General features: G+C 41.7%; 1 protein-coding gene across 2 annotated transcripts; it reads right to left on the minus strand.

Moving 5' to 3' along the window:
* Window positions 1-14,009: 14,009 nt before the first annotated feature.
* LOC117467390 (synaptotagmin-14-like) lies at window positions 14,010-118,502 on the minus strand. Of its 2 annotated transcripts, XM_034110984.2 has the most exons (9): window positions 118,481-118,502; window positions 89,618-89,665; window positions 68,030-68,182; window positions 39,869-40,093; window positions 21,349-21,620; window positions 19,743-20,192; window positions 18,898-19,087; window positions 17,802-17,858; window positions 14,010-14,323 (listed from the first exon to the last, which is right to left on the minus strand). In XM_034110984.2, exons 1-9 carry the CDS (start codon window positions 118,491-118,493, stop codon window positions 14,010-14,012), a joined length of 1,722 nt encoding a protein of 573 aa, XP_033966875.2. In that variant the 5' UTR covers window positions 118,494-118,502. The 2 variants fall into 2 exon arrangements, with proteins under 2 accessions (XP_033966875.2, XP_033966877.2); XM_034110986.2 differs by lacking the exon at window positions 39,869-40,093.
* Between the last annotated feature and the right edge of the window lie 361 nt (window positions 118,503-118,863).

A 118,863-nucleotide genomic window follows, 5' to 3' on the forward strand; every position in this document is an offset into this window, starting at 1 on the left:
CCCACAACAGAGCCTCCAGAGTGATCACAGTCCACTGGCTTTGTAGTCGTCTCCAGAAGGTGTGCGCTTGGATTGGAGTGCGTCGGCCCAGCGTGCTCCAATCACAGTCTTCGGGAGGCGGACCAGGAGATGGCAGCCAATGACGTGAGGGCAACCGCACAAGCTCATTTACATAGAACACACACAGCTGAAAACACTCACATACAGATTGATGAGCAAGTAGAAGGCAGAGTCCGTAGCTGTTCTTTACGCTTCAGAATCATACAGTTGGCAATGACATGTCCAGGTTGATGACAATAGAAACACTCTCTCTCTTCTCTGTTCATGTTAGTCACATCTAACGGCTGAGTAAGCGGGGCGGCTGGCACACGGCGGAACCTCTCAGTAGAAACAGGGGAAACACAGATTTATGCGTGAGCACATATTCGTCAGCTAAGATAGCGGCAGCAGAGAGAGAGTTTACCTTTTGTTCATTCAAGTATACCACAATGCGATCAGGCAAACATTTCTTGAACTCTTCCAACATGATCCGTTCCCTCAGAGCAGCATAATCCGCCGCTTTACATGAAGCAACCCACTCAGTGAACATCATTCCCTTTTCCCTGGCGAACTCGACATGAGTTTGACTGGGACCCTTCCTATGATGTCTAAACTTCTGCAGATAAGCTTCAGGAACTAACTCGTACACTCTAAGTATGGCACCTTTCACCAAGTCGTAGTTTAGACTGTCCTCTAACGTAAGAGCAGCAACTGCTTCCTGAGGTCTCCCGTGAAGTTTACACTGAACTAACAGAGCCCAGGCCTCAGCACCGTAGTGCCGCTGCAATGCGCTCAAAAGCACCAAAGTACGCATCCACCTCAGTCTCACGGAAAAGTGGCAATAACGAAATGTTTTTGAGTACGTTGAAAGCAGGGGGATGAGAAGGAAGTGGGAAGCTTCCTCCGGCATTACCAAAAGCACCGGATGCGCGCAGCTCGGAGTCTAGCTCCAGCTGACGCATCCGGACTTCCTTGCCGATTTCAAGCTTCTCATTTCCAACTAAAACTGCCGGTTCTGCTCCTTGTCCTCTGCCTCTAACCGGAGACGTGCGAGACGGACCTCTAGTTCACTCAATTCCTCAGAGTCCGAACTGCCAGGAGACGGGGGATTGCAGCGAGGCAGCGTGAACGGTGCTTTAAACTGCCCACTGCCCTCACTGTCACCACCTTCTCCTTTAGCAAACGAAAACTCTGCCTCATGCCTCTGACTTAAGATAGGCCTATCTCCAGATAGGACATTGGTCAGAGTGAGCTCAGCTGGTGCAGCCAGTATAAGTAACCCCCTTTCACCAACCCTTTTTTTAATGATTGTTTATTCACTGCGAGACTGACATTTTGCGTTATCTCATCCAAATCGTCCTTGCGACACCGGTCTAGCTGCTCTTAGGACAGACAGATTAAAAAAGACTCCAAATCGAAAAATGCCATTCTTAGACGAACTGCCCACACGTTTTACCAATTGTTTACAGGTATAAAAACCACTTTTAATCCCAGGAATGTAGTAATTTATCCCGGACGTTCCCCCCATATATGTTACGTCCCCCTTCTAGGGTAGAGAAAAGTGACATACACCAGTTAGAATTGGTAAAATTATAAGCATTTACAGGGCTCAACGCTAACTTTTAAAAGTGGTTGCCAGGCTGGGAACCAGACATCAGCTTTTGGTTGCCAAAACTGAAAATATGGTTGCCATTTTTAGGTCACCTTATATTTTAAATAATGACGATACTATGCAGTTATACATCAACTTAATAATGAAAATGTGACACTTAAGAATGTTCAAATGCTTTACAATAAGTAATTATCACAATTTTGTACTTATTATTACTTGTCCACCTCAATTGCTGGTATACAAAACACCAGTAGTGCAGCTGTTGTTCTGTTCTTCACAGATCACTAATTTCTTGGTCATCCGTTGTCTCCCTTTCAAATGTGGGTTTTCTTGACCTTTGAGCTGACCCCCCACCATAGATACACTGGCCCTTCAGCATTGAAGTCTTGGATGGCCAGACTAATACATTCTAATGTTAAATAAATCAAAACCATTCATAGTTAATAATTAGATATTAATTATTAATGCTGTAAATTACCTTTAATATGTCTAACTAAATTTAAAATGTGTTACCTTTTTATCGAAGTGATTATAATTTTATGCCAATATCTTCCTAGGGTAAAGTTTCGTTTTACACTTTTATTTTGGTAGTAATAAGATCGGGACTCTTATTTTGAAGGAACTTTTACTGGAAGTGCATGCACAACGGAATGTACATATATATTTCGCCTCCCCAGACTTTACACATTTCCTCTTTGCTTTTCGTTCGGGTTCACCATGCGCTTTATCAGTTGAATCACTTTGAACATTTGTTTGAGATGTTGACGGGTTGGCCGAACTTTTTACCCCACAGTCAAACAACTTAATTTGCTTCGCCATTGTTGTAAAACAAACACACGGCGCACCGCGCACGCGAGTAAACGTGCATTACATTCTGGCTCCGTAATCACACCAAATAATTAACATTTATCTATTTTGGGGGTGCACATTTAGCTGTTTGCAATCCTTATTTATTTATGTTAAAAACGGCCAAGATACAGATTAATGAGCAGGTAGAAGGCGTAACAGTCACTTTAAAAAAAATAATCAGGGTATAAATGATCTTTGGATGGAAAGCCTCAAAATGTGGTATCCAGACATTCATGGTCCCTAGAGTATAAAGCCAATTGTACAGCCCTTGCAAGTCAGAGACTTCTCTTATCCTGTGAAATATCCCAGCATTGCTTTTGATTTTAATGTATAATCATTACAATAATTGCCATTTCTGAAAAGTTTGTGACGGCCCGCACATTGATTTAAGGTGTTCTTCTAAACTGTAGTGGCAGGGGAAAAGGTTTAAGGGCATGCTGTTTAAAATGAACATGTAAATAAAATAAAATGAACATATATGTATATTATCCTCGCAACTGCAGTTGTTAATGTCCACTGTTATGTTCAATTTGAGGGTGTAGGTCTGCAAGCCTCATCTGCATATTCACCTGTCGCGGCGCCCAGTGGGCGCGTCACCGGGATGCCAGGGGTTGGTTCTCACGGGAGGAGGAAGTGTGTGTGTGGCGAATGCGGGTATTCAGCGGGATATTTAAGTTTCCTCAGCATGTATACATATGTTAAATGCAACGGGGAAGTAACTGAATGTGGTATTGCATCGGACCGACCTGGAAGCACGTCTCCGTGGAGAGGACGCGCACAGATAGAGAGATGCTCCTTTGTGCCACGCCGATCATCGTGTTATCCTTTTTTGTGGATTATAGCCAAAATAGGCCTAAAACATTTCCGTTTTTTTGCTGCCGACGGGCGGCAGGAGCAACACGCTTTTTTTCAATTAACTATAGTGGCAATTTCGGTTTATCGCCGAGCTGACTTGTTGTGTTTTGTTTGTGTTTTGCTTAAAACTGTCAATATAATTGAATAACCGTATAAAACCTGTCTTTGTTTATTTTGTGAATGTGTGGATGTAGACAGTAGTAAATACACTTCCGTGGGGACTATTTTGTGGAAAAACTAGATTTTTCCGTTTATCAGTTCTGTTTTGCCTTTATAATATTATTTCATATCAAGAACCCCTTGTGCGTTTATTTAACACAGCTATTTTTGATAGTTGATCGCAGTGGCGTCGCCTGGGCCTGGGCAAGCCCTGAATGTTTTTTCTGTAGCCCCGGACCAATTCTCCCTCATTAATATAATGCTTTACGTGAAACCTCATCATGACACAAGAGAGGACGGCAGAACTGTAATGTCCCGTGTTCAGTGAATGCAACAGAGGCAAGACACCAGACCAATCAGAGAGTTGCATGGAAATAAACGTGTGCTTGTCTCATTCAAGCTCGGCTCTCTCTGTTGCCCCTTTCACACCAGCGCCTTTTCAGCTCCGGCTCGGAGCTAGAGCCTGAAAAGCGCCGGTTTTCCTGTTCACACCGCAGCGGCGCCGGCTCTTAGCTCCGGAATCCGCTTCATTTCCAGCTCCAAAAAATTGTCGGTCCAGAGGCAAGCGCTTTGGAGCTAACGGCCCGTTCCACACAGCGGCGTGCGTTGACGCTTGCCGGCAGGCGTGTCTGACACTCGACCAACAACCAATCACATGAATCTCCCGCCCCTGACACACAAGCAGCGGTTTGATTGGCTAGAGCTTGTACTGGCATATGATTCGATTGGCTGACGCTCGCAGAGGCGTCAAAAGTTGAACATTGCTCAACTTTTGCAGCGAGACACGCCAGCTACGCTCCACGTCGCTTCCCACGATGCATTTCGGCTAAAAGTGACGTCACCCATTCAAAGTGAATGGGAAGCGTCAACGCACGCCGCTGTGTGGACGGGCCGTAAGAGGCGACGTCGCTTACGTCTCTCTTACGTCGAGGCGTGCAGGAAACTAAACCCACCTCCCCTGAACATGGGTCGACTGTTATGCCTGCCTAAGCAGTAGTGCTTAAACACACTTTATAAAGTCAGGCAACACTAACCAGGCTTCGTGTGATTCTGTTTATTTGTGCCTTACTTTGACCATCCGTTCACTGTTATCGATCATTGTGGAGAGAGGCAGACGTGTTGTTTTGTATTATTGCAGCTATCGGATGCAAGTAGTCAGTTTAGCTTCGGTTGCTATGCTAACATCACCCGTTTTATACCAGAGAAACTTTCATAACAGCGTTGTGATACCAAACAGTGTCAATTCAGACTGACACACATTCACTTAGGCTAAGGGGAACTGGGGATATGCATCAGCTGCTTGTGTGAGTCGGACAGTGAATACTTTAGAGCGGCCGCTGCAGTGTGAGCTAACCGGGAGCTAACGGGAGAATAAACTCCGTGGAAGAGCAGCCTGCAGCGGTCGGTAAATGCTGCAGAAACACATTAATAAACAATGAACCACGGCACTCTGGAGCAAAGTATAAGGTTGGAGAAGTCGTTATTCAATTTATTCTGGCTTCGTGTGATTAAAAGCAACACGATCATCGACCCGACGCAGTTGTTGTTGTTGTGAGCGCCGTAATGGGTGCCGTTGGGGAGCAAATCAGCGATGTAAACGGTGACGTCATGACGCAGCAGGGGCAGCTCTGGGGCGCCAGTGGGCGGTGTGCACAGAGCGGGAGCTGAAAAGGGAAACCGGAGCTGAACCAGAAAAGCTCCCGCTCGGAGCTAGAAACTGAAAAGCGCTGGTGGGAAAGCCGTATGTGTGTGTGTGTGTATATAGAGAGAGCGAGCGCGAGCGAGCGAGAGAGCGCATGTTGTTAGCATCTGGTTAGCTAGCTGCATTAACGGACATAAGGAGCCGAGAACACAGCTGTTTCTCTCTCTGAACCATATATCTGCTTGTAACATTACCGTGTATTACGTTCCCTACTGGGCTAGGGGAACCAAAGGGAAGCAACACAACCAGAATGGAGTTGGTAATAATTATAAATGGTTTTATTGTAACCGGGTGAAACAAAATGGCAGGCATGCAGCCTGAAACAAACAAAGTGGCCACAAGGGCGCAAGTTTAAATGAACCACCAAACAAAGGGAGCCTGTTTACATACAAAGAAAGAGAATAACGGAACTAAATAGAAACTAAAACCCTCACTATAAAAGTGGTACAGCTAATACAAAGAGTCTATACAAAAACACTGCAAAACTAAAGGCAACAATCGCAGAATCCAAAACTACTCTAACCACTAACTAATCACACACCACACAAGTTAACCACAGAACCAGTAGCGAGAGGCGTCTGTTCACTCAACAGTGCCTGCAGAGTGGTGATAGTCCGCGGCCTTTGTACTCCTCCCCAGCAGGTGTGCGCCGGCTGTGCGCTGCGATTGGATGATGTCAATCCAATCACCATCTTCAGAGGCGGACCAGAGGATGGGCAGCCAATGACGTCAGGGCTACTGCGCAGCTTATTTACATATTACACGCACAGCTGAAAACACTCACAGGCAGATTAATGAGCAGACAGAAACAGCAACCGTAACACCGTGCCATTTTAATTAAAGTACCCATTTGAACCTTCTCAGAGACTCCATTGGTCTCCTTACTTTTAAAGCTTCTCTCCTGTACGCGAGAATAACGAACAAAGCTAATATGGGTCTCAAACGGTTTGGTCACAAATTATTCAAAAGATTATCTCCGCGGCACACCTTCATATGATCATTATAGTTCTAAAAAGAATAAGAGAATAAAGGAAAAACAGTTATGAAATCTACTATATGGCAGTAAAACAAGAATAGAGTTTGAAAGGGGAGTGATTTGTAAAATATCCATAAAGAAAAAGAAAATCTGTTTACAGTTCTGTTTCATATGGGTGTTCCCGCCTGGAACACCACCACTAGTGTGCCCTTGAGTAAGGCACTTCGCCCTTAGTTACTCCAGGGAGAATGTCCCTGTAATTGGTAATTGTAAGTCGCTTTGGATAAAAGCGTCAGCTAAAATGAAATGTAATGTAATGTGTTGAGAGATGTATCCATAGATCTCTTAATGTTGCTCTCAAAGTGCACCAGATTGATGCTTTTAACTTCAATATTTTCAAAAAAATCTTCCCGGAGGAGCATCCCACCGGACCCCCCTAGAGGAGGTGAAGTCTGCCCCCCCACTCATAAAAAATAGCACTTTACCCCTGCCTATATGCCGTGAGCTGATATCCCAGGCTGTGTGAGAGGAATAACTTATGGCGGCAAATGCCCACTTTTTACCAATAATACCACTCAAGCTGATCTCACGCGACTTAAACATTAGTACACACGAGCTAAACGAATGTTATCTTACCTGTGTTGGTTTGTGTTGACTTCGTCCTCGGCTCCACACTTGCTTTGTGTTAAAAAAAATCCAACGTTGCTTTGATGAAAAATCGAAAAAGTCCGCTGAATAAACACTACCGTGTCCTCTGTGGCAGCGAGTTGTTCTAATTTTAGCTGCTAGCAAACACGCGAACCACACTGGCGGTTTAAACGCCACTTATGTAATTACTAGTTAATGAGCGAGTTGTCTAAATACTTATCATTACTCTCACAACACGCGCGCGAAGAATCCCCGCGCTTCCCTGGTCGTTTTTCTCTTCCTCTGTGCTTGGAATTAAAAAGGTGTGTTCATGGTGTCTCGGTGCACTGGTAGTCCATTCAGGGCGGGAACCCGGGCTGCAGGTTCCGAGCAGCTCGTCGCTACGGACGGGTCGACAGTTGATTTATGTGAGGCGGAGAAAACAACATCAGCGCCGCAGCTCCATCCCTCCCAGGCAACTACTGAGGAGGCGTTCAAGGACTGCTCGGAATTTACCCAACTCTACGAGTCCTACATTGTTGATAAACTCTGTGATTTATTGTAGCCGCTGTTAACCATTTCATTTACTTAAGGGCAGCAGCCACTACTGTAAACCATCTAATTATATGTACTCATGAACTGTACTAAAGTACAATTTTGAATTATAATACCTCAAAGTTGCACATTTACATTAAACTTTAGTTCCACCTGGATTAAATTCACAAGCTACCCTGCAGTATACAAAGTCATTCAAACTAGCTGCACCTTTACCAGCTTTGAGAACACTTTCATGATCAATCATTATAAAACATATATTATTCTGAAATGGACCAACCTGCATAATGGATATTTAAGGCTAATACTTTTGTACTTTTATTAAAGTAATATTTGTAATGGAGGACTTGTACTTGTAACAGTTGTCCTGCTCTCTGGTACTTCTTAAAATCTCTAATATTCTTCCACTGAATCTTTTCATTATTGATTATGCTGGCAACCAACAATGCATTAACGATAACTCTATTTATTCTTTTTTATTTTCTGACTTTATATTTCAAGCATCTGGTCTTCAACATGACCAGCTTTATGTATACCAATAAAGTGTATACATTGAAATAAACAATTTTTTTGTTCTAATATTTATACACATATTGTATTTGATCTTATTTGTTTTTATTCTAAAATGTAGCAAAACCCAAGTCTTCTAAATCTTATTCTGATTAATTTAATATTGATATACATAACCAATATAGGTAACACGCCTCACAAACTTTGAACAGGGATTTTTTTGTATTTTTGAAATCAAACGTAATGCATTCAGTCTCCTCAATGTCACATTGATATTATTATTGTTTACCTGAAATTCTTCATTATCTTAATTCTGACAGTACTTTAAGGAAATCTAACGCTTTTTTTGGACGGATTGTGTTGAAGGGAAGGTTGTGTGTTGGAGATCTGCTCTGCAGGGATGTGACCGACAAAGAGAGGGGGGGAGGGAGCAAAGCCCCTCTCATCTGTCATGCATTTCCCCTTTGATTCAGCAGCAGCCACTGAGTCTTATTTTCCAGCATGTGTCCCCCTGGGCGCTTGTTCTGCATTCAGCTGCAGAATGTGCTGGAGAACAGTTCATTCTTCAAATCTCTGATGTTGTTTTCTCTCTCCTTTTACCTCTGTTTTCCAAAAGCTAAAACTACCACTGAAAGATTCTGGTTTGAACCAAGATGGCAAAAAGCAGGGGTGTCAATTCAGTCGGACATACTAATATCTGTTCATGTGATAACAAAGCTCATATGATCAGCAGAGGAAACAACCCTATTAAGTGTTTCCAATTAACGTGCATTTTCGATTTCTATCGCTTTCTTAATAAAGACGAGAAAACATCCAATGTCCAATATGGGGGAGGTATCAGTATTTGTTGGGTTATTTTTGGGGGTTTGTGAAGTACTATTACCTTTTCTGTATGAAAAGTGCTATATTAATAAAGTTTGATTTAAATGGAATTTGGGCTCAAATAAAAAAGGCACTATATATATAAATAAATATATATGCGTTTCAATTTATGTCCCTACACATGAACTAATGCGACTTTCACCATTTCCCTTACATTACAATTCTACAAAACACTTTTTCCCCCAAAAATATTTGTTATTTTTTACTTTCAAAAGTTACTAATTCTTTAATCTGTTATTAAATGAGACAACACCGTTAGTCAAACTCGCCTCATAGAAGTTGAGAGTAATCTGCTTTCAAACAAGAAAAATAAAAAATGTATAATATGATTGAAGGTCAAATGTTTTGTACATGCAATAATTGCTCCACCTGTTGGTTGTTTTGTGTTAACATTTGAAAGGGTTGAATAACTGAATCAAGTGTGTCAAAAGCCCAACCCTTTAGAACATACTGCACTGTATACAATATGGATGTTAGCTCATACCAACCCTAGTGTAGTTGTGTTATGGTAAATGTAAGTATGTCAGCACACGAACATGTTATGAATGTCGTAGGACAAACCACTCCCAAACAAGTGTTTTCTTTTTTCTTTAAACAATAATATCACACAAATTCTCTCTGATACATCAATTTGTAAGACATTTACAAATTAAACTCAGCCTGAAGTACAGAAGAAAAGTACAAGTACATTAAGACACTGTGACACCTTTTGAAAACAGTAAGGCACCGATGCCGCCTGTGGCATAGGCTGGTTCCAAACTAAAAGACAAAACAAATCACCAATTAAGAAAAGCTTAAAAGCAGAGGAATATAAAAAAACTTGTCAAGGAAATAAAGGGAAAAAACAATAGTGGAAAGCATAAACATTTTCTTTTAAAAACATTATAAGTGGAAAACATCTTGTGTGAAAAGATATCAGGACAAAGCGCTAACATCATTTAGAACCAAGTATTTGAGTGTGTTATACTGAAGCTAAAGGAAGGCCATAATAGTCTGCAATGCAGCTGAATAACTAATTGTGAGAAATAACCACCATTGATGAAGTAAGCGAAAATTTAAATTCCACTGAATGTATAGTACTGTCAAATAGTATTTTAGCAGTATTTCTCAATTGTGTGGTTGTGGTTATACATTGGTTTGCTTGTTTGGTTTGAGTCTTTGAATTTCAAAACCTTTTTGATGTCTCGGGTTATCCAACCGAAGTCTTATCAGGTAAAAGATTGTATTTTGATTGTTGAATTTGGTGTCTGAATTACATTTGGTCTTTTTTAACTTGAATTGGAGTTGTTTTAATTTGAGGCAAATGTCCATAATTCACATACATTAAAAAATAATTCTACACTTGCTTTTTTAAAAGGGCAATTAGAAATACATATTGTAAAGCTTTACAATCACTGGTATGCAATTAACTAAGTTTCAGTTTTAGATTTTCAATGCTCCAAGAAAAATAAAGCCATTTGAGCTTCCGTACCCAAGGGAAGCAAGACCTAGTGTTAACGTCCAGAACATAGATTGGCACCACTAATCGATGTGTGTTCCCTCTAAGGAAACTTCTCAGCCTGAACATTTTCATTTTACCTACCATAATTTATATATACACGAAGAAAGAAATTCAACTCTTCACTGATGATATTATCTTGACTGTGGAGACTGGCTGCCAGCTGACACCCCACTGACGGTGTGAACGATCACACTCTTTCCCGAACACCGTCTGTTGACTCAAACACCATCACTCGGCAGGCTGTTTAATTCATTGACTTAAGATCATATCAAATGATCCAGGCTGATCAAAAAAACTAATAATGCCTGTGGATTTTGGATTCAACGATATGATGTGCAAGTGAGCCACAGTACTGCCATGGCGCGTCACTGTTGTGCTTCTGTTCCACACCGTTACAAATCAATCAAAGGGTAAACATGTGTACGGTTGTTTTGATGTGCGCTCTCGTTACATTGCTTCAGAGACGGGGTTAAAGAGGACGCTGTGAATTCTGCTCTACAGAAAATAAATTAACAGCAAACGAGATATTGCTCACAGGGGGCATTACATCCACAAACACAATTCCCTCCCCATTATAGATCCACAAATAGATAAGAAAACATCTACTGTACATACAGTATATGGCAGACAATCAAAATGGGGGTTATTTTTTGTGCCAACTCACGTTAAATTAAATTGAGAAATAGTTTACACCCAACGAGGAAATGCAGTAACTATCAATATCACAGCACTCCATACTGAACCACACACACACACACACACACACACACACACACACACACCACACACACACACACCACACACCACACACACACACACTTAAGAGTATATGTATTTCCTGTTGTCTGTAAATGAAGTGAAGTGAGGAAGTAGCCACAGCTAAAAATACCTGTAGACATTCTGCCAGTTTGTCAATGCACACACTGTGTACTCCCTTCAGTGAGTGTGTGCTGTCTGGAATTATGGATGCAGGTCTGTGTGCTCTCGAGGGTGTGTCTGTGTCTGTTTTTGTAACGGGTCCACTTACAGAAACAGTATGAGCTGACTAACCATAAGGCAAATGAATTCTGTGCGTGCAGCCACAGTACTTATTAGCACCGGAGCGGGCGGAACAGTAACAGGCCACATGTTTTTCTCACATGTACTGCTGTGATATATCAGCAGCAAGTTGACATTCTCTGTGATGTTTGACTGGTGATGGTAACTCAATATCGCCACAACCACCAAAGTAAATACAACGATGAAATGTAGGCTAACATGTCTGCCCATAGCTTTGAGAAAAACATTGTGAAATGCTTATTTCCGATAAACTACAGGTTTTCTTTCTGATAAAGATATTGTTTGTTAAAGATCATTAGTGAAACACATATTGTAAACACATGATTATTTCTTCTCAGAAATAGCTGCTATAGCGCCATCGAAGCACCAACCGTGTTATTTCCGATAACGTATTTTTTTCCCGATAGAAATATAGTTTTTCAAAGATCATTAGTGGAAAGCATTCTTAACACATTTCCTTTTTTTCCTCTCAGAAATCAATGCTAAACGCCAGCGCAGCACCAACCGTGAGATGTGTTGCTGTATGCTGAGAGCGATTCATGAAAGTGTGGTTGTTTAGCTCAAATCTCGGAATGAGTTCCCTGAAAGCCGATCCAAAATGGCCAGCACTTCCTTGGCCTCTAAATTACTTAGATGACGCCTCTATCCCTAGAGAGTTCTGCTGGCTATATGTCTGAATTCAACACATCATTTGGAAACAATTGTAGTGGGCAATTGGGGTAATAGAAAGAAATAAAAAAAATATGTCTACGATGCGGGATACCATTCCCTCCAAAGTATGATCACTTGGTATTGTATCGTTACATTACAACATAGTGATTTACCTGATTTGTATACATATTCAATTCATGAACATCTCTCACCAATGTCTTCCCTGTATGGTAAAGGTGTTCCGTTTTTGTTTCTAGCCCAAGAACAACAAGTATAGTGTGATAAATCAACACGCTCCATTTGCCAACGCATCACGAGTTGAACCACTTTGCGTCAACATTTAACATCATTATTAGCCCAACGCATCAAACTATGAAGCCTTACTATGCTCACAGTTTAAAGCAGGCGGTTAATAATGTGAATTCTAACTAAATCTACCTGGTAAGTTTTAGTAAAACAGCGTGGTTTGGGCTAGACTAAGTACATTTTGCAATAAACGTCTAATGTTGTCGCAGATAGGAAAACATTTACAGTTAAAAGCCTGATTTGTTTCAAAGAGTAATAAAAGGTGCCTTGTTTGCGTCCGTATCAGGGTTAGGTCCAATTCAAGACCGTTTGTTTGCCCGCCTGAAAATGTGATTGGGCTGGATTGATACATGACGAAAAGGGTAGCTAGCAGCATTGATAGTAGCTTAAGTCCACATGTCCTGCTTAAACAGAAGACATTCACACTCAAAAGAACTAGTGATGTTGTTTTCTCTGAAGCAAAGCATGGCACAGGTGCTGCCCTGTTTATTGATGCAACAGGAAGTTGCTACAATCAGCTAGCCAGTCAGGGGTAGGAAAAAGGTTTAAACCCCGTAAAACGAGATAAAAAAGCACTTCCCCGAATCAATAAATATTAATTTATCACAAGGCAAAAGTCTCAGTTAAAGGGAATTGTTAAGATTTGGCTATACCCAGATCGCAATCAACTGAATACCATTCCGTTAACCAATGTCTTTGCGAAACTGCGGTTAAAACGGACGGTAGTGCAAATCGTAGAAACTCTCAGGTCCTTCACCGTGACATAACTGTACTATAGGAGCAACACAGTCAATGTGGCGACTGGCAGAACAAAAGTTATACAAGCGTGTTGGACAACTAAGATGGCCTTTGTCCGTTCTCGTACATGGTGATTGCAAAATGGCGGACTCGAACGAAGAAGTCCCACTCTCCACGAAAAACTAAATAATTCCTTGTTTCAGGTGATTTTACACTAAAACATAGATATGAATACTATACTGATTTATGTAAGTAATCCCATGAAAACTACACACTGGCCCAACAAATTAATATGTTTTGATATTATTTACTAAGAGTTAGAAATCACCTTCTTCTAAGTAAGCAACGAACACTTTAAACCAATTAAGAAAAACAGGGAGCAACAACACGTGAGTTTCATGGAAAGTAGAAGTATAGTAAATAAGAGATTAGGTCCTCAAAGCCTTTAACAATGGTGGGGCAATGTATATTTCAAAAGGGAAAAAACGTTCTACTTTTAATTTGAAAAGTTCTGGATTGTAAATTTAGAAAAGATTTTCTTGGTGAACCTTTAAATTCATGACATAAAGTTGTAGTAAACGTGAAGAACAACAAAACCGATGTTTCACATTGTAAACCTCTTTACAGATACTCCTGGTGGCAGTTGTGTGAGCTTGAGGTGTGTATACACACAATGACCCCTCTACTCAGAATCTGCTCGTTGAAACAGAAGCTCATCACTTGGCTGTCCATAAGAATACATCACATTACTAGCCGTACTACTAATCAATGGCTGTCAGTGATTTGTCAAACAGTGCCATGGAAATGCTTATATTGTGCAAAGTGCAGACACACGTTGTGTTGTGTCTTTTCCTTCATCCCCACTGACTGGTTCATTGGACGTCTTTCACATTCATCCATTCCAGCTCAACACATCCATGTCTTACCCATCTGGGAAATAGAAATGCTCTGTCCAGTTACCCTCACTCTTCCACTTGTTCTCCTGCCGTTAGGACTCCAGCAAACTGTGCCAGCGGCAAACCTGCTGTCCTTTCGACTCTTTCATCAGAGTCCAGTGGGTGAGCTCCTCCTCTCCGGAGCTGTTGAGGCCGAGCGAAATCCATCCGATCATCTCCTTACGCTTCATGCTGCGCTTGTTGTAGACGGAGAGGATGAGCGTGACGTCCGATAGCTGGAAAAGAGCTACCTGGAAGACGAACGTCTCTTTGTACGTTGGGTTGGGCTGTCCTCGACAGATGGATGTCTTACACTTGGACATCTCGTGGCCCATGGAGTTCAGTAAGGTCAGCTTAACATATGTATCTGAGCAAGAGACAGAAGTAGATAATTAAAGAGGAAATGATGTGAACTCTAATGGCCTGTGTCCACATCGCGCCTTCTTGAAACCTTCTTGAGAACAAGTTGTTTTCCTCCTTGCTCTACGGCCGTGTAAAACATTATATAGTAGCTAGGGCTGTCAATCGTTTTAAATATGAAATCGAGATTGATCACATGATTTCCACAGTTACCTCTCGTTTAATCGCACATTTTAAATGTACCTTAGAGATATAGTTTGTTATACTCTTATAAACATGGTAATGGCCAAAGAGGATTACTTTATACAAAATGTATGTTCATTATAATTGCAATAATCCAAAACAAAAATAGCTGTAGCCACAGTATTTTCAATGTATGCTATTTTATTCTTCTACTATACTTTATATTTCTAACGCTGGTCAAAAACAATTGTCGCAGCCTTATTGCCGCAGCCCTAACAGCCCTCATAGGTATTACAACATAAATGACACGTTGACGAGATATCGTTGTGACAGAAACTATAACAAATATTTCTGCCGAGAACAGGCGCCATGTGGAAACAGGCGCTTAGACATGGGTTTAACTGATGGCACCTGACTCGAGTACTGGATCATTTGTGCAAAATCCCACTGTTTCCTCTTTGACATTAAAGCATTGCTGCACGCTGCAGCTGTGCTTCCTCTGCAGCAGACTGTGACCCATTTCCCCCACAAAGCATGTGTACTTGTAATAATGTCACTGCAGTCGGTGCATACCATCGTGAACACATAGTGCTGCTTTTCTCCTGATCAAACACGAATCGCAGCTGTGAGTGTTCCTGATAACAGAGCGAGAACTCAAAGGGTGCGAACGGTGTTACTTCTGTCTTGTTGCTATGCAACTACTGTACGTCTAACCTGAAGCAGGGGGTCACGTTGAAGATAAAAATGGACTAGAAAAAGTTAGTAATGCCTGTGCTTAGAGGATTAGGAGCCTCTTCTAAAACAAATGATGTAGCTCAAATTAATGATCCTCATCAGGAAGCCCTCCAGGAGCGGCTATTATTTCTCTGACTTTGACATAATGTCAGTGTCGTGACATACATAGAGACTTTGAGAGCCCAGGGCAGTGTCCCAAAATATGATGCATGGCTGCTGCAAACAAATGAGAACGTTCAAATACATATACCAAGTCCCTGATGCGGGATTGTAATGCGTCACAGCAACGGTATTAACAGACATTGCTCAAAATCGGAAATCTAGCTTAAAATTCTTATAATCAAACAAAACATACATTTTGTACAGATTGTAATTGAACTGATAATATTCCCAACTGATTCCCTTCCATTTGAGTGTAAATCAATGCCTATTCCGAATTCCGAATTTTTCATTTATCTGCGACGAGGAGAAAAATAACCACTGGCATTATCAAGTGATTTAGCATTCACCGTTTCCTTTCCCACTCCTCGTTTCCATGCCCAAATCATGATATAAACTGAGGCAAATCCAGCGGAAAGCAAACGAGGCGAGACTGGCAATCACAATGGCTCTTTGAGTGTTTCGCCCCTCATCTCCCGCCGCACTCCGTAATAATGCTGTGTATTATGTTCCTGTCTAAGAGGGAGTATAAGGAATGAATTGCCGAGGCTTTCATGCCGTCGAGTGCCAGCTGCCTTCCAACGCCGAGCTCACCGCCTCGACTCGCACATTCAGTTGCTCTCTTTGACATAAAAGCACAGTGGAAAAAATAGCCTTGATTTCTTTTTTGACTGCTGCTGAATGGGCTCTGTGGAGCTGGGGATGTCTTAAGTGGTCAGTAGCGGTGATGCACGGCTCGTTGGTATTGTTGCTGAATGAGAGGGGGCTGCGACTGATGATTAACTTGACTCGTCGCCTCCGTACTGTTTTGAAATGATAGAAAAAGCAGCTCTGAAATTGCTCCGCATCTTTCCCCACGCTCTTTCCACTTTGTTACAAAGTCAATCAAGGCCTTCATGAGGATTTTGCACAAAGATTTTTCCCTGTTAGCAGATGTGACTATTTTCTAAATGAAATGTGGATTCGGAATGTGGATATGCTATTCAGGAAAGCACAAACAATATCAAAATCTGGCAGATAGTTATTAGTTACATGAATAAAAGGAACGCAGCAATTAATGGGAGGACCGGGCAGTGTGTCTTCCAGATGAGTATGGATCTCTCTGTTCCTTTTCTGTTTCAAATGCTGCAGCAGAACTGTACAATGTTAAATTATAACCAAAGCATGCAGAAGTGTGCCGTTAGAATAAAACCAGCAGTGGATGACGCACAGCTTTTCCTTCTAGCTGGAGTTAGCATCCTAAGTGTTACTTCTGAGGTCAAACATAAAAGACTTGCAGGCATCACGAACACGAGAGTGACACAACACCGGTAGTGAGAGTGGGAGCAGGGGTCGTGCAATACATTCAGTACACATTAAAGAACAAAGGGACAGGGGCTACAGCAAGCAGCTATCTCCATGGATACGTGTTTGAATAGGGTAAAGCATGTAATGCTATGGTTTTCTTTGAAAGGTCATTTTGATTTAGTACCATATTTTACTTTCCGAAACAAGCATTATGTATGTTTTGTCGAGAGTTTGATGAGAAGAATTGATACAACTCTTGTGTTTGTATGCTATGTACGCAGCAACAGCCAGGAGACTGTTAGCGTAGCTTAGCATAAAGACTGGAAGCAGTGAAAAAAGCTAGCCCACATCTGTAATTAATTACCCACCCACCAATAACTCAAAAGCTCTCAAATGAAATGATGGTATCCCTCATGACTAATTCATCCCAAATGATGACGTTATTTTGTAGTCCAACCCGGAAGTTAGCATCACAACATGATACCATGATAATGTCCACTCGCGGTCAGATGGCCGGGTGTTACCACTGCTAAGCTAAAGGTGGCTAATGTTGGGCGTGAAGACATTTGGAAGTCTAATTTATCCAATTGTTAGCAACTGCTGCTTTTATGAGAAATAGAAGGTTCAGACATTCACCAGTGGGGTGTTTACTGACATATTGTAGAAAACAGTGTGAACATCTCTTAAGCCTCTGTTAACCACAAATCATATTTCACGCAATTACTACAACTAAAAACAGATTCAAGAACATTACAGAAAGTGGTTGAATACTAACTGCTTTTCAGGTTTTAAGACTCGTTCCTGCACCATTCAATTGATCTTTTGATTTATAACTCTAAAACTGATATGCTTATTTCTTATCATATTGAACTGTTGCTTAAAGTAAAACAATTCTAATAAGTTGACAAGCTCTTGTGCTAAATGTCTATGTTTTCCTCGTAAATAATGTATTAACAAAGATAGTTTCATATTTTAAGGGAAACCAGATAAGTAAATCAAATAGTTAGAAATGTAAACTGGGTATATTACATTGGAAAAGTGTTCCATGAAGCATCCATGAAGATAGTATGAAATGGTCGACAGCGAAAGCATCTCACTATGCGGCAGGGACAGAGACTCACCTCTGATTATATAAACCTGTCCACCTATCAAGTGTTTTAGACAACAGAACAGCCCGTCTGACAACAAGGGTTGGACAGCAGTAAGAAAAAACAACAGACCAAGATGTCAAAAAGGTAGTTAGAAAGGTTAGACATATCAGGAGCAGACATGACAGAAGATGTAAGGGAAGAGAAACAGGGTCATTAGGCCACAACATCACACACAGTTCAACAAGAGGCGTTTGAACTTCGACCCCTGGAAACCGAGCAGGAAACAGGGATCAAACCGGAGGGAAAGTGAAAGCAGGTAGAGCACTGATATAGGAATAGGTTTTATACTTCTGTCTGGATCATTCTTAGTTGAATAAATGAACATAAATAACATACATTTCTTATACATTTAACAAAGGTCTTTCACATTAGCTTGGACCACATTCAAGTTCCTTGTTTTTCTACACTGAAAAAGCTAAAACGTTGGCTTTAATTAAATGTATTATGTACATTTCACATAACTAGGTTAGTTGAAAGCAATAATATTAAGTTTAAATACAAAATATTAGGAAATCTATTGACATAAAATATTTAATTAAAGTAAACGTTTCAGTGTTTTCAGTGTAGTGTGAGAGAACCATTTACAATTATACCAATTCAAAAAGGGTTTTTACTGACAGTAAAGTCGATCACTTCAAGGGCTGTCATAAAAAAACACATTTATTAGTTTGGTTTGCTAATCTGTAAAAACATTTTGAATAAAGTTGGTGAAGAAAAAACATGATTAATTGTTGTTACATTTGCTGTATATACGATCCGTGGTGGCACACAAATTAAAACAAGCAATACTAACAATCACTGGTAAAAATGTACCATTTTAGAATCATATTAAATTCCTGGATTCTGATGATAACATTTTATGTTACTTTATATACTTCTGCTGAATATTCCCCTAAGTACTGTATAAGTGTATTTATTAGTTGATTTATATTTTGTATGGCCTAATAATCTGAATCTGTAAAGTTACTAAAGCTGTCAGATATTCAGAAACTATTTGAAAAAATGATTTACACTGCTCATCACTCTTTTGGCAGTGACTCAAATAAAAACGTGTTAGGGTACTTACTGGGTGGCTTGTTGGCTGCCAGGTTTTTAAAATGGATGCCTTTGATGATCTCCACGGAGAGACGTCCTGTCGTGGCGTTGTACACCAGGCCCACGAGGATCTCCGGTGTTGAGGTCTGACTGACAGACTGGAATGATGAGGCGCTCTCACTGCACGTCATATCGGAAAGGCTGACCTGGGAATCACCACCCTGGAAATGTTGGCAGGCATTTAGTTCATTATTTAGTTCAGTGGTTCTCAAATGGGGGTACGCGGACCCCTAGGGGTACATTGGAGTACGTGAGATTTATTTTATGTTAATGAAAAAAAAGTGTGGGTTTTATATTAATAGACTTGTTGTACATATTTCAAAACACGAAGTGTAATAACTGCAGGTTGCCTCGCTGTCAGAATGACAAAGATCCTCAGTGAAGCACAAGCTCATGTTTCACTAAATTGTACAACTTATTAAAAAGATCAGTTCAATGCAACTAATGTCGTCTTAGTGTTATTGCATGATATTAAAATTGGTTTGCCATGAATTTAGTAATTGATTGTAAACATTTGAAATGTAGCATTTAAGTGTTTCTCAGTTACAATGTTGTTGTTTAATAAATCAGACGCTGATGGTGCAGCGCTGTACTGTACCTCTTTATATAGGCTTTTCCCCCTAACAAATAGTGTTTGCGCTGATCAGGGGGTACTTGGCTGCATTTTTTTTCAATGGGGGTACATTATTGAAAAAAGTTTGAGAATCACTGATTTAGTTCACTGTATTTATAAGGAAAGTCAGGGTCAATATTCCCCTATCTAGTTCAATATTGAGAATGTTCATTTGTTTTACCTTGTTCTGAAACAGGTCTTACCGTGAGAGCACAGCATGGGTCCAATATGACGGGCACAGACATTTTGCCCTGAAGGTTGAGCTTGGTAAGGTAGAACATCTTCTCCCCGAGCACCTTCTCCTTCTTCATCCGCTTCATACTGTAAAGGCGGAATCGGATGGCGTAGTTGCTGATCATCTCTGACTCCACGTGGCTGAAGTGGAAGGTCTCGGTAAAGATTGGGCAGGGGCCTCTCTGGATTCCTGTCTTGGCTCTCTGCTTCTTGGTGGGCAGCAGCACCAGGTGGACCTGCCAGGAGATGTTCCCCGTGCGTTTCAAGTCGGGAAGATCCGACACTGCCATGATGGTAATGGCCAGCTGCTGGTCGTCTGAGTCAAAGTCAAACACAACGTCCAGAGTGCCATATTTGGCAACTGAATCTGGATCATAACCTTTAGGGAGCTGAGCTGCTGATCCACGGGCTGACATGTCCTGAAATAACCAATAAACATGTTCAATGTGCAATACAAAACTCAATGTAAATGTCTGCTTGTGCAGTTTATTTTTTGAACAAGGATGTATAAAGACAACTTGATACAAATTGGAGGCGGGCCCTTTTCATCACTAGGAAAGTTTCCCTCTGGCGCATGAAGCCAAAATGGCCTGACTCTGGAGAACTAATTTACTCATTCAGGGAACTGGGCCCATAGAGCATGTGCACTTGCAATTCCCTTAAGCCCCGCCTCCAATCAGCTGTCATAAGGACATAACGGCTCGGTCAAATTAATGGCAAGGGAAAATAACTCTGGATTTGATTTTAGGATCTAATTATACAATTAATGGTTATTCAAGTGTTAGTATTCGGAAGTTGATTTAGCTTAATATATATATATATATAAACGCAGTAACAGTAACAGACTCTTTCCCAATGTAATTCAATGGGGAAATGTATTTTAAAGATCTCCTATCATGATATTTTTAGGCATATATTATGGGTATAAGATATATCAAAATATGTAAAAAAACATATCTACTGTATGATGTGTTTTGCTCAAAATACCAAACAGATCATGATTTTAGACATCCCTCATATCCCTCTGTTTCAGCCCTGTTTATGGCGCATTTCCACTGCAGGGCCTCGCGCGGTATAGTTAGGCCTTGGTAGGCCAGGCTCACTTTATGCTGCGTTACCATTACAGTTTAGTAACTATAGTAACGCAGTGTAGGCAAAGTTGTGACGTCATCTTCAATGCGAAACACAAAACCAACATCAGCCGTTAGCTGTTAGCCCTAAGATCTCACAGCTCCTCATATCTGTTCAGAAACTGGACAAAGGTTAAACAAGTACAAACCACAGACTGCCTGAGTCATGGAGAATACAGTCGCTGCTTTATTTATGTCTGTATAGGCCGTTGTTGTGAGTGTGGACGGTCGGAGCATATATAACGTTAGCTTAGCCGATCTCCATTTAGAAAACACGCATTTTAAAAGGTTTTTCGCCTGCCGTCTGTCTGCAGCAATTGTCTCTAGCTGAATTGTACCATGCTTTGCATTGAGAAACACCTAAACACTTAAAAAACAGCAAATGTAAATAGCAGAAGTATGCAAATTAAGACTCTCAGGTACATCCTGCATCCCTGGTATTTACCTCTGGGCTGAGGACAGCTGTACTGTCACTGGGTACGTCCTCTTCGTAGCCCTTGTGGAAGTTACTCTCAGAGTCGTGGCCGTCGCTGCACTCACTGGGGCATTTGCCAAAGCACAGGTGGGGACTGCCGCTGGTGTAGGACAGATCACACTTTGCGTCTCCCAGGTCCGACAGCGTACAGGACATCCTGGGGGAGCCGTTCTCATCCTGATAGGGCGGAGGCTGAAGCTCATCCAGCGGCGGAGTTCGGCGCATCCTCTGGATGCAGTTGGCTGCTTGGGAGAAAGTCAAGAAAGAGATGGAGGATCACAATTATGAACATATTTTGTATGCATCATATGATGATATGATAGAACGTACAGAGATCTTATACATGGTCACTGTTACGTCCCCCTTCTAGGGTAGAGGAAAGTGACATAAACCAGTTTGAATTGGTAAAATGACAAGCATTTATTTACACACAAGTTAAACAAAAAGGCAAGCAAACGGCAGGGGCACAAACAAAAGGGGCCAAAAGGGCGCAGGCTAATCTAAGGAACAAACAGAAGGAGGACTCTAACTAAATGAGCCTATTCAAACGACAAAGGAAATAAACATAATAAACTAAATAACCCTCACTGTCACAGTGGTACACACTAATAAAGGAACTGAGCAAACCCAGCAATACTACCAAACAACAATCCAAAATGATGCCAAGTTAACCAAGGTAAATCTAATACTACACGAGTTAACCACGGTTAACAGGTTTAGTATACAAACGAAGAGCATGTAGCGAGAGGCGTCTGTTCCCACAACAGAGCCTCCAGAGTGATCACAGTCCACTGGCTTTGTAGTCGTCTCCAGAAGGTGTGCGCTTGGATTGGAGTGCGTCGGCCCAGCGTGCTCCAATCACAGTCTTCGGGAGGCGGACCAGGAGATGGCAGCCAATGACGTGAGGGCAACCGCACAGCTCATTTACATAGAACACACACAGCTGAAAACACTCACATACAGATTGATGAGCAAGTAGAAGGCAGAGTCCGTAGCTGTTCTTTACGCTTCAGAATCATACAGTTGGCAATGACATGTCCAGGTTGATGACAATAGAAACACTCTCTCTCTTCTCTGTTCATGTTAGTCACATCTAACGGCTGAGTAAGCGGGGCGGCTGGCACACGGCGGAACCTCTCAGTAGAAACAGGGGAAAACACAGATTTATGCGTGAGCACATATTCGTCAGCTAAGATAGCGGCAGCAGAGAGAGAGTTTACCTTTTGTTCATTCAAGTATACCACAATGCGATCAGGCAAACATTTCTTGAACTCTTCCAACATGATCCGTTCCCTCAGAGCAGCATAATCCGCCGCTTTACATGAAGCAACCCACTCAGTGAACATCATTCCCTTTTCCCTGGCGAACTCGACATGAGTTTGACTGGGACCCTTCCTATGATGTCTAAACTTCTGCAGATAAGCTTCAGGAACTAACTCGTACACTCTAAGTATGGCACCTTTCACCAAGTCGTAGTTTAGACTGTCCTCTAACGTAAGAGCAGCAACTGCTTCCTGAGGTCTCCCGTGAAGTTTACACTGAACTAACAGAGCCCAGGCCTCAGCACCGTAGTGCCGCTGCAATGCGCTCAAAAGCACCAAAGTACGCATCCACCTCAGTCTCACGGAAAAGTGGCAATAACGAAATGTTTTTGAGTACGTTGAAAGCAGGGGGATGAGAAGGAAGTGGGAAGCTTCCTCCGGCATTACCAAAAGCACCGGATGCGCGCAGCTCGGAGTCTAGCTCCAGCTGACGCATCCGGACTTCCTTGCCGATTTCAAGCTTTCTCATTTCCAACTAAAACTGCCGGTTCTGCTCCTTGTCCTCTGCCTCTAACCGGAGACGTGCGAGACGGACCTCTAGTTCACTCAATTCCTCAGAGTCCGAACTGCCAGGAGACGGGGGATTGCAGCGAGGCAGCGTGAACGGTGCTTTAAACTGCCCACTGCCCTCACTGTCACCACCTTCTCCTTTAGCAAACGAAAACTCTGCCTCATGCCTCTGACTTAAGATAGGCCTATCTCCAGATAGGACATTGGTCAGAGTGAGCTCAGCTGGTGCAGCCAGTATAAGTAACCCCCTTTCACCAACCCTTTTTTTAATGATTGTTTATTCACTGCGAGACTGACATTTTGCGTTATCTCATCCAAATCGTCCTTGCGACACCGGTCTAGCTGCTCTTAGGACAGACAGATTAAAAAAGACTCCAAATCGAAAAATGCCATTCTTAGACGAACTGCCCACACGTTTTACCAATTGTTTACAGGTATAAAAACCACTTTTAATCCCAGGAATGTAGTAATTTATCCCGGACGTTCCCCCATATATGTTACGTCCCCCTTCTAGGGTAGAGAAAAGTGACATACACCAGTTAGAATTGGTAAAATTATAAGCATTTACAGGGCTCAACGCTAACTTTTAAAAGTGGTTGCCAGGCTGGGAACCAGACATCAGCTTTTGGTTGCCAAAACTGAAAATATGGTTGCCATTTTTAGTCACCTTATATTTTAAATAATGACGATACTATGCAGTTATACATCAACTTAATAATGAAAATGTGACACTTAAAGAATGTTCAAATGCTTTACAATAAGTAATTATCACAATTTTGTACTTATTATTACTTGTCCACCCTCAATTGCTGGTATACAAAACACCAGTAGTGCAGCTGTTGTTCTGTTCTTCACAGATCACTAATTTCTTGGTCATCCGTTGTCTCCCTTTCAAATGTGGGTTTTCTTGACCTTTGAGCTGACCCCCACCATAGATACACTGGCCCTTCAGCATTGAAGTCTTGGATTGGCCAGACTAATACATTTCTAATGTTAAATAAATCAAAACCATTCATAGTTAATAATTAGATATTAATTATTAATGCTGTACATTACCTTTAATATGTCTAACTATATTTAACATGTGTTACCTTTTTATAGAAGTGATTATATTTGTATGCCAATATTTTCCTATGGTAAAGTTTCGTTTTGCACTTTTATTTTGGTAGTAATAAGATCGGGACTCTTATTTTGAAGGAACTTTTACCGGAAGTGAATGCACAACGGAGCAGAAGCAGAATGTACATATATATTTCGCCTCCCAAGACTTTACACATTTCCTCTTTGCTTTTCGGGTTTACCTTGCGCTTTATCAGTTGAATCACTTTGAATATTCGTTTGAGATGTTGACGGGTTGGCCGAACTTTTTACCCCACAGTCAAACAACTTAATTTGCTTCGCCATTTGTTGTAAAATAAACACACGGCGCACCGCGCACGCGAGTAAACGTGCATTACATTCTGGCTCCGTAATCACACCAAATAATTAACATTTATCTATTTTGGGGTGCACATTTAGCTGTTTGCAATCCTTATTTCTTTATGTTAAAAACGGCCAAGATACAGATTAATGAGCAGGTAGAAGGCGTAACAGTCACTTTAAAAAAAATAATCAGGGTATAAATGATCTTTGGATGGAAAGCCTCAAAATGTGGTATCCAGACATTCATGGTCCCTAGAGTATAAAGCCAATTGTACAGCCCTTGCAAGTCAGAGACTTCTCTTATCCTGTGAAATATCCCAGCATTGCTTTGATTTTAATGTATAATCATTACAATAATTGCCATTTCTGAAAAGTTTGTGACGGCCGCACATTGATTTAAGGTGTTTCTTCTAAACTGTAGTGGCAGGGGAAAAGGTTTAAGGCATGCTGTTTAAAATGAACATGTAAAATAAAATAAAATGAACATATATGTATATTATCCTCGCAACTGCAGTTGTTAATGTCCACTGTTATGTTCAATTTGAGGGTGTAGGTCTGCAAGCCTCATCTGCATATTCACCTGTCGCGGCGCCCAGTGGGCGCGTCACCGGGATGCCAGGGGTTGGTTCTCACGGGAGGAGGAAGTGTGTGTGTGGCGAATGCGGGTATTCAGCGGGATATTTAAGTTTCCTCAGCATGTATACATATGTTAAATGCAACGGGGAAGTAACTGAATGTGGATATTGCATCGACCGACCTGGAAGCACGTCTCCGTGGAGAGGACGCGCACAGATAGAGAGATGCTCCTTTGTGCCACGCCGATCATCGTGTTATCCTTTTTTGTGGATTATAGCCAAAATAGGCCTAAAACATTTCCGTTTTTTGCTGCCGACGGGCGCAGGAGCAACAGCTTTTTTTCAATTAACTATAGTGGCAATTTCGGTTTATCGCCGAGCTGACTTGTTGTGTTTTGTTTGTGTTTTGCTTAAACTGTCAATATAATTGAATAACGTATAAAACCTGTCTTTGTTTATTTTGTGAATGTGTGGATGTAGACAGTAGTAAATACACTTCCGTGGGGACTATTTTGTGGAAAAAATAGATTTTCCGTTTATCAGTTCTGTTTTGCCTTTATAATATTATTTCATATCAAGAACCCCTTGTGCGTTTATTTAACACAGCTATTTTTGATAGTTGATCGCAGTGGCGTCGCCTGGCCTGGGCAAGCCCTGAATGTTTTTTCTGTAGCCCCGGACAATTCTCCCTCATTAATATAATGCTTTACGTGAACCTCATCATGACACAAGAGAGGACGGCAGAACTGTAATGTCCCGTGTTCAGTGAATGCAACAGAGGCAAGACACCAGACCAATCAGAGAGTTGCATGGAAATAAACGTGTGCTTGTCTCATTCAAGCTCGGCTCTCTCTGTTGCCCCTTTCACACCAGCGCCTTTTCAGCTCCGGCTCGGAGCTAGAGCCTGAAAAGCGCCGGGTTTTCCTGTTCACACCGCAGCGGCGCCGGCTCTTAGCTCCGGAATCCGCTTCATTTCCAGCTCCAAAAAATTGTCGGTCCAGAGGCAAGAGCTTTGGAGCTAACGGCCCGTCCACACAGCGGCGTGCGTTGACGCTTGCCGGCAGGCGTGTCTGACACTCGACCAACAACCAATCACATGAATCTCCCGCCCCTGACACACAAGCAGCGGTTTAATTGGCTAGAGCTTGTACTGGCATATGATTCGATTGGCTGACGCCTCGCCGAGGCGTCAAAAGTTGAACATTGCTCAACTTTTGCAGCGAGACACGCCAGCTACGCTCCACGTCGCTTCCCACGATGCATTTCGGCTAAAAGTGACGTCACCCCATTCAAAGTGAATGGGGAAGCGTCAACGCACGCCGCTGTGTGGACGGGCCGTAAGAGGCGACGTCGCTTACGTCTCTCTTACGTCGAGGCGTGCAGGAAACTAAACCCACCTCCCCTGAACATGGGTCGACTGTTATGCCTGCCTTTAAGCAGTAGTGCTTATAAACACACTTTATAAAGTCAGGCAACACTAACCAGGCTTCGTGTGATTCTGTTTATTTGTGCCTTACTTTGACCATCCGTTCACTGTTATCGATCATTGTGGAGAGAGGCAGACGTGTTGTTTTGTATTATTGCAGCTATCGGATGCAAGTAGTCAGTTTAGCTTCGGTTGCTATGCTAACATCACCCGTTTTATACCAGAGAAACTTTCATAACAGCGTTGTGATACCAAACAGTGTCAATTCAGACTGACACACATTCACTTAGGCTAAGGGGAACTGGGGATATGCATCAGCTGCTTGTGTGAGTCGGACAGTGAATACTTTAGAGCGGCCGCTGCAGTGTGAGCTAACCGGGAGTTACGGGAGAATAAACTCCCGTGGAAGAGCAGCACTGCAGCGGTCGGTAAATGCTGCAGAAACACATTAATAAACAATGAACCACGGCACTCTGGAGCAAAGTATAAGGTTGGAGAAGTCGTTATTCAATTTATTCTGGCTTCGTGTGATTAAAAGCAACACGATCATCGACCCGACGCAGTTGTTGTTGTTGTGAGCGCCGTAATGGGTGCCGTTGGGAAGCAAATCAGCGATGTAAACGGTGACGTCATGACGCAGCAGGGGCAGCTCTGGGGCGCCAGTGGGCGGTGTGCACAGAGCGGGAGCTGAAAAGGGAAACCGGAGCTGAACCAGAAAAGCTCCCGCTCGGAGCTAGAAACTGAAAAGCGCTGGTGGGAAAGCCGTATGTGTGTGTGTGTGTATATAGAGAGAGCGAGCGCGAGCGAGCGAGAGAGCGCATGTTGTTAGCATCTGGTTAGCTAGCTGCATTAACGGACATAAGGAGCCGAGAACACAGCTGTTTCTCTCTCTGAACCATATATCTGCTTGTAACATTACCGTGTATTACGTTCCCTACTGGGCTAGGGGAACCAAAGGGAAGCAACACAACCAGAATGGAGTTGGTAATAATTATAAATGGTTTTATTGTAACCGGGTGAAACAAAATGGCAGGCATGCAGCCTGAAACAAACAAAGTGGCCACAAGGGCGCAAGTTTAAATGAACCACCAAACAAAGGGAGCCTGTTTACATACAAAGAAAGAGAATAACGGAACTAAATAGAAACTAAAACCCTCACTATAAAAGTGGTACAGCTAATACAAAGAGTCTATACAAAAACACTGCAAAACTAAAGGCAACAATCGCAGAATCCAAAACTACTCTAACCACTAACTAATCACACACCACACAAGTTAACCACAGAACCAGTAGCGAGAGGCGTCTGTTCACTCAACAGTGCCTCCAGAGTGGTGATAGTCCTGCGGCCTTTGTACTCCTCCCCAGCAGGTGTGCGCCGGCTGTGCGCTGCGATTGGATGATGTCAATCCAATCACCATCTTCAGAGGCGGACCAGAGGATGGGCAGCCAATGACGTCAGGGCTACTGCGCAGCTTATTTACATATTACACGCACAGCTGAAAACACTCACAGGCAGATTAATGAGCAGACAGAAACAGCAACCGTAACACCGTGCCATTTTAATTAAAGTACCCATTTGAACCTTCTCAGAGACTCCATTGGTCTCCTTACTTTTAAAGCTTCTCTCCTGTACGCGAGAATAACGAACAAAGCTAATATGGGTCTCAAACGGTTTGGTCACAAATTATTCAAAAGATTATCTCCGCGGCACACCTTCATATGATCATTATAGTTCTAAAAAGAATAAGAGAATAAAGGAAAAACAGTTATGAAATCTACTATATGGCAGTAAAACAAGAATAGAGTTTGAAAGGGGAGTGATTTGTAAAATATCCATAAAGAAAAAGAAAATCTGTTTACAGTTCTGTTTCATATGGGTGTTCCCGCCTGGAACACCACCACTAGTGTGCCCTTGAGTAAGGCACTTCGCCCTTAGTTACTCCAGGGAGAATGTCCCTGTAATTGGTAATTGTAAGTCGCTTTGGATAAAAGCGTCAGCTAAAATGAAATGTAATGTAATGTGTTGAGAGATGTATCCATAGATCTCTTAATGTTGCTCTCAAAGTGCACCAGATTGATGCTTTTAACTTCAATATTTTCAAAAAAATCTTCCCGGAGGAGCATCCCACCGGACCCCCCTAGAGGAGGTGAAGTCTGCCCCCCCACTCATAAAAAATAGCACTTTACCCCTGCCTATATGCCGTGAGCTGATTATCGAGCCTTCATTGTAATAGTCGCGGGTGTACTGTGTGTGTGCGTGTGGGGAGTGTTGCAGTAGAAAATTCCACTGTAGCGCCACTGTGGGCTAAGCCCCGAATGTTTTCAGGTCCAGGCGATGCCCTTGATCGTTACAACTTTCATCCTCAGGATCAGGATTCTTATTCATCCTAAAGAAGGAAATCTGCCAAGACATATGTCTGTATAGGGAGAAGTTAAACAAATCCATCAGAAAAAATACTTTTCAACTTTCCCATGCTCATTTCCTAAATAGTATATAATAATAGCAACAACATTTGGTTCAGGTATATCTTCACATAGTACACTACATGACTGGAGACATTTCAACTGCATCTATTACTGGAGATGCAAGACAACTTGATTGTATAGCCTATTTTAAAAAGCTCTATTGTGCTTTTTAAGGATTCCCCTTCCCTGTAGTGTGTTCTATAGGTTTGTGTGCAGGTCAATGCTCTGCAAAGGCTAACATCCCTGTGAACCCTCCAGAGGGAGTTTCTCTCCCACACACTCCCTCCCTACCTGAAACACTTGTATTGCAGTCCTTTGTTTACTTCCGATACATAGAGACATCACTGCGTAAGACTCACATCTATTGGCTAGCGCTCCAACACACTGTACATGATAGGCTAAGGGGTGGGACATCTCTAAGCAGACTGGGCTCTGGTTTCAGACAGAGGGTGAAAAGAGGTGCTGCAGCACAGGCAGTATGAGAAAAATAAAGAGCTTTTTAAACATTAAAGGATGGAAACATGTCACAGTAGAGACACTACATACTGATAATAAACCTGAACATCAGCAGGAGAGGACTCTTTAAAGTAGAGACACTACATACTGATAATAAACCTGAACATCAGCAGGAGAGGACTCTTTAAAGTAGAGACACTACATACTGATATACACCTGAACATCAGCAGGAGAGGACTCTTTAAAGTAGAGACACTACATACTGATATACACCTGAACATCAGCATGAGAGGACTCTTTAAAGTAGAGACACTACATACTGATACACATCTGAACATCATCAGGAGAGGACTCTTTAAAGTAGAGACACTACATACTGATATACACCTGAACATCAGCAGGAGAGGACTCTTTAAAGTAGAGACACTACATACTGATATACACCTGAACATCAGCAGGAGAGGACTCTTTAAAGTAGAGACACTACATACTGATATACACCTGAACATCAGCAGGAGAGGACGCTTTAAAGTAGAGACACTACATACTGATATACACCTGAACATCAGCAGGAGAGGACTCTTTAAAGTAGAGACACTACATACTGATATACACCTGAACATCAGCAGGAGAGGACTCTTTAAAGTAGTGACACTACATACTGATATACACCTGAACATCAGCAGGAGAGGACTCTTTAAAGTAGTGACACTACATACTGATATACACCTGAACATCAGCAGGAGAGGACTCTTTAAAGTAGAGAAACTACATACTGATATACACCTGAACATCAGCAGGAGAGGACTCTTTAAAGTAGAGACACTACATACTGATATACACCTGACCATCAGCAGGAGAGGACTCTTTAAAGTAGAGACACTACATACTGATATACACCTGAACATCAGCAGGAGAGGACTCTTTAAAGTAGAGACACTACATACTGATATACACCTGAACATCAGCAGGAGAGGACTCTTTAAAGTAGAGACACTACATACTGATATACACCTGCACATCAGCAGGAGAGGACTCTTTAAAGTAGAGACACTACATACTGATATACACCTGAACATCAGCAGGAGAGGACTCTTTAAAGTAGTGACACTACATACTGATATACACCTGCACATCAGCAGGAGAGGACTCTTTAAAGTAGAGACACTACATACTGATATACACCTGAACATCAGCAGGAGAGGACTCTTTAAAGTAGAGACACTACATACTGATATACACCTGAACATCAGCAGGAGAGGACTCTTTAAAGTAGAGACACTACATACTGATATACACCTGAACATCAGCAGGAGAGGACTCTTTAAAGTAGAGACACTACATACTGATATACACCTGAACATCAGCAGGAGAGGACTCTTTAAAGTAGAGACACTACATACTGATATACACCTGAACATCAGCAGGAGAGGACTCTTTAAAGTAGAGACACTACATACTGATATACACCTGAACATCAGCAGGAGAGGACTCTTTAAAGTAGAGACACTACATACTGATATACACCTGAACATCAGCAGGAGAGGACTCTTTAAAGTAGAGACACTACATACTGATATACACCTGAACATCAGCAGGAGAGGACTCTTTAAAGTAGAGACACTACATACTGATATACACCTGAACATCAGCAGGAGAGGACTCTTTAAAGTAGAGACACTACATACTGATATACACCTGAACATCAGCAGGAGAGGACTCTTTAAAGTAGAGACACTACATACTGATATACACCTGAACATCAGCAGGAGAGGACTCTTTAAAGTAGAGACACTACATACTGATATACACCTGAACATCAGCAGGAGAGGACTCTTTAAAGTAGAGACACTACATACTGATATACACCTGAACATCAGCAGGAGAGGACTCTTTAAAGTAGATACACTACATACTGATATACACCTGAACATCAGCAGGAGAGGACTCTTTAAAGTAGATACACTACATACTGATATACACCTGAACATCAGCAGGAGAGGACTCTTTAAAGTAGATACACTACATACTGATATACACCTGAACATCAGCAGGAGAGGACTCTTTAAAGTAGAGAAACTACATACTGATATACACCTGAACATCAGCAGGAGAGGACTCTTTAAAGTAGAGAAACTACATACTGATATACACCTGAACATCAGCAGGAGAGGACTCTTTAAAGTAGAGACACTACATACTGATATACACCTGAACATCAGCAGGAGAGGACTCTTTAAAGTAGATACACTACATACTGATATACACCTGAACATCAGCAGGAGAGGACTCTTTAAAGTAGAGACACTACATACTGATATACACCTGAACATCAGCAGGAGAGGACTCTTTAAAGTAGATACACTACATACTGATGTATACCTGAACATCAGCAGGAGAGGACTCTTTAAAGTAGAGAAACTACATACTGATATACACCTGAACATCAGCAGGAGAGGACTCTTTAAAGTAGAGAAACTACATACTGATATACACCTGAACATCAGCAGGAGAGGACTCTTTAAAGTAGATACACTACATACTGATATACACCTGAACATCAGCAGGAGAGGACTCTTTAAAGTAGAGACACTACATACTGATATACACCTGAACATCAGCAGGAGAGGACTCTTTAAAGTAGATACACTACATACTGATATGCACCTGAACATCAGCAGGAGAGGACTCTTTAAAGTAGATACACTACATACTGATATACACCTGAAATGAGCACAATAGGCCCCCTCTAATATACACAGTGTAAAGTGCTTTACATAAGACATTGACCCGACAACAAACATAAGTGTGAAATAAAATGTATTGTGCAGATCCAAAGACACCCTTTATTTTAAGCAAACCCAATGGCAACTTTCTTTTTTTTACCTTAGTTAAGACATTTTAAGGGAAGTGTTCTTTTAATTGATCTGTGAGGCATTGCAGCTACACGCGTCGTACTGTACGTAGATGTCAGTCTCTTTTATTGACTGTAGACTGATTCACCCTCTCCAATATCTTAATCCACTTTTAACAATACCACAAAGGCTGGACTCAGTGACAGTGAAGCACTCATAATTAAAGGCTTACACACTTATTAACGCATAGTACTATACATTTTATATTTTATTTACTGAGGTAAGTGTGAATGTTTAAACATTTAGCTGCATTTCAATGTAACAATATAATGATATAATTCAAGTATAATATTGATCAGTCAAGGGCAAGGCCTTCTTCAGCATTCAGTCATTCATGTTGTATTGTCACTGACAAACGGAGCTCATTCTGCCCGCCTTGTGAGCATAATGAGGAATCTTTTGAATGCACAACCTAAATAAAGCATCAGATATGCACCATTAACAGGATCAAACGGAATGCTTCTTAATCTGCCACATATTTCACATCACCTTTCTAAATGATTCATTTTGCCTGAATAGGACTATACGGAGACTCTCTGTGGGAGTTATAAAGAAACCTTGAATAGTGTTGTCAGCTGCCTTCTCATATCTGCCTCCTTGTCCAATTTGGATTCCCCAAAAATGGAGCAGCCGATGCTAATACTCCCATAGGGACACTGGCGAAGAGTGCTTTAAACCTCCGTCTCTGTCAAAAGAAAGAAGGAAAACAAAAGATGAAAAAGAAAATAACTCCGGGGGAAAAATATATTATTTTTCTGTCTCAAGAACTTTTGGAAAAAACCCACTGTGATGACGTAATCCTCCAGCTTTCTCCCAAGTTCTTTCAAACTTTCACTCTTAATAATGTCAGTTAGACATCACCTCAAAGTGGCACATAACAGTGGTAGGGAAGAGGCAAAGAAGTCTAAAACTAAGTGTCATGGAGGGCTTGATAAAAGGAGCAAATCCATTTTGAGCAGCTTTCCCCCGCTGAGCCGGGGGCGGTTGATTTGATGGAAGCTGCTGTGTAAAAGCACTGCTCTTTTCTCCAGCCTGCTAATTGGGATGGTTACCGTTCCTCGTCTCGTCTAACCCGCCCTTCCTTCACACACGTTCATCCCCTCTGTGCTGGCAGTCGCCTTGTGTTGCCTTCTTGTACCTCTGTGAGAGGGAACACAGTTTGTGCTTTGTGAATCTTGACTGAATCTCAGGTATTAATATCGGGTGACGAATGAGCTAAGGGAGAACTTAATTGTTATTTTTTACGACTACAAGACCCCCTTGTTTAGTGGCACTTTCTGGAAAGAGAGTCAAGATGTGCCAAAGTACACGCTGTGGCCCTAACACAGTTATTGGACATTGGTCATGATGGAGAACTCTGATTGGCTGTTCAGCTAAAGTGAATAAGTGCACAAAAGAAAAACTTGAGCAAGGAACATTAACAAGCAAAGACAAAATGGCACGAAGAGGGCTCTTTTTATGTTTTATCTTTTCAAAACACTAAAGCCTACCTGCATATTATCAACCACAATGGCCGTCTGGAACAAAGCTAAGTGGTAAGTGGGAGTTGTTTGGAAAAAGTCGTCAAACACCGCTTTGATTAAATGTTTGTATCGTAACAACTGCGAACAAGGCAGGCTCAAAGCCCATTAGGCAGAAGACCATTATCAGTGTATATTGCATGTTACTGTCAAATGAATGTTTGTAACAAGTATAATCACCCTGATTAAAACACAGAAACGTGTTTCCAAACAATTATTAAGTTGTAAAACTGTAAGTATTATATTGGTTTTATAAATCTGTATGCGTGCATGGATTCAGTGTAAACATCGTCAGTAAAAAAGGATTTACAATGCATTTTACGCTTGTTTGTGAAAATGACTTCAGCTATATGAATGCTTTCATTTCCAAAATATAAAACGTATTTTAATGGTATTTGATGGCACCTCAAAAAAATGCATTCATTCAAAATCTGATGTACATCATGACAAGTTGTGATTTTCCCCCTGCTGTATGTGCAGGAATAAACCAAAGTCATGCTGTTGTCCTCTTCTTTTCGTCATGTTGCGAGGTCAGGCTCACTCTCGTTGCTTAAGCGAAGTATTCATGTTGTATGACTTTCTCATTTACTCTTGGAAAGAAAGCAATTAAGTGCATTCCAGGATGTCCAAAACTATTCCACAAAGACTTGAACATAACTGACATCTTGGTTCATATATTTTCTAGGTATTGAGATAAAGTAGAATTGATATTTTAACATACTTTTTTTTTTTAAACGTTTCTCTTAATGGATAAATATATTTTAATTCTTATTCTGAACCCTTTTTGAATGTGTTTAAGATGCCATGTACTTATACAATGCCTGACTCAGCCACTTTACAAAATCACTGATTAATGCCCTTGAAGTCCCAACAATGAAGAATGACTGATTGTGATACAAATATCGTGTTCTTGTTTCTATTCGATGACTCACCCTTTAACAGAAAACTTGTTCGTGTTACAATATCAATTCAACTTCAGGAATATCCGTGTGCGCCCAAGATGACCTACACATCTCTCTGTGAACTCACAGATGATTTATCTGGGCTCAGACTGAGGGACCATCGAGTGGCAATGAGGCGACAAACAGCTTGTGTATAGTCAACCTTGGTCAGAGCGTTGCATCTTCACTAATGGAGTCAGAAGTATGTCATGCGCTGTTTATCCCTCAGCTATTCAAACATTGCTTTAAATAGATCTTGCCAGACACTCTGCATTGGAACCCACTGTCTTATATAACACAACACAAATCTGCTCCAGACATGATTCACCCATCAAGGATCCTGGCAAACTATGGATAGTTTTATTAAAACAATGTCAGATAGATAGACATTAAACACGGCTGAAATATGTCCGTCTGGGTCTAAAATAACCTTTAATGTTCGAATGATGCAGTTCAACAGGGAAATAGACCTTCACCTCTCAAGGGATAAGGTGTATGTTATATACAAACCCAAAACATCCCAATTAAAAAAAATTTTAAAACTATTTTTAATGACCCATTTTCCTAATTTAAATGTGTTCTACTTTTGAGACTTTTATTTGAACATTTACTAATACAAATAAAAGGATTTTTATTTTTTATTCACACAAAGAAAAGGTTCATAATCCGGGGGTATTTATTGTTTGCGCTCCCCCTTACGAAATGATAAGATGTATGCCACCCTCATGTCTCTCTGGTGGTTTGAATATACATTTCAGCCAACAGTGATTAGCTTAGCTTAGCATAGGAGTGGAAACAGGTATGAACAACCAGCCTGGCTCCTGGCTAGGAACATATATTTCCCACCAGCACCGCTACAGTATGTATTCAGTTTGCTGAATATACACCAAAGGCTTTAGGAATTCAAAGCCTTTGGCCAGACAGTTTCTGGCACATAACTTAAGATACAAGTTATCTAGTAAGCTTTAGAGGTTCTGCTCGGGCAATTATGTTACCTTAAAGATTGAACTGATCTGTGATGTAGTATATGTATCGGGCTTGATACTTACATCATTCACTAATCGCATATCGAACTGACAATCTACATACTGATTGATATTAATATGTAATTAAAGCTGAGAGCAGCGATGAGCGGGTTTTCGACGATCCGCGCATTTAACAAGAGTCCTGATGTCCGTGCAAAGTATTTAAAAAATCCCTCCGGAGGAAGGCCCTGAAAACGCGATTTCGTAGCAGAAGCATAATAATAATCTGCAGGAAAACAATAGGTTCCTCGCACTTCGTGCTGGGACACCGTTGGGGTCCCAGCACCAGTGCGTCCCCCATGTTGTGATGTGTGTTTCTGTGCTTTTGCCCGTTGTTTTCCCTGGTTGTTAAATTGAGCGCATGGATATCAATAATGCGAGTCATAGGCTCGCACGTGCTACCTACTGTCATGATTTCGGAACCTTTTTCGGTACTTTTGCTGGTCGTTTCCCCTGTTTTGTGTTTGTTCTGCAGGGTCGATTACAATAGGGTCTTCACCGACCTCTGGTCTCAGACCCTAATAATTCTATCGATATCAATAACGATATCAATAACATAGCGATAAAATTATCCTATGGATATCAATCATTCCAATTACTTGGACTATTATATTTTATTTTATTTACTTGCAGTATCTGTTTTATTTTGTTGCACTGTTGAAGGAGCCTGTGCCCTAAGGATTTCATTGTCATAACTACACTGTAGCTATGTACATATGACAATAAAAGCCTTTAACCTGAACCTCGAATCATGCGAGTTGTCTGCCTTCATGATTTCGGAACTTTTTTTGGTGCTTTTGCCGGACGTTTTCCCTGTTTTGCGTGTGTTTGGCAGGGTTGTCGCTAACTGATTAGTTCTATGCCAAAAGAGCTGTGGTATGGATATACTGTAGGGGTGTAACGGTATCCGTATTCGTCCCGTACCGTCACGGTTCGGACGTCACGGTTCGGACGTCACGGTTCGGCACATGCAGTCACACGGCAAATACGCCTTTTTTTACGAGTGGGAAAAAAGTCTGTCACTCAGGGCAGTATCCACTACACTATATATAATCCAGGGGGCGGTATTGCGCCTAAAAGCCAGCTGCCGGTAAATAACAAACAAAAACACAACAAAACAACACAATACATGAAGAAGAACAGTTAGCTACGGCGAGTTCACACAACACACAGGAGCTAGAAGACCCACCTGCTTCTTTTAAATCAGCTGTGTGGGAACATGTCGGGTTCCCTGTGGACTACAACAATGATGGGGTGCGAGTTGTGGATCGGACGAGGACGGTGCGTCGGCGTTGTTCGACAGCGGTGCGGTATGCTAGTGGTAACGCGTCAAACATGCTCAATCACATCCGAGTCAGTCTCAGTCCCCTGCGAGAGGGTTTCCTCGACGGCAGGTGCCATAGTTACCGCCAACAGATCTGCCCTCACTGCTGACAACGTAGACTAACTCATCTTTCTGAAGAACAACTTGAAAATAGAGTAAAGCTTGAGTACCTTTATTTAGGCATAATGGCCTCACACACTCACAAGTTAATTACACATGTTAGACATTGCTCCTAAAGGTACAGATTTTATTTAGTTTTATATTTATCATTGTATTTATTTTATATTTTGACCTCAGGAGATGTTATACAGTTCTGTATTGCCTTTTATTGATTGTGATTCAAACACTTTCTTATTATTTATTTAAATATTTTCAAGACATTCTTTTTAGTTGTTCAGCTTATTTAACCTTTTAGTTTGACATCAGCCATTATAAATAACATGGCCATCTGAGTGTGTGTGCTACTGTTTGTGTTTGTTTGTAACTGTGTAATACAGTTAATGATTCCAAATGGTAGAGTTCCTTATTTTCACACCAAAACTTGCACTACTGTTACAAATAAATAACAGCAACAAAAAATTATGCATTTGGGACTTTTTTTTGCTTTTCCTTGTTGTACCGAACCCGTACCGAACCGTGACCCCCAAACCGAGGTACGAACCGAACCGTGACTTCTGTGAACCGTTACACCCCTAATATACTGTATTGTTATTGTGATATTTTAAAAAGCAGGTAGCAGTATCGGATCAGAACTGAAAAAAGTGACCTTGTGTAAATGGAACAGAGCCAGGCTAGCTGTTATGCTAAGCTAGGATAACAAGCTGGAGGCTGTCGCTTCGTACAGACGAGTGGAATCGACAGTGGTATCAAGCGTTCAGCAATCAATACAACATGTTCAGCTTGTCCTTAAAACACTTCATCACAAACATTTGAAAATGAATGTATCCTTTATTATTTAGCCTCTCTTTGTTTGTTGTTCCACTTGGAGGAATCCAATGTTGACAGCAGTATAATATATCAGGTCAGGTGTGTTACACACCTCAAATAATGGATTCACGTTCAGGGTGCAAATTGAAAGTGTAAGTCAAACCAAAGACTGATCCAAATAGGTCAGTGCCGGCGTTCTCCTGAGACTGGGTCTGCGTTGAAATGGAAGAAGAACCTTCCGCCCTCCATGATAAATGCCCTCTGATGTGGAGCCAGGCAGATGGAGGCAGAGATGCATCAAATAAATAAATAAAAACCTGAAGAAAGAGAAGCGCGAGGCTGCGGCTGTGCAGATTATGCAGACAGTTGACTGTTTCACAACCCTCCCACGGAGACGGTGCTGAACAGCAGCTTCGCTTTGATCACCTCCGGATTAACTGTCACTGTGCGTTAGTGTGTGTGTGTGTGTGTATGTGTGTGTGTGTGTGTGTTACTTTCGAGGTGAAGCCGTGTCTGTGTGTCTGGATCAAGCGTACTGCAGCAATCAGGGGAAAGTGAACGAATGAAACCATTAAATGAGGTCATTGACGGGGTATCCTTTGCGGATGTTTTTGTGAGAATAAAAGAAAAAGAAAGGTTATTTGGAGTATGGATAGCAAGAACCCTAACACTCTTGAATCCTAGCAAAGTGTTATCTCGTTTAGTCTCTATTAGAGAGAGAGATTTGAAAGAGGGAGATAGAGGCAACTGTGGTGCAGTGGTTAAATCAGCGTCCTCCAATCAGAGGGTCCGTTCTTTGATCGCTCTGCCCATGGTTGTGAGTTGTGTGCATGTCCCTCTGGATGAAAGGGTTAGCTAAATAACATACATGTGGTAAAAGCAATGGTATGCGTCATTGGAGCCATAATGAGTTTTATATCAATTTGATTTTTGAAAAATGTAACACAAATTGTGGGAATTCATTCAAAATTGTGGAGATATGTTAATGAATTGTTCTCGACACATGCAGTGTAGATACCACTTCCCTTTTGACAATCAGCTGATTGAGGCAGTTCTTGTGAATAAGTCATGTTTTCAAAGGGGCCCTATTCTGCTCATGTTCAGGTTCATATTAGTATGATGTGCCTCTACTGGGACATGTCTCCCTGCTTTAATGTTCTTCTCATACTGCCTGTGCTGCAGCACCTCTTTTCACCCTCTGTCTGAAACCAGAGCCCAGTTTGCTCTGATTGGTAAGTGTGGCCATCCCTGCTGTGATTGGTCAATCGCCCAACCGAGTGTGTGGGAGAGAAACTCACCCTGGAGGGACTTTGGGATTTTAACCTTTGCAGACCGCTTACATGCACGAAAACCTACAGCACATCTGGTAACAATTATTTATTTGTATGTAAAAATAAGAAAAATGTAAAAAGATAGAGTCTTAAGGAGAAAAGAAAATAGAAGAAACAAAACAAAGAAAAGACTGAAATCTCCGAGATGCGTGAGCGCGGCCACACAGACGATTACAAAGTTTGGAAAAAAACAATTGCGCTGCAAAAATTGCTCTCATACGGCATAAAGGTTAACGGGCCGCATTCACATCTGTGGCCACCTTGGTAGGGACCGAGCCCCAGTACATGGGCCGAGAAAAGGGAAAGGTCAGAATTCTTTTGAGAACGTACCGTCATCAGCCGAGGCTTCGCTGCTGTACCCGTCATAGTCCGCCGTGAGCGCGCTGTACTTGTGCCGGCTCTCCCAGGTGAACCCTCCTCTGTGTTGGGTGTTAGCGGCCTTGGCTCCTCCCCGCAGGCCATGGGAGCGGCTGACGGCCTCCTGGTACTGACCCATCACTTCATCCTCGCTGTCTGATGACGAGCCCTGCAGGTTGGCATCAGTGTAGGCCTTGTCTGTTTAGGGTAAAGGCAGACGTCCCTGTTGTTACTGTGGGACATGTTGAGACCAGAGAAGACCACTGGCAGCCTCTGCTGGCCTCCAGCCTGTACTTCACCGGGACCCTGATCAACTGCTTTGGAAACCATGGACAGACAAAGTACTTCTCCAGTGTCAGAATAGAGTTCTCGAGAACCAACCGTGTAGAATCCACATGAAAGGGCTCTTATTTAATGCTGTTTAGTGTTTTTAAATACCTGTATATCTTTTGCTAAAGACAAATAGAGCCAAGGAGGGATGTTTTCTGTTGCCTCGTGCTCACACTCGCTCGCAACACTCGCTCTCGCACTCAAAAACAAAACTTTATAATAACTTAATAATAATCATATTATTGTCATCTCAGTCTGAAGTCCCAGGCCCCTCCCACAATGCAACATACACATATGTATAAATGAAACGGTGCAAGAAGAAACAGAAATAAAATAGTACAAGATAATGGTGAAAGTGACACGATGGTGTCGATGATACGCTGAAATAAGTCAACTATTTGCCTGTAAAATAGAGTACGATTAAATAAAAACAGAATGTTGAATTTAAAAGTGAACATTGAAATAAAGAAAATGCTGAGTATTGTAATTATATATGAATACATTGTAGACAGACTTTTGTCGATTTGTCTTTGATTTGACCTTTTTGTTATATTTAAATTTCATTAACTTTTTATAGTTTTATTGTTGTTTGTAACTCAATTCATCTACAGCAGGGATCACCAACTACATTTGTCCAAGGGCCGAAATGTAACCAATAGACACTATCGCGGGCCAGCGATTTTTATATAGCCCAGAATTTTATAAATAGTATTCAGATTACTTTTGGAATACTTTCTTTTTCCATAACAGATGGGTATGTTTTGGGAAACAGGAGACACATATTTTACTGTTTTCATGGCTTATCAAGAACTCAAACACAACATCTTGGTGTCATTCTGGACAGCTCCCTCTCATCTGCACCCCACAGAAAAAACATCACCCGGACTGCATTCTTTGTACTGTCTTAAAACCTTTCCTTGGAATATGTTATGAATTGTAAGGTGTCCTTGGGTGCTTTGAAAGGCGCCCCTAAATAGAATGAATTATCATTATTATTTATTATCTGAAACGATGTAATAACTTTTAAAACTTTTTCCAGTCACTTGCCCCATGCCTTCAGCAGCAGCAGGCCATTCACTTTGATTTCATCCCGTTATGAAATGTCATCATTTCGACAATAAAGAAATGATACATAAACGTTACCTTGCACATTTTATCTAACCATCTCCGTTTCTAACTTTCAATATATTTTAAAAGAGATCTCTCTCTCTCTCATCTGCGTGCGGGGGCGGGGCCTCACAGACACGCTGCATCTCTCTCTCTCGCTCACAGACACGCTGCATCTCTCTCGCTCACAGACATGCTGCAGCGCTGTGCAGTGTGCACACAGTTCTGCCGGTAATGGAAACTTTTCCACCAATAATTCCAATAAGTATTCCAAAATGTATTCACTTCAGGTTTACGAAAGTAACTGTAATCAGATTACTCGTTTTTCAAATGTAACGCCAGCTGAATACAGTTAGCCTACTTGATATTTGTATTCTGATTACGTAACGCCGTTATGTATTCCGTTACAACCCAACCCTGCTTCTAGGCTACTGTCCCGCAGCTGCTGCCTCTCTGTTGGACTCCGGTACTGCACCTTACTCACGAGACGTTGTAAACAAAGAAATGGGTGGGGGGCGAATGCAGTAACCACTCCGCCAACGCCACAGTCACCCCCGTCGTGTGGGCCGGATGAGAATGTCTGGCGGGCCAGATGTGGCCCGCGGGCCGCCAGTTGGTGGTCACTGATCTACAGCGTCCCCATTGGACAGAGAATCAAATTCTGTCTGCCGCGAAATGCTCTCCTTGTAAAGATTCTCCGAAGGCGATACTGAATGTAATCAGTCACTCACTTTAATCCTATCAATCAGTTCTGTAGCTCGTTTGGATTTCCTTTTAGTTTCACCATGAAATATTTATATGATATAGTTAAGAAAAACATATAAACACAAGTGTTGTTGATGTATATCTTAAATATGGAGACATTTTATGTAGTGTATATACTGTAGATGAATTGAGTTACAAACAACAATAAAACTATAAAAAGTTAATGAAATTTAAATATAACAAAAAGGTCAAATCAAAGACAAATCGACAAAAGTCTGTCTACAATGTATTCATATATAATTACAATACTCAGCATTTTCTTTATTTCAATGTTCACTTTTAAATTCAACATTCTGTTTTTATTTAATCTTACTCTATTTTACAGGCAAATAGTTGACTTATTTCAGCGTATCATCGACACCATCGTGTCACTTTCACCATTATCTTGTACTATTTTATTTCTGTTTCTTCTTGCACCGTTTCATTTATACATATGTGTATGTTGCATTGTGGGAGGGGCCTGGGACTTCAGACTGAGATGACAATAATATGATTATTATTAAGTTATTATAAAGTTTTGTTTTTGAGTGCGAGAGCGAGTGTTGCGAGCGAGTGTGAGCACGAGGCAACAGAAACATCCCTCCTTGGCTCTATTTGTCTTTAGCAAAAGATATACAGGTATTTAAAAACACTAAACAGCATTAAATAAGAGCCCTTTCATGTGGATTCTACACGGTTGGTTCTCGAGAACTCTATTCTGACACTGGAAAAGTACTTTGTCTGTCCATGGTTTCCAAAGCAGTTGATCAGGGTCCCGGTGAAGGCCTCTATCTCACTATTACTCAAAAAGAACAAAGGTCTGTTGTTGGCCAAAACTGGCCCCTTTGTGGACTGGTATATTTAAAACCTGTTCGTACATGTGTAACACGGCGGTGGATGCTAACCCATTGACGGCATTATGTGGCGTGGTCCCACAGGAGACACGAATAACAAGTGATCAGGCTGAGGCTGTGGCATTCTCTACCCTACTTGCTAGACGTCTGATACTCTTTAGTTGGAAAAAGGCTGCACCGCCGTCTCATAAGCGCGTGGTGCAGTGGGTCACAGGTTCAAACCCCACTGCAGTCAGCATGTCGCAGGCCTCTATCTCACTGTTACTCAAAAAGAATAAAGGTCCGTTGTTGTGTGAATCATATCGCCCCATTAGTCTTTTATGTTGCGACTATACAATTCTAACCAAGGTCCTAGCAGGGAGGCTGGAGAAAAGTATGCCTAACTAGATGCATCCAGATCAGACTGGTTTCATTGTGGGTCGACATCTATCAAGCAACCTCCGCCGTGTGTCCAATGTTATCTACCACCAGCCCAACAATGTCGAACCAGAGCTTATTATATCCTTCGATGCACAGAAGGCGTTTGAAAGGATCGAATACAATGACCTGTTCACTGCGCTCGAGGAGTTCGGCTTCGGCCCTACTTTTTGTTGGCTGATCAAGATCCTTTATACAGCGCCTAAAGCTTCAATTCCAACTAATTAGATAATATCTCATTATTTCCCACTTTTCCGTGGGACACACACAACAGGGTGTCCACTGAGCCCCCAGATATTCCATATTGCTATGGAGCCCCTGGCAATACTGTTAAGAGAGACCGCTCGTCTAACTGGAGTGCAAAGGGGGGAGAATTGCATAAGTTGTCGCTCTATGCGGATGATCTTCTTCTTTCGGATCCCCATGCTACTATACCTATTGCCTTGGAACGTATCGCCGAGTTTGGCCGGGTGTCGGGCTATAAACTGAACCCGAGTAAAAGTGTTCTATTCCCCATAAATGATAAAGCACGTAAAAGGTCATATCAGAACTTCCCTCTCTCTGTGTGTGAGGACAGCTTTACATACCTAGGTGTCTGCGTCACGTACACATACAAAGCTCTGATGGACAACCATTTAAAACAGTGCTTGGTACTGTAAGGCTAAACTGGACATGGAGAGATGCTCGACTCTCCCCCCGTCACGAGCTGGCAGGTTCATTCTGTTCAAACGACGATCATGCCCAGGTTCTTATTTCTGTTTCAGGCAATCCCAATCTTCATCCCTAAATCCTTCTTTAGGGAATTACATAAATGCACTTCCACTTTTATTTGGAATAAAGCTGTACCTCGAATTAGGAAAGAGTATTTGGAAAGGCCAAAGGGGGAGGGTGGTTTGTCCTTACCCAATGATGTGTGTTATTATTGGGCTGCCAACATCCACAAGCTGATGTTTGGGGTTGATGTGACGGACGGATCCCCAGTCTGGTCTGTAATGGAGCAGCAGTCAAGTAACCCAGTGGCACGTTGCTCTTTAATTTGCGCTCCACTACCCTCGAGTACAAACTACTGGACGAATAACCCAGTCATCCAAGGCTCTCTAAAGATATGGACTCAGTGTAGAATTCATTTCAAACACAAACAGGCACTTATTGCTTCCCCAATTCTGGCAAATGTAAATGTGTCTCCATCTCTCACTGATCCATCCTTTCGGTTGTGGCATGGGAGAGGGATTAGGTGTGTTAAAGATCTTTTTAAGAATGGACACTTTATTTCTTTTGAGCACTTAAAGAAGGATCTCAATAACCCACAGTCATGTTTCTTCAGATATGTGCAGATACGTAGTTATGTGAGGACCCACTTCTCTCTAGCAGCCCCACAGAGTATTGATGACTGTTTAAATATGGATCCCTGTGACAGGGGTCTGGTGTCTGTGTTATATGACAATATTCAGAGGGTCCCGCCCCGTCGCTTAATCACTTAATGAGGCAATGGGAGGAAGAGCTGGGAATAACTATATCAGATACTATTTGGCAGGCAGCAATTCGGTTTGTCCACTCGTCCTCAATGTGCATTAGACATGGGCTGCTACCATTTAAGGTTTTGCATAGGTTACATCTATCTGCAAGTAACCTGGCCAGATTGTACCCAGGTCTAGACCCAACCTGCCTCAGGCGCAGTCGGGACCCGGCCAGCCTAAGTCACATGTGTTGGCTCTGTCCAAAACTGGCCCCTTTTTGGACTGGTATATTTAAAACCTGTTCGTACATGTGTAACACGGCGGTGGATGCAAACCCATTGACGGCATTATGTGGCGTGGTCCCACAGGAGACACGAATAACAAGTGATCAGGCTGAGGCTGTGGCGTTCTTGCTAGACATCTGATGCTCTTTAGTTGGAAAAAGGCTGCACCGCCGTCGCATAGGCGCGTGGTGCAGGGGGTGCACAGGTTCAAACCCCACTGCAGTCAGCATGTCGTTGTGTCCCTGATTGCCCACAGCATTGAGTGTGTAAGTCGCTTTGGATAAAAGCGTCTAACAAGTGACGTCATGTAATGTAACACGCGCTGGGTAGAGGAAGCGATGCCCCATCTGAAACGTGAGCAGCTACAGCACACGACCCGGGCTCTATCGCAAAGTACTATAAGGTCTGGCAACCGTTTCTGTCCTGCTTTGAGAACAAATGGTCTGACATTAAAACAACGTAGCCAACCCGCCCTCCCTTTGTTTTTATTTAATTACGTTTTCATTTTTACTCTTGGTTATCCATGTCGTTTTTTATTTAATAATTTATGTTTATTTGTTATATACCTATGTTGTATCTCTTCTGGATGTCAATTGATATTTTGTATACTTTCTGTGTGTGCTGTATTTCTGAGTGTTGAGCGCTGCTGTTTGTTATATGTGGAAAATCAATACAAATATTTAAATCATAAGAAATATTTCTTTAATATTGATGGTTTTTCATAGTAAACATGACATTCACTTGCTTTGCATTACACTTGTGTGAAATGCATGGATCCATTCAGTGCAGTGTTGTTTGGCAGCTGTTGCTGATTACATCATTCACAGTGTTGTAAAGGTGCTGCGCTAAAGAGACATCTGCACACTCAACCTGACAGGCTGTGTTCTGCACTCTATTTCTCACTCAAATTCATTCTTTTTATCCTTCCACTTTTTAATGCACTAAACACAAGATGTCTTATCTTTTGTTTTATGGTTACGTATATGTCATACACAAAGTCATCCATTCTTAAAAATGCCTTTGTTTTTTTCCTTGTGAAAGGACTCATCACTTCATGCAATGATAAATTCATCTGGGTAATCTGGATATATATATATATATATATTTAGAAAACGGACAAGTCAAATCAAGCAATCTGATTGGTTCTTAGCTGTGATATAATGAGCGTATATATCACGGGTAGAATTGTAGTTACTTTTCACAACAAGTCAGTATCCCTCCGCATCTGAGAAAAACTGTATACAGTTGGGCTGAAAAGCAAACTGCCTGCACAACACAATGACAACATTTTCAAACAGTTTGCTTTTCAAACTGGAACAAGAAAACAGCGGAGAAGTAACAGGGCAGAAACCCTCCTTTTTACGCAGCGGTCCAGACATAGACATCACACGGTAAAACATATCCAGTGTGCAGATCCTTTGGCATTAGGGCAGGGATATCTAGATACTTTCCAAGGTTTGACATCATGAGTTGTGCTACTTTTAAAGCAAGCAACGATGTTTTCAAATCTGTAATCAAAAAGGTCCGCAAAAACGCTATCGACCAATCATATTACTTGATTTGACTTTTCCGTTTTATAAATATATTTACATTTCGTCCGTTACGAAACAAACTTACAAAGCATAAGATGGAAACATTTAAGGATAACTTCGACCTCCGGGTAGGCCTTACTATGGAGGAGTGGATTGAGCAGTGAAAAAAACTTCTCACTTCAAAACATAGACTTTACTTGGGCGGGCCACCCATGTATAGTCTATTAACGGCCGCCAAAGTATATTTGTGTATTGTAGTGGACATTTTTATTATTATCATCCTTATTATTATCCTTATTATATCTTTCATATGCTTAAACCAAATGCTTCTTATTTCCTCTTGTTGTGCTTTTACCCTTATTATTCTATTATATTCTCTTATGAGTTTCCCAGTCTCTGCAAGGCCACAGCTGTTTCAGCAGACTGGGAGACTCATACACAGTCACACAAAGTTCCGTTATGCTATCTGCAAGGCCAGAAGGTGTCTCATAACAATCTCCCCGTGTGAACAGGAGAGTTATAATATTCCCACTCTTTCCTTATATAATCTCTGCTTCTTCATTGTTCTGCGCACTCTCGGGCAGACTTTCCATACTCTGTCCGACCTGTGACATATTATATTATTGTATCGTGTATTTGAAGCTTCAAATAAATAACCAAAAGACAGCTTTGCTTGATTCACCATTTATTTGTTTTGATCATTTGACTTGTACTCTCCAGAGCCGTGTTTGGGTCCCAGATTTCCATAACAAATGGCGTTGTCGGCAGGATCTCTGTATGTTTGATCGGGGAAACCTCTGGACGCTGGTGGCTGCTAGCTCCGGGATCTTGGATCCTCCTCTACCCCGACATAAAACGTACGGGACGAGGGGACCAGCGCGAGGGGTGGAACCGATTGACTTCACGAGATCCAACGAACTCAAAGGGCTTTCAATACTCGGTGAGATGTGCAAAGTCTAAATTGTTTAAAGTTAAACGTAATTAAAACTCCATGACATCAGGAGAGGGACTGCTCGAAAACAGAGATATTTGGCATATCTAGCATCGACGGATGAAAAATAGTGTTTTGGTGACACGGAGTGTTTTGGTGACACTTTAAGGAGTGTTTTGGTGACACGGAGTGTTTTGGTGACACTTTAAAAGACTTTGCTATGGGGGCAAAGCAGGCGAGGGGGTATGTACAGCCTCCTGAGGGTCCGACTGTAGATGTCATGCGAGCAAAATATGGTGAAGAAAGTCTGTCTAAATTAAATATATGGACGGAAATGTTCGGATTTCCTAAGGGAGGTTCTTTGAGTAAATTAAAAATCAAAAACCTAAGAGATAAATTACAAGAGTGTGAAGATGGAATTAAAAAGGGGAGTAAAAAAAGGCAGTTGGCCTTGGGGATTAAATAAAATATTAAGGTTGAAAATGAATGTGAAGAAAAGAAATACATTATTTCCAAAAGACATGTAAACCCCAGACATCTCTGTGTCCTTCCATTGCAGGCCTGAATGACCTCTCCTCGACTGGGTATCCCTTCCCTCCTCCGGCGTACAACCCTGGCAATCTGGTTGGAACACCTCAACCACCTCCACTACAAGCCCCAGCCATGCAGTCAGCGTCAACTCCAAGCTCGACAACAGCGGGATAAACAAACCCGATGCCCTAGGAGACCAAGCAGGTGTTTGGGAAACAAACCTCAGTAATGCCTTTCTCAACGGACTCACAGACACAGCGCAAGCTAAACAAAATGCTGGCCGCTCACAATACCGAGGGAGAGGCAGAGGAGGTTTTCAGAGGCAGAGGACAAGAAGCAAGACGTTCATTTGAAGAAAGATGTTTCCAAGTGTGGAAGTGTTGAACATTGGATTATGGGACTGCTCACAGAACACTGGAGTGGAGGCAGAGGGGGACAGCAAGGAAGGGGCCCAATCGAGTGAGATGGAAATTCAGCCAGCAGCATCAAACCAGGGAAGTGACACACACACACACACACACACACACACACACACACACACACACACACACACACACACACACACACACACACACACACACACACACACACACACACACACACACACACACACACACACACACACACACACACACACACACACACACACACACACACACACACACACACACACACACACACACACACGCATCATACATGCTATTGAGAAATTAGAAGAATTAGAGGACATGTCTGTGGTTAAAAAGGGTACATATTTGAAATATGACAGTGAATGTTTGCGTTAAGAAATGTCCCACACATTTTTGGTTGATTCTGGGGCTACACATTCTGTGGTAAAAAAGGGCAGATTTGCCTGAATGCAAATGTAGTGATAGATTTATTCATGTGCTGGGTTTATGAAAAGGAGAAGTTTCTGTACCACTTCAGAGTGGAGATAACGGTGTTGACAGTAATCCATTTCCCACATCAGTAAAAAACAGTTATTTTATCATCTGTCTGCCCAACACATTTACTGGGCAGAGATCTGGTTCTCCGGTTCGGCTTGGACCTCATTTTTCCACAAATGAGGGTCTTAAAGTCCGACAGCCATCTCCTACGATGGTTCAAAAAGTGTCATTTGATGATAAAGAACTGGTGAATGTGTATCAATGGGCTGCTGACACATTGACTGATCAACGTGGTTTTCCACCTGCTGTGTGGAAACTTCTCATTTTGCATTGTACTGCTAACGTGGTTGAAAGATCCGTGTAAATGCTATGATGAGAGTTTTACTGTTAGAATGTGTGAATGATGAGCTCATATTTAAAAATGTATTGGAATTCGCTGGGTGACGTGTCTCTGTTAGACTCACACACACACAAGAGACAACCAGCTGTGTCAAATCCCAGGGGCGGTCCACACATTTCACTAGCCAGGGGGCCCCACTGATAGATGGAGGGATTTGGGTCCAATCGTTAAAGATTGGGAGTCAGTCACTGATTAGACACCTACACACACAGAATATGTCATGTACTCTATGTCACGTGACGTGTATCAAAGGAAAATGTGCACGAACGTAGCCGTTCTGCGCACATTGCTGTTGGTTGAGGATAAGGTAATTCTCATATCTCTGAGCTTCCTGCCGTGCTTTCAGATGTGCCATACTCACTCTGGGCAGCTCACAGATATGACGTAGGGTTAATGTCCACGTTCACGTACCGTACCCATTGAAACGTGAAGCTGTTGATGGCCAGTGTTTACCTCTCTGCTTAAACAAGGGGTCATTATTCCGTGTAACGATTCCAGTGTTTCCTGTCAAAAAGATCAGAGACAAACCTCCTGACGAGTGGAGATTTGTCCAGGATTTACGATGTAAATGCAGCTGTGCATGCACGCTCGTCCGGAATTCTTATCTGATTATTTCCCAAGTTCCAGCCTCTGCAACATATTTACTGCCATAGATGTCTCAAATGCATTTTTTCCAGTGTTCCGGTACACAAAGACAGTCAATTTTTGTTCACATTTGAATATAATGGTAAACCTTACACATTCACACGTTTGTGTTAAGGCTAAATGGTCATGTCATTTCAGGTGAGGGGAAAACGCTTTCAGATAAGCGTATTGCATTGCTCTGCCAAAACCTGTCACTAAGCGACAGATGATGTCATTCTTGCGTATGTGTTCATAACACACGGCTGTTGTTATGCTTGCTGTGACGTTACATTAGTCCGTTCTCTGCTTGTAATTAGGCCGTTACAAGCTTCAAAGTTGTATTTATCATCTGAATTTGCCGAAACAAGTTTAATATTCTGAAAGCCAATACTTTGAAGATGTATAAGTGAGGTGTCTTGAGTAGTCAAAATTACCTACAAATCATTGTACACACGTGTACATATTATTCTATTTTTATGCAGCTCTGTGTGATTTTGTAGCTACAATTCAGACTAATATACTACCAGAAGTGGAATAAGTACTCAGATATTGTACTTGAGTAAAAGTAGAAGTACCAGAGTGTTACAGTAACAGTCCTGCATTCAAAATGTTCCTCAAGTAAAAGTAGAAAAGTATTATCAGAATATAGTGAAAGTAAAGACAGTAAAAGTAGTCGTTGTGCAGATTGGTCCATTTCAGAATAATATATATGATATGTTTTATAATGATTGATCATTAAAGTGTTCTCAAAGCTGGTGAAGGAGCAGCTAGTCTGAAGTACTTTGTAGACTGCAGGGTAGCTTGTGGATTTACTCCAGGTGGAACTAAAGTCTGATTTAACACTTGATTATATTTCACATCATTCATCCAGATCTGTGAAGTAACTAAAGGTATTACATACATGTAGTGAAGGAAAAGTACACCATGTACCTATGACTTATGTTCACTTCCAACCTAAAAGTACCTAAAAAATAGTAATCAATAATATATTGAAAAGTTATTTGCGGATTGGTTTTTATATCGGCTCAGCCAGGTTATATGGGAGGCCCAGTCTACGTACACTCCAACAACAAATGCCTTGGCTTAACAAAGAAAATCAAGGCAATAGGTTGCATCGATGGTTATTGAGTTAAGACAACTTCTATTGAAATGTTGTTAAAGCAACAAAGTTATTTGAGAAAGGGGAGAAGGCTTTTCCTCTGCAGTCAGAGGTGTTTTCAATTACCACTCACTTAATAATTGGTAGCATAAACACAAGTTTAAGTTGATTACTCCAAAAGTTCCAACTTGTTTTACCGTATTATTTAAATATAATCTTAAATTGTATGTACTTAATTACCACATGTTGAACATGAACACATGTTTTTAAGTTGACAACTATTTATAAATTAAGTTGCTCCAAATAATATTGTATTCAATAGGGTTTTTCTCTTAGCTTTTTCATGTTTTTGCCATTAAAGAAAGAAATTAATTGATTCCACAACAAAAATATTAGGCAATTCATTTTTTATTTTTGAACTGCAGGTGTTTATTTCAACACATGATGTTTCAAAAGGAGAGACTTCATTTAGTTTGAACATTGCCTGAAGACGGTTGACGTACTTTCCATGGTGTGCACCTAGACCGGACTTAAAGACAGACAGGTTTTTATTGTTTGGACTTAAAAGACGTTCCTCTGACCAACGCTGACCTCATGTTGTATGTTGATGGGTCTGCCTCTCGCGACCAAGGGGGCACTAATTTATTTATTTTTTTTTTTTTTTTGTGTTTTTTTTGTTTTTGTTTTTTTCTGTTGTTTCAGATTCTGCTGTACTCCGTTCTGGACCGCTTCCATGTCACCTCTCAGCACAGGCAGCAGAGCTCATCGCACTAACTGAAGCCTGCACGTTTGCAGAAGGCAAAACCGTGACTATTTACACTGACTCACGATATGCTTTCGGAGTAGTACACGATTTTGGGGCTATTTGGAAGTGTAGACAATTTCTGAAATCTGATGGCAAACCAGTACTTAACCATGCACTGGTTGCAGGCTTACTAGACGCCATTCTGCTCCCATCTGAGGTTGCAGTCTGTAAATGTGCCGCACACGCAAGCAGTACAGACCCAGTTTCCCTAGGAAATGCGTCTGCTGACTCAGCCGCAAAGGCCTGATTCCTCTCGCACCTCACGCACACTCATTTGTTAAAATCCCTGTCTCCTCCTTCACTGACAAAATGTCATCACTGACTTCCATGCAGCAGCTAGCTACGCCAGTTGAGAAGGCTCAATGGAAGGCTGCTGGGGCTGTTTTTGGGTTGGCCCAAATTCCAATCCATGTCTTCCCAGACATTTTTTCCCTCATTTCGCTAAGTTGACACATGGGTGGGATCATGTGTCAAAAGGGGGGATGTTAGAGTCTATAAATCAGGAGTGGTTCACAAGGGGGTTCACAGTAAAAGCTCAAAAGCACTGTGAAGCATGCTAATCTGCATTATGAAAAATTACAAACTAACAAAATGCTGTGCAGACACAGGTCTGTCATGGACACAAGCTCTGCTCATTGTGCTGATGTACATGAGGATGCGGAAAAGAACACGGAGTCAACTCAGCCCATTTGAAATCCTTTTTGGGGCTCCTCCACAGATTGGACTCAAGGCTCCAGGATGTCCTCTTCCCTCCACAACTTTGTGTGAGGATGCTATGTTGTCATATTGTGTTAACCTATCATCCACTTTAGCGACTGCCACTGGTCCGCTTCACCGCCTTCAACCGGGCGACTTCGTGCTGGTCAAGGATTTCCGGAGAAAGAGCTGGAAATCCAATCGTTGGCAAGGTCCCTACCAGGTGCTTCTCGTCACCCAGACAGCGGTCAAGGTCCCAGAGAGAGCTACATGGGTCCACGCCAGCCACTGCAAGGTCGTGGTCACAGGAAAGGAGAAACGATAGAAACAGATGACAACAAGTGACATGTCCAAGTCACCAACAGATGACAACAAGTGACGTGTCCGAGTCACCAACAGATGACAACAAGTGACATGTCCAAGTCACCAACAGATGACAACAAGTGACATGTCCAAGTGACCAACAGATGACAACAAGTGACATGTCCAAGTCACCAACAGATGACAACAAGTGACATGTCCAAGTCACCAACAGATGACAACAAGTGACATGTCCAAGTCACCAACAGATGACAACAAGTGACGTGTCCGAGTCACCAACAGAGATGACAGCAAGTGATGTGTCCTAGTCACCACCAGCACCACACTGGCACTACATACACCAAAACACACTACACTCAAGGTGTCACGAGCGAGTGCCAGCTGAGCGGTTCCATATGCTCTCTGGTTCCTCGTTTGTGTTATCAGTGTGCGAAGTCTGACGGTCCGTGTCACGAAATCGACCGAGAGAATACACTCACACACTCCATGGAACATTTCCCCCTCGTGATGAGGGCTCGCCTAGAGAGACGACAACGCAACCGTGAGCAATGTGAATGCTACTGGAGAGCCTGGACAATCATAGAATGGTTCCTCTGCAGACTTGCCATGATAGTTGTGTTAGGACTAGTCCTATATTTTATGTATCCAGGGTCAGCACACAGCATGTCAGCCAAAATCGAGGTATCTAAGAGGTACATGGGGAAAGCAGGGCGAACCACATTTATTTTATTTTGTTGTCTGTATGTATGTATCCGGCGCCGACCCGTGTGGCACATTTTACATAGACATCGCGCCCAAAACTCAGACCCGGAAAAGCGTAAGCAACCTTTGACGCCACTGTTCATCCATAGGTACATCTACATTTAATCTATACATAGGCGACCATAGCAACATTGATGTGGGTCAGACCAGTAATGGGATCACCGGTAACGTCTGGTGGCACACTCTGAGATCATTCTTGCAGGCCGCAGGACAAAATGGGTCATGTTATGCATGCACCCTTTTCCCCCACGACTCATCAGTGTCCGTGCCAGTTCGTCCGAGCTCTCTGACCCAGGTTGAACACCTCTGCGCGTTTATGGCTCTGACAAAGCCCATCAAGGGTGAAGACAGCGTAACCGAGTGGCGTTATGCTAGGCAGCTTCCCCCACCATGCAGCAATCGGTCTAACTCCTCTTTGCGTGCATCCACGCTTGACACCACATACGCAAAGTACCAACCCGTCAGCCATGTGCACCCCAGTCATTTGAGAGGGATGAAACACAACCTCTGCATCCAGAGAGTTTACCACAAAACGTCTCTTACACCACCTTATTTTTTCCTAGGCACTACTACTGGTTGTACTCGCATCCTACGGAACACATGCGGTGACGGTGCTTACAAAATCTCGTATTGTCACATATCTGGTGCCCCTGAGAGAATCCTTTCTAACGTAGCATTCCCTGATGTTAAACATATTTCCCTCCAACTGGCGTGGCCCAGTGATGCTGGGTTTAGCGCGCCAGAAGATTACGTTTGGTTGTGCGGCAACAAGCTCTATCAAGTTCTGGCTCCCCTTTGGATAGGGACATGCACTCTAGTGGATTTGAATCCAGCAGTCACTGTACTCACGTCCTTAATGCACACGACACATCATTACCCAGAGTTCCAACACCCCGACCACCACAAGGTAAAAAGAGATATGACGTCCGCTGAAGCTAAATTCACGGGTGGCCTGTTCCCATGGTGGGGTACAGTAAACAATGCCCATAAAATAGATACCTTACACGTCCGGCTAGAGAATCTCACTTACGAAACGACGCAAGGCTTCCAGGCATTGCCCCCATTCATAATAGCCTCTAGGAACATGCTCATGCAGCACCAATTCGCTCTTGACCTTTTGTTCGCCTCAAAGGGTGGCCTGTGTCATGTGATCGGTGACTCCTGTTGCACTTACATTCCCGACGCCACCAAGAACATCACTGACACCGTGCTGCATCTTAACAACCTGTTAGCTGACATGAAAGCTGATGACATATCCAACGCAGGTGGCTGGGACTGGTGGTCCTGGCTTACATCAGGCGGGTGGAAAGCATAGCTGGCTAGTATAGTTACACCCCTGGCGATCATTTTTGGCCTATTAATCAGTTGTACCTGTTTGATTATCCCAATACTGAAGAAATGCGTTTCCAGTATGGTGTCCTCAGCTTTCGTTCAGTATACTACTATTCCATTACAAGACAATCCTTTGCGCCACAGTGAGATAGATCAGCTAGAATCAGAAGAGTCTGATTCCGATTCATCAATATAATCATGTGTGTATCTCCTCTTTTATGCTTACATTATATTGGAGTCTGTCCTCCACAAAAACAGCCAGTTTTCTATGATATATTTGTGATGTGTTTACTTAAACCAGCGATGGAGTGTATTCATTGATGTGTTATATCAGTCTATCCTATCATTTGTTTTTTCTATTGATCAAGTATGATCAAAAGGGGGGAATGTAGTGGACATTTTTATTATTATCATCCTTATTATTATCCTTATTATATCTTTCATATGCTTAAACCAAATGCTTCTTATTTCCTCTTGTTGTGCTTTTACCCTTATTATTCTATTATATTCTCTTATGAGTTTCCCAGTCTCTGCAAGGCCACAGCTGTTTCAGCAGACTGGGAGACTCATACACAGTCACACAAAGTTCCGTTATGCTATCTGCAAGGCCAGAAGGTGTCTCATAACAATCTCCCCGTGTGAACAGGAGAGTTATAATATTCCCACTCTTTCCTTATATAATCTCTGCTTCTTCATTGTTCTGCGCACTCTCGGGCAGACTTTCCATACTCTGTCCGACCTGTGACATATTATATTATTGTATCGTGTATTTGAAGCTTCAAATAAATAACCAAAAGACAGCTTTGCTTGATTCACCATTTATTTGTTTTGATCATTTGACTTGTACTCTCCAGAGCCGTGTTTGGGTCCCAGATTTCCATAACAGTATCCATCTGCGAGCACGACTAGTGGACCGCGTTCACACCGGAGTACTTTTCCCCGTACTTTTCGCGTTTAGTTCAGTTAGTACCTCTTATGTCGCGTTCACACCAAAAAGAGTACTGAGTGCCGGGAACTTTTACCACAATTGTTAGTGCCTGCTGAGAAATGGTACTTTCCTGGGGGGAAAAAGTGCCGAGTCAGACTCGAGTCACCAATTTGATGACTTGAGACTCGACTTGACAAAATCACAAAAGACTTGCGACTCGACTTGGACTTGAACACCAATGACTCGGGACTTGACTTGGACTTGAGCCGTCTGACTTGAGATGACTTGATAATTTAATTCAGAGGTCTCCAACACGCCGATCGCGAGATGCCGCTAGAAGAGCAGCCTCCTGTCGGGGAGAGCAGAATCTCCAGCCGCTCCTACTCTTGCTGAGATTCCTTGCAGGCAGGGGCGTGTCTTTATTTAGCTGGGCTACCATGCGGCCAATCATATGCGAGGACACACTAGGATCATACCATTATGTGAAAGAAGGGTGGGGGGCACAGCAGGTGTAGTGGTACAGGCCAGCTGCACAGAGCGACGGGGAGCCGTATTTAAATGCTAGAGCATCGGAAAAAGTCAAGAAATGAGCAAAAACCGAAAAAAGAAGCAGCATCTGGCTGCTTTTCAATGTTATTGGAGAAAGCAAAGCTGAGTGCAGGATTTGTAAAATGAAAATAACCTTCAGAGCAGGGTTTTTTTTTTTGGTAACCAGGATTTACTGTCAGAGGTGGGAGAAGTTCAGATCTTGTACTTGAGTAAAAGTACCAGAGTGTAGGAATACTCGGTTACAATAAAAAGTCCTGCATTCAAAATGTTACAAGTAAAAGTGCAAAAGTATTAGCATCAAAATATAGTTAAAGTAGCACCTGCAGAGGGATCTAGATGCAGGTGTTCTTTTCCCCATAGAGACCGCCTCGCTGCACATTATCCCTTGCATAAAGATAGATTGTGGGTCCCTCATAACATGTTGTGTACACAGTGGAAATAAACATTCTGGTCACCTCAACATCAGGGATCTTATCCATTAAACTCCTTCTGAATCAAACCGTCACGGTAACCTTACCTTACTGATCCCTCTTAAATTCGAAAAAAAACACGTTACTTTACCAGCAGAGAGAAAATTGATTATTAAATTATGAATGTGACTAATAAAGAGCAGTTTGATTATTAAGTATTATTCTGTTGATCGATGTCATTACATTACATTGCATTTAGCTGACACTTTTATCCAAAGCGACTTACAATAAGTGCGTTCGACCAGGAAGATACAACCTTGAAGAAAACAGAATCATAAAGTACATCAGGTTTCATAGAGCCAAGTATTTCAAGTGCTACTCAACTGGCTTTAGATAAGCCAGTCCTTTATTAGTATATAAGTGCTTTGTTAATAGTTCTATCGCTCGAGGTGGAGTCAAAAGAGATGAGTTTTCAGTCTGCGCCGGAAGGTGTGTAAGCTATCTGCTGTCCTGATGTCAATGGGAGCTCATTCCACCATCTTGGAGCCAGGATAGCAAACCCACGTGTTTCTGCTGATGGGAACTTGAGTCCCCTTCGCAGCGAGGGTGCAGCGAGCCGTTTGGCTGATGCAGAGCGTAGTGCACGTGCTGGGGTGTACGGTTTAACCATGTCCTGGATGTAGGAAGGGCCAGATCCATTCGCAGCATGGTACGCAAGTACCAGTGTCTTGAAGTGGATTCTAGCAGTTACTGGAAGCCAGTGAAGGGAGCGGAGGAGCGGAGTGGCTACATTACATTTGGTGAAAAGCACTAAATGACTTGCTTAAGACTCGTTTTGTCAAAGTTTCGGACTTGACTTGAACTTGCCCATCCTGACTTGAGACTTGACTCGGACTTGAGCGCAAAGACTTGAGACTTGACTCGGACTTGAGCGCAAAGACTTGAGACTTGACTCGGACTTGAGCGCAAAGACTTGAGACTTGACTCGGACTTGCAAAACAATGACTTGGTCCCACCTCTGGTGCTATTCCACCAGACGCGCCGCGTTACGGCTCAGAAGCGTCTCGCCGCTGGGCTCCGCTCGAAATAGGATTGAAGTCTATTTTTCGACGCGACGCAGCCGTAAGGTAATGTCAGGCAGGCAGGAAGTGGAACGTTCAGAGCATATATATAATTATATTAGTTTGTGTGTGTGTGTATATATATATATATATATATTAGTGCTGTCAAAATTATCGCGTTAACGGCGGTAATTAATTTTATGAATGAATTGCGTTAAAATATTTAACGCATTTAACGCATGTGCAGAATGGCCCGCCCCATACGTGCCACCAGTGGCAGCGCCAGGGTATGGCTGGGGTAGGCTACACCCATACCAAGAAATGGCTTAGCCCCACCATGAACAATGATGTTAAAGTAAGCAAAATAAAGTCTGCCAACTCGCGCGGAGTAAATTACACAGACAGCAGTTAGTCAGATTGATTTCAGTAGCCACGTCTTCTCAATAGAACATCTTTGATAACGGCGTGGTGTTGTTGCAGGAAGTCCCGACGGAGAATACTCTTGCTGTAGTACAGGGCAGAGCCATATAATAGTAATAATATGGCTCTGGTACAGGGGTGCACATAACTGGTACGCAGGTTATGTACTCTGAAATGCGTACCGTCACTTGTGTCACAAAGCGCATTTGCGTACCGACGTACTTGTGAAGCTTTTCCAGAAGGCGGTTAGATCACCGGACGACAGAGTCGGTCTCCGTGTGCACAGACAGGCTGCTGTTAACGTCGGTCTGTACAACGGAACTGTGCCAAAACTACGCCAACCGGCTGAGGAGGGAGACTCCCCCCTTCACTGGACAACTGCGTTAAAGCAGCTGATCACAACATTCACACTCTGTGGTCACGAAGTACTCCACTAGCCCCCCCCCCCCCCCCCCCTCTGTCGACTTTCCTGAAGTACTCCCCCGTTGATAGAAATCAACACGTAATGAATTAAGACCCCACGGTTTGATGATTGATAGGTGTGTGGGCTGTCTTTCATTTTGACACACAGAAAAATGTTATAATAAACATAGATACTGTATGTTAAATGGATATATCCGCCTTCTTTCATTTATCTTTCCATTCCCACAACAATATACATAAAGAAATGGCATATTTTGGACATAGTTCGAATGGTGATTAATCATGATTAATTAATTTTTAAGTTGTGATTAATCTGATTAAAAATTGTAATCGTTTGACAGCCCTAATATATATATATATATACACACACACAAACTAATTTTGCTGACCCTATCCCTCCGTAGTCTTTCAAGTAGGAGGAGAAATGCCAGCGTTCTCCTCCGGTCTACAGGCACTGTGTAAATTATATATATAAAATATTATTATTTTTACCACTAAAATACAGCAACACATCTTTGATTCATGTCGTTTATAACTGGGATATTACAATGATTATGAACTTTGTCTGTACAAAGTAGCCTGTCCAGGAAATATGTCCAAATCAACAAAAACTGCGAGCCGGCAGGCAAGACGCTCCGCTTCTGAAACACGCCCGGTAGAGTATGACCCCGGAGGAGGCCGGACCAAAACCGCGGCGCTGCCGTAACGCACCGCAGACAGACCCGGTGGAATCTAGGGGTAACGGCCCCTACACACGGCGGCGTGCGTTGCCGCTTGGCAGTGGCCGTGTCTTGAGCTTGGGGAGTCAACGCGACCAACAACCAATCACATGAATCTCTCCTGTCAATTGCATAAAAGGTTTTACATTCACACTTTATATGATGAACATTTATGACATTTATGTCTATGGTGCTATTTTACGCAACATTCCATGCTGGCTACATACTGTCTATGCTTGCTAGCTGTCCATTCAAACAAAGTACACTGGATATAAACTCCTCAATCAGGCGAAAACCTACCAGTTTCCCCCACTGTCTCTGCACCCTCCCTTCATGCCTCGCTCCTCCGGTTTGTATCCCAGTAGGTAAAGAGGGACTGGTCATAAAGCACCGGGTGATTCCCTACCGCCACGATTATTTTCTCCTCCATTTTTTGACATATGGGAAATGAACTGGCTCTCCCAACATACACCCGGTTTGATTGGCTAGCGCTTGTACTGGCAGATTTGCATACGCGGGATATGATTGGCTGACGCCTCCGTCGAAGCGTCAAAAGTAGAACATTGCTCTACTTTTGCAGCGAGCACCGCGAGAAAAGCTACGCTTTGCTCCCACAATGCAGTTCGGCAAGGCGTGACGTCACCCCATTCAAAGTGAATGGGCAGAAGCATTAACGCACGCCGCCGTGTGTAGGGGCCGTAACTTATGGCAACACAAAATAAAACATGGGAGCGGTGGAGATGAGGAGGTGTCGGCGTTCTGGCGATTTACTCGGAAGGCCAGTCCCCAACTCTGGGGACTTCCGGCCGGGGACTGGCAGTATACACCGTGAAGTGGTTTGCCAGTAAACCCAAAGCAGAAGAAGACAAAGTGACGTCAGCGGCTCATTTGCGTAATCTTCCCTCAGGGAACTTATTCCGGTGTGAACGCGATCTGTACTAAGTGCCCTGGGGTACTAAGTGCCCTGGGGTACTAAGTGTCCTGGGGTACTAAGTACGGCAAAGTACTTGGTGTTAACGCGGCTATTAGCCACCAAGTACCAATGATCCCTCGCTCTACGCCTCCTGTACCTGTTCGCTCTGCTATCGCGTGAAGGGTCTGCTAACAAGCGACCAACAGAAGACAAACAGAGGAGTCACATGTTGTTGCAGATCAGTCATGCGCAAATGCAGCGCACTTCTGCGCTGTAACCCCCCTACGAGGCCCTGGATCCAACGCGGTTCCAGGGCCGGTTCGGAGCTAGAGCCTGATAAGCACGGGTGACGTCATGACGCAGCAGCACCAGTCGGTTGTTTAAAGCAGTTAGTAAAGCAGACGTAAAGCAGTAGAAACACTTTCGCAAGCAAAGGAGAAGAAGAAAAACTGAAGCCCTTAAAGTCAAAAGTGTATAATATCTACCTGTAAATAATAATAAAAACCCTTGATTTATAACTTAACATCTCTGCCTCCTCTTGATCTGAGTATATTATAAAGAATAGCCAGTTAATTGAAGCAGTATACAGTTCTGTTTTATATGAGTGTTGAGAGCGGTATCCATACATCTCTTAATGTTGCCCTCAAAGTGAACGAGATTGATGCATTTAACTTCAATTAAAAGAAAAACATCTTCCCGGGGGAGCACGCCCCCGGACCCCCTTAGAGGAGGTGAGGTCCCCCCACAAATAAACAGGTTCATTTGGATAGGATACTAGATAAGTTTGCTCACTCATTATATATTTAAGCAATAGCTCACGACAAGTCAAATCAAGCAATCTGATTGGTTCTTAGCCGTGATATAGCCGTGATATACTGAGCGTATACCACGGCTAAGAACCAATCAGATTGCTTGATTTGACTTGTCCGTTTTATAAAATGATAATATATATGTTTCATTGCGGAGGACCCCCTTTTTTGTGTCTCCCCCACTTCTTAAACCAAAGTTACACACTTGATAATATCTACCTGTAAATAATAATAAAAACCCTTGATTTATAACTTAACATCTCCGTCTCCTATTGATCTGAGTATATTATAAAGAATAGCCAGTTCATTGAAGCATTATAGCCCAGGCCTTTGTCAGATGGTTTATTACGCTGGTTTTTTTCTGCTTCGAATAGTTCTCTATTTTTTCACCATACCTGTGTTTGCAAATTGCATCCCTGATATATGTTAGCCTACTTATTGTATTTGCCCCTTTACATACACTGTCCCTTTGCTGTAACATTATACACTCTCTGGCCACTTTATTAGGTACACCTGTTCAACTGCTTGTTAAAGCAAATATTTAGTCAGCCAATCACGTGGCAGCAACTCAAAGCATTTAGGCATGTAGACATGAGAGGCTTCTCAATTCTTACATTTCCCCTCCTCGACTCCTCGGCTGCTTCTCAGGTCGACTATTTTCAATTCCTCGCTCCTCGCTCCTCTGTCTCACCGGAAGTTGATTTGCATGCGCCATCTTGAGTACCGTCCCATGGCTCTTATTTCTGCCGGAGGAGTGAGGAGTGATCATGGAGGAGCGATAACCGAGGAACCACCAGACCATCCTCCGATGAAATCCTCAGATACTCACCCCGCCCCCTTACTGTGTATCGCTCACTGATTGGACGAGGCAGTGCATGCACTGATCTGATGCTTCTTGACATGAGAGCAGTTTCCCAGCGGAGTGAAGAAAATACATGAACCTCACGGGACGGGAATTGTATTCCTATTGTGCACTCTAATCAATATTAATCAAACTATTGTTCGTTTAAATACATTTTAAGAATGGCGTTTATCTTTTTTGAGAATGACTTCTTATTTTATTTCATGTATTTGGATCTACAACAGATGATACTAATGTTTGTGTCAGTAAATGTGCACTAACAGAGGCGGGGGTGTTTGTGGAAATAACGGGGACAGAGCTGCTGCCAGACGAACAGCTGTGCAGCGTCATCACAAACGGACGTCGCTTCACGTGACGCTCCGGAGGAAAGGATGTCCCATTGCTCTTAAAACTCATTTCCCTGCTTCTCGTGGTTTCCTTGCGTCCCTCCATGCTTCCTTGGTGGGAGGGACTAAACGCAGGGAAACGACGCAAGTGAGGGAAGCAAGGATTTCATTTAATCGACCTGAGAAGCAGCCCTCGACTCCTCGGTCCTCCGGTAGTGACCCGGAAATGAATTTCAGCGCGCCATGTTGAAGGACGTCTCATTTCTCTAAATGCACATCGAGGACCGAGCGTCGAGGAGGCTCTCTGGAGGAGCTCTAACCGAGGAGACACTGATGGGTCCTCCACGGCTCCTTCGTGGATGCATTTCCGGAAACGGTGGAGGCGGCATGCATCCCCTGGATATTATTTTAGAAACTGCTCTCATCGCAACGCGATGTTTACAGAGAGAACAGCTGTGAGGTCTGCAGAAAGCAGAGCAGTGTGTATCACTCAGTATAACAGGCCTACTCTCTTTATTTGCTGTAGTTTAGTAGATATCTACAAACAAAGAGTCGATATTTTTCTAAGACCATTTAGTGCTTCACATAATAAAATACACAACGGCTGAAGCCTGATTATGCTTTAGGAGCTGTATGTGTGTGTGGTACAGTGTGTAGGTGTGTGTTGTACAGTGTGTAGGTGTGTGTTGTACAGTGTGTAGGTGTGAGTGTGGTATAGTGTGTAGGTGTGTGTGTTGTACAGTGTGTAGGTGTGAGTGTGGTACAGTGTGTAGGTGTGTGTGTGTGGTACAGTGTGTAGGTGTGTGTGGTACAGTGTGTAGGTGTGTGTGGTACAGTGTGTAGGTGTGTGTGGTATAGTGTGTAGGTGTGTGTGTTGTACCGTGTCTGTGGTACAGTGTGTAGGTGTGTGTGGTACAGTGTGTAGGTGTGTGTGGTACAGTGTGTAGGTGTGTGTTGTGCAGTGCGTAGATGCGGCGGACAGACAGGTCTCAGTTGGTTTGGTGTCCTCTGCTTACTTGTAATACTTGGAAATACAACTTTTGGCCCGTAATTTAAATTCCCCATTTCAGCGACCAGAGAGGGAGGGAGGGAGGAGGGGGGGGGGGATATATCCAGTCTACGTTAGTATGTGCCTCCTGTCATCATTAATGGACGTCTCTTTAAAATGAGTTCTCATTTCTTTAAACGTCTACTGCTTCCCCTCCTCTCTCCTCAGTCCTCCGCTCGCATCTCCTGCGGGCGGCACCAAGTCTCGAGGAGGGGAGTCGAGGAGGGGACATCTAAGAATTGAGAAGCCTCTCTGGTGAAGTTCAAACGGAGCATCAGAACGGGGAAGAAAGGTGATTCAAGTGACTTTGAACTTGTATGATGATGGCCTGGGAGCACACAGCTCAATTGCACATTTGAGCCACAGTTTATAGCACTTAAGTCCAAATATTTATATATTATAATAACAATAAGCAGTCATTTTTGTTTTTCATTCACTTTGACCTTTTCATATTTTTTACATGTACATTGTTTATTTATTCCTATATTCTTATTGCACTTTTGTGTCTTTTTCTCCTTAAGTATATTGCAAGTTGCATCGTTGGAGGAGCATCTATTATCCATTGTGCATGTCACGTTACAATCAGGATTACAACATCAGGACAAAAGGTAACTAATTCCCTACAGTTACATAAAACAATAGGTAATCAGATTACTGTTACATTTGTAAAAATGGCAGATATCGTGTTAGTAAAAATAAAAAAAGAGCATATAGTGTTTGTTGTAAAGTATCGGATGTTCTCTCTTCTCTGTGAGCTGTTCTGTAGGATAACACTTTAAGTGGGAATCTATACTTCTACTGTCTGAATCTGCTTCATGGGTTTCACTTCCTTTGCTTCATGGGTTCTGTCTTTAATTCAGCAGGTGAACCTGTTCATCAAATAGTGTGTGTGAGCTTTACTGTGTGTTAAACTAAAACGCAGCGTTTTCTGTCAGCTCAGATTTTATTTCTGCTTTTTTAAACTGTAGTGTGCTCACGTGTTTCAGTGTTGGTGTATATAGGCTCCTGCCTGAATCTGCTCAAATCACTTTTGATACTAAATATCTTGTTTTCTTCGGTCACATTATTGGCATGGCATTTGATATTGAGGAAAGTAATCAGGTTACATAACTTTATTACAGGAAGCTAGTAATTGTAACGGAATACATGTACAATGTAAAGTAACCCTCCCCACCCAGGTGCCTTTGGACTCTGAATCTTTTGCACACTAATAAAGGCTGTTTGAAACACTTCGGTTGCCATGGTGCTCTGTCTATAATTAACCCATCACACATTATGCAACAAAGTGCCTTGTTATATAACGGAAATATATTTATAGACTTTTCTGTCATATAATAATTCTGTAATGAATTTTGGAAAATGATTCTGTCAGATTATTTGTGAATAATAAATGTTTGTGAGTTGTATCGCTATAGTTACGTAAAGAGGTGGCCTAGATTTTTCACGGCTACTTTCTAATGTTTGGCACACTTACACATAGAGACATTGGGGGGGGAAATAAAAACAAATGAAAGGAACACAATGAAGTATTCATGTGATGTACTATCCATATCATATTGAGGGGAGTCAACAATATTAATTGCATGTGTGTCAGTAAAAAAGTCACGTCGACATCCTTGCTTTTACTCCAGTTGTAGCTTCACATGTCGTGCAGCAGGGGGCAGCAGAGCTTAAGAGCTGCAGACAGAGGTATAGCATTTGCAAAGTCTGTTTTGTTTTAAAGCATTAAGCATGACGAGTGAAAGATGTTGCATCCTTCAAAAATAAAAAACAAATGATTGCACTGAAAGGACAGACAGATATATTACTTCACTAAAAACAGGATAACATAATAACCATAATTATACAATACTGTGAACAGATCGATTCTGCCATTTCTGCATAACCAATCATTTCCCTTTTGATACTTTAGGTACATTTCACAGACTATACTTCAGTACTATATATTGTCCTGAAATGGTGGATTGTGCAGAATGTGTACTTTTATTTTACGTTTTGAGGTACATTCTGATGCTAATCCTTTTGTACAATTCTGAACTCAGGACTTTTGCTGTAGTGGAGTACTTTAAGACCATAGTATTTGTATTTTAATTTAAGTAAGGGATCTGAGTACTTCGTTCAACACTGGCTAATTGTCCTATGTTTCCATTCAAATGTCCACTTCAGACTGCCTGAACCTGCCTTTGTTTTCCACTGAATGTTTACCAGAGGGCTCCGCAGGACAGAGCCAGCTCCCCGGGGGGCTCCCTGGGGGGCTCCCTGTTTTAAACATCTGAGGCCCTGCGGACAGATGACAGGAAAACAGGCTTACATCTGTCATCTGTCAGAAAGAGTAATCTGATCGTGGCTTGAGAAAGGCCAGCGGAAAATGTCCCCATGTAGAGGTCAGGCCTCATGGCGCGGTCAGGCCTCATGGCGCGGTCAGGCCTCATGGCGCGGTCCATCGCTTATCGACAACACTAAGGACTTAAGGCTAGTTTTTTTAGGGGGCCTAGATTGAGCCTACAGGGTTGGAAATCTGAAGATCAGGGGGAGAATTGTGTGGTTCTCCCTAAAGAGGGCCATGTCATAGTTATTCATCTAGGCAACGTACAACATATTTGCTAATTTATCATTGTTGTAGGCCGACCCAGAAGTGAACCTCGCACGGACCCCATCTACAAAAAGCAGACCTTTGGCAAACAAACAGTAATGATGCTTAAGGCCCTGACACACCAACCCGATTTTGGGAGTCAGAGGCCGTCAGAGGCTGTCGGGCATTCGCGGCGCCGTAGTCAGGTTGGTGTGTCCCGCACCGTCGACCGTGACACGCCTTATTTGGACTGCCAGACCCGATGCATGGCCGATTCAACATGTTGAATCGGCCATGCATCGGGTCTGGCAGTCGGACCAAATAATCACTCTGATTGGCTGTTCAGCTAGCAAATCAGTGCATGAGAAGCGAAGCGGAAGTGAGGGACGTAAACAAACGATTTAAGAAGGCACACACAGACTGCTATTCATTTTCATCTCATCATGGCGATCTGGAATGATGCAAACGAAGACCTGCTCATCACCTTGATCCAGGAGAGGCCAGCTCTGTATGATATTACGGAGAAAAGATACTCTTCTTCTTCTCTGTCTTCCGGTTGTTGCCTCTTTTGAATGACGAATACACACTACCGCCGCCTGCTGGTAAGGAGAGTTATTGCCACTCACGCACTGAAGTCGGTGCGGTGTGTTCCCGTGCGACACATGGCCAAAACGCAGGAGACCACGGCCAGGCAACAGCCGACTTCAGCGTCGGCTAGTCCTCTGGTGACTGCTTGGTGTGTCAGGGCCTTTACACGTAAGCTAATGCTAGGCTAGTAAGGAACTACATGACAGTCGCATGATTGCACATCAACACCGCGAAGCTAAAGGGGGCTAATCTTGGGCATGATGATGTTTAGTAGTCTCATTTAGCCACTTGTTAGCAACCTGCTTTTTTAAGACACACAAGCTTCAGACATTCACCAGTGGGGTTCTCACTGACGTATTTGATGTCTTAGAACACAACTTGAACATCTTGCTCGTGTTAACTACAGACCTATTTCGTGCATCATGCCAAAAACCTAATATATGAGACGTGGTCCCCCGGAAGTGCTCAAATGCTAACTTATTTAGGACTCTATAAGCATGCTTTTATTATGCAATTGTGTCTGCCCGGGTCGGGATCGGTCTATCACAGTAAAAGCCCCGGACACATCCACAGCATCATCGCCTCCCACAGAGCACTTTGTTTAAAAAGACAACACTTAGGCGTTTTCCCCAGCTAGAGGAACTACTGGGGAAAGCGTTTACTTTGAAAACTATAACCAGCAGAAGAATAATGCACATGGTGTCAAATAAATCAAAAAGCATTATTTCAGTCGTATCATCAAAATGGCTGAAATTATCATTACTGCTAAGTAAGCTGTTTTACTCTGCAGTTATAACGCTGGGATTGGGTTTCTTAGCCTTTTTTGTTTTGGACAGTAGCATTAGCCATGCTGCTAGCAGGGGCTATGTTGCTAATGATATTTGCAGGTAGATTGATCTTTTTGCACGTATGCAAACCAACGGAGAGAAAAATAAGGAAAGCACTTCTTTTTGTGTGTTGTGTCGCTCGAAGGAACACAGACAGAAAACACCAAATGGAAACGCTGAAGGGAAGTCAATTAATTAACGGAAGTTTTAAATGTATTAAGTATATTATACAACAAAAATGACATTCTGTATTTAAATGCGTCTACTACATGAACTGGTTCATTGATATAAGATATCATCTCAAAATGTTGTCTGTCCAAGGAATCTGGCTTTTAACTAACTGAAACTCACCCAAAACTGTTTTAGCGGTTTATATTCCAAAGCAATTTACATGCACACATGGAGTTCCGTGGCACTGGTTTAAACCAGTCCAAACTTCACTACAAGCATCAACATTTCATGTACCGGGAGCATCAGATCAAAACATCCAAGATTGATGTGACATGGAGGAATAAATAATGTGAAATGTTCTCTGAGACCTTGAGGATATGGAAATGCGGGCTCACCTTGCGGCTGGCTTTTCTTCCTGAAGTCATCAAGGCACTGAAGGCTCGCTGGGCTGTCTAGTGCCAACTTGTTGTTGAGGTACCAGAACAAAAAGGTCATGAGGATGATGAAGAGACCGATGGCTGTCAGAAAGCCCAGCACCTCTGGAGAGACTGAGACACAGAAGCTCCAGTTAGACATACTGCTTTAAAACATCAGCACACCACTGACAAAGCATGCTGCCAGTGGTCACTTTTCTCTTCATTTGTAAAAGGAAAAGTAAGCAAATATAGAAACCATAAAAATAACAGTTGGCAGAAACAATACTGATGCTGAAAATGCATTGAAATAACTTCACATTAGTGTTAGAATTCATGAATGAATGACAACAGCCTGAAGGTCAGGGGGAGAATTGTGCAAATCAGCCAAGTAGTTGTTTAAATATCATCCATATATGTAATCATGCTAATTAAATGCTAATGAAAGCAACTTGTGCTAACTATGCCAATTGCCCAACATATGTACGCAAGCATTCCGCAGTTTTTAAATGCTGGGAAAGCATACAATACATTTGAAAATGTTAAATATAAAATCACTGATACGGTTTGTTAACAATTGTTTTCAGTTTGAATTTACAGGAACAATACACCCATTCACTATTTAAGATGGCAACAGGGACATAAGACAATAATATAAGATCTCTTTTCACACAATCTCTAAATAAATGCAAACAGTATTGTTTTTTCAACACTTGAGATTACACTTGAGGTTACTAGTATTAGACAAATATGTTTAGCAATAAAGCAAACATGACCCTGTCTGTACAGCAGGAAATAGAGCACCAAGGCCAGTCAAACCAGCCTGCTTATTCATGTGAATGACTGTTCATTATAAAAGTTAAATAAATATGGTTGGTTCCTTTTGAAAGACAGCATAAAACAGGTTTACAGTATTTTTGAATGGTTTTAATCTTAATCTTAACACCTTGAAAAACGTAACTTTCTACAAATATAAGTAAGATGGATAAGACTACTACTTGTACAATGCATGGGCAATACTGTATGTCATTATGGTAATGCTAATAAAGCTATTTGAATTTGACAGCAACAGAGAGAGTGTCACTGAAGTAGAGGCACAACCGGTGTGTTGCCATAGCAATAGGTTCAGGTGCAGCGTGACTCCAGACTCTAGACACAGGCTGCTCAGAACTCATTAAGGAAAACAGCCACTGCCACACATGAGTAGAGATGCTTTGGTTTGGTAACACATGATCAGATGAGCAGACAGACCCTGGCACTGAACACAATCTGAAGGAGTTTATTTTTTACATTTGACCTTCAAACATCGTCATTGAAGTGCTACATTATGTCAACATCAGGTTGAGGAGACTTCCTGTATTATCAGAAAGTGATGTTGGCCTAGATCAGGGGTAGCCAATGCGAGTCGCCCGCGGGGCATGTTCTAAAAGAAAGAATGCTAACTAGGTAACATAAGATAAGAATAAACAAGTTTAAATGATTTGTTATTGGTTGTGATCATATTCTAAATATGTTTGGATTATTGAAAAGTATACAGCTCTCTTTCATCGGAGTGTTTAGAGCTGTATCCATACATTCATTTTGTGCTCAAAGTGCACCAGATTGAGGCATTTAACTTCAACATTTTAAAACAAATCTTCCCGGGGGAGCATGCCCCCGCACCCCCCTAGAGAAGGTGAGGTCCACCCCCAAATAAAGCAGTTTAAATTATTAAATGGCATACATGTTCTTTTAGTAAACACTGAGAACGGGTCCCACAGACCCAAACAGCACACAAAGGTTAAAGATAAGCATATAATAATGTTAAAATGTGCTAAATATATACACTGCAAAAAACAAAAGAGGATTAAAAGTAGCTCACGACTTGTTTTATTTTTTGAAAGTAGCTCTCATCCTAAAAAAGCAGCCTGCCGGGTGTTATGTTCCCCATAATGCACATTATCCCTTACGTATCCCCTTCTCTCTGCAGATGGACCCTTCTGACATCAAGGCCGTCTAAAGAGGTAAACACCTTTGTTGTAAAACATTGATATCTTTTTTATGTTATACTTTAAAACCACAGTATATTTTCAAAATGTAAATACTGAACCACAATAATTAAGTAGATTTTCGCTCTACACACAAGTGCAGCATTAATCAACCTTCAATTCCAGACATGAAATGTCAACTCCTGCAGGGAGCTCTGGAAATTAATTTGACATTTTATACTGGCACAATGTCGTGTTACAATCAGGGACAGTTGGAGGAGAAGTGGGTCACCGACTGTTCACAAGCTGTCACACGGAGAAAGAGCTCCATGACACAAAAATGTCACTTCGGGGAAATTCCTACAACATCCAAGTATAATGAGATTTGGCTGAGGCAAATAAGGTAAACATTGAGAATAGAATAGTTAGCAATGCTAACAGCTGTCATGTAAGAATTTACACAGACTGGAAGATGATAATTTATTATTCAACAATTAGGGACCTTAACGCATCATTTCTATACCTTAATAAAGCAGAACATGTCTATAATGAAGGGAGGGAAGTGACCTCATAAGACATCACTTAAGACTATAAGGCAATAATCATTCTGTGCAGTGGCTTATCAGAGCCCTAAAGAGTGGTTCAGGAATGAGTCCTGAAACCCGGAAAAGGGTTAGCATTTTTCCCCTTCTGGTTCCCTTGCCTCAAGTCAATCTTTTTGGGCAACCAGTGCCTTCATATAATAATAATAATAATAGATTTAAATTGTTAGCGCTTTTACAGGTGCTCAAAGACGCTTTACAGATATAGTGAAGAGAAAAGAAAAGAAAGGAACAACAAATAAATATATTGTTAAAGTTAAAGTAAAAATAATACAAAAACAATCACACATTAAAAGCCAGATTGAAGAGGTGAGTTTTTGTGAGTTCTTTGAAGGTGGTGAGGTCAGTGCAGTCTCTGATGGGTTGTGGGAGTGAGTTCCAGAGGGAGGGGGCAGCGACGGAGAAGGCTCTGTCCCCCCAGGTCCGGTGATTGATGCGGGTGGGGATGGATAGGTTGGCTTCTGATGAGCGGAGGCAGTGAGATCTGAGGGACTTCATATTTAAAAATACTAAAAATAACATTTCAGGTAAGTCAAGAGTCAATAATCTTAGTCATTACTCACTACTTTAGTCACCAAAGGTGGAATCTATGGACATAAGCAGCAATAACAACTTAGTTTGGAGTTTAGCTACGTTTTTCTCTCGTGTTAGCTAGCTGGTCAGACTCAAAACTGTTGATGAAATGATACCACCAGCACCAGAAGAGCTGCAACCCCTCCTTCAAGCAGTGAACACTCTGGTCATCTCCACAGCTGAGTGTGAACGTGGGTTTAGTCAGATGAACATTTTAGCCACAACTAGAAGCTCCCGAGAGGTAAAAAGCATGTCAGCCTTGCTTTTCATCAAGTGTGTTGGCCCTCCACTGAACAAGTTCAGACCTGAGGTATCAAGACTTGGCTTCAAAGCCATTGCTTAGCTAACAATCCGAAAGCAAGAGCCAGAAAAATTGAGACCAAAAAGCATGATTATGAACATCTTTGGAAACTTCTATGAGATGGGGGAGAGTGGAGTAGGCAGCCATTGACAACATTGGTCCTATTTTGTATTATCTGTATAATCTTTTAATATATTTTCATATTTTGTAAACAATTTCAATTTTCACTTAATGCCCTGTTAAAAAAAGTAACATTGGGAATGTTAACATAAAATATTTGTATTTGAACTGCAATAAAATGATGACGGATCCATTTTTTTCAAAAATGTTCATGAAGAATTTACATAATGATTTAATTAATTACGATACAAATGTAACCCTTTAGATACCAGTTTTGATCGTATACCAGTAACTGCTTTTTTGGAAAAAATACACTAATTCAATATTCTAAAAACTATTTGGACTTTATTATTAGTATAATCAATTGATCCATCTGAATAATAAATGATGGACTGTTAACCGACAAGATTTGTACCATATACTTCCATTATAACCAAATGTGTGTATCCCCTCCCCCCCTTTAAATTAAAGTGAAAAAAAGATTTTGCACTAATTGTCCTCTGCATTTGACCCTACATGTTAGTGGTGCCATGGCAGCCCGGGGACCGACTCTAATTCTGAGGTGCCTTGGTCAAGAGCAATGAAAGGAGCTCTGAACATCCATAACATGCATGTTGTTTTAGGAGTATAATAATTACCTTTATGCTGGTTGGTCTCCCACCCTCGGCGGGTTATCAGCACACATTATGTCCCCATATGATAAAATCCACCATCCCCCCTGATTTTTTTTTACAACTTGAGTACTGGGTGTAGTGGTGCAGCAGGTCTGTGAGGTAGGGGGGGCCTGATTGTTGAGGGCTTTGTGAGTAATCAGGAGGACTTTGAAGTCGATTCTTTGACGGACGGGGAGCCAGTGGAGGTTCTGGAGGACGGGAGTGATGTGGTCTCGGGAGCAGGTGTGGGTGAGGAGGCGGGCAGCAGAGTTCTGGATATGTTGGAGTTTATTGAGGATATGTAGAGACAGATTGGAACCCAGGGCTTTACCAGTTGAGCTGTACGGAGGGCCAAACTCAACGGTTTCCTAAACTTCATTTTGGTTTTATGCCTGAAATAAGTTCTGTGATTAACATAAGTCTAAGAGATGTTCACGTTTTGTTCTAGGACATAACATACTTCAGTAAATACCCACTGGTGAATGTCTGAAGCTTCTATGTGTCATAAAACCGGAGGTTGAATACAAGTGGTTAAATGACACTGCTAAACGTAAACACGCCACACATTAGCTGCCAAATGTAGCTCCGTTTTGGAACCCTTGGGATGCTAATTTACGGATCGGTCTACAACATGTCGTTATCACTGCACCACTCTATGAAGCCATTTCTGTTGGTAGAGGTTGAGTGTGTCTTTGCAAAAGAAAAACACATTATGTTGACTTATTGGGGTCGGACAGAGGCAAGTGTAATGTGTGGTGCATTATGGGATAAAACAGCGCATCCATAGATTCTCTGCAGAAGAGGTCACAGTGTAGCAAGCAGGCAGCACCAATGCTTTTATTCATGAACACTGCATACTATCAAACACTGCATAGAAACTTCGCACACAAAGTGTGTGCACTCCTCTGTATTCTCTCCATACGATGGTGGGAGGAATTTGGATTCTTCGTTGCAGTGAAAAGGAAAGGGATGTACAGTAACACTCTACTTGTGCCATCTCAACTGCAAGCCCTTGCGAATGACAAAACTTAGAATACATATTTTAGAATGAACATAGTACTTGTTCAACAACTTAGAATTTCTTTCCTTAAAAGGGGAACTCTTGTGCAATTTGAAAATGCCACTTCCATAACTGTCCAAAAATCTAAGAAACAAAGGCGACGGGGGATATGGGGATTTAGTAAGACATGTATAAGTGTCATCCCTGTGCGATCAAAACGTACTGTTCTTGTATGATACATAAAAGAACATTATACCTTGAAAATCAATAGCGGGTACATTTGACCCGTTGGCGGTTTTAGGTATACAACGACCTCTGGCGGCTCTAGTGTTAAGGTTAATGCTACATAACCTGCTGTGCTCTTTTTCCCAGGCTATTGGTCAACTTGTATGTGTTTATGTAATGACATGGTCTGTTAAAGATGCCTGGTCTTTAATGAGTGTGAAATATTGTAAGTATCCCATAATGTTTGGTCACATGGTGAGGTGGGAGCAGGAGGCGTTATCCCAGAGGAAATCCAGTCTGCTCACACAGTACCAGCTTCTCACTGTTGACTGAATTATTCACAGCACAGATGAAGCAGGATCCTGCTCTGGTTCCCTAACTGGCTACAACAGGGAGAGGAATATTCAATCACAGAGATCTACACACAGTGCGTCTCTTTACTTTCAGTTTTCTGATTTAGATTTTTTACTCAATAAACAATCTGTATCAGGCTTCTTTCCTCACTTCATCTACCACATGTAACAATATGCCAACACTGTATTTAAAATGCATTATTCCTTCTTTTCCTTTTCATGAAACAAAAACTCTGTTGCTCCCCTTGCCCTCATTAGGCATTGGCAATCCAGGGCACCAGCCAAAGCAGTGATATGACATTACATTATTATAACAAATGATATTTAGAATAATGTTACTATCTGTAATGTTCTTATGTTGTATTTTCAATGTAATTCCAGATCAATACTGGGTAGCTAACTTATAGCTTGCTAGCTAACTTAAAGTAAGCTAGTTTGCTTATTATAACAAATTACATTCAGAACAAAGTAACTATCTGTAAATGTTTTGTGTTGGTTTTTTCAGCATTGGTCTATGATACTTACTAGCTAGCAACTGACTTAAATAGCTAACGTAAGCTAGGTTGCTGTTGCTGTAAGCTAGGTTGCTGTGAGTGCCTTGCATTGCTGTTGGCTAGCAGAAAGCAATCCTAAATCTGAAGTTATATACCTTAGCTTTGCGCCATTTCATTATTGTTTGTTAAAATCCTCATGGTTTGCAAAAGTAGATGTTAATATCCAACCCAGTCTCACGGCATTTCGTGTTCACCAACACGATTTTTAATCTATTGATTCGTGTTCACCAACACGATTTTCCCCTTTTTTTCGTGTTGCACAGCACGGTTTTAAAAGCAATGTATGCACGTCTTTTTCTCCAGTCGGGTCGTGGAAGACCGGAAGCTGTGTGGTTCATAAAAACATGTTTTTACTCAATATCAAGCCACAATAATTGCTTTTATTTTAAATCGTATAATTTCGGACTTTGTTGCTGTCTGTGAGGAAAATAAATGGGGCTCAGAGCCTCAGAATACTGAAATCTGTATTTTTAAATATTTGTTTCCTTCTAATTTGTTATTCTTTTCAAAATAACACACTGTTATTTACTCACCAATAACACACAATTATCCTTGCTTTTATTTATTGGTTTAATTCCATAATCTCGGGAACTGCATTTAAAAATAAAAATAACCGGAAACAGACGTAGGCCTATAAGGGACATTTCGAGCATCAAGTTGCGATTGTCAGCATTTCTGAGTTTAGGATGGCCGAAGACACTACACTACCCATAATCCCCAGCTATCGTTTAGGACTACAGTCCCAGAGCGTCAAACAGCTGTGTGAAATGGAACGAAACCACGCCAGACTATCCAAAACTGGAATCGAACGCCCCCCCAGAACTACACATGCTGGCTATTGTGTTTCGCAAAATGTTCTATGGGACGTCTCTACTGAACGTTTTCGTTTTTCCCACAATTAGAAGTTGCCAGTATTAAACACATTGGTGTTATCAAATGTAAAACATATAATTAATAAATGGGTGAAAATCGCTTGTGTCCATAATGCGCAGCATTAATATATACCCACATGACAGCTCATTGATACTTTGTAATTCTACTCCACTACAATTCAGAGGTTAACCTGGTATTTTTACTCCACTGCATTTATTTGAGTTACTTTGCAGATTCTGATTAATTATGTGAAATATAAACAACCCTTAAATCAGACTTTAGTTACACCTGAGTGAAATTCAGGGAAGGTGATTGTCAAGTGCCAACAATCAGGAGAGATATTTGATAGTTGGTGCTTGAGAAGACTAAACATGTATCTGCAATTGACATGAATGGAAACAAGTAATAAAGTATATTCATTACTCGTTATTCTCTACTAATAGTTCATTAAAGACTGTATATTATGGCTATTTTGCACATCCCTTTCAAGATTTTCAAAGGTTTATTGACATATCATACACAACTATGGTGTAGTTATGCAATGAATGAAAAACTTGGGTCACAGGTTCCTCAACAGTGCATTACAAGATATCTATCAATATGTGTGTACCTCCACCATTAAACTGTCATATTCTGCACATTTCTTATTCTATCTACATACATAAGAGTATAATCCATATGTATAATATCAGTTAAAATAAGTGCTTCAACATAGATAACATTGCAGGAAAGCAATATATTAGATGTTAAGTACTTTGTCAGGCTTAATATTTATCTGTAGATAGATACCCCCAACGTTTTTTTCTTATTTAAAAGAAGACCTTAATCTGTTTAAATAAAGGTTAATTCGTTTTTCTGTTTTACACCTCCTCCTATTAATATCTTTGTTCATCCTGCACTAAACTGTTTTATTGTAGAGATCACTTATAGTATCTTCTTGATTTTTTATATTCTATATTTCTATATTTATACTTTCCCCCTATGAAATTATGTACTCTTAATATTGTTTTAATCAAATATAACACATAAAAACAATAATTCAATAACGTGCTTTAACCACTAGGAGGTGCACACAAGGTGCACACAGCCATAATAACTTTGTATTAGTGTAGGCTTATGTATGTACAACATCTGAAGATGTATAGTTGTATGAATGCTTTCACATAATTTTACAGCATATTGCTATACTATTTCAGACTCAGGATTTACATTCTTACATTCAAAGAAAATCAGTAATATCTTTAAAAACTATAGTCCTTTTATATCAGCTGTGCACCGTTATGGTGTAAATATAACCTATCTATGAATTAGATTTAGTGTTGATACTGCAAGGAGACGTAGTGTGTGAAGAGAAATTGAAGATGTTGTTTAATTGTTGATATATTTATGATCCACGTCAAGTATTCAGTTTCGGCGGCATTTCTTCAGTTTTTCCAAAGGTCTTCTCATCAGGGCTCTATAAATAAAGAACTACGGCAGATCTGTAATATGTAATGCAGCCGAACCGTGTATTACAATGCCCTTATGTGATGACTTTCAAAGAGAAAAGCAAGAGCACTCGGAATTAAGTATTATTTTATTCTTTTAAAATGTTTTCCGGATTTCATATCATATAAACACCAAATCCCAGCATACATTGCGGCTAAAACATCCAATCAGCGAGCTTAAAACCATAGCTGAGGATCTTGGGTAATCGCTCGAAATGCCTACATCTGTTTCCGGTTATATTTATTTTGAAATTCAGTTCCTGACGGACGCCAAAAAAGCCCGAGATTATGGAATTAAACCAATAAATAAAAGCAAGGATAATTGTGTGTTATTGGTGAGCAAATAACAGTGTGTTATTTTGAAAAGAATAACAAATTAGAAGGAAAAAAAGATTGAAAAAATACCATTTATTTTGCTCACAGACGGCAACAAAAGTCCGAAATTATACGATTTAAAATAAAAGCAATAACTGTGGCTTGATATTGAGTAAGAACATGTTTTTATGAACCACACAGCTTCCGGTCTTCCACGACCCGACCGGAGAAAAAGACGTGCTGCAGCCTGCAGGCACGAAACACATTACCAGTAGAAATACATTGCTTTTAAAAAAATCGTGCTGTGCAACACGAAAAAAAGGGGAAAATCGTGTTGGTGAACACGAATCAATAGATTAAAAATCGTGTTGGTGAACACGAAATGCCATGAGACTGGGTTGTAATATCACGAATTGCATTAGCTGGTGCAGTATGTTGGAAATCTAGCTAACTAACATATCCACTCCACAGATGATGATTAGGTAGCGAGCGAGATATCTCAAATGTGTTCAGTTTTAGCTAATATATAGTAATTTATTTAACCAACCTTAATTCATTGCAAAATCTACTGTATTCATCAAATAACTGAGAAGAGCCCTTAGATAATGTGCAGGGCTGCCAACATTTGAGTTCAGCTTGGAGTGAGATTTTTTTTTTGGTCAACCGAAAAAAGAAACGTTCATGTGTTACAAATGTATTGAACATGTACAAACTAGGGTTTCCCATTAATGTACCGGGCGATACAGTGGAATACGCACATACACAGTGTACCCGCGACTCTTACAATGAAGGCTCGATAATCAGCTCACAGCATATAAAGTGGCATATAGGTGCAGTGTTGGGACTAACGCGTTACAAAGTAACGCGTTACTGTAACGCCGTTATTTTTGGCAGTAACTAGTACTCTAACGCATTACTTTTTAAATTCAGTAACTCAGTTACCGTTACTACATGGTGCGTTACTCCGTTACTGCGTTAGTTTTTTTATATAGTCAACAGCCAGGCGAACAGAGATGAGAACTGTACTTAAAGACCCCGTGAAGTGTGCGCCTGTGCATGATCTGTTATGCTAATACATATAGTAATGACCAAAATTGTCCATTGAAACCCATATCAAAAGATGTTGGAATAGCAACTAATTTGATGAGTTTTGAATTTGCTGCCGTGAAATCCGCAGTTGACCTCCGCCTTCGTGGGCGTGGCTTGCGAGCTACTGCGTGACGTCACAAGATGGTCGCCTCCGAAGTGTTTACATTCATCACAGTGTATTGTTTCTCTGTTTCAAAGTCGAATTTATCAAAGTTTTTGAGCGAGTATTTTACTGGAAAGTGTGTCGGAGTCGACTGGAAGTGATTGCCAATCGAGAAAACCTGACAATGGAGGCGACAGTGAAGAAAAAGGGAGGAAAAACACACGGGAAGCGATGCATTGCCGCTGGCTGTAGTAATGTCAAGTCTGCCGAAGTGGCGATGTTTCTGTTCCCAAAAGATGAAGGTGAGTCTGGCTGGTGTCATTGTTTCGTAGATTCGTTGATTGTTCATGACAAATAAAGGCCACTGGTCGATTCGAGAGAGAGAGAAAGAGAGACTGAGAGAGTTACAGGGTTGTTGTTAGCATCTAGTGCTAGCTCGGAGCTAATGGAGATTAGCTGTTTCAAGAGGGAGAGTCCTCTCCTGTTGGACTGAGAGAGATAACGTCAGCTCAGGGAGGTAAAGGACTCTGAGTGATTAGATTGTAAACTGTAGCCTAAGTTATCTCAGTTGGTTTGGTCATCTATGTAAACAAATATTTCCATCTATGTTAGTTGTATAAAATAGGTTAAGAAATCCTTCCAATGTTTTTTGATTATTGAAATATATGTTTGATATGAGTGTTGAGAGCTGTATCCATAAATCTCTTAATGTTGCCCTCAAAGTGCACCAGATTGATGCCTTTAACTTCAATTTAAAGAAAAACAACTTCCCGGGTGAGGGTGTGAGGTCATCACAGGTTCACATGGATAGGATACTAGAAGTGTGCACACTCATTATGTACATTACACATTTTTCTTGGATTTGTTAACACTATAGTCCCTAATATATTTGTAGAAAGGCAGGAAATGGAATTAAATCGAGAAAAACTCAATCAAAATCAATCATTTCTCTCACACTTGTATCACTTTCCAAAGTCTCCGCCATGTTTACAATCACAACTGGGCCCATCTTGTGACGTCACCGCCGCTATCGTCTGCAACTTCCGGTAGGCTCAGACGGCCGTTATTATTAAAAAATATTTTTTAATTGTTCATAATTAATTAATCAATAATTAAAATTATTTTAGCCATGAACAGGCACAATGATATGTAAGGAATGAAACTGCCATTTCATTTTGGCGCAAAAAAATGCACTTCACTGGCACTTTAAGTACAGTACTTGAGTAAATGTACTTAAATACTTCATGTGTCACATGCGGAGACGGGCTGTGGGCGTGTTTGTGTTGTTTACTAACAAGACTGTCATGGCGGCGGCGGAGCTCAAGTCAAGTTTCTCCACCTGGAGATATTCTCACTATTTCACTTTTGTCGAGCACAAAGAAAATAACGTTTTAGTTAAATGTAAGTTGTGTCCTGGCGGGTCAAAGAGCCTATCTACTGCCCAAACCAGTCATTCAAATCTCTTAAAACATCTGCAGAAACAACATGCTGGGACGAAGCTAGTAGCTAAGACCACAGAGACTCAGCCGACGCCACTCCACCTCCACCTACTGTAAGCAACAGCGGCTGGATTTTAACCGAGGGACTGCTAGCCAGGGAAAAGTCGATAAAGCCATTGCACGGTATGTTGTAGAACACATGCAGGCTATTGCTACAGTGGAGTCACCCGCTTTCAGGGAGCTAGTTAGCATGATAGCATGTCCGGGCGGCACACGGCATATGAAACTACCTGGAGAAAGAATATACAAAAATGTAAAGCCAGCTAATATCGATGCTATCCAGATTGCATATAATGCATGTCAAGTTGATCAACAGATTGTATTATTCTCCAATGCAATAACAGAACTGAAATGAAGGCTATAAGGGCATTAATATAATGGGAGCCCTTTTTTAAGTAACTAAAACGTTACTTTTCACAGTAACGCATTACTTTTTGGTGTAAGTAATCAGTAAAGTAACTGAGTTACTTTTGAAATGAAGTAACTAGTAATGGTAACTAGTTACTGGTTTTCAGTAACTAGCACAACACTGTATAGGTGTAAGCAGAGGTAAAGTGCTATTTTACAAGTGTGGGGGGGGGGGGGGTCCTCACCTCTTCTAGGGGGGTCCGTAAATATTGAAGTTAAATGCATCAACCTGGTGCATTTTGAGAGCAAAATTAATTTATGGATACATCTCTCAACATCCATATGAAACAGATCTGTAAACAGATTTTCTTTTTCTTTATGGATATTTTACAAATCACTCACCTTTTAAACTGTATTCTTGTTTTACTGTCATATAGTATTTCATAACTGTTTTTCATGTATTCTCATAAATGGTGACCAAAACGTTTGAGACCCACTGAGATAACTAGACTAAAGTTAACTATCTAAACAGAGAGTCCCTTACCTCACTGAGCTGTAGTTATCTCTCAGTCTGACAGGACAGAGCTCTCCCTTTCCTTGTTTTAGAAACAGCTTCTAATATCCGTTAAGCTAACCAGATGCTAACAACAACAATGCAAATAGTAAGTTTGATAGAACTATACTGTATAATAGTAAAGTTATTTAAGATGATGCCATATTTATTGATGATTTTACAGTATAAATATTCCCCAAAATTATTCAAAAGCATATTCTTCCAAACTCCTTGCTGTAGTATGACCACCAGGAGACTAGGGATGTGTGTAGTGAGTTTGGTAGTAATAACAAGCTGTGTAATAGTAATTGAATATTATTGTATTATTGCACATGTTGATGTAGAAGAGACATGAAGAAGAGGGTTTTGCATAATAGGTGACCTTTAAGTTCTGAAAGTTGCTTTTTTTGTTGTACGTCTCTATTGTCTTTGTCGAGTTTTGTCCGCTTGGAAACAGTTGGCATGTTGAATGTAAAAAAGCAAAAAAACAGCAACTCAAAAGCAGAAAGAAACCAACACACTCCACAGGCAGACCATAAGCACTCTCACCAGCACGCCTACACACGCCTACCTACTGCGTGGCTACAAACCTGGTGAGCACTCTCTGAATATCCTTCATTTGCTTTAAAGTGGACCTATTATGCTATATTTGAAAAATGTATTGTAGGGCCATACCTATATAAAACATGTCTGTATTGTAGCCATGCCTCATACTGCTCATACCCCTCTATTCCAGACCTGTTCCAAAAAGGCTGATTCTGCTTTAAGTGGAACGGCTGCTGCTAGCCACGCCCCTTTGTAGCATCACGCAGCTTTCCCCTGCTAAGAGAGATTTCTACCAGGAGAAGCTAAAACCGAAGCCCTGCTGGTTGGCACCAAAACCACCCTCTCCAAAACCTCATCCTCCCCTGCCTCCAACCTCATCATTGATGGCCACTCCATCCCCTTCTCTGGCCAAGTTAAGAGCCTTGGTGTCATCCTGGACAGCTCCCTCTCATTTGCACCTCACATAAATAACATCACCCGGACTGCCTTCTTCCACATACGCAACATCTCCAGACTCCGCCCATCCCTTTCTCAATCGAACACTGAAGTCCTGGTCAATGCATTTGTCACGTCCCGCATCGACTACTGTAATGCCATCCTCTCGGGCATACCCACCAAGCTCATCAATAAACTACAAATCATACAGAACTCCGCAACCCGGATCATCACCGGCACCAAGGCCTCCGAACACATCACCCCCATCCTCATCCAACTCCACTGGCTCCCTGTTCAATCCCGTATCAACTTCAAAAACCTACTGCTCACTTACAAAGCCCTACATAACCTGGCCCCCCCCTATCTGGCTGACCTTCTTCAAGAGTACACCCCCTCTCGCTCCCTCCGCTCCTCCTCTGCTGGTCTGCTGACCGTCCCCACCCCACGCCTCGTCACCATGGGTTCTCGGGCTTTTAGCTGCACTGCTCCCAGACTCTGGAACTCCCTCCCCCCGCACATCCGACAGTCAGACACAATCACCTTATTCAAATCCCAATTAAAAACCCACCTGTTCAAATCTGCTTACTCACTGTAGTGTAGCTTTTTTTTTTTTTTTTTAGTTATTTTTTATTTTTTTTTTTTTAAACGTACGGTGTCCTTGGGTGTCATGAAAGGCGCCTAAAAATAAAATGTATTATTATTATTATTAAGCTCAGCTAAACACTGCAGTGATTAAATGCCATATTATGCTCCCAACCACTTCAACTCAAACCTTTCTCTCTCGCAGGGTTTACCACAAGGACATTACGTTACACATATTCTCTGCAATAGCCTACAGCGATAGCTCCGTGGCTAGCTCTGAGTGTTAGCATGCTTGCTAATGTAAAACACACAGCATATTACTCCCAAAACACACCGCGCATTGTTTCTGATACAGCACATAGCTTGACATGTTCTTTCTTAAGTGTTTACCGCTAGAACAGTGCCATTATATGTATTAAGATGGACTTTTATTAATCCCTCGTGGGGAAATTGTTTCTCAGGCATTTGACCCATCCTTGTGTTAGGAGCAGTGTGCTGCCATTTTGAACGGCGCCCGGGGAGCAGTGTGGGGAACGGTGCCTTGCTCAGGGACACCTCGGTAGCACTTGGTCTTGAACTGGTGACCTTCCAGTTGCCAAGCCAAGTCCCTATCGATCCAACACCGCCCCCGTCTTTGAAAGACTTCATGTGTTTCGCAAGAACGTGACTGACACGATAAGATGCTATGGTAGCAGCCTTGCTCTTGTTGTTGGGCCTGGTGAAAATGGACTGCTGTGCATTTAGTTGTCCTTTCAGGCCCCTCCCCTTTTGGAGCGTAGGGCAGAATTAGGAGGGAATTCCGACTCGTAGCGTTTGTGCACTGTTTTGAAATGCCGCTCCTAAATTACCCTTCTTCGATAAAGACACGCTCGCATTGCAGATGAGACAGATGGACTTTGAATTGGAATAGATACAAAAAAAATCATCCTCTGAAGTAAAGTGTTACAGCAGAAAGTTTAATACAGCGTATTTCTGGTATCTTCATTTTATTATGTCACCTGATATATAAGAAGTGTGTTAAATTTGAATAGACAAGTCAATTTTTTCCTCTTAAATATAGAGAGGTTTTTTATATTGATGTTGATGTTCCTATAATGATGTCCCATTTTTAGTAGAAGTAGATTTAGCGCAAATGGTCTTTTCTTCCACTTGACTTGTTAATGAATAGAAGGTGGTATTTTGGCTATTTGTGAGTAGGTAATGGTGCAGTACAGCCTGTGATTTCTGCCTTGAGTAAAAATATTACGCGTGGATGAGTATTTTTCAGAAAGTCAGTAGAAGAGGCATGGGAGTCTCTTTGCTAATTATCAATGGTCTTTGCAAATTGACAGCAGATGTACCCATGTTAATTGAATTGGTAAGAGGTCAGAGGAACTCCAAGAGAGGGGCTTCCTCAGACCTAATACAATTAAAGTCTTGTTGATTAGTGGTTCATATCCAGCATGTATTAGCTAAGAAACGATAACAATGTTGGTGCGTAGCTGCATAGGGGAAACTGTATGTGTGCTCCTGTGCAGACGTTAGTTAATTGGATAATTCATATCCTGCAAGACTCCTAGAGAGGCCATGGGATAATGGTCGTTCTGAAATTATCAATACATGTATTCCTGTTAAGTGAGCTGACTTTGAGGTTAGAGGAAGTTCAGAGGATGTTGTGCATGCTAAATTGCCACAACATTTTGGAGTAATTGGCTTAAATATATGTGTGTGCTTAATTACTCTGTATGAAGTGGGAGGAAACATCCTTATTTACACACACACACACACACACACACACACACACACACACACACACACACACACACACACACACACACACACACACACACACACACACACACACACACACACACACACACACACACACACACACACACACACACACACACACACACACACACACACACACACACACACACACACACACACACACACACACACACACACACACTGTAAGGAGAGGGAGCGAATCAGACGGAGTCAACGGCTGCTGACTCATTGTCTTGGGTCCGCCCAGAAGTGAAACTGGCCAATGGAGAACTGCTAACTCATTGGTTAGCTCGCCCAGAAGTGAATTCGCCAATAACAAATAGCTAGGGAGGAGTAACCGATACAACTCCTCCCCACTTGTGTGTATAAATATTATGATATTCTCATGCTCTGCGCTCTTTTCCTGACTGGCGTGGTACGTATATAACACACAGTGGTAGGAATTGAGCCCGGAGCGCTCTGTATTTGGTACTATTGCAGAGTGCTCTGTATTGTATTGTTCTATTACCATTAAAACAGATTATTGTTTAACCCTGTATCTGGTGCTTTGAATTCCTTCCTTTTATGATTTAATCCAGCTCATCAAAAGGACACGCGGAGCCGAGGTGGGTTTCAGACCACTCCTTGCTCCAACACCTCCCACTCGGAGTGAAAATTATATATTTTGGGCTTTTTTGCTTCTGCCATAATTGCGGTCTTGTGCGTGTGCGGACTGTCACTCCTGTTGACACGGACAACATCAGCGCACTGCCCACCAGCCACGCCCCGACACATGGGGTCACGCCGGCCAATCACAAAGCTTTGATGCGTTCGAGTGCATTATCCTTGCACAGGAAGATTATATTATAGGACATTAACGATAAAACAGAATATTGTTGTTCTATTTTTAGACACATCTCGACTGGTTGAGCACCCCTGGTATACGGAGACGAAAGGTTGGGACGTGTCATGTGTGCCGGATGTTGCCAATGACGTAATACCATAGACTGTATATATATAAATGGACGTAGGGTCCGTGACGTCACCCATAGGATTCTTCAGAGTTGCCGAGAAGCCCTTAGTAGGCGGAGTCGGCCACTAACGGCTCGACAGTGACGTCAGAGTTTAACTCCCGCCTTCTCCAGCCTGCTCCAAATAAAGGCAAAGAGGCGGAGCCGAGGCGGGACCTGCTGCCACGAGCTGGAAGTTCCAGAGCTAGCTGAAGCTACCAAGCTAAGCTAACATGCTCCCCATCTGCACACTGCCGTCGCATTTTACGTTTCTAAGGTAAGCGGACATGAAACTATTCAGCAAATCTATAAATAATAATCTAAGTTATTGAGTTTTTAGCATAATACTTCAGAATCTTAAAATCCCTTAACGTTTGTATGCAATTGTGCTAAATTCAACACTGGAATCAAGCAAATATTAATATGTTTGCATGAGATTAGTTATTTATATTTTGATATCACTTAATTATACGTTTAATACATTTAAGTCAAGCTAAGGTACATGTGATTGTAGCTAGTTAGTGCTCTTACCTGTGAGGCCTCCTCCAAACAGCATAATAACCAGACTGTATCATTAAAACTACAAGTACCAGTTCTAGATCCTTGACTTTAGACAAACAATTCAAAAGACAAAATGTATTTAAAGACCAATCTTTATTTGAATGTGCTTCTTAACCTGATATATTAGTTATACAGTAATAGTATTTATTGACAATCTGAAAAAACTGAGCAACTCAACTGTCAACTTTATATTTCTTATTGTCTAAAGCATTTATTATTTTCATTTCCCCCCTCTCATATTCAGTGTGGACGGATTGAGACAGCGTGGTGTCCAGAGAGCAGCAGGGAGAAACCTCCATGTGATGGACATCCTGTCTGTTGGTTTGGAGAGGACTGAGGGTCTTTCCTCTGCGAGGAGGACCAGTCCTGATAGAGGAGGACCAGGCCTGATGGAGGAGCCCAGCTGATACCAACTGCACAGGCCTAGTCTGTCACTTTATTTGACTAAATGTGTTCACTTATACATTTAGTAGGTTCTGTCCATATGTGCTTTTTATTTAAAACATGTTTGATGAAGTTTTGGTTCACATTTCAATAAATTGTATTTGTATTTGCACTCCTTTCGTCCATTATTCTTACTGAAAATGTTAGATTACACATTCACATCTGACTGAAGATTGGTCCCATTTATTTGTGACGTTGCAAACTCTGCGGTACAAGGCACAAGTGATGTGAAGCTCATAAAGTAAGGCAAATAGAAATAATCAGCTGATGGAGTGTAGATGTGGAAATAGGTGCATTCGTTTTCACAATAAAAGTAGTTTCTTAGTGAATGTCCTGTACTGGTTTTAAAATCTCATAACATCAGCTTTTAATGTTCCTCTTGGATGTTCTTCTTGACCCTCAGAGAAGGAGAACATGTTGTGTCTTTTAGGCATGTCCTTTCCTAACAAAAATGACAGGAAACATAAAACATATTATTACAGAACAAGTGTGTTTTTTATGAAAGCGGTGTGTTTGTGTGTTTAGGGGCTGTAGATATAATTATTTTGTAATTGTAATGTTTTTTTTTTATTTCAACAGAGCTACAAAGACAATCAGATTATGAATGAACAGTATGAAATTCATCAACATTGAAATATATGTTATTATCAAAATAATATTGAACTGTTATCAAAACGTAGTGCAACTGTAGAAGCTTGCTCTGTTGTCTCACTGAAAGAATAACTTTTACCACGTTTTTTACAGACAATATTGAGAGATAAATAGTAGCAGTTCTCACTATGTATTAAATATCTTTGCCTTCAATAGAAAGCTGACAAAATCATATTGCTAAATATCTAAATGTAACTTTGTGCATGGAAAAAACCCTCAACTTAACTGATGTGTAGGTGACCTAGTATTTAGTATTGTTTAATGGAATGTATATCAGTGTATTCAAGTCAATACTTCATTTATTTAAACCAATATCTTTCTTGATTCTTTGTACAGTATGAAAATAGAGTCTTTGTACCTGTGCTGAAGTTCACTGCTGTGAGGAGTCCAGTTCTGTCTCTCACTCTCTGGTCCAGCCTGTCTGCATCACTGATTTCACGTACACTACTTTGACGTTAGCTTGTCTACATACTTGAGCATAGCCAATTTAAATTAACCTTAGTGATGCATACAGTTCCTACCTACATAATAAAATATCTCTCTAAGTTACAAGGATGACCTTATTTTATCAACCTCAAACAGAAGCCGTTTGTTCTACAGTATTATCCCACTTAATGCTTAACACTTATCTATTTCGTTTTAACCTTTATATATATAGCCTATGATTTTAACTTGGAGGCTACTATTAGCATCGTCAGTACCGATGTAGCTACCACTCGCTTACACGCTAAACCAAGCCTTAACATTCATTACGTAGCTGATTAAAATCATTAAAACATAAATAAAGTACTCGAATTTCACTTACCGCAAAACCGCATTCATGCACCGTCTGTTTTAACCGCAGAGCGAGTCACAATAGTCCGATATATAAGCATGAAGAACAAACAACCACGGCCGGGGTCAAGTTGTGTTCCCTGGATGAACTGACCAGGCAGAGTCCCTGTAGCTAGCTTCACGGAGCAGCTAGCAGAGAGACAAGAAGCTAGCAGCAGCAGTCACTTGACAGAGCTGTCACTCAAAGTGACCACGCCCTAATTTATGCATAACTTTAAGACTGAATATTAATTAAACAGATGAGTTGAGAAAAAATTCACTCCAGGATCCATAGACAGGAAGGGGGAATCTAACTATACTGAGAATAAAATGTTTTGAAACCACGATGTAAACATGTTTATTTCTGCTGTAAAGTTGGGCATTTTAACATTGGGGTCTATGGAAATTGCTCCCTTCTGCAGACTGCTCCTACTGGCCGCTTGCGTAAATACAGTAGGAGCCAACATCCTGGATCTGATTGTTTGCCCCCCCCCGTTTTCATTTTTCTTTTTTGCGATGTGGGTACCGAGGAAAAGAGAAAGGGTTTTATTTTCTGACACTTTGTGAGTTCCCTGACACACCGGGGACACATATTTATGTACAGTATAAAATACATCAAAAAGTGCATTTTGTATAATAGGTCCCCTTTAACACAGAGTTATCTCCATCATAAATATGAATATGCTGCCATGACAAAGAGAGGCATTATTTGAACAAGCCGGTTTTTTTTTTAAAAGCTGGTAATTTCAGAAATGTTTTGTACAACCTCATAACCTTCAATACATGCATTCACATACAAAATAAATCATGTCCACTTCACTTTTTTGTATGACAAGAACATGTTGCAAGCTATATCTTTAGAATCTTGTATCTTATTAAATGTGCTTTATCCGTTGAGGTCTCCTTAAAGATAGGGTAGGTAATTCACTTCAGAAACACTTTGTTATATTCCATGGAATGCTCTTAACATCCCGATAGAAATGAATAAATTAAATGGATTGACAATAAATATATACAAATATTTCATCTGTGGAAGCCGTGGCGCTTTAAAAAGCACGACCAATTATCTGCCTCGGCCCGTGGCGGATAATTGGGTTGCCTACCTGCCTGTCAGCCTTCCATCTCGTTCACAAACTTATCTCGTGCCCTCATTGGTCATGTGCATGTTCGTGTGTGTTGGAGGAGGGGATCTGTAAGGAAGTCTGAAGGAAGGGGCAGATTTTTTCCGGTTGTGTACTTTCAAATTCTAGTGCACTCGAGCTGGTTTCTCCATTCTTACCTAGTACCCTACCTTTAACTAAATTAATAAATATGAAATCCACAATAATGTGATTGTAACACAGTGTAATTATAAAATATACAGAGTATAATGCAAAATAATTAAAGTCTATGTATCTACTTATCAATTAGCCTACTGGCCCTAATTATTGTTACTAGGTTGCAAAAAAAGGGGTAAAACAGGATAGCAGTGCTGTTATGGAAATACAATTGGTAAGGGTTTAAATTATTCTTATTTTTAATAAAAGTCAAGTGACAAATGATGCATTTATCAATAGAAATATGTTAAGAATTTTAGCTGGGTAACAATAAATTAGGTCAAATCATTATTATTATTATTATTATTATCGTACAACATGCAGTATAATGTGAAAAGATAATTATGTGTCAGGTGATAAATAAAAACTATTACTATCTAAAATTGATACAGGCTAAACTTTGTTAACTCCTGTATGCTCGTTTTTAAAACACACATTTGTGGCTCCCTTATTCCCTGTATTTTCATAACCAGAACATAGTTGAGTTTGCTTTTGCTAACATTTGCTTACACTGATGGTTGTGCATTCAAGCCTATTTTTAACATGAACTTTAGACTGACTAACTTTAAGGTCTGAATTCATTTCATTTTAATTAGCATGAATGTTTAATTTGTAAATGTTTTAGCTTTAACATGGTCCACCTTAAGAGAATATGACGTCAATTTATAGATTTTCCGTTGAGCATTTTAGAAAAAACACGAACACAAGCAGTGCGCACAAACAACGAAACAAGTCCCTAACAAACAACCAAGGCATCACAGAGGAACACATTGGGACAGAACAACATGGTCGTGACAGGATAACAGTGATGGATGCTGATGAGCAGGGTGGAGTCTGATCTGCCCTACCTTTTCTGACGCAGATCAGCTCATGTACTCCACAGTTACGCTCTCCACCTGGAAACACAATGCAGTTTCAATGAGCCACACTGTGATGGCGGGAACAAGAGACAGAACGGACATCATGGAAGCACATTCAAATATGTTGGAACATTTACACGGATTCCCAGAAAAGGACAGGAACAACACCGATATAAGACGTAGACTGGGTGGATGTGGGTGTTGTACAAGCTGCTCATCTCTGAACTACAGACATACAATACTTAATCAAACAGCCTGGCTGGATACATGTCATGTACAATGAGTTACATTGTGCTTTCTTTTTTGTCTCATGGACAATAACTGGAATGCTATAAATGCCCCAAATGTTTTCCCAGCAGCCGATGACAGCTGCATCTTGATATCTGTTCTGTGGAGCTTTATATGACGCCTGTTTTCTATCCAAGATACTGTGATAAGCAGTTCCTATTATAGAGCATTTGCCATTCGGAGGGGTTGCCTGATCATCTGACAAGCTATTGAAATGACTCCAATAGAGGGGTGCAGGAATGAGTCGTAAACCAGGCTAGCTCCTTGAATTAGTTCTTGGTTAGACTCCCGAAATAAGTTCTGTGATTAACACAACCTTACGAGATGTTCAGGTGTTGTCCAACGACATCGAATATGGCCCAACTAATTAGGTGTCAATAACCTGTATTCATCCTCTGTCTCAGTTCTCATATCTCCCTCTCAAACCGTTCTCCTGAACTCTACTTTAATAAACCTGATTAATACACTTTGAAAAAACACAATTGTTCTTAGACAAGCAACAAAACATTTAACATTTCTACAGTTTCTCTGACATTTAGAAACAATCATGACACAATCTAGTGCTTGATTGTGCATCTCTCGGTCACTGTTAGTTCAGACTGCTTATCGGAGCTGCACCAGGCAGTTGAGATAAAGGTCTGAACTCCTCCGATGCCATTTGAATGCAACCAGCTGGCTCGATGGAGGAACTGCTGGAGTCAAATGTGGACGGGAAAGGGAAGTCGATGTGTGTTCTAAAGCCGGCACAGCTCAGTGATCCACAACCACAGATTCTGGATGCAAAGGGCGTCTCTAATCTTAGAACAATACTTGGCAGCATCCATGCAGTCGTTTCATTTCATGATTACATAAAAAAAAAGGAAACAAAAGACTGGACTGATGATGAATTTTGAAGCAATATTAAATAACTGTAAAAACTGAAGATCCATATATACAAATTGGATCAAGGTGTTGGGTTGAAAGTTACACCATTTATTCTGTTTTCACATTTAGATAACCCAACCTGTAGCGTGCAAAGAAACAACTGCACAAATGAAAACAACTGAAGGCATATTTAAAGTCTGAAATAGGTCAATGTACAATCTGCTTGCAGAGCTTAAAGTGACCCAAACCCAATGATTTTTCCTCTTAATGGAATTGGTAAGGCTTTGATTGTGAATTGTAACAGTCCATTTACTGGTCATGCTATATAAAATATGGATTGTGGGAGTTGCCAGGACTTTTGTTCTAATTGAACACTTACTCACTTACTTACTGTGACTACAATCAACAGGACATTATCTTGTTAACCTGAACTTGTTTCACTGCAAACAGACAATATTTTAAACACTGGTATACACTGTGCAGCTTTTATTGAACCCTCAAGTCTTCAGCCATGCAATCAAGTCTGTGAGGCTAAACATAGACACAGCAGTGCTTTGAGCTAAATGCTAACTTAAGCATGCTAACGTTTTCTCTCTGACATGCTGATATCTAGCAGGGATCTGCCTGCCTTCCTTTGATTCTCTCTGAACTGCCTGGTCTTTTTAATGTTTAATGTCAGCCATTTGTGCAGATAGCATGAAGTAAAAAAGATCGGCGATCGCCGATGCTAGCGTTATCATTTCTCCCCCGGGCTTAAATTGTGTATTATAGAATGATCACACCGGTGACAGTGCTCTTCAAAGGATTCACGAAATATGACTACTGCTCTTACTGTTTAACATTTTGGGTTACTTAATGTTACTTCATATTAAGGCTAATAAAAATTACAAGGCTGTAATGCTAACTAACGTGCTACTAGCTAGGTAGCTAACTTGATCCAGCCACTCCTGGTCCTTCCATCAGACGGGAAGCGAAAGAACGAGCAAGACCCATTGCTGGTATGATAACAACCTGGTACTAAGCACACAGGCATCTTGTTATCTTATCTTAGCCAGCGCCATATAGATAGATTATATCTATATGGCGCTGATCTTAGCTATCTCTTAGTGGAGGAAAACAATTGTGACATCACTTACGCGACTCTGGGATTTGTAGTCTTTCTAGTTGCATATTTTTCAGTCTTATATTTCAACAGTTTTACGACAAACTGTGACTTTTTTGACATGGAAATAATTGTTTAAGATTGAAAAACATCATATGTGTAATTCATGGCACAATTCAAACGGGATCGAAAGATAAGTTTTCTCTCTTCATTGACTTCAATACATTATTTTTCCGAAATAAGGTCCCATGGACCGGAAGTAGATGGGCGTGACTTCGCCACTCTATTAACGTGTTTGCCATGGATCTCATTTTCTGCAATATTCCTAAATAATAATAATACATTTCATTTCGAAGCGCTTTTCCAGGTGCTCAAAGACGCTCAAATCCGATGGAAATCTCATTGTTTTGTTTTTTTAAGAAGCCGCATCGGCCTATAAATACGTCATCACTGCACCACTCTATTACACACTATTATCAAGAGTACGTCTGGTAGTGAGACCACATTTCTACCAGGGATTCCTCACTGATCTCCATTGTCACATTCTTATCAAGCACTGTGTCATCTCAGTGGCCTGGATCCAATGACAGTGGATGACAGTCCATCAGAATAACATGTGCCTGTTATTGAGACACTAGTATACAGACAGAGAACCTCTGCAAGATCTCACCATGGTTTTCTTCAACAGGCGCCGACTGTAACTTAGTTCAATTCAGTCTATTCCTCACAGTTAAGAGGGCCTCACTCTCTGAGCTCGGCCTCTGGGATGTGCCTACAGGTGGAGCTTTCCGATAGCTCTGGCTGCTTTTCAATCAATCTGTGACACTTCAGCTCTGTCCCAACGCTACAGAAGAAAGGACTGAAAGTAATGGTGTCAAGGTGTAAAAGTTGTAAAGGACCTTTGCCTCATTGCATTTTTCATTCTAATCATATATTTGAACTACATCATGATTTAGCTTTATAAGAATCAGTCATGTAGCTCTTGCCAAAACTCATTTTTCACTAGGATGTTTGCAGAAAAAGCAGCGTAGTCTATCAAAATAGTTAATTACATTGGTAGCAGAGAACAAGAAACACATTGAAAGATCAAATACGAAATTCTAGTATAAGTATCTGAAATAGGGCTGCTCGATTATGGCAAAAATCAAAATCTCGATTATGTTGGTCAATAATTGATATCACGGTTATTAAAAACGATTATCCATTTACTTTGAAAACATCAATTTATTGAAAATAAAAATGTGAACAGTATGTTTTTAACAGTCGATTATTCTGAACTTTAAGTATAATTAAACTGAAAAACCAATAAAAAAATATATTTAAAAAAATGATAATAAAAAAAAAATAATCGTTTTATTTCGATGATGTTGTTTTCATAATCGTTGCATGCCAAAATCGTAATTGTGATTAAAATACGATGAATTGAGCAGTCCTAATCTGAAACAACAATAAACCCTTCATACGGTGTTATTAACTATGTGTTTGTATATAATTGAAGCTGAATCCACCCTTCTAAGAGGACTGCTTTGTCCTTGTTGAGAGTGACCAAAGGTCATGTTCCACATACACATTATAGCTCAGATTTTATACTGATTAATATGAGCAGTGTTTGTTGGCTTAGGTTAGTCTGACAGATTCACAACGTGCAGACACAAGATAGCTACAGCTTAAAAGTAGGTTAAATAAGTGAAAAGTTGTTTAAAATAAAAATTGTTTACATATGTGGAGATTACCCTGCTAAACAAAATATGTATCATAAACGTGTTTACTAAAGAGCTTATTTTCTGCAATATTCCAAAATCAAATCCCATTGCTTTTGTCAACGGAGCCCTTGTGATGCTAGCTTTTGTGACAGTCTACAAAAATACTGCACCAGCCTTAACATATACAAGGTTTATGTCAACCCAAGTAAAAACAATGAAACAGTTCCAGCCTGTGAACAAAGCCATTAAAGGAAGTTCAGCCTTATATGTCATGACTGTGTGAAGATCTTTCCTGCAGCACCACAGTGGAGCTGAGAGCGTTGTTGCTGTGGTCCAGCAGAACGCTTCAGCAGCTGTGAGTGGGAGGAAGCTGTGCTCTTTCACTCCTCCTTCACTCACCACACACCATACTTGTCAAAAATAACACTTTCTTGCGTGCACTCTCTAATAAGGTACACGGTACTGTTGCTCATATCACACCACAAGCAATGACTCTCCTTTCTTTAAATTATTTTGGGGATGGAAGCTCCTTTAACCAGCACCACAATGTTCTATGTAACATCCAATAGTTAAAATAGCTTTTATTATAATCCTTTTTTTTGCTACGTAGTCTTCTTTCTGTGTCTTTGTATGCACCATTTATACCAAAGCAAAGTCCTTGTATGTGTAAACCTACTTGGAAATAAAACCGATTTTGATTCTGATGACCAAATATGCAATCTGATGCCACTTCCTTTTAACAGCACAACTAGTTAGCAAGCAGACCTCTCCCTACTTTCTTTATAGCAACAAAAGCATGTTTTAACTCCCTTATGTTAACCTTAATTACCTTTATAAGATTATCAAAACATACTTGCTAATGCTAATTAGACTGTTGAATAAGCAATTAAAGCTATGCTAGGGAGGAAATCTGTGCGATGGTTTGGCAAAGGAAACGCTGCTAATGGTTTAGGCTTCTGCTAATGACTGCAGCTATACTGTGGTTATACTCATTAATATAAAATGCAAGTTCCAATCCAATCAGCTCTTTGCATAAGCAATTAACCGTTTCATGTTGATGAGAGCCTAATGGATCAAAGTGATGCTTTGAGGCTTTTGGGGGGGTGTTAACAAATGAGACCTTAATCAAGTGCGCCTCATGTCAAGGCATTAAGGTGCTGTTTACACAAGAACGCAAACGGTTGTATCCGCTACTTTTCTCTTTCGTATAGCCCGTTCGTTCACGCGAGGCCGTAACGGAAACGCGGAAACGGACCCCTAAAACGATAACGGGTCCCAAGGTGGATAGATCTGCAAACGGAACGCCAAACGGCTCCGTGTGTATGTCCTATACGATAATTTCCTGATAACGATGAAGCCACAGCTATGAAGGGCCGTGTAGGCCAACATTCAAACTCACCTCACACACACACTACTGAAAACATCTGGCCTTGCACACACACTACTGAAATCCTCTCATATTCACTACTGCTCGACGATGCAGACAGCTAGCGTCACATTAGTGTTGAAGAGCAGAGTACTGTGTGAGATTAACCTCACTATAAGATCTGTGTATCTGAAAAATATGAATCTCACATTTCCAGTTGGTTCCAGAAATAACGTTGACGTAGATATTGCAATATGGTTTGAAAATAGCTGGAAATAAGGTCTGTGGTTGAGACGCATTTAAGAGACGGGTCACGTTTTGTTCAGCCGGATAATATCCACATGTCTACCCTACTTTTATAATTTTCAAATCATAAATCTAGTTGCCAGAAGCAAAATGCTAACGTTATGCTTAAAGGAACTACAGCTGCTTCAACGTCACGCCGATTTAAGATCCATATTCAAACATACAGATTATAAATGGTACAAGTTGAAGCGTTTGTTTGAACAGTTTGCAGGAACTTGCTTTCAAGCAGAACTTGAAAATGTACATAAATAGCTGACGTTAATAATGCTAACTAGCGAGCTAGCTGTGTAGATCTGCTGCACTATTTACTCCGGCTGTCCGCAGCCGACTTTATAACAGTATTAAGTGAAAACCATTCAAAATATTTTATAGAATAAATCCGTTATCCAAATCCCATAAAAACACAAGACAACCAGCAATTAGACAATACCCTGTGTCGTATTTGTGTCGGATGAATGCAAGCTGATATTGTCACTTTTTAAAAAACCTAAATAAGGGTTGTTCCCTCTTGTTTTCTCTGTTAGGATAATACTACAGAAAATGGGCTCCGCGGAAGGTGACACCCTTGCAAACCAAAAAAGAGAAATAAAAGTATTTGTATTCCCCCCGGTCCGCACGTTTTACGTTGCTTAAGGTAAGTGAACATGAAACTATTCAGCAAAACTTTCAATAATAATCTACGGTATTTATTGAGTTTTGGGATATTACTTGCATACAAATCTATAAATGCCTTAAGGTTTCTAAAACATACAATATGTGGTAAATTCAACAGTGGACCCAGCAAAGATTCACATTTTTGCATGATTTTTGTTATTGATTTGTTGCTTAATTATACTTTTAATAAATTCAAGTCAAGCTTAGTTACGTAGCTATATGCTCTTACCTGTGTGCCTCCTCCGCAACCAGACTGTATTCAAACTCTTAAGTACCAGTTCTATCTACTTTAAACAATTAAAAAGACACAATCAACTACATTTATTCATATACCAATCTTTATTTTTGGGGCCTCTTCTTCTTTTAAATTAAACTTTCAGGCATGAGATATTGAAATACAGTAATAGTTTTGTCTATTTCAAAAAGAATGAGCCATTCCTTACAGTTAACTTCATATTTCTTATTGTCTAAAGCAGGGGTCTCCAACACGTCGATCGCGAGCTACCGGTAGCTCGCGGGCAGCTTTTCAGTAGCTCGCCGCTCGATTATCGATTATAGCGTAGTAACGCTGCTTCTTGATTTTTCGGCCACACAATAAAGTGTTTTTTATTTTAGAATTGTTTCTGTCACACGAATATAAAATTGGTCAGTGACGCAGAGATCAAGGAACAGACGTGACAGCGGCACAGCGACACCACACACGGAGCAGTCTGCTTTCTCCAGCAGCACCAGTCAGAACCAACAGCAGAATGACCCGCTCTGAATCAGGCCGTGTCGCTGCGGCTCAGAGACACACAGGGAGGGATTTGTGTTTTTTGAAAAACACTCGTTATCGTCATGTCAGGTTTTTGGTGGATTTAATCAAGTCTTGGATTGCAGAGTATGAATGTCCTCTTGCTATTTTCAGTTGATACATACGCGTGTAAAGTTTGTGAAGGCAGGAGGAAAGCTTCCGCGATCACCGTCTCCTCTCGGTTCCTCCAAACCCCGCCCCCTCCTGAAAAATAACTACTAATAAGAGTGACAGGCTGACAGTGACCTGATAGAAACTTTATTATTCACTTAATCACTGATTGAGATGATGAAGCTAACTTAATCTCATACATTCATGGGATTCATGTCACAGTAAGACAGAGAATGTAAGTGTGCACCCACATGCACTATTTTTTTTTTATAATGCTGTTGTAAATACTCCTGTTGTCTGCTGTGTTCAGACTTCATGTGTGTGATGCCTCATTCAAGACATTCAGTGTCCTTTTTTTAACAGAAGACCGTTGCTAGAAGCTGCAGCTAGACTGCAGAAGTATTAGTTTTTTGTTTTTGAGGATGGAAAAATGTCACACACAGATATAGGGAGGTTAGACCTATACAATTGATTAATTATGGTTTATAATTTAATGTCAAGACGAAGAAGAAGAAAATATGGCTGCACTGTTCAGTGTCAATCCTGTGGAGATGGAGATGGAGGTTATAAATCTCCAAAATCATGTTCAGCTTAAGTCTCAGCAAAATTCACAACATTTCTAGAGCCTTGTACGCCCAGACAACTATAAGAACATCACCAAGCAGCACTGAACCTGTCTGCTTTATGTGGCTCTAATTGCCTTTGTGAAGCAGCTTTTTCTGACATGAATGACATCTAAATACAGAACAAGACCGACTGATGAACATGTAAATGACTCCATTAGAGTGAACCTAATTGGGTCCAGCAGACCACTCTAAGGTGGACTCCATGCAGCGCCAGTCATCTCACTAACTGTAAAAAAGAGTGAATGCACTTATTTTACACGTGCCATAAGATGCTTGCAAGGTGGTGATTAAGGCGATGTATTTACTATGTGGGCCATAATAAGTACTTACTATGTTGTCCATATTAATATGTGAGAAATTGTCGTTTTCTTGGACCTTGATGTGAAGTTAAGATTTTAGATAAGCTTTAGGTATTGCAATTTCACACAAAAGTAGCTTAATTCAACTGATGAGTGCTATGTGAATAAATGTAAGCGATGCGATGCAAGTAGCTCTTGGCCACTTTCATTTTTTCAAAGTAGCTCTCAGGTGGAGAAAGGTTGGAGACCCCTGGACTAAAGCATTTATGACACACATTTCCCCCTCATATTCACAGTGTGGATCAATTGAGACAGCGTGCAGAGACTTTGGGAGAAAGCTCAGCGTGACGGATGTCCTGTCTGTGGGTTTGGCTGGAGAAGGTGGAGAGGTCTTTCTCTGGGATGAGGACGTGGCCTGATGGAGGAGGACCAGGCCTGATGAAGAAACCACCTAACTGCATCTGTGAGCCCATACTGGGCTCAGCTGTCACAAACAAATGATGGTCCTGTTTGACTTTGTGTTCACAATAAAAGTGTAGTTTTAGTGAATGTCCTGTATTGGTCTTTAATCTGAAATCAGCTTTTAATTTTCTTCTGAGAAAACGGTGAGGCAGTTGTGTCCTTCAGGTATGTCCTTTCCTAACAGAAATGACAAGAAACATATGACATTATTGCAGAGCAAGTGTGTTATTTATGAAAGGTTTGTTTATTTAGCGGCTGTAGAAATAATGTATTTTTTAAATTGTAATGTGTTTTTTTAATTCATCACTTTGTACTACAAAGATAATCAGATTATGAATGAACAGTCTGCAGTTAATCAACATTAAAATATCTTATTAAATAATATTCAACTGCTCGGTTGTGTCACTGCAAGAACCACTTTTACCACGTCTTTTACAGACAATATGTAGAGACAAATGGTAGTAATTTTCACAATGTAAAATAATAATTGCCTTAAATACATTGAAATGTGAAAGCTGATTATAGTTGTTACTTTATCTATTAAACCAGAACGTTTCTCGATTCTTTGTACCTTTGAGTCCATGCTGAAGTTCACTGATGTTAGGAATAGGTCTGTCTCTCGTGGTCAGCATCCTCTAGTCTGCCTGCATCACCTGGACACTTTAAACAAACATATATATATATATGTAAAGTAACAATGTGTTGGTCACAGACTTTTTCAATTTTTCAATTTTTTTTCAATCTTTTTGTTATCCTTAAAGAAAGTGCTGGATATCAAAGCCCTTACTGTATCTTATCAGTTGGATTGTGTATTATTGTATAGTTGTGGTCCTTTTTATATTAGAATCGTTTTTCATGAGACAGTCAATTTAAATATTTGTCCTATGCCATATTCACATTCATTTGTAACACACACGTAAGGGTAAAAGACAAACATCGTCAACAAATGTAATGCAATGAATAAGCTTCATTGTCACAGAAGCACACATAACGTCATATCTAATATTTAAACAAATCATTTCCTTGTCCCTAAAGCATTGACTGAGCTATTTTTCATCCTCAAATGCAGGCATTAAGTTACATGTGCACGTTCTGCTGCCACAATAAGTCGGTTTCTCCAGTGTAATGGTAATAAAATGCTAAGTAAGTATTGGTAATAATATTAATAAAAACAACAACGTTTGGGTTCGTTCGTTTAATATGATGAACGTTAACCAGTAAGCTTCAATAATCAACTCCAGCTCAACAAACCATATTGCAATATCTACGTTAACGTTATTTCTGGAACCAACTGGAAATGTGAGATTCATATTTTTCAGATACACAGATCTTATAGTGAGGTTAATCTCATACAGTACTCTGCTCTTCAACACTAATGTGACGCTAGCTGTCTGCATCGTCGAGCATAGCTATTTTAAATTAACAATAACAATGCATACAGTTACCTAACTAGCAAACTAACTAATGTACAAGCATGACCTTATTTTACCAACCTCACCGAGAAGCCTTATGTTTTACAGTATAATCCTTCTCAATGTGTTACACTTCTCCATTATGTTTTAACTTGTATGCTACGGATAGCATCGTTAGCACAGATGTAGCTTCGTCTCGCTTGTTAGCTGAATAAAAAGACAAGTAAGAAATAAAGTGCTTGAATTTCACTTACCGAATAAACTGCATTCATGGACGGTCTGTTTGAACCGCAGAGCCATACGATAAGTGCGATATTTCAATGTTTTTTTTATTTTGTGGCGGAAGTACAGCGCCACTTACAGGCCCGGCATATGTACTACAGCGTCTCCAGCGCTTTCGAGCGGTCTTGTGTAATGGAAGACTTTTTTGATTTCGTATTCTGTTCGTTTGCGTTTGGTTGGGGGGTTATTGAGGATTCTAAATCAATTTTGAAAATGTTCTGATAAAAAATTGCAGTTTTAATCGGACAGTGGCCATATTTGTACTCCTGATTTTGACTACCATGAGTAGTGTTGCGATCTCGATATAGAGAGCAAAAAATGAAAATTGTTACCTCTACTGTGGACAATTATTTTCAAATAAATAAGCAATCTGTCAATCCAAACGATTAAGAGTCCACTAAATCTTGGAAATCCACCCAAAATCAATCAATCCTAACGGATCCTAATTTTTTTTCAGAACTGGATTCAGCACCCTCGGTAACCCCCAAAACCACTCCCAAACTGTCCCAGTGAGATTTGGTCTCTGCATGTGTCTGGTGCCTTGCTCAAGGGCACCACGGCAGGGCCCAGGAGGTGAACTGGGACCTCTCCAAGTACCAGTCCACACTCCATGTTTTAAGTCTGTTTGGGGACTTGAACCAGCGACCCTACAGCTCACAGTCCAAGCCCCTACCGACTGAGCCACTGCCGACAATAATGCTAATGTATGCTTATTAATACATATTATGCTAATTGTGCAAATTGACCAACATATGCAAGTTAGCATCCGGCAGGTTCTATGTGCTGGTGACCTGTACCATACATTTCTCCCATAAAACCTTGGGGTACTCAACATGTCCAGGTTCAGAACAGCACCCTATGAGCTGGCACACAGACTATAAGGAGAGTACTATGTCTTTAAAACCTTGTCAGAACACAGAGAGGTTCACCTGATCTCTTCTTCAGTGCGACAGGAATCCATTTGAAGCGCCTGTTGTGATCAATATGAGCAATTACTGACTTCTGCTTTTTCACCCTTGGCTTTACCAGGGAGCATGTCTAACTTCTGCGAGCTAAATCAAGTAGACGTCTGCGGCCTCACAGTCTTTCCTCATACAGACACCTGGGGCCGGCAAGGAAGCATTTTTAGGATTTGTCCTAGTTTAAGGAATTTCCTCCATCTGCCTCCTGTAATCAGGCTGCCGAGGCCAACATGTCTGGGTTGAGGAGAAGGAAAGGACTGAGGCAGAGGTACAGAAAGTTGGACCTAAAAAAGACCTGATATATCTGTTAGAGGTCAGTGAAGAGAACAGGCAGCGAGAGACAGGAACAAGGGGGAAACTTGAGGTGTGACCCCGTTGAGTTCTAACTCTAATAATCACTCTATTCACTACTTCACCATCTGCTTGAATCACTTTAAATTCAGCGTTAATGTCTTATTAATACTAACACACCACTTTATGCATTGTAATATACATGTTGTGTCTCTTGTAGAACGAGGTGCATCTTCTTAGGAAGGGATTAGAGTCATTTCTCCAACATGGCTGCTGACACTTTCAATTCAATTTGGAGTGAGGTCAAAAGAGAGATCAAAGGACGATGAGGTGAATTCAGACGGTGTGGTCACAGTGTCATCCGAACAGGATTGCATTGAATTTTCCAGCAAACCTTTCATTTTATACAAAATAATTAACAGTAAAAAAAATATCTGATTAGCATTTCCAGGGTCATTCTAAGCAGGAAAGGACTTTTTCATTAGATTTTCTCCAAAATGTTTTAATAATGATATGAGTTTGTTGAGAATGTCATCCAACTTCAAAGTACAGCATTCATCGATCATTTAATGTATCAAAGAGGAAACATGAGGGCGTCTTAGATGCATTACATTCTACTTTCAGCTGACTTTCCCTGCACAGTAATGTACAGTTTGTTCAGGGACCATTTGAAAGAAAAGCATTGGGCTTTTAAACCGTTTTATTTGGTATAATGTGAAAAATGATGTATTTTCTTGCCATTTCGATAAACGTTGTGGCATGAATAGAAGCACATCAATTTATTGTTATTATTCAAAAGTTATTTAAGAATTTCTAAGATTATTAACAAAAAGCAAAAAGTGTTTTATAATGGACTGGACTTGTGAAACTGAGAGAGCCTAATGTGCAGTCGTCTTCATCGTCATCAATTGCCCAGACAGACGACTTGATATCCTCTCAGTAAGAGCAAGCATGGATTTCTGAGAGATGTCCTTTACATAGAGAACTCTGCATTGAGAGTCATTAGCTGTGTGTTGTCATAGTGAACGGAGCCACTTGAGAATAAGCTCCAGCTAAGCCACTTAGCAGATGGAGGATACAGCACATCACCGATTAGGAAGCTTAACTAACTGGTGCCCTTGCAACACGTCTGCAGTCTGCTTTTGACACTTTGCAGTCACATCTGTTCCACTCAGGTTGGTGTTCCATTCAGATTCAAAAGTCATGTTGTTTTCCAATAAGACAAAGTGACCAACTGTTCCTCCCTGCTGCATCCTGTCTGCACAGCATAGCCCCATCGAAGCTGTTCACACCTGCAGATACTTAGGCATTACTATAGATGAACATCTCTGCTTCAAAGCACATATTGACAATCTCTTAAGGAAATTGAAATTCAAACTGGGATTCTTTTTTAGAAACAAGGCCTGCTTCTCCACGAGTGCGAGGAAACGGCTCGTAGCTGCCACATTGTTGCCGCTCTTGGACTACGGGGAAGTTGTGTACATGAACGCCTCAGCTCACTCCCTTCATCTGCTGGACGCTGTCTGCCATGGGGCTCTGGGGTTCATAGCTAACAGTAAACCCCTCACACACCACTGCACGCTGCACGCTTTAGTCAACTGGACATCGTTATAATGCGCAGATCACTGCACTGGTACAAGCTCATCTACACCGCTATGCTTGGACGGCTGCCCCTCCACATATCCACTCACATCACACACAGTACAGCTATAGACTACCATCTCACAATGACCTCACTCTGTGCGTCCCCTCAGTACGCACGGTGCTTGGGAAAAAGCCATATCATACTTTGCCCCTCGACCTGGAACACGCTTCAGCAGGAACTTAAGCTGACCACTTTGATACCCATCATGGGTTTTAAACTCATTTTAAAAAGCTGGAGAAACCCTCTGTGGGTGTTTGACCTGCTATATCTGACTGCTGTATGTGGATTTCAATTACTACTTTTTTTACCATGTTGTATTTGAGTGTTGCCTTGTGTCTCAATGAGATTTTACACCTGTATAAATAAAGGCTAAATTAAAAAAATTATAAAAATCCAAACTACACTTCAGCTGTGATAGTAAACAGCTTCCTTATAGTGTAAACTGTTGCAGACATGTAGGATACGTGTGTAGAGTCACATGTACGGCTCCATACTACCAGCCCTCTCCGTAGCCTCGGGCAATGGAAACACACTTAAAGTAGTGCAGATTATTTTGGGAACAGACAATGGAACAGGATAATTCATGGATTAAACCCTGAAGAAGGAACAATAGCTTGAGACGGCAGAAAACAATACAGAAGTAGAGAAAACCCAAAAGGAATATGCATTGTTTTTAAATAGATCAAATCTGTCGGTTCCAAATAAAAAACAAGCCTATGTCGCAATTCACGTAAATGTACGTTTTTTTTGTGCAAAAGTGAGAAGACTCAATACACGCTGTCTCTGCTTTTAATCAGCTGCACATGGTCATCACTCCTTTTGGGAACCAACTCCATTTGCCCCAATCTCCATAGCAGTGCTGCTGTCATACTTTGAGTCTGCTCTCCTCTCTCCTGCCGGCAGCTGTCCATGCAGGCGTTACCGTGCAGCACTAAGCCCATAAGTCAACTGCACACTAACAGCAACCAACCCTGCTTTGTTTCAACCAGACAGCACGCCCTGAGGGGACAGACACATCACACATACATAGGGCTGTGCAATTTAATCGATCTTGCGATATATATCGATATTTAATTTTCCGAGAAAGTATCGATATTTCAGCCGCGGGTATCGATACATTAAGTCTGATAACTGTGTTCGTTATCCTCGCGTCCAGGAGAGAAGCTTTAAAAAGGAGACTAATTGAGTCTCTGAGAATGTTCAAATGTATACTTTAATTAATAAAAAGCGCGGTAATGTTACAAGCAGAAGATGGTTCAGTCAGAAAACAGCTGTGTTCTGGCTCTCGTGAGCGAAGGGAAGAGAGCGAGCTCCACCTTTCCAGCTGTTAAATATCCTCTGCTGACTCCTCCCTGTGTGCTGGTTGGCGCTGCTGGGGGCTGGCCCTCCACATCTCCAATGTTCGTTGTTGCGCATTACAGAGGATTCAGACATTGCACATTACATATATAACTAAACACGCCTTTTCTCCTCCTTATCTCTTTCATGACTTTTCATTTAATACATTTTAAACGCTGTAATCAATACTCCAAAAATACCTTACGGCTGGTATCATTTCCGGTAGTTCCGAATGTTGTCTCATGCTACCCACGTCTGTAAACAAACTTATTCAAATAAACTGTACCTTCATTTAATATTCAGCAATAATAATATCTCGACGTCTATACAGTAGTTGTAGTGTTGAAATCAGTAGGTTTCGGTGTGCAACACTCCGTGTCATATCGCTACTAAATTCACCTCTATAGGAAATTGTGTATTAGCCACATGCTAAATGCTAACCGGAGATGAAGGATTTTCAGAATAAAAGCTCAACAACTGGTTGTGCACAACAACTTCTGGTTTTTCAGTATAAAACAGCATTTAAACTGACGGTATGTTTATGGTACTTTATGCCATCAAAACATTGATTTTAATTTCTAACAAGTCCCATTCAAATCCCCCGTGTTCCGCCACCTGCTGCACCTTTTCATTCTCCATTGTCCATTGTGATACTGCACTTTACAGCTAGAGTTTGCACTGTTTCAATAAATGAAACTAATTTTCTCACCACATCTTTTGATTCATTTTGTCCAGCATTTGCAAGCTGGAGACTCTCTGTCAGAGCCATATATTGTATAATGGATGCTTTCAGTTTTCAGTTGAATTAATTCAATCCAAGTCAATGGAACACTCACAAGATGTCACCAAAATCCCACTGTCCCTTTAAAATCTTTCAGAAAATGATATAAGTGTATCGAATTATATCGAATCGTATCGTTGGCTGAATATCATGATATATATCGTATCGTTGGCTGAATATCGTGTATCGTATCGTATCGTATCGTATCGTGAGATTAGTGTATCGCCACAGCCCTACACATACAGCAATACTGCTGTTGGGAATAATCCATTCTCCACTCTGTACTGTAAGAACCTCAGCAGATCAAACCTGTTAGAGTTTGATTAAGAACATTAGCAAACAGTCAGTTCAAGAGAAAGGTGTCAAACTGCACAAAGTCTCTCAGAGTGGATCAAAGCTGCTGACCTCTTATCCACAGTATATCCAAATACAATAGAATAAATAAATGATCGCCTCATTAAAGGGGGAGTCTGTGATTCCTATCAATCACATGTTTGGCAAATGAAGAATCACATTATAGAGCCCCATGTCTGTAAGTGCAAAGCAGACAGAGGGCTCTGACTGATGCCACACAACACTCACTGTCAGTGGATGCATGTAAAGAACTGCAGAGGGGGCCAGACAGACGGTAAGCCTGGCACATTCTGAAATGGCTCTGACCTGGGGGCTACTTGTTTTTGTGACGAGTCCACAATGTTTCCCAGAAATGGGCTGACTCTTCCTTCAATCTTAAAAGTCTACGCTGTGCTTTTTGATCATTTCGGGATTTGGAAAAAATAAGTCAGTGTGATTATTTTGATTGATGTTGAAATTGTGATATGATTCACCATGGAGGGACCCTGACCATGACCCTGACCATGACCATGACCATGACCATGACCATGACCCTGACCATGACCATGACCCTGACCATCGTTCAACATTATTCATATGATCAATGAAAACATATCATGGTTTGGATGTTGTATTAAGTCTATAGTCTATAGAATACTTTTCATAGGCTGGGACAAACACTCACCTGTTATGTATTGTGCAGACACAAAGCATTATAATTCATTTGTATTGTGTGATTAATGTCTTGTGTTGAAAACTGCTGCTAATCGCTGGAAACTAGGGGTGCACGATATTTATCGGTCCGATATTAAGAATTATGACGTCATCCCGATAAACCCGATACCAGTATTAATAGCCCCGATAATATACAATATATTTTTTGGGTAAAAAAAAAGAAAAAAATACTGCGGTGTGGGTGGATTGGGATGAGGGGCGCTTGTTTTTCACTCGGCTCCTCCCGTTTTGCCAGCACTGTGGTATTAGTGGTTTAGGAAGAGGGGAGTTCTTCACAAATCCAGCGCTAATACTTCGAACCTGATCAGTCACCTGAAACATCGCCATCGCTACGATGGTGTGTTACAAGCGTACGAAGACTATAATACAATACAAAGTGTCAAGTCAAGTGTTCGGCGCAGTTGTGGCGAAATGTCGCTCCTCTGTTTTCATTTAAACAGCTCCTTATATCCGTTAGCGCAGCTAGCTAGCACCAGATGCTAACAACAACAATGCACGTAAGGTCTCTCTCTCGCTCGCTCGGGCCACACACACACACACACACACACACACACACACACACACACACACACACACCCTCCCGGTCCTCCAGATGGCCAGTCGGTGCCTGCCGGTGAGCGTGGAAGTGTGGTCTGCCACAAGCGGGCGGCAGGAGCATCAGCTTGTAGATGGTATTTTAAACTCGATGCGCTCTGAAACTACGGGGCGGCCGAGGACAAAAAATACACATGCGTTAAAATAATTTGTGGCGTAATTTTTTTTTTGTTATCGGTATTGAGAAGCAGGAAGGTATCGGTATCGGTTTCAAAAAACCAATATCGTGCATCCCTACAACCATGTGTTGATACTGAAGAATCATACAGCAACATGCCGGCTGTTAGCATCCACCATTACAAAATACATCATTATTGTATTCGTAGTATATACTTGTATCGATTAGAGCAGCTTTATACATAATCAAGACTGTCACTGAAGAGGCAGACCTTCCTTGTGTGCCTCTGAAACCCTTTGCTTTGATTTGCAGCCCCCAACAGGAACCCTCTGAAAGTAATGTGTTGCTCTATTCCAGTTGCAATGCATCGTAGCTCACATTAGCTCAAATGCTCTGAAGACATATTGGCAATCATCGCCTCATATCCTGTTCCTCGCTGCACAAAGCAAACAGCCAGCCAGAGAGGAGCTGAATCGTCTGACAGGGTGGATGCAAATCATGGTCTTAATGTTTTGAAAAAATGGTGTACTGGCTAAACAACATATGGGTTAGGGTATATATATATATCACCCACACCAAATCATGGAATCACATCACCCGGTCCTCAAAGAACTCCACTGGCATCCACTACAAACTGGTCCTCACTTTCAAAGCCCTCCACTATCTGGCCCCCCCCTACCTCACTGACCTCCTCATCCTCTACCAACCCCCCCGGTCCCTCAGATCCTCCTCAGCCGGTTTGCTTTCCATCCCCAAGGCCAAACTCTGGAGCTTCTGGGACAGAGCCTTCTCTGTGGCAGCCCCGAAGCTCTGGAACTCCCTCCCCCAAGACCTCCGTGAGTCTGAGTCCCTCACCCTGTTCCAGTCCCGCCTCAAAACCCACCTCTTCAACTCTGTATCCATAAGCCCCCCCCCCACCTCTCAACTAACTTCCTCCTGACTGCTTTTCTGTTTTGTTTTGTTTCTTTAGAGGCTTCTCAATACTCAAATGTCCCCTCCTCGACTCCTCGGTCCTCCGGTAAATGTGACCCGGAAATGAATTTCAGCGCGCCATTTTGAAGGACATCTCATTTCTCTAAATGCACTTCGAGGACCGAGCATCGAGCATCGAGGAGGCTCTCTGGAGGAGCTCTAACCGAGGAGACACTGATGGGTCCTCCACGGCTCCTCCACGGATGCATTTCCGGGAACGGTGGAGGCGTGACGCACGGCCGGACTTATCTCAGCCAATTACAGCTCTGCATGCATCCCCTGGATATTATATTAGTAACTGCTTTCATCGCGAAGCGATGTTTACAGAGAGAACAGCTGTGAGGTCCGTGCAGAAAGCAGAGCAGTGTGTATAATATATATCACTCAGTATAACAGGCCTACTCTCTTTATTTGCTTTAGTTTAGTAGATATCTACAAACAAAGAGCCCATATTTTTCTAAGACGGCTGTAGCCTGATTATGCTTTAGGAGCTGTTGGTGTGTGTGGTACAGTGTGTAGGTGTGTGTGTGGTACAGTGTGTAGGTGCGTGTTGTACAGTGTGTAGGTGTGTGTGGTACAGTGTGTATGTGTGTGTGTGGTACAGTGTGTGTGTGTGTGTGTGTGTGTGTGTGTGTGTGTGTGTGTGTGGTGTGTGTGTGTGTGTGTGTGTGTGTGTGTGTAGGTGCGTGTTGTACAGTGTGTAGGTGTGTGTGGTACAGTGTGTATGTGTGTGTGTGGTACAGTGTGTGTGTGTGTGTGTGTGTGTGTGTGTGTGTGTGTGTGTGTGTGTGTGTGTGTGTGTGTGTGTGTGTGTGTGTGTGTGTGTGTGTGTGTGTGTGTGTGTGTGTGTGTGTGTGTGTGTGTGTGTGTGTGTGTGTGTGTGTGGTACAGTGTGTAGGTGCGTGTTGTACAGTGTGTAGGTGTGTGTTGTACAGTGCGCAGATGTGGTGGACAGACAGGTCTCAGTTAGTTCGGTGTCCTCTGCTTACTTTTAATACTTGCAAATACAACTTTTGGCCCGTAATTGATGTTCCTCATTTCAGCGACCAGAGAGAGAGGGGGGGGGGGGATATATCCAGTCTCTGATTGTGTTACGTTATTATGAGAGTGCTCTCATACTTTAAATTGTATATATTTATATAAATATATTTGTGTGTGTGTGTCCGCATCTGTAGCCTGTTATTGTCTCATTATACCGCACTCTCAATGAATTCAAAGTAAATATGTGGGGGAACAATGTTCAGCTGATCTAACAGAGATTATAAAATATGACAAAACACTCGACAGATGATGCAGCTGTTGCCACGTAATAATGAACGGACGTCGCTTTAATATGACCGCTCAGAGGAGAGGAGTTCTCATTTCTTTAAACGTCTGCTGCTTCCCCTCCTCTCTCCTCGGTTCCCCTCCTCGGTCCTCCGCTCGCATCTCCTGTGGGCGGGACTAAGTCTCGAGGAGGGGATCGAGTGGAGGAGGGGAGTCGAGGAGGGGATCGAGGAGGGGAGTCGAGGAGGGGATCGAGGAGGGGATCGAGGAGGGGATCGAGGAGGGGAGTCGAGGAGGGGATCGAGGAGGGGAGTCGAGGAGGGGATCGAGGAGGGGATCGAGTGGAGGAGGGGAGTCGAGGAGGGGAGTCGAGGAGGGGAGTCGAGGAGGGGATCGAGGATGGGATCGAGTGGAGGAGGGGAGTCGAGGAGGGGAGTCGAGGAGGGGATCGAGGAGGGGAGTCGAGGAGGGGATCGAGTGGAGGAGGGGAGTCGAGGAGGGGAGTCGAGGAGGGGATCGAGGAGGGGAGTCGAGGAGGGGATCGAGGAGGGGATCGAGGAGGGGATCGAGGAGGGGAGTTGAGGAGGGGATCGAGGAGGGGAGTCGAGGAGGGGATCGAGGAGGGGATCGAGTCGAGGAGGGGAGTCGAGGAGGGGAGTCGAGGAGGGGAGTCGAGGAGGGGATCGAGGAGGGGATCGAGTGGAGGAGGGGAGTCGAGGAGGGGAGTCGAGGAGGGGATCGAGGAGGGGAGTCGAGGAGGGGATCGAGTGGAGGAGGGGAGTCGAGGAGGGGATCGAGGAGGGGATCGAGTGGAGGAGGGGAGTCGAGGAGGGGATCGAGGAGGGGAGTCGAGGAGGGGATCGAGGAGGGGATCGAGGAGGGGAGTCGAGGAGGGGAGTCGAGGAGGGGATCGAGGAGGGGAGTCGAGGAGGGGATCGAGGAGGGGATCGAGGAGGGGATCGAGGAGGGGAGTCGAGGAGGGGAGTCGAGGAGGGGAGTCGAGGAGGGGATCGAGGAGGGGAGTCGAGGAGGGGATCGAGGAGGGGAGTCGAGGGGGGGATCGAGGAGGGGAGTCGAGGAGGGGATCGAGGAGGGGAGTCGAGGAGGGGATCGAGTCGAGGAGGGGAGTCGAGGAGGGGAGTCGAGGAGGGGATCGAGTCGAGGAGGGGAGTCGAGGAGGGGAGTCGAGGAGGGGATCGAGTCGAGGAGGGGATCGAGTCGAGGAGGGGAGTCGAGGAGGGGAGTCGAGGAGGGGAGTCGAGGAGGGGATCGAGGAGGGGAAATTTAAGAATTGAGAAGCCTCTTTTGTTTCTTTTTGGCTTTGTTTTTGTTTTGTTTGTCTACCCTCCCTCCCAAATGTAAAGCGTCTTTGGGTTCAAGAAAAGCGCTATAGAAATACAATTTATTATTATTATTATATATATATATTTAGTGTTGGATTTAGCTCTAGCAGAGGAGGATAAAGGACGTGGGGCTTCGACCTTCTCCTTTGCTGTTTTCAACACGTCACAGCTCATGTGTGCAGAGCATCCTCCATCTTCTGAAACAAAGCAGCATGTTTTCCTCTGTTGTATGTTCCACCTCAGTACTTACAGACACGGTGCTTTCACCTCGTATTTCACACATTCTGACCATTTTTCCACATTTTCTGCATACAAAATATGACTTTTTTCACATTTTTCAACATACTATATTCAGGCATTTGTTGCCATGGCATGTTTTTTTTAATATATTTTCAACTTTTTGTATATTTGACATACTTCACGATGACTTTTTTCCAACATTTTAAGACACTTTACTTTGAATTTTTTCAAGACATTTTCTACATATTATACTTTGACTTTTTCATGATATTTTCTACATATTATCCCATGAATATTTGTATATTTGCTACAAACTGTACTGTTTCATATCTCCATGGTTCATGAGCCTTTTTGACTCCAGAAGCATTCATGCACTCGCCTAATGAAGTCCTCATCGATCTGTTCAGAGGCCCTGCTGTGTAATCAATGATGAAGGGTTAGGAGTTGTCACTGATTCAGTATTTAAGACACGCTGATCGCTTTAGGACGATGCTTCAGAACCAAAACACAACCCGCATTAGGAAAATAAACCTACGCCATCACACGACTGAATGTCAGTTAATACTAAACTAATACTAAAGCCTCTCTGCTGCCGTCTGAGACGATTTGATCCCGCAGCCAACAAGACTACTTTACACCTGGGGCCTATACTGCGAAGCTGGTTCAACCTAACCTGGATATGTTTGAGTTAGCCGGTTGGCCTAATCCAAAACATACGCGCTCTCGCTAAACGGTCCTACGTCGCTGGTTATCAAGTGGATCGCTCAAGCCAGCCGTGTCCTATCTAGTTAGGTGCGCGTTCACATGAAAGGGGTGGTATCTGGAGCATTCGACCAATCACAAACATGGAGAAGCGCACTGACAGCGCAGCGTCATACTTCCTGAATGAAAAGTGAACTTTAATACTAGTCAAAAATGAAGAAGTTAAACTTTAAACATCCATGACTTAAACACTTGATCAGGATCAAAGCCACAGAGCTGCACCTGCAAGGTGAATACAGCTGGAACAGAACAAGTGTTTGAATGCGTACATCAACAGGTTTATGATATCACTGCCCGTCTAAAACACGATCTGACTTCAATTACATTTGACTCGAGTGTTTCGTCAACTTATGTGTTGCTTAAAATAATACTTCTGCATCCAGTCTGTGACGCTGTGAGTGTTGCACGGCCAGATACGGCTCAGCTGACTCAGATCAGGAGAGATATGATACATTATGAAGTGATATGCCGCGGACTGTACTTAATGTACTCTGATCCGGTTACTTATGTTGTGGCCGATATTTAAGTAAGCTTTCTTAACGCTAATGTTATAATAGTCAGATTGCTCTGAAGATGGAGGTGATATTCTATTAATGTTCACGTTCACACAGTCGGTGATTTTTGCCGGCCGTCTTTCCTGCGACGGCAGCTTTTCTGTATTTCCTTTCTCCTGTAATATGACTTGATCGCTTTAAACTCCGCACACTGAGCTCTGATTGGTCAGCAGGCGGTGCTTTCACTGAGTTGAGCTCTTAGGCTGCAACCTAACCTGGTCCCGACCAGGTTAGCTGCTAAGCATAAGTTACCATGGAGATCTAGCCTGCTAAAAAGAGAACCAGCTTCGGAGGACCGGAAAGCCGGAGTTTTCCCTGAATTTAGCCGCTAAGTGAAAATCCTGCTTCGCAGTATACCCCCCTGAACTTGCACTATTTGTATTGTTGTTGTTTTTTAAATGTGTATGTCCTGTCATTTCTTTGTTGAGGAACTTGTGACCATAGCTTTTCATTCATTACTAACCACACCGTAGTTGTGTTTAGGAAGGTCAATGCACCTTTGAATTGTAAAATGGAATAGAATAAAAGCTGCTTCAGCATGAGCCCTGAGGCGATGGAAGCATACATGTGTCGCACTGGAGGCTAACTCTACTGCAGGAGGAAAGAGGAATCATTTCAATGTAATGCAATGCTAAAAATAGCATTTCACATTATTATGTATTGATCTTAGCTTGAAAGCTCTACTTTGGGAAACAGCAATGTGCATTTCTTCTCACTATTTCTTTTACATACTCAATTTGTAATGAAAATAATTATTGGGTTTTTCAATGTACATCATTTTCCTTTCTGTATATTAGGGCAGCAACATTTAGAAACACATAACTGTGATTACTTTGACTGGTATTATGATTGCAATATTTTTAAAAACACCATTCAAATAATCATTGAGAAATACAGCAAAAGGCTCATGGTGTGATTTTCAACAAGGATTTGTACCAAACAAGGACTTTTTAAAAATATTTTCACATATTTTGCCTTTACCAAATACTGCGATTTGAATATTGCACTAGTCCATATGTTATAGGTCAGTGTTTTTCAAAGTGGGGGCCCCGACAGGAGGTGCCAGGGGGGCCCCGACAGGAGGTGCCAGGGGGGCCCCGACAGGAGGTGCCAGGGGGGCCCCCAGGAGGTGCCAGGGGGGCCCCCAGGAGGTGCCAGGGGGGTCACGCAAAGTTTGAGGGAAAGGGGAATTTTTTTTTTTTTGGGATTTTATTGATGACTGCATATCTATCAATCTGTGTCCTTTGATGCCAACCTTTTAATATGTTTTACTTATTCAATTTCATATATATATATATATATATATATATATATATATATTTTCAAGCCAATCCGAATCGAGCTGCCACTACTGAGAGTGAAACTGAGTATCTGCTCAGCTTTTGGAGCAAGTGAGAGCTAGTGGATATTTCGCTCTGCAGCTGGATGAGAGCACGGATGTAGCAAATATTGATGTTTATATATATGAATATAAATATGTGTATTGTTAATATTACTGTTGAATATTATATATAATACTATTAAGGCATAAGTAGCTTTCAAAAATGCTAAAAAGATATGTTAATTGTTCTTTGTTCATATTACTGTTCAAAATGATATAATATTATAAAGACAGAAATCACTTTAAAAATGCTTTAAAAATATGTTTACTGTTGATATTACTGTTTAATATTGTGTGTATAACAGAAGACACAATGAATGTAATGAATGACAAACAAAAAATAAATTAAAAATGAGAAGAATAACTGATTATTAATTATTAATACAGCTATATATTAAGAAAATGTATTAAGCTGTATGATTAATTTGTCATATTCTCCATCATAATGTACTCATCATTTAACATGGGGGTCCCCGCCAGACGGTAATGCTATATGGGGGTCCCCGCCAGACGATAATGCTATATGGGGGTCCCCGCCAGACGATAGCGCTATATGGGGGTCCCCGCCAGACGGTAATGCTATATGGGGGTCCCCCGCCAGACGGTAATGCTATATGGGGGTCCCCGCCAGACGATAATGCTATATGGGGGTCCCCGCCAGACGGTAATGCTATATGGGGGTCCCCCGCCAGACGGTAATGCTATATGGGGGTCCCCGCCAGACGATAAATGCTATATGGGGGTCCCCGCCAGACGATAATGCTATATGGGGGTCCCCGCCAGACGATAATGCTATATGGGAGCAGGAGCTACTGTATGATGACTGCTACTGGACTGCATTATAGAGCTCTTCTTCCGTCTGTGCGAGCCCTCAAAGCGCTGTACAAGTCGGCGTTAACCATTCTCACACATTCACAATCTATACCATGACTTCTTGCATGATGTTTTCAATTCCTTCAGATTTGTTGACAATACTGTATACTATGATTTCTTCAAAAGAATGTAAACATGCTATATGACTTTTCTAAAATGTTCGACTAGCTATACTTTGACTTTCTGTACGATATTTCCGACATATTACACGATGACTCGTTTCATACTTTTGACATGATGTCACTCACACACACCGTTGTCCATCAGGAGCAATGTGTCGTTAAGCATCGTTAGCGCAAACACACATCACCTGGTTGACTGCAGGGACTGTGGATCCCACCACCCACTTTCTACCACCTGCTGAGCCCCCGCGGCCCCTCACAGAGACCCTGCTGGAGGTGAGGCATGCTGACATTTAGTAATGCAGAGGTAAAGAGCAGCTAGTATTGGGAATATACGAGAGGCTTCTGTTCAGCTTTTGATTTGGCCTCTTCCATAACATGTAGGGAAAACACTCCATTATGGGATCAAAGTAGGGATGCTCCGATCGATACTCACTCTCTGCCGATCGATCGGTGCTCTCTAAACATGCCGATCGCGAGAGCCGATCGCATGACGTAAAATACATGACACTTTTCTCTGTGTGCGGCAAAACAAGCTCGCCAAGATGGCTTCACCGGTCTGGCAGTATTTTAAGGTGTCCGAAAAAGACAGTAAAATAGCGGTATGCAACGTGTGTGAAGCAGAAACCCTGCAGCTCCGCCCGCCGGACCGGTAAGCGCAGCGAAACACACACACAGGGAGAACCAGACCGCAGTTCATTTCCTCATATTCCAAACGAGAAATTACAGTAGAAAATCACCCGGTTCTTTACGACCAGAACTATTAACGGGATACAAACCGGAGGAACCAGGCATGGAGGGAGGTGGCAGAGACAGTGGGGGAAACTGGTAGGGTTTCGCCTGTTTGGGGAGTTTATATATATATATATATATTGCTCGCATAAAATCCCCGGGGTTTTTTGCTTTGTATGTCGGGGCGGGAGATTCATGTGATTGGTTGTTGGTTGCGTTGCTCGTAAAAAATCCCCAAGCTTCAGACACGCCCAGCTCCAAGATTTTCAAGATTTTTGAAAAGCTGCTGTGTGGACGTACCGTTACGGAGCCTACACACGGCTGCGTGCGTTGCCGCTTGGCGGTGGGCGTGTCTTGAGCTTGGGGAGTCAACGCGAGCAACACGACCAACAACCAATCACATGAATGTCCCGCCCCGGACATACAAAGCAAAGCATTCATGCTACATCCAAGCTGGCTAAATATACTGTCTATGCTTGCTAGCTGTCCATTCAAACGAAGTACACTGGATATAAAATCCCAAAACAGGCGAAAACCTACCAGTTTCCCCCACTGTCTCTGCCACCTCCCCCCATGCCTCGCTCCTCCGGTTTGTATCCCTGTAGGTAAAGAGGGACTGGTCATATAGTACCGGGTGATTCTCTACCGCCACGATCATTTTCTCCTCCTTTTGTTGACATATGGGAAATAACTGCGGTCTGGCTCTCCCAACATACACGCGATTTGATTGGCTAGCGCTTGTACTGTCAGATTTGCATACGAGGGATTTGATTGGCTGACGCCTCCGTCGAGGCGGCAAAAGTAGAACATTGCTCTACTTTTGCGGCGAGCACCGCGAGAGAAGCTACGCTTTGCTCCCACAATGCAGTTCGGCGAATCGTGACGTTACCCCATTCAAAGTGAATGGGCAGAAGCGTTGAAGCGGCAACGCACGCCGCCGTGTGGACGGGCCGTTAGAGTTACGGCCTGTCTACACTACAGGCATCAAACAATCTTGAAGCTGGGCGTGTCTGAAGCTTGGCGATTTCTCGCGCCCAAGGCGACCAACAACCAATCGGGAATCTCCCGTCCGCCCCTGACATACAAAGCAATAGCAATGTTAAAACGAAGTAAACTGGATATAAACTCCCCAAACAGGCGAAAACCTACCAGTTCCACCCACTGTCTCTGCCCCCTCCCTCCATGCCTGGCTCCTCCGGTTTGTATCCCAGTAAATGAACAGAACAGAGACTGATCATACAGCACCGGGTGATTCACTACCGCTCCATTTGTTTGAATATGAGGAAATGACCTGCGTACTCTCTCCCAGCATACACGCGGTTTGATTGGCTAGCGCTTGTACTGTCAGATTTGCATACGCATGATTTGATTGGCTGATGCCAAGCATCGAGCCTCAAAAGTGGAACATTGCTTAACTTTTGATGCTCACGATGCTTGCAAAGCCACGCTCCCCACAATGCAGTTCGGCGAAGATTCAAAATCAACTACGTCACCCCATTCAAGTGAATGGGCGAAGCGTTGAAAGCATTTTTCGATGCCTGTAGTGTAGACGGGCCGTTAGACCTAACACACTTAGCTATTTTATCTACCTCTGGAACAAGCTAAACTAGTTATTATAAATATATGTATTCTTCACTGTCGGGTCACTCATTACTGGATCAGTGAGCTGCATGAGATACTGACAGGCTGTCAGGAGAGGGAGAGAGAGGGAGAGAGGAAAAGAGAGCGCTTCCGCTCATTTCTCCCGTGTTATTCTCCAAAGTGAATGTAAACTTGAATAATGTTCATCATTTGAATGTAATAATTAAGTTGATTGTTGTTTGTGGAAGCTCCAGTGAATGAGCCCCATTAACTGAGTTTTAAACATCACTTAAAAAGATTTAAAGTGATGTTTAAATCTTCGGATCGCTATCGGCCGATACTGATTCCGGCGATCGGCCCCGAAATTGGCGATCGGAGCATCCCTAGATAAAATAGCCAAAAATAGCTCAAATAAAAATGTAAAAGATTCACAAGGACTCTCTTGAATAGTAAAAGGTCAAAATGTCAGGGAAGAAAGCTTGTAAAGAGCTCACTTGAGTCCCTGCTGCGGTGGATGCAGGTTCAACTTGAGCATGTGGACTCTTTGATGTAATCCCCTCTGTCTCGAACCCCTCTGACCTAAACAAGGTTCAACTGGCCCATAAGACTGATGGGCCAGACTGAAAGAAATGCATTGACTGGAACCCTTTGATTACTTCTATAACAGAAGAATGACATCACTATGGAACACGTGTGGTTCTATTGGCTAGCACTCCAACACATTGTACGTGATAGAGATGTCCCAACACTTAGCCTAAGCCGGCCAGCTAACCAATCAGAGCAGACTGGGCTCTGGTTTCAGACAGAGGGTGAAAAGTGAGAACAATAAAGAGCTTTCTGAACATGAAAGCATGGAGACAGCAGAGTTGTATTCTATAAGAAAACGTTGTAATTGTATTTGACATATCTCTCTGTCCTCTATTCTCTTGTCACCGCTTCACTGCCAAATAGAATTAAAAAAGATATGAAGGCTTAAAAGTCACCTGTTAACCGTGAAGCCTCATTTTAGTTAAAAAGAAAACTAGTGAAGTTTAATCATGTCCAATCGTATAATCACAAAGAGATTCTATATATGTGTTACTTTATACTTAATTAACCAAGATTCACTTTATATAATCTCAATAAGTGGATGATCTATCCCGAAACACAGCTTTGTATCTATATTCTGAAATAACAAATGTTTTACTCCCACTCTCTATCATTATAAACCAGGTCATTGAGCTGTGATGTCCTCTTTCCAGTGACATTTAAAAACGGTATCCCTCAGAGGAGAGCATTATGATATTTAAACTGATTAAATACACACAAAGCTGCTTTCAACCTGCAAAGTGATATAAGCAGAGTAGAAAGGTGTAATATCTGTAAAAACTGTTAACTGTGCTGCCCAAAAAAGAGAGGATGATACAGACAGGAAATGCTCTATTAAACAGCAGCTTTTTCATATTCAAAATCTGAACGAGAGCTTTCCAAAGCATGCTATCCTGGGCTAACACCTGATATGCTAATAGGCTATTGATATCCTACCTCAAACCCCATTCGTGTGAGGTGTTCTCTCTTTTACCCAAGTTGTAAAGTACCAGCATGCAGCAAAGCTTAATAACGAACAGCAGACTTCGGTAAAAAAACAAATGATAGCCAGAGTTTTGTTAATTAAGAGTATAAATACAACCAGCAAATATACAATATAACAGCGTTTCAGTTTAACTGAACGGTGTGCCGTTGAGACACCGCAGCTTTCCCTTCAGCACTAACGTTACAAACACCGCTTCAAGATTCTCCTCTCGCACACAGCACAGGGAAATAACCGCGTAACATAAATATAACAACTTTCCCTGCTTCCAGCTACAACAAGCACTGTTCTACTGGAATCATGTGTGGTTTTAATGATTCAGCTTGTGTGTGTGTTAGTTCCAGCTGAAGTGAATTAGGAAGAAAGGAGAGCGGTTATTGGCCTACTTACCATCCATCGCCATGATGTTCTGTTTGGGCTTCCACCAGAGCGGGCGGTGAAGAAGGGGGAGCGGTCCACTACACAGCGGAGGGAGGGGGGTTCGTACTGTGGTACGGTCCACGAGACACCGAGGGGGAAACGGTACAAATATGTTTCATACATTTTAGCTAATAAAAAACACGCTGCAAAACAGAGTAAAGGTTTTGTATCACTCGTTAACAGATTGTCATAGCAAATGACTATTATATGGTGGGATAAATGATCAACTCATGCAGTTTACTAATATAGTTAAGCCAACCCAAAAGTAAATGTTGTCCAGCTACATACAGTGCAAATAGCTTCGAGCTAAGAGCTAATTCAACAGAGAGATTCTAATGAAACTCAATGATGGA

This window comes from Pseudochaenichthys georgianus, chromosome 22 (genome assembly GCF_902827115.2).
Source record: "Pseudochaenichthys georgianus chromosome 22, fPseGeo1.2, whole genome shotgun sequence".
Taxonomy (NCBI): Eukaryota; Metazoa; Chordata; class Actinopteri; order Perciformes; family Channichthyidae; genus Pseudochaenichthys; species Pseudochaenichthys georgianus.

Bases quoted from the DNA above. Each gene is read 5' to 3' on its own strand.
- LOC117467390 (XM_034110984.2), bottom strand. The intron at 40,094-68,029 runs GTGAGCCCGCAT...TACCCTAAACAG, and splicing joins GAAGAAAAGCCAGCCGCAAG to ACAAGGCCTACACTGATGCC. The intron at 19,088-19,742 runs GTAAGACCTGTT...CAACATTTCCAG, and splicing joins ACCCATGCTGTGCTCTCACG to GGTGGTGATTCCCAGGTCAG.